Here is a 144,179-nt window from a genome sequence, read left to right on the forward strand (position 1 = left end):
GGAACAACATTATCAAGGCAGATAGGCTGAATCTCTGATGAGTGATTACTGCTGGATGATGAAAAGAGAAGACTTAACTGAACACAAAAGGAAAATAAAAAAAAAGAAATTAAGATAAATGTAAATGTCTGCAGAAACATTTTTCATTATGTATTGTTTAAATGTTTATCATAATGTGTAAGTAAATTTTTTCATGCATATGTTTTATGCCTTTCAATTTACCTTTTGTTTATGTGCTACTATTAGCATGTATGCATAACATCTTATACATGCTCAAAACACCATGTAAACAGTGTAACAGCATATTGTTCAAAATTACTCATTCAGATAGAAAAAAAAGAATGGAAAATAAATGTAAATGGGTATTTGGTCGTAAATTATAGTCCATAACTTATTCATGGAAAAATAGGACCAAATGCCACTCACCCCCATATGTGTTCGCCCTGTACATGTTTTGTCACAATTTTGAATTATATGTAGAAAACCTTTATATTCCAAAACATAAGAAACGCACCAAAATCATTAAAATAACTTTTAATTGTTCGATTCATTTTACTCTTAATATAAATATTTTGTATTGTGCTAGCAATTATATTACGGAGGGAGGACTTTCATGCCAGTAAGTGTGTTCACAAACTTTGAAAGAGTTACTATCAAAATATTCTATTTCTATGAAGTATTTGAAAGCAGCTGTTTGTACAGCTAAATTTACTTACTGATGTTGTTTAATTGTTGTAAATAAATTTCCACTATTATCCCATTTACATAGATATACACTGTTAGAACAATTGTGCATTAATGAAAAATTATAGGTATAATCCTTCCAGCATCTTGAAGTTATTTCTTTAGAAGCTACAGTGCCTTCCTACTCCTATCATATGATAAATGTTGGGGAAAATTTGACTCTGTGTTTTCTGACCTCAATTGTCATATCTCCACTGCTTGCAAGCATTGCATTTCTGATTTAAGAGTTAATTCTTTTGATATTTATTCTTTCAGTTACAATCCACATTTCAAGTTTTTCAGCTGAAAATTTAATGAAGCCTGGAGTTATTTCTGCTGAATTTTTATTAGATTTTATTTACACTAAGCAAATATGCTTGTCACCCAAATACAATCTCTAGTTATGTTCAAGGTTAGACATATCCAGTTTTCAATTGATCCATCATCCCTTAGTCTATAATAAAGAACTGCAGCAAGCTTTGCACAATTTCGAGGTAGAACTTAAAGATACAGGAAATGCTTACTTGAATAAAAAGAAATAAAATATATCATAAAGAAATTGTTATAAGAGAGGAAATTTTTGATTCCCGCTATACTACTGAAAATATTGGTTCTGAAATGGATTCTCTTAATACTAAGGATCAGTCTAATGAAAGCAGATTCATTGATGAAAACTTTCTTCCTTTATTGGTTTCATTAGATAGAATAATCATCTCTGGAGAATTACACCTCAATTTTCTTGATGCTCAATGAATTTACCAGTGAATATTATATAACTAGTGCATTTCTCACCCTGCTAACGTACAGAAATTCCATATTTTTTTATTATTTTTTCTTCTTAGGTAAACACTCTTGACAGAAGAGTAAAGAGTGTACCTTAGTATCTCATGGAACATGGGCATAATGACAGATTCTTCACAAAAGACTCATAGTTTCAATTTTCTGCTAGACTACACATTGATGTGGCAATAAGCCATAATTACAGTTTGTGTTTTCATTCACAGATACCAACTGCACAACTTGAAGATCATGATTGTGTGTCTTCAAATCTGTGATTTACTAAACCTTACTGGCTGCAAAGGTGCTACTCTGAGCTTTAGCAGATGAATTATTAACTAGACTGCCCCCTCTCAATGTATTCCTTATGGTTTCTGTTGTTGATTATTACTGGTTAGACTTCTTATATTTAAGCTTCTTTTCTCACCAAAATTATCGAATAATTGATGGATACTACAAAAGTAACATGAAAAACCCGTAATTGTTTTCACACTTTTTTAAAACGTCATCTTTAATTCGAATCCTTATTGAAACCATTATTCTATGTAAATAATTTTTGTATTAGGTATATGTGGCGAGGAAACCCATATCTGCGTTGAGTGTTGTTAAATTATTCTCTATTCCAAATGGAGACGAGCCAAGTTGTTCAACCTTGCCTTAGATATCTGATTTTCCTGAGAACAGATATAAGGCAGAGTTAGCCATAAACAAGTGTGGTGTTGAAAAAAGTTCAAAATCTGAACTTTTTTCAACACCATATAATTCATGGCTAGCATTGTTTAAGGTCATTCTAAGGAAACAAGCTACAATGTAGTTAAAGGTAATCACACCCTGATAGTTCCATTGAAACTGTTCAAAGTTACATTCAGTAGCTGCAAAGTTAAAAACCCACGCTAGTGCTCAATAATATATTGATATCTGAAGCTATTTTCAGAGTTTTTCTGAAATTCAAGTTTTTGTTAGATGAAATAGAAAACAAGATGTATTGTAAGATGAAGTACTATGAGGTTTTCTTATGATCACTTTTATAAAATAGCACTGACTCAGTTCATCAGATTTTCAGTGACTAGAAGAATGCTTCAAAATCATAAAAATATGACTTTGCTGTAGCTGAAGAGGAGGGTGATATTCCAGAAAGGATCATTGAAGAGTGAAAAGGAAACACTTTATGGTTGTTGCTGCTTTTCAGAGAGAGCAAAACAAAGTAACAGCAGTCAGAAAGATTTTAGACGTAGCACACCAATAGGAAACTCCAGATGGTGTTTTTCCATCATAAATCACAAGTAAATTACAACTTAAAAGATACAAAACAAAATCTCTGGCCAGTAATTCAATAGAAATCCATCTGTTTTCTTTTCTGTGGATCAGATGAGCCCTTAATATTTGTTATCAACAAATATATTTTATAAACCACCCAACTCTTTGTTAAGGCAAGTAAGTGTTCAAGCTAATGTGGGATCAGGGAAATATAATCTATTAAAAGAAATTATATGAATTTCAGAGGCGATAGGTAATCATGCCGACATGCTTACTGGTGCATTCCTTTGAGGATGAAGTTGAATGCAAGGCAGTCTTTAACAGGAGGAATTGATTATAATCTCAAAAAATAAGCAGCTCATCAATATTAGAATGGATCACTTTTTTTCAGTTTTTTTTCAGATCAGTCAGTCTACTTATGGTCATAAAAATTTCATTGACTATCGGCAATTTTAACAGATTTAATTTTGAAACCAACTGGCTGCTTCATCAGTCAGAGCATGAAATTTTGAGAAGAACAAATTGTATCCTCAATAGATAATGTGGAATTTTTCGTACAAAATTATTACGGCACATCCATCCAACAAAATTGATCATTTGAAAAATGTTTTGAGTAATAAACTTAAAAAGCTGACAGTCTTCAGGTTCTGAAACATTTAGAAATTTCTTGGATAACTTCTACAAGAATGATTTTTGAGGGGGTCTTTGACATTTTACTATCAAGACAAGTCCCATTTTTCCAAAAAATCATTAATAAAATGCAGAAGTAGAAGAGACCAATACTTCTTATTTAATTAGCACTGGACAACCAATTGCTAGATAGTTTTGGAAAATTTCCCAACTACTGCTACAAGCATTAACAAAGACCTCCTAGGATTTGCCCAAACTTGACAAACGGCTATAGAGTTATGCTATAATATTTATTATTTATGGTAGAAGGCGGCTTAATAAAGGCACCACATGGACCATTGTAGTCGATCCAAATGCACAACCAGTTTTACTTACTCATTATATCTTTTTCGAATTTGATTAATATATTTACCTCTTTTTTACATATCTTTTTACTTGTTCATGTAATTCGAAGATGGACAAGAGAGAAATTGTCTACAATTGAAAGCAGTATTCCTTGGCTCTTAAAGTAACAGTACACAAGTTTCAAGGACTATTGTCAGATGTTGCTCAGATCAATCTGCAGTAGAGTTTACATACATTGTACTTAGCAAGTAGAGTAAGCAAACTACGTATCTAGTGTTGGTTAATCCTCATGGCAAGGATTGATTACATTTGATATCAAAATCATGGAAATAGAACCAATTTTATTTGATGATATTAACAATGAACATGTTCCCTGTCTTCCACTGATAAACTTTTTTCACAATTTTCTTTATTTTTTTCAGAATATGTAATTTTATCACTTTTCTTAAAAGTAATTTGCAAATAATTTTGAGTGGCATGTAATCTGTACTCATCCAAGGAAATTTATAAAAATTAAATATTACTTCGAGGTTTTAAGATTGTAACTTTTTTATGTGTAAACATAGTGAATGCTACTCATTCAAACTCTATATCAGCAGTACTTTGTAGTTTTTTATTTATTTACTTATTTTTTTTTACAAAATAACCTTGTTTGAATGAATAGAATATAAAGTATTTTAAATTTAGTTATTTTAAAATACTGAAATTTTAATCGTAGTTCAATTACTTCTTAGGATTTTTTTATATTTTATAATTTTTCTTCTCTTTGCAATAAAATATATAATATTATATCACATGTATGCTTTACAAAATAAAAAGTATGATTTTTCTGTATAGCCAAAATGTTTTTTAAAGATATACTCCAACCATTAAAGATAATCATATTATTTTCATATTAACCATGAAGATTATGTAAGAAATAATATTGGGTATAATAAATGTACATTTATGTTAATTACTGAAGAATGAATTGTAAGTTTAGTATGACTATCCACACATCTCAATTCTTGCTACATTGGAAAATGGACTAATATTAATATTCAAATCTGATTCAAAGAAACTAAAGGATGAAAATGACAATATACACAAATTTATGTAACAAAACTATTATTTTCATCTGATAAAATACAACTGTAATAATAATATCTGTCCTAATAATATATAATATTTTGCTAAGTGTATATAATATATTATAATTTATAATTACCTATACAAAAAAAAATATTTATAATTATTATTATTAATTTAACCAAACAGGGTTAGTTTTACATAAATAAATATATTTGCGCTTTTCTTGTATTATAAAAAGGGCATTATAACAATCAAACATATTATTAGCTATTAATTAATTAATAACTATTGTATTCTAAAAACAAAGATAAATATATTATTTGATAAAACAGTAATACAAAAATAGAAAAAAACAAAACAATAACCCTTAAAGATAATCACATCTTATAAATGGTTAACATGATAAAAATATTTAATTTTTCATAATGATTTATACGTACAACAATATATTATAATATAACGTAAAAAAACACAGCCTTATGTAAAGCCTCAGATAAACATTAAGGTAATAAAGCATTAGATAGACTAAGTAATAATAATAATTATATATTAATATATTTTATTTTAAATTAAAGCTAATTTATTACCACATAAGTCAATACTGTTCAATAGACAATTATTACAGTATGATTTTTTTTCTATTATGAAAATATTAATTTAGTGATTTCAATAAATCACACTCCTCTCTGTTAATATGTTATTTTAACGTTATTAAATTTTCACTTATAGTAACATTTTAAAAACCTGATTTTATATTAGATTATCTAAAAACAGGATTTTCCATCTTTCATGCTTTAATATAACAGTTTTGTATTTGGATAACGATGATAAGATGAAATTTGGGCAAGGTAAGTAAGTGGAAGATCATTCATTTAAGTTATGTTCTGCTGACATCCTCTTAAAGGGGGCATCACTCTGTAAAAATCCTAGCTAAACCTTCAACTTAAATCCAGAAAAAGTGGGATAGATAAGTAATCAAAAAAAATGTTTTATATTTAGTATGCAATCTAAATCTTTTGGTATATGTATAAGCAGCTGTTATCAATGTTTTAACTTACGGGACCGCTGGAGAAACACACTCTATAAAATACACACATTACATAGCAAAGGCATTAGCAAAATGATATTTTCAGTATCCTCATTTAAAAAACATAAAACATATGTTTTAAAAACATAATTTTTTATTCTCATACAATTTTCAGTTACTGCCCTTAAAATAATTACTTTATTCTATATTAATTTTGCTTGCATGAGTGCATCATTTAAATTTACTTTTTTCCAGTTTTTCTGTCTTAAGGGAAAAAGGATTTTAGTGAAATCTTTAAGATAAATGCACTTTCTGATTCCAACCTATCAGACAGAATCAACTGTGGAAATTTGAAGCATGTGAAAAATGCTATAATTAGCTAAGATTTCCATGTGAAACCTTTTGGATGAGGTAATGCTTTACCACTCTATACCATAGAGGTCAGTTACATTTCCATTACAGTAATTTAATTTAGTTACTACATTCATGTGTTAATTTGAACTTCAACCATTGATGCTTTTTATAAACTGTGCATTGCTATGATGTTCTGTTCAGTATTTTGAATCAGTTTTCCTTGATCCTTTTTTCCAAGAAAATGCTTTCCTAGTCCATTGAGTAGCATAACTATCTATTTTAAATGTGATTTATTTTGTTATAATTATGTACTGATCTGAATAAATTATTTTTTAAGTTTACCATGCATTAATTATTATTATAGTTTATAACAGAATATTCATTCTGTTATAAATTATTTATCATAAATGTATAATTAACATTTTTTTAGCATTAATTACGTTGTATAATGGTAATGTAATAATTTTCTTTATATAGTAGAATTTCAGACATACATATTTTCACTTAGATGTACAATAATCAAAAGGAAATGATAATTTAACTAAAGTTGAATTATCATTTAGAAAACAGTTTTTGTATACAAAAACAGTTTTTTGTAAATCAAAAATTCTGATTATTTGAATAAATCTCATTCTAATCACTTTAGGTATGAAAACTCTAAATGGTTGTAAATTAAACTGCTTTGTTTTTGTACTTACGTACTAGTTTATTTTTTTATACTGTATATTGGTAATTCATTTTGTTACACAATACTCGTAACTAATTTCAACTGTATTTTAATGTTCACTGTTAAATTTACTAGTAAACATAATTCTACTCTAATTACAAACATTCTAATTAAAAATATAATTTGATTGATTAGAGTGTGTGTGATTTTTTTAATGCTTAAGTTTTCATGTTTCATATTTTACTGTCATAATAATGTTTCATTTTAAAAAAAATGTTGTTTGTGAATGTGTGTAAATGTGTTTGTATGAGTAAGAAAATATGAGTAAGTAATTTTGTGGAAATTAATCCTGATCTTTGTCTGATGATATTGATGGGACCCTTCTATCATGATCAGCTGGAACCAGATTGTCATGGTAACTCAGTTCAGAGCCTGCAAGAGCTGGCTTTAGATGATGAGAAGCAACATCTAATGTCGGTGTTAAGAATACTCCTGATTGAATCATATCATGACCATCAGCATTGGGCCCCAAAACCTATACAAAAAATTATTAAAAAACAACACATAAAATGAATAAACATAAGTAACAATTAATTGAATTTAAAGCGGGCTTCTCTTCTGAGTGGAGACAGTGTACAAGTGTATGTTATTTCGTTTCTTATCAGTTATCTGTCCACCATGTATTTTTCCATTCCAAAGGGTTCAAACAGTAACTAGTAATCAATTTACATGTTAGCTATGTATTAATTACTTAAATGTCATTATATTTTTAAATTAATGAAACAATTATTACGATTTGATAATTTTTATCTCTATTGATAGCAGCGCATATCATTCAACTGATGTCTTTTGAATATTTCTTGTTTTTATTCTAGTTAGTATTTCACTTCAATTAGATCAGTTCGGAGTTTTGCACTTCTAATTTACATTGTACAAAATGAGCATTTGGCAATTACCAAGTATGGAACAGAACTCTGAGTAGTTCTTTATTAAGGCCAGGGTTCTACCAAAACATCACCTCTGTCCAAGAGGTCATAACATGATGTTTGTAAGCACTAAAGCAAGATGGCGTTGCAACCGTCATGAATCTCGTCGTACATCAGTTTCTTTGCATGCTGGAAACTGATTCCAAAATTCCAGATTACCTTTTTTAACTGTATGTTTTATTATTTGTATACATATGTTTTATTTACTTGTAGACGTGAGAAACGTCATTGATTACATGGTGTAAATAGGAACTGGATGTGTCGAATGAAATGACCATTGATTGGAATAACTATTTACATGAAGTACATCTGGACGTTCTATCACAAAAGGATTGGTAGTGTTGGGTTAGGTTAAGTTAAACATTGATTTAAATGATTGTATGGATTGGACAGATAACCAATAAGCTCCGTTATTTCCAATTGAGGAGCAGGATGAAATAAGGTCAATATTCTGAAAAGTTAGTTTTGAGAAAATGGTGTCTGAAAGTTTGTCAGTGTTAATTTTCCAAACCAGAATTGATTGATATTTTTAGTTATATTAAAAACAAGATTACAGTTTTGTTAACAGTACTTAATATATTTATTTATGTAAAATAAATTTTGTTATTTCAATTTTTATTGTAATAACACAATTCAGATTCCCCTTCTTCCATATAGGCTATGTAAAATGAACAATACACTTAATATTATATTAAACAGTTATTAATTACTTAATTATTAACTTAACTATTATTAAATTAACTTAATTATTAACTTATAATAACTTAATATTAAACAATTTATATTCTTTATAAAAATGAACACTGAATACAAAGAAAAGAGTAGAATAAACTTTTAGTTGATATTAAGTTTAATATTTTTGTTGTTTTATTAAAATATTCTGTGTATGGTAGCAATGATGAGTTTTTTACTTTGTTTGATTAATTTTGACATATAGAAGAATCAATTCCACTTCTTTGAAATTTGATGTCTTTATAAAAACTTGAACTGGAATCCATGTGCCTTTGTAAGTAGAATTAACAATGCAATACCCACTAAATGACATATTTTTAGATGGTTTGATTTTTTAGTGGTTTGTTTAAATTTTTTGGTCACTGGTACTTTGAAAACATAATTTTGAATCATGAATGACCAATCTTTTAATAAATCTACTGCATGGATAACTTTAAAATTATTAGGAAAACTGCAGAATTCATAAATAATATCAATATATTTTTGTGAGTTTTCAATTACTTAAACTTTTTTCATTTTTTTGGGGTTATAATCTGAAGTTACATACACAAATACAATATAAACCTTGAGCACATATTCAATCTGCAAAGATTGAACTTTTTATACTTCTTCTTCCAGATACCAGTATATACAATTACCATTATCATTATGGCAGTGCATATTAAAAATATATAGCCAAAAGAGATGATTATAAAACTGGCACTTTATATTAATTTTTGGCAGTAATTTATTCTGCGCAAAATCAAACTCCAAACAAGTGCTATAAAATAATTTTAAATTGTTTAAAAATATTATTTTTTATTTCCTTATATTCCAAAAACTTCTGTTGATACATATCATAATCATATCTACATTCAATTTTTTATCATTCTGCAAAAATATTTGATTGCCAAATATTTTTGCAAAAATCACTCATCACAAATACTTCTTAATTTAAGGAAATTGTATAAGGATCACAAAAATCACAATAAGGATTGTGCAAAAATCACTCATATTCAAATACTTCTTAATTTAAGGAAATTGTATAAGGATTGTGTGTGATAATATTTGTGGTTAGTTGAATATTTCATTGTTAAATTTAGGTCAGTTTTTTTCTAAAATATTATTCTTTGAATAATTGAAACAAAGTGCTTATGTCCAAGTCAGGTATTAAAATAAAAAGTAGATTTGTTTAAGGTATAATGGCTGGTTGTACACAATCATTAAGTTACAATGCATTACTCTATGAAAGAAGGGTAATATTACATCTCATTACAAAGAGGTATAACTTTGAAATGGATAGAAATTTTGAAATGATTTTTTTTTCACTAGTAGAAAACAGTGTTAGATTTATCATTTCAAAACGCCTTTACTTAAAAAGGATAATTTCATCATATTCATCTTATTCCATCCAGCTCCTCAATTTCTGAATTTTTATATTCCAAAATTGTTTAATATAATGAATTGTTAGTACAAATATATACACACAACATGTCACGGATATTTTAATTTTCTTACTATTCAAAATCATACTATTTCTTCACTTAATGAGTGTTACGAAATACTCACAACACGTTATGGTCACTCCAGTTGTACTCATAATATGTACTTAAATATTTTAATTTAAAATACTCAACATAATTGTTAAACTTATAATATAATTGCTAAATTTTCTTGGAGTATGTACTGACAAATATTATTTAAATCTTTGTTCTTTATGCCAAAAAAAATTGAAATTTAATTCAAAATATCAATAGGCAAGAGTATAATATTAAATATTAGAAGTAGTAATAAATAAATAGTAAAGTAGTAACATTATAATAGTAGTAGTAGTAGTAATAGTAGTAAGTAAATAATAAATAGTAAATATTTATGAGGGCAATTCAGGTCAATCTGGTACTATTCATTTTTAAATAAACGCACTTATGATAGTAAAAAATACTTTTGTTTCTCAATGTCATCCCCTGCTACATTTTTACACTTATCTCAGTGTTTACTAGTGCCTGGATATGTACAGTATAGAAAGATTTGTTGTTATGTCAAAACCAAGATAGGACTGACTGCTTAACCTCTTCATTGCTTTTGAAATTCTGGCCTCCTAGGAACAATTTGAAAGGCCCAAACAGGTGAAAATTGTGAGTTGTGTGATCTGGACTGTACAGGAGGTGTGGCAATAACTCCCATCCAAGATCTTATAGTGCGCATGTCATGCGGTGGGCTGTATGCAGTTGTGCATTGTCCTGCAGAAACAGAATGTCTTTAGCGATTACACCAGGCCATTTTTTCTTGAGAGCATAGTGTACATCTTGAAGAACTTTGCAGTAGTACTCACTGTTAATATTGACTCCATGCGGTAGAAAATTGCTATGAATGATGTCAAAAAAACTTAGGCCATAACTTTGGTGGCTCTGAACCAGCTCGACCAGGATTGTCACTCACTAATGTATGGCCTTCTTTAAAACGTTTGCACTACTCAAATATTTTACTGCAATTAAGAGTCTCATCACTGTACTGTGTAAGAAGTTGCAAATAAATCTCACTGCGTTTTACACCTTCATTTACAAGAATTTCATTTCAATGCGCTGTTCCACACATTCATTCACTACATTGAAGTCATGTTCTTTACGACTGACTGTTGTTGTTTAACGTTGGTTCATACCAGCACACCATGCAGTAATAGCTGGCACTTGGACCTTAAGTGTATAACAACAAAAATTGTAGGAATCTTCATTTACACTCTAGTTTAACAAAAGTCCTAACTTGACATGAACATCCCTCTTAATAGTAAATAGTAATATCATAATAGTTTACATAAAAATAAATAAATATCAAACAATGAAATGAAATTATTAATATAGAAACATTTTCGATTAGTAAATTAAAATTATACTATGATGAAAAGTTCTATTAGGTTATAATTATATTTTTTTATAGTAAATTAGTATAATTAAAAAACATGTATGCTTTGGTTTTTAAACAAGAAAGAGTTTGTGTAATAAAAGAGGTATTTCAATAAAAAATATAATATTTAAAAACCAGACAAAAATAGTAAATAATAAATGTAATAAAAAAATATAAAATTGTAATGCCCCATTTCATTTTGTATAAATCAGAAATATCCGTAAGTGTTCTGAGTAAATCAGTAATGATCAAAAATTTGATGATTCAGTAATAACCACAAAGTGAAAAACAATGTGATTAAAGCTTGGCTAATGAATGAGGATATTGAGTTATAGCTGACTCATATCTTAGTAGATGAAGGTATAAGAATGCTGTTAAGAAAGTCAGTGGATTACCAGGTGCTGATATCAATAGTGATCACGTGCTACTTTTGATGAAAATGAGAACAGCTTTAAATAAGATAGAGAAACTGAAGCTGGTTAAGAAATGGAACTTAGAGAAGTTTAAGAAATTGCATAATGAAAAAAACAATGGGAAAATCTAGCAAGGGAATTAAAGAAAGCAAAAAGGAAAATGAGGGAAGTGAGAAAATTTTAAGTATAAAAAATTGCCATCGTAAAAACAAGATGGAAGAAGTAGGCTATTTTGAGAGAAATAGAGCCTAGAACTAGAACTTGCCTAGAGAGGAATAGAGCTTAGAAATAGAGCCATGGATAACAACAGTGATGCTATTGAAATTAGAAGAAATTAATAAGACAGGAGAAAATAAAACAGAACTATATTGCAAACAAAGAAGGGAAACACAAAAAGCTAGGAAAAGGTAGTTGAAGGAAGAATGCAATGAGAGGATCTAGAAAAGAAAGGGCAATATGATATGATGTGTAGGAAGGTAAAGAGCATTACACGGGAAAAGAGCTTGGTAAAATAAGAAAATTTGAGGTTATGGATGACAAAATGAGGAGAAAGATGGGAGGAGTACATTGACTATATGTATATGAAAAGAAAGAAACACAGGAAAGGAATGGGAGGTGACTGAAGAGGAAAAAAGACCATCAATATTAAAATAAAAAGTATAGAAAGCAATTAAAGAAATAAAGAATAAAAATCGACTGGAGGAGATGAACTTCCCATAGAATTTTAGAAATGCTTTAATAAGGAAAAAATGTAAGAAATAGTTGAATTGTGTAGTAGGATACATGCATAGTATGGGAGAATGATCTGATTATTTTGTGAAAACTGAATAATATCAATTCTGAAGAAAACTGGTACCAGAAAATGTATAAAACATAGAACAAGAACTGTAATAGCCTTACTCCTAAAATATTGTTTAAATATTATTGCTAAAATATTGCCCCAAACCAGAGGTTGGCAAGAATAATGGAAGAGAATGCAGGAGAGGATCAGGAGAGAATGCAGGAGAGTTTGGCTTCAGGAAAGGTAAAGGAATCAGAGATGCTATTGGATTAATAAGGGTGGTTGGAGAGAATAGAGGGGAAGAAGGAATAGTTCTCTATTTTGTAGATTTAGAAAAGGCATTTGATAGTCAAATGATGGTAACTTTTAAAGAAAAAAGTAAACTGGAAAGACAGAAGGTTAATTAAAGAATTATACGTGAGACAAACAGCAGTAATGAAAGTGAATAAGAATATGATTGACTGGATGGGTCTAGGTTGTGGTTTTAGACAAGAATACTGCTTCTCACTGACACTGTTCAACATTTGCATTGAAGATATGATAAGGATTCGGTTAAAAGAGAGAAAAGAAGAAATAAATGTAAGGGGATGAAAAAAATTGCATTAGGTTTACAGATGATATGGCAATTCAAACTGATAGCACATATGATATCAGGCCCTTAGATTGTTAACAGGCCCTGATTGTTAACAGGCCCTTGGAGGAAGGAACAAAAGAATATGGAATGAAATAAACATAGAAAAAATTAAAATAATGGAAGTAAACAACAAAGAGGATTTAGTGGTAAGATCGTGAAGGAAAAGTAGGAAAAATAAAAAATTACAGTATTTGGGGGCTATGGTGACAGAGGACTGGAAGAGCATAATGGAAATAAAATGGAGGATACCAATGGCAAAGTAAGTAACAAGAGGAAATTATTATTTAGTAAAAGTCTGAACTTAAAGTTAAGGAAGAGGTTAACCAATTATTATTGTTAACAAGAGGGAGAGGGACTGGATTGATGCATTTTGAGATTTCTAATGGAGAAGGATGAACAGATAAAGTGAGAAATGAGGAAGTATGAACAGGATTAAAGAAGAAAGAGCAGTAATATAAGAAGTGCAGAAAAAAAATGGAAATTTTAGGACATATTGTTAGAAGAGGTAGAGGATCTTGACAATTGCATGGGAAGGGATAGTAGAAGGAGAAATAAAGTAAGAAAGACGAAGGATGAAGTTAATAGATGAGATGGAGATTGGAAATTAGAGTGGATGAAGGAGAAGGCTTGGGACAGAATGGATGGAAACAGCTGTGGTGTAAGAGACCTGCCACCATCCATTCAGAACACCAGGTGATGATAAACATACAATTACAAAATGTTTGAGAAAATGAAAAATAAATTATACATAAGAATAATATTTTATAATGCCATGTCTATATGGCCAACTTCCCATGTAGTAAAATCTAAGTTTGTTTCTTTTTTTCAGTTAAATTACAAAGTTGTTTGGTTTTTATGGCTCTATTATGATTATTCATTTATTATTCTATCAGCACATACATTCTTTTGTTATATGGTAAATCATTTGAAATGCATTCAGAAGTAAATGTTAACTGCATTACTCGTATGTATGTTTTTAAACCGATCAGAATAAAGATTTGTTTTATTTTTTATTTGTTGCATATGTCTCCTCCTTAATTAATGTTGACTGCTTAATGCAGTAAATCTTCTATAAAGTCTGGCTAATATTTTTTCATTACACTATAAAAAAAATTATATTTTACCATAGAATGATGTGGCCCATGCATATGCTGGTGTCTATGAGCATTATGGTTGTGCTCATTACTACTATGATGGCTGTGATGATGTAAGTTTTTCTCATGTTCTGAGTTTTCTATTTTAATCAAAACTTGTCTTAAATGCTCAACATCAATGTTAACATGACCTTCTTTTTCCACCTGAAATGTAAAAGATCACAAGAGAAAATGTAATTTTTTACTTTTTTAACAGTAAATAAGCCCTCAACAATACTTCTAAAACAAAACACTAAAACTTCTTTTTCCACCTGAAATGTAAAAGATTACAAGAGAATATTTTATTTTTTACCCTTTTTAACTGTAAATGAGCCCTCAACAATACTTAAAACAAAAATTTGTTATACATTCCCAAAATGAAAGTCTACAAAGACTAATGTGGTTCCATTAGGTCCAGATTTCTAGTACCTCAATACATTTTTTTTTCATTTGATGTAAGTGATCTTGACATAGTATTTAATAATCTTTTCATCAAATTATATTTTTTTTTATAGTAGTTACATTCACACCTTCATAAAAAGTAATCTAAATTTATTTTTATGTTTATAGTGAGATTCATGCTTGTTATTCAAGATGTATTCTTATAATTGTATATAACAAGGAAACTAAAACATGGTATACCATGTTCTAGATGGTACATGTATACTTTTGATTACTAATTAATTGAAGGGCTGATTCATCTTCCTTACCTTAATTTAAGTAATCTCCTATATTAAAAACAAAAATCTGAGTAAAAAATTCTCCAAATAAAAAGTGATAGTCCTAGAAGACCCAAAGAAGTGACCCAGCATCATTTTGGCCAGTGTGCTTACTCAATTTCTTGAGCAAGTTTTTTGAGAGGGTGTTGATAATATGGTGGTTCAAGAGCTGGAAGCAACAGATGGTCTAAGTGACCAGCAATTATGAACTCCATTTCTAGAAAGACCATTGTTGGGAAAGCCAGATCAGGCTCAAGGCACACACATTTGATTCAGGCTGTTATCCTGTTTGATGTTAAAATTGCATTCATTATTATATGTGAAGAAATATATTCAAAATATTGGAAAGATGTGGAGACAATCCATACCTGAGGAGGACTATTCAGTGTTACTTCTCCAAAAAGTTTGTGATGAGGAGTTCCTCTGAGGGAGAGGTGTTTATTAGGATTAGTTACGGTGTTCCACAGATTCAATGTTGGGCCCAACATTGTATTACATTGCCAAAAATGAAGTCCTGTTTGTTGTGGTTCCTGAAGAGTAAGCCCTACCCAGATTTTCTGATGACTTAGTTCTGGTCGTGACAACCAAGTCAGAGTGGATAGTGATAAATACACAGAGAACCAGGTGGTAAATAGGATCTCTCATGCCTGCAGGATATCAGGTTACAGATTTCGCTTGAGAAGAAGCCAGTGGTCATAGTTTCAGGCAGATGGAAGCTGATCCCAATCTTGTTTGGAGTCGGAAACAAGTCATCCACACCTCACTTGCAATGAAGTACCAAGAGGTATGAATAGAAAAAATCCCCATGCTCTGAAGGACAAGACCGAGGTGTCTCAGAAGACCAAAAAAACAGCAGCTGCCATCAGTTGGATAATGACCAATATTGGGGGATCCACACATCAAAGTGGAGGGGTTTCTCACAGGTGGTGCTCTTGAAAGTGTTGTATGGATTATCAGGCTAGTCTATTGTACCTGAAAACAGGAAAGCCTGAACAATTCTAAATCGTGTGCATATAGCCATATGCACATGGTTTAGATATGTCTATCTCTCTATGAGTATAGTGTGGCTATAGAACCATCTCAGGCATTGCAGCTGGGGTAGTGGCCAGTCTTGCACCCCTAGAACTTTTCGGAAGAGGGAGGTGGTGTATTAGGGGATCAGTAAGGCGGAAGCAGAGGCTTCGCTTCTTCCTTTCTTCTTCTTGGCAGGAAAGGTGGGATTAGTCAACTATGGGTAGATTGATCCCAGGCTTGCAAAGATGACTGGACCGCAAGAAGCACTGGAAACTAGGTTATGAGTTGACCCACTTCCTGACTGGTCATCATGGTTGCTTCAAAGGATACCTATTAGTACGGGTATTGGGACCCTTTGCTGATTATGATTATGGCACGAGGACACCACATAGCACACTGTGTTTGAATGCAACAAGTTCTTGCAGCACTGAGAAGCATGCCTGAAAGAATCTGGCATATTAACCTTTGATAACATCAGGAGGACTGTGCTGCAGATCAGACAGGTGTGTAACTCAATGTCAAGGATGTTGATATCACTTATTAGAACAATTTTGATGGAAGAAGTGCACAGATGAATAACATCAGATTTTCCCTTGGGGATATCTTTGTAACTAAAGCAGGCCCCCATAGAGAAGTACTATATATTAAAAAAAACTGATATATTAAAAAAAATAGATAAGGCTCAACCTTAGACCTGGACAACAAAGATTTATGAACTGTTTCTGTTTTAAATTTCAAATAAAATCAATAATAAACAAATTAATTTATTTTGATGTCAAGAAGTCATGGGTATTAAAAAGAACTTGTGAGAAATTTACTTAAAAATAGTTTTTTTATTTTTTTAATATGGTATAATATCTCAAACCAAAGTTATTTTTCAGATATCTCAATCAAAACTGTTACAGATGATCTTAATCATCAACAAAACATTAACACACATGAACTTTTTCCAAACCAAACAAGTGCCAACTTTCACTTGACATTCAGCTTTTTTCACTTTGACATTCAGCTAAGTAGAGCAATGTTGAAGTAGTTAGCGTGCTAAATTTATCTTTTCTCTCCTAGTTAACTTGATTAATATTTCTCTCCTATATAAGGTCTAACGATTACATGTTGGGGAAATACTATTTTGTTTGTAAGTCTAGATTAATAATATTAATGATACTTCACAATATGATGTAACACTAATTTTATCATCTCACTTCTGGAAATTGACTTACAACACCCCATGGTAATAACCAAATCATTAAAGACATAATCTTACATCTGAGAGTGTAACCTAAAATTTCCTGAATGAAAGTAAAGAAGGTTGTTTCCTTTGCATTGAATCACGCTTTGACCAGGTATGTAGTGATGTACTCAACCCACCAGATTGGTCTAGTGGTGAACACTTCTTCACAGATCAGTTGGTTTTGAAGTCGACAGTTCCAACATTCAAATCCTAATAAAGGCAGTTACTTTTATACGGATTTGAATTCCAGATTGTGGATACTGGTGTTCTTTGGTAGTTGGGTTTCAATTACCACACATCTCAGAAATGGTCGGACCTGAGACTCTACAAGATTACACTTCATTTACACACATACATATCATCCTCATTCTCCTCTGAAGTAATACCTGATGGTGGATTCCCAGAGGCTAAACAGGAAAAAAAAAAGGTAGTGATGCACTCATGATTCATCCTCAATACCAGTGTAGTTAAGTATATCTTCTTCTTAATTGACATTCTGTGAGAAATATTTTGAGCACAGGCCCACTTAATTCAATTTCCATTTCTCAGTTATGTGTGTGGGCACTAACCATAAACAAAACAGATATCACAGAAATGCACTGAAATTCAAGTACAACTTAAACTACAGAAAAGCTTATTCACCAATACAAATGGAAAATTAAATGCAGCTGCTCTACATGTATATAAAAAATCAACAAATTTGATTAAGTAATAAATTTTTTTTAAAAATAAAAAGGAAGTTACCCTCTTCACAAAATCTGCAAGAGTTGAATCATCTACTTTGTGATTATCACCTTCTACTTGATTTAATAATTCTCTAAGTGCGACCTGATTTGGGGCACTTAATTCATCTACACCTTCATTCAGTTCTCTTAGTAACAATACAAGCCTGAAAAGTAAATTTGTTGAAATTATTTGTTTATGGTAATAAAAATCATACAAGTATAAAATCTATAAAATTACCAATTTATATTTTTCGTCACAAGAGAGCGCTATTTTAATTAAAATATGATGTGTCAGCATTGATCTTTAGTTCTCCAAAATCTGCCGTACAATTTGACCATCATCTATCCTAGTTTGCAGTAGTACAACATTGTATCATAATTTGTTTCACAAAAGCGTGCAGCAAACCAAAACATAACATTATGATGATTCTAATTTAATTTACTTTAGCAGAATCCATCCGAGAAAAAACACTTCTGTTTACTTTAAACATTAAAATGAAGTAAAAACAAATTGAATACAAAAATTAGAAAATTGTGATAAAATGATATACTTATCTTAAAAGTAAATATTTTAAGAAAGTATGATACAGCTGTGTAAAAATTTAATTAAGTAACAAAATATTTATTACCACAATGTATTTCTTCAACACCCAATAAGCTGCTGTCTGTTGAATTAATCATTGATTCCCAAATTTATCACAATATCTTCAATAATATTTTCACGCAAACTGTCCGTTTCCCATGCTGTTTTTCTTCTTTAATTACATGCTGAATACAATTTTTTCAAGCATTTGCATCTATTCTATAAACACCTATCAATAGATTTTTACATCACTTAATTTAAATTTTATGTTATTACTTCCAGTGTAGTCCTTGTGCCCATATCAACTCAATCAAGTTAAAATTGCAGTGGTGTGGAGGAAGACACAAAACGACACACTTTATAATTTTGTTATTTCATATACTTTATATTGAATTTTTTTTTTGTTTAACTGATTTTACTAATCTTGTTAGTTCTACTTTTAACATGTCTTTGGTACGTGCAATTTACTTCAATTTTAACCATTCTGTAATTTCCAATTTTTGGGTCAAAACGTTTGGAATTTTTTCAATTTTCAGTCAGTGTTACTTATAAGTTATTATGGTGGATTCTTCAGCCACAATTTCAACAACTTTCTTAAACCACTGCATAAAATTTGTGATACTCTTGGAAAGATCTAGATTCAAATGCTCATAAACTACAATACAAATCCCCATCTTCACTTCCTGCTTGCGTTACTATTAATTGTTTACCTTTTCCACCAGGGGTTTTCACCTCAGTTGACAAAATAAAAGTTGAAATCGTCCAATTTTTCAATCATTTTCACATGCTTTTGAGTGTTTTAGAACTAAAAGGTTTACCATTAATTTTATGTTTCTTTATTATATTAAACATTTTTCTTTAACTTATACTTGTTGCAGTACTTGCTTTCCGAGCAATGTCTCTGACTGCAGTTTCAGCGTTATCTTGTTTTAAGGTAACATATACGTTGCTGATTTTTTTTCAGAGCTACTTAAGGGTTTATGTTTCACAACAGAATTACTCATTGTTAAAACCCAATTGGTACAAAAACACAGGGAAAGTAAAATATATGAAAATAACACTGAATAAAACTGTTATAAAAATGAACTATAAAATTGTATTTTACCATTCAGAGTAACACAATAACAGACTGAAATACTTTCTTTCACCAAACTGAATAATGGTGTGAAGCATTACAAATGATGTTATTGTTATTAAACATAAATAACAAAGACTCAATAAAATTTTTAATTATTTATCATTGGCATGCCATGGCGCCAGACTAGTGGTAATTTACAGTACATTATTATACGCATAAAACAATAATTTCACTTGCCCGTGGGAGTGACAGATTGGTTCAGCCTAAACTATTGAGATATAATTCATACATGCTGAATTCATTTTTATATCTGCTGTACCCATTTTGTGACACAAGGATTAGAAACTATTACACTATTCATGATTATGTTTTTAGTAATAACTAATTGCCTGGTTAATTGTATTTCTGGGTTTTCATCCTACAGCCTTAAGTAAGCCAGCTATTATCTTCAAGATAGCAGTTACAGGTTTTGAAAGATTTAATTCCTCTAATACACAGCATATGTGCAATCCCTTACTTGTAACTGGTGAGACACCTTACCTTAATTCAACATGGACAAAGTGATAAAAGAGTATTTCTTATTATTATTAATAACATGTTACATAAGTCTAGCATCAGTATGACATGCGGTTTGGATTTATAACTAAAGAAACATAAAAAAACTTCATGAATAACAAATATAACCGGTAGGAAGAAGTCCTCCAGAAAGAAAATGAGAAAGGTGTAAGGACAACCAATAAGCACAAGTTGAAGGAGCAAAGTGATGAAGGAGCATTGTAAAAGAGGAGTAAGTACTTAACTGTTGTTAACTCATTGGAAACAAACAGTTGAAAAATATAAATCTCATACATAAAATATAGAAAAAAAATCAAATCAAATCTGTACTGTTAATAAGTAGCCAGTAGTTCTGTTTATAATCATATAAAGTGTGAAGGAAACCTTACTTTCTACAATTTTGCAAACAATTGTGTTTACTTGGGCGTCATCAGATCTTATAAGTAACATGTTACCTGTCTGGGATATAATATAATTTTCTATAATACTATAAACCATGATTTCAATAATATCAAAATAATAATTATTTGTAATTTATACCTTTCATTTATATAACTATCATTTATTGTTCTAGCTGGATTAAAATTGAATGGCTCAAATGAATTATTCTTTTCTTTTGAAGAATGCATTAAACCAAATAATTGAGGAACATCAAAAATTGAATCTGAAGTTTCAGGTGTATCAAGTTCTTCATCTGAATCCAAGAGCAAATTTCTTGAAGATGGATCAGAACATGTCATGCAACTACAATTTGTTATAATTTCCACTCTTTTGTTCATACTTTCACCTTCAAATTCTCCAGATGTGCATTTTAATGTCACCTAAAACAATAGAATTTATAACTTTTTTTCAAACTTTATATACCCATTTTTGATCTCTTATAATAATATTAACAAATAAAAAAGCTAAAAATGTTCAGTTTTAATTATTTAAAGATTATATTTCTGATACTGACTTAAAATGTGCAATATTCTCTGATTTGTGTGTGTACGTACCTAGTATAAAACACAAATGAATCTGGATTAATGCATGATAATGATTTTATTTTATGTAATTAATATTAATCTACTGTTTTCAACTGATGGAAATGCCTTGGTTTCTACTGATGGAAATGCCTTGGCAGACATTTCCATCAGTGTATTTACACAACCTACCACCGCCTTCATATGGCTTCATCAAACCATGACCTCCTACCATAACTTACAACCATCAATTATCAAACTGATTTATGGAAGCACAATTCCCTCACCTTCCTCTAACACCGAAGATTTTAAAAAACCTCTTCCCATATCTAACTTTAATTAGACTATGCACTCAGATCATTACTTGATATTGTCTTTTAATCACCAAACTACTACTATTACTACTACTCTCATGCAACAAAACAAGTGTTGATCGCAATGAAAACTTAGTTCTACAATTCAGTTTACTCAAAGTCTTCTTGATTTACTCAAAAATAAAAAAAAAAGATTCACAATTTTAATAAGCTTCCAATGGAAACGTACCCATCTCTTTCTGCACTGGTCTGCTTTCACAAACGAGGTCAATACATAGAAGCAGATACAAACATTTCAGAATTCTCAACACATCCATTCTCAGCCTAACAGTGAATATCTCAGCTAACTGGGGCTTGATGCCAAGATGCCTGCATTAGCATAGTAAGGCACCCTTGAGTTGCTGTTTTATCTATATATCCAAAACACATCAGACCCCCTTAGCCATCCTCCGCAGAGCTAAGAATCTCAGGAAACCAGCAGCTAAATTCCATTCCCTTTCAGTTTTCCAATTAATTTGCAGATCAAAACCAGAATTGATCCTTGCAAGCTCTCTAACTACTTTGGTACATTAAGCTTTGTACCTGGGGTAGACATATAAGATATGGCACACATCAGTGGCTCTACACTGTGAACATAAGTCTGATTTAATCAATCCAAATCTGACCAACCTATCTCGAAAAGCACCATGTCCAGAAAGAAGCTATGTATTATGCTTATTGGGGGAAATTCATGCAAAAACCTGCATACTTTTCACATCAGGAAAAATACCATTTGTGTAAAGGCCATCAGACAATACAGTACACCTGACCTTCTATAAATGGAAACCTTGGTCGTCTATTTCTTTTATGCACTCAAAGGTAAGTTGTCCTACCTTCTTAGCATCGTAACATAATTGGCTCTCAGTTGTAAGGATATCAATGGGCTTAATACCAGGGATAACAAGGACTGTCTCTCAAGAGACAGTCCTGTAGGCACCAATCATAGGTAACAATAGGAGATGCTGGGTTCTCAACAAAAGTTTTGTATAACATTTGTACCTCATTTGATTAGCCCAGACATGTGCAGCATTTAGTATTATAGCTTTGCATAAGCCCTTATATAGAACTCGCATGGTTCTGACATTAAGAACCAAACACCGAAGAAAGCATTATGAGCCTTTTTGGCAGCATATTGAAAGTGTTTCTTGAATCAAAGGTTCTCATCAAGGATAACACCTAGATACTTCTGCAGCTGGACATACCTAATTCAATGGCCTGCCATTGAAACATGAGATCATCATGTAACAGTCAGGAATATCATTGTTGTTTTCTCTGAGCTAAACATCACCTTATGTTGCAAAATCCACAACTGGATTATCTTGCAAGCCTGTTCTGAATTCGATCTTATTTCTCAAATCTCCTTTAACTAGCTAAAGCCCTTCATTCTCATAGGCGATGATTATGGTATCCACTGGCTAACCTCAACTGCATCAAAAAATCACAGTCAACAACCCAGCAGGGGTCCTAAAGACTACCCTGCAGACAGTCTTTAGATAGCGTCTTTCCTATTTCTGAGATTCCATCTCGAAGAATGATGACTTGATTGCTGACATAACTATATAACACATTCAGCTCATTCTGTGTACAATCACACTTCTGCAGCTGAAACAGGGCAGAGGATCACCACAGATTAAAATACACTCGTAATATATCCGAAAAGATACCTAAGATATATTCAGACTTACTAGAAGAAACAATGCTAACCTTAGGAATAACTTCTTCCATGCCCCTGCCTGGGCGAAAACCATAGTGATCATCCATCAACAATGGTTAGAGTATTTTTTAGTTACGGTAGGTAATTTTTGGTGATTATTCTTTTCTATTAACTAAAGTGTGTGACAAAGATATGTCAAATTTTCTAAATAAAAAAAATAAAAATAATGTGGTTGACTGGTTAATAAATGAATAAACAAGTAAATTAATAATAAGATTTTGAAGATCACTGTAAATTATAATTAAACCTTATTTAAGCAGCAATCATTGGTTCTAAATAAAAAGTAATCATTTAAATATTGGTGAGAAAGAGTTATATCCCAAATAAAATAAGCTTACAATCTACAAGATTACACAATAGTTACAATATTAAGAGATACTAAATGTAAAATGCCACAAAAATATGGATGTAGGTGACTTTGCATTTCATGCAAGACTCTCCCAGAAGTGATATAACAATTCTTAAAAACAACTTGCAAACCTTATCAGTTAAACTAAGGAAATACAAGTGAGCAAAGCCAGACTCAATGATGGTAATATTTCCACCTTCCATCCAGAAGAAATTCTAATCATGCTTGGCACTTTTTAACATGCTATAATTTATTTTTATTTTTTCATAAAATAAGTAGTAGGAGAGTTAATAAAATTTAACTAATACTATTAATAGTTGTCACATATTTACAAAGAATTAAATTTTAGAACTTTTCTTCTTAATTCATTCAATGCATAGTATATCAAATTTATTTCTATTACTTACATGTCTCAGTGTAGTATTTGATGGTTGACATGAATCACAATATGGCAATACTTCACCTGGTGAACTAGGTACAGTACGTGGAATACTGTAACTAAAACATGCACCAACACAAACGTTGTTATCAATCTCAATTGAATCACAACCTGGATATGCAATTACTTGTTTTATTGCTGTTGTTTTACACCATGAATGCTTATCAGGATAGAGCACTATATTATGTACCTGAAATATATATTGAAATTATTTATTTCACATTACACTTCTTTTTTTTTAAACAGAACTTAATCTATTATAATGTAATTATACTTTTTTTTATGAAACATTTAGAAACATTTCTATTTAGTTAAGATTTTCCTAATTTTTAAAAATATTTTCAGCAATAATTTTGTGTTAATTTCTTTCTATGGTTTTAATGAACTTCCACTATTAAAATGTCTCATATAATCATCATAAAGTTATCTAACCTAAGGCAGATATATATTTTATTATATCTGTCTCCATTCACTTCTGCTTTCAGCTAAACTTTTGAGTTCTTGACAGCTCTCATTTCCTTTTAGATTGTCTATAATTTGTAATCTTTTTCTGGCCTCTTCTCCTCTTTACATCAATCATTCTGTAGGACATTTTACTATGCTTTCTAACTCTCTTTAAATTATTTCTTTTCCTCTAAAGATATAGACCAGCTAATTAAACATTTCTTATTCTGAATTTCTCTTAAAAAGATTCTGTTTTCATTTACTGTCCACATAACTTTTTCATTTTTTATTCATCTGTTCATTTAATACTTTGCAGTCTTCGCCATTTCCACATTTCAAGTGGCTCCAGTCGTTAATTTTTAAATTTTAATAATCTTTATATTCCACATAATTACTTATCAAATATAACACTTCAAAATACTTCTTCTAGTTTAACTTTATCTCATTTTTCAATAACTGTTCTTTTCATTAAACACTTCCTTTGCCATTGGTATTGTAGTTATTGTCTTGGTTATAGTTCTATTTCTGCTGCAGCAGTGTGGCTATAAAGAGGAAAGTAATCAGTAAAAATGGGAGTGGTAATATTTTACTTTTTGTATAGAGTGTAGAAAATTTAGCTTTACATAATTAATTTATTTAAAATTTCATAGTTTTAAGTCAATAAAATTTAGGGGAGGGGGATACTTAACATTAGTCCTAAACAATTTTTGCCTCATATCAAAAAGATCTGTAGAAAAAATCTTGTAGTGAAATTTGGCACAAATATTTGGCTGTATTATATTCCATTAGACAGAGACATACCCTTAATCTTTTCCGTAAGTTTTACCAATTTTTTTTTTTTTTTGTTTAATAAACTTAAAGTTTTATTAAACTTGTCCAATAACATTGCACCTAATTGGGCTAACTTATTGAAATAAATAATTACTCCAGCAAATAAACTGCACCCTAAAAAAACAAAGAAGCTAAACTGGAACCTTAAAATATTAGTTTTTTTTTAAACTTTAATTTTTAAGACTGAAAATCCAACTGTACCCAGAATTAATGTACTGAATTACTTGGGAACTTTATACAAAAAGAAGGTCCCATGAGAACCAATGATTTCAAAAATATTTTTTAATTTTTTTTATTATTTCTGATACTTTATCCGTTTTTCAAATTGTGACTTTATTAAAAACGTTATATGAGGTAGCTGTTGAGCAAGGAAGTTAAATTAACTCACCGGGTTGGTCTAGTGGTGAACGCGTCTTCCCAAATCAGCTGATTTGGAAGTCGAGAGTTCCAGCATTCAAGTCCTAGTAAAGCCAGCTATTTTTACACGGACTTGAATACTAGATCGTGGATACCGGTGTTCTTTGGTGGTTGGGTTTCAATTAACCACACATCTCAGGTATGGTCGAACTGAGAATGTACAAGACTACACTTCATTTACACTTATACATATCATCCTCATTCATCCTCTGAAGTATTATCTAAACAGTAGTTACCGAAGGCTAAACAGGAAAAAGAAAGAAGAAGAAAGAAGGAAGTTAAATTGGACTCAAATCTTTTTACTAAAAATTTTAATTTTTCAGCGGGTATAACCTAAATAAGAATATATGATTTTGATGAAAAAAGAACATTTACTCGATTGGGGTCAAGTGAGACCCAAAATCTTTTACTAAGAATTTTGATTTTTTTCTCAGTTATACTGTTAATACTATAACATTTTTAAGGAAAAAGTTTTATTGATCAAGGGGTTCAAATCAGACCCAATTCTTTTACTGAATTGTTTTTGCAGTTATACTCTAAATATTGCACAAATGAGCTAATGATATTTAAAAACCCTATGGTTTTTTAAATAAAAATTTTTCAACCACAAAGCCAGTTAAATTATGTAACTCTTAGTTGGTTTTTTTTCATGTTTATTTGTAATTTAATACTTGTACTGTTGTAGTTGTTCAATTCCTTCTTCTTTTGCAAAGGCATTCATTGGCTTTTGGTATATCATCAGTTAATACTTTTGTTTTGACAACATTCATTTTATTTCATATTCTGCTATAATATTTTCTAATTTTGATATCATTAATTGATTTCAACTGGTTACTGAAGAGGTTTTTCATTACATTCTTCACATATCTAAACAACTCTGTTTAATCTCTTAAAAAGTACCATGTCATCTGCAAATCTTCAACAGATTTATTCTTCTTCCTCTTCATTTTAATTTAACTGCAGTAATACCCCGACTTACGCTACTCCGTCTTATGCGGATCCAGAGTTACACGATTTTTTAATTTTACGATTCAAACTCAATTCCCCACTCTGCCCGCATCACCACTCCACCTGCACTAGTGTTCAGTTCAGTTCAGCTTACAACATGGTTAGATGTGTTTTGAACGAAGTCAACACATAGCTACAGATTATTATTTTGTGTTAGTATGTTTGTTGTTGTTAGTGTGTTTTTTATATTGTATGTTCTTATATCTATGGAGACTTGATAGACTCTACTATGTCATCCAAACAAAGTAGAATTGATTCTTTTGCATCAAACAAGAAAGGAAAAACATTATCTTTGGAAAGTAAACTTAACATTATCAAAGACTTTGTTGCAAAAATAAAAATTTGTGATTTGACAAAAAAGTTTGATGTACTGGAATCAACAGTCAGAACAATTATAAAAGATTAAAAAAAATTCTTGAAGTTGCAAAAAATGCTCAATCTTTGAATTCAAGCACCATTCATAAATTCATGGTATTATTGCTGAGATGGAAACAATGTTAAAATTATGGTACAATAATCAATTAAGTATGAAAAATTGCCCTGTTGATCAGGACACGGTGTGCTTTCAAGATAAGCTGATTTTTGAGAGATTAAAAGAAGAAGCTGGGGAGGTGGCTAAAAATGAAATGTTTAAAGCTAGAAATAGTTGCTTCAGCCAATTCAAAAGTCACTGTAATTGGCATAGCATTGCAGAAAGTGGAGAAACGGCAAGCACTGATAAAGAGGCTGTGCCTGTCCACCCAGAGAAACTATGATAGAGAGGGTGGCTAAACCAGCCAAACCATAATCAGCGTGGATGAGGATGGCCTGTTCTGGAAGGAGATGTCTAAAAGAACTTTTATCGCGCTTGAAGAGAAAACCTTTCCAGGTTTTAAGGCTGTCAAAGATTGACTGACAATGATGATTGACTAGCCTGTGCTTCTCTAACCTGTGTTGGCATTTGCGGGGCCTTGTCCTGTAGGTTTCTAGGGTGGCTAGGGCACCGCCCAGGCAGTTCAACTGGCCAGAGGTAGGCGCTTTGGCACCGGCCTCGGATAGATTTGATCTAGTCTCAATGGAGGTTGTGCCCGGGCACGATTTACTAACTTTACCATGGCAATAGGTCGAATTGGAGTACACACTTATTAAGGGGGTAATAAGTAAATGTTGGTTGCGATCAACCTAGTGCTATTCCGAGCGGTCCTTAAAGGTGGAGATGTAGTGGGAGACTAGAGGTTATACTCAGCTTCCGACGGACCAGACCTGAGGTTCTCTGGGACTTAGTTTATGCTGGCTGCACTCCAATCGCTTAACTTAAAAATATTCGTTTGCGGGTGACTGAATTTTGCAAACTGATATGCTGTCGTGGCATACTTGATGCATCTACGTACTATGGTGTAGTATAGGGCTTAATGGTGACAGGCGCGGGGTCTTCGATCTTCCGCGAGTAGGCATTTAGCTTAGTTCCTGAGGGCAACGTGGTAGCTTTAGGTGTCAGATGTCTTCTTCGGAAGACAAAACTCAATACTATCTCTCGGGGTGAATTTACTGATGTAGGTGTCCCTCGGCGCATCTACATCGGTGGCATCTCACGTGGCCGGGCTGCAACATTGTGAAATGTGATCAGTTTGAGGGCAAGAAGATGTTCTCCGTTAAAGCCATTTTTGGCAAGGAACGGAGGGAATGGTGTAGCGACCCGGAACGCTACGAGGCGGGATCTTCTCCCCTGGAGGGGGGGGGGGAGGAATTGAGATGACAATGATGGTTGGCACAAATGCAGCTGGTGATTGTAAGTTAAAACCTCTCTTAGTTTATCATTCAGAAAATCCAAGAGCATTAAAAAATAAATTTAAAGCTGGTTTGCCCATGATCATGATTTATAAGTTGAATTGTAAAGCTTGGGTTAAAGCTTCCCTTTTTGAGGAGTGGTTTGGTTATCACATCATACCTGAAGTTGAACTTTATTGCCAATCTAAACAAATCCCATTTAAAGTGATGTTACGAGGGTTATTTTGTTTTCAACGTCCGATCCGTCACGAAATTAAAACGACAGTGAAAATAAAAAATTTTTTATTTGTAACAAGTACTTACATAGTTACTCTATTTCTCTACATAGTCGCCACTCCGATTTAGACATTTGCCGTAGCATGGTACCAACTTTCCAATACCCTCGTCATAGAACAAAGCCTGTGTTTTCAGCCATGCTTCTACGCTGGTCTGCAGCTCGATGTCTGTGCCAAAATGTTGTCCTCCTAGCCAGCGTTTCATGTGAGCAAAGAGGTGAAAATCGGATGGACCAAGTACGGGCTGTATGGTGGATGATCAAACACTTCCAACGAAAACGCTGCAGGAGCTTCTTTGTTGCAGCTTCAGTGTGCGTCCGAGCATTGTCATGGAGAAAGACAATGCCTGATGACAACATTCCTCTCCGCTTATTCTGAATTGCCCTTCACAAACGTTGAAGAGTCACGCAGTATGAAGCTGCAGTGATGGTCGTACCACGTTCCATGAATTCCACCAAGAGAACTCCATTTCGGCCCCAGAACACAGTAGCCATACACTTTCTGTTGGAGAAGGTTCGCTTGAACTTCTTTGGTTTACTGAGAGAATGAGAATGCATCCACTGTTTGGATTGTTCTTTTGTTTCTTCAGTTTCGAGATGGACCCATGTCTCGTCCCCTGTGACAATTTTGTTCAAAAAATCTTCTCCTTCATTGTGGTAGCGCTGGAGAAACGTTATGGAGGCGTTCATTCTCATTGTTTTGTGGTGGTATCTTGCATCTTGGGAACATCATCAGCATCTTGGGAACCCATCTCGCACACAATTTGCGGTACTGAAGTCTCTCACTCACAATGGTGTAGAGAGCTGACCTTGAAATTTCAGGAAACGAATCACTCGATAAAGAAATTGTGAACCGACGATTTTCTCGAATTGCCTCATCCACTCGCTCAACGAGATTATCGGTTGACACTCGCTTCCTTCCCTGACCGCCTGCATCATGAACATCTGTACGTCCTACTTTAAAGTTCCTGCACCATTGTCGCACTTTGCTGTCACTCACTGAAGTTTCACGGTACACATTACTTATTCGTTGATGTATTTCAGCTGCATTACACCCCTCAGCCTGAAGAAATCGAATTACCGCACGCACTTCACACTTGGCGGGAGATTGTTCAGAACTAAACGAAGTGACGCGGCGTGATTGAAGGCCATACTAGAGACGCTTCGCAACTCATATGCGCAAAGGTTCATGTGATTTTTGCGCGGGTTTTTATTTCGTGACCGATCGGACCTTGAAAAAAAAGTAACCCTTAATTAACAACAGACCAGGTCATTCTCCTGCTACTTTTAACTAATTTCTACCCACACGTGAAAGCTATTTTTGCCAGCAAATACAACCAGCTTACTTCAACAGATGAACCAGGCAGTTATCAAAACATTCAAAACTTATTACATGAGAAAATCGTTTGCACATCTGCATGAACCTAAGAGACAAAAGAACGAGCTCTCTGTTAAAGACTTTTGAAAACAATTCAGTATTTTAGATGCCATGAGAATCATTGGACAATCTTTTGCGAAATACTTTATATAGTATATTATATGATAGTATGGGTTTTGTGAACCCATAATTTTAATTATTTGAATTTTCTTTCTTAAAAATATTTAAGATTTTCTATCTATCCAGTTTTAATTTACTTCTCATTCTTTGCCACTTGTTAATTAACTGTCTCTAAGTTAATTATTATCATAAATCAAAAATGACTTTCAATCTTAATAAACAATCAAATTATAATTAAAAATTATATAATTAAAAATACACACAAGAAATTACTATTAGAGAAATTGATTAGAATCATTGACAGTACTTATCATTATTAAAAAATAAATAAAATTTTATTACGTACCTTATGTTCTGTGTTAGCTGATGCAATGTTAGAACAGTCTGAATTCCAAAAAGCAATGACTAGTAGAAGGTAAAATCTCACCTCCATTGCAGAGCAGTTGTGAGGAAATCCTCACAAATAGCTAAAACAAATTTAATAATGAAACATTAATTGGAAAATTAATAAAAACTATTGAAAACATTGATAACGTTGTAATGATGAAAAATTATATATATAAATACAATAAATTGTTCTCTGGCTATTTTATGATTAATCCTCTGGGCTTGTGACTTTGATTAATCCCAGATGACTCATATTTACAATAGAGCTCTTTCTGAGTATTATAGTTAATCGACTATTCATACAGGAATAAATTATGACCAGTTTTATATTATGTATTATATTATCTTAATGTTTCAACTGGAAAAATTGATGAGTTGTGATATAATCATTTTTCTATTAACTCTTAAAATTCTGAAGCTTAAGTAGAAGTTACCTTGATTGAAAGATACAGATTCTCTTTTTTATTTTTTTTTTCAGTTTTGATGTCATCTTTATTTATTTCTTCCTAGTTTTAGAAAGGGAATTTTGATAAATTTTTAAGACTGCGATACTACTTAGTAAATCAGCCTGCTTGTGAAAGTGAAAAATAACAGAGTATATCTTATAAGTATAGCCACCACTATAGGAGCACTATAGGAGGCACTATAGGAGGTGGGGGTGTTTTGGTTGAAATTAAATTTACATCTTTAATGTGCCACTTTAGCAAAAGATATTTCTTAGAGAAGTTGAAGGTTTTTTATCAAGATCAAAAACTACCAAAAATTTTTATTTAATGTTATTAACCCAATGAGAGTGGAGGAAGTGTTAGGAGAAGACCAATTTGGTTTCAGGAAAGGTATAGGGACAAGGGAAGCAATTTTAGGCCTCAGATTAATAGTAGAAGGAAGATTAAAGAAAAACAAATAAACATACTTGGCGTTTATAGACCTAGAAAAGGCATTCGATAACGTAGACTGGAATAAAATGTTCAGCATTTAAAAAAAATTAGGGTTCAAATACAGAGATAGAAGAACAATTGCTAACATGTACAGGAACCAAACAGCAACAGCAACAATTGAAGAACATAAGAAAGAAGCCGTAATAAGAAAGGGAGTCCGACAAGGATGTTCCCTATCTTTTTAATCCGTTACTTTTTAATCTTTACATGGAACTAGCAGTTAATGATGTTAAAGAACAATTTAGATTAGGAGTAACAGTACAAGGTGAAAAGATAAAGATGCTACGATTTGCTGATGATATAGTAATTCTAGCCGAGAGTAAAAAGGATTTAGAAGAAACAATGAACGGCATAGATGAAGTCCTACGCAAGAACTATCGCATGGAAATAAACAAGAACAAAACAAAAGTTATGAAATGTAGTAGAAATAACAAAGATGGACCACTGAATGTGAAAATAGGAGGAGAAAAGGTTATGGAGGTAGAAGAATTTTGTTATTTGGGAAGTAGAATTACTAAAGATGGACGAAGCAGGAGCGATATAAAATGCCGAATAGCACAAGCTAAACGAGCCTTCAGTAAGAAATATAATTTGTTTACATCAAAAATTAATTTAAATGTCAGGAAAAGATTTTTGAAAGTGTATGTTTGGAGTGTCGCTTTATATGGAAGTGAAACTTGGACAATCGGAGTATCTGAGAAGAAAAGATTAGAAGCTTTTGAAATGTGGTGCTATAGGAGAATGTTAAAAATCAGATGGGTGAATAAAGTGACAAATGAAGAGGTATTGCGGCAAATAGATGAGAAAGAAGCATTTGGAAAAATATAGTTAAAAGAAGAGACTTATAGGCCATATACTAAGGCATCCTGGAATAGTCGCTTTAATATTGGAAGGACAGGTAGAAGGAAAAAATTGTGAAGGAAAAATTTGGAATATGTAAAACAAATTGTTAGGGATGTAGGATGTAGAGGGTTTACTGAAATGAAACGACTAGCACTAGGTAGGGAATCTTGGAGAGCTGCATCAAACCAGTCAAATCACTGAAGACAAAAAAAAAAAAAAATTAACCCAATCTCTAAAAATTGACTTTATATATTTTTCTTTTCCTTTTGCAATATACTGCTTCAGAAAATAAGTTAATGAGGGAGTTTTTTTGCATCTGTATTTTCTACATCAATAGGACTACATCAAACCACTATAAATATTTTATTTTTTATTTTTTTTATTTTTGCTCATCCCACTCCAATGATCTGTGGTAACAAAAAAAATATTTTTTTAACTTTTAAATAACACAATTAATGTGATTAATTTTTTCCATATAAATTTTTGTCTAATTCTGTTATTTTATTATTTGCAGAAAAAACGATAACAAAATATAGATAATAAACTTTAAACAAGCTATTAATTAATCATCTTAAAGAGATAAAAAAAAAAAATAGAAAAAAGAATTAATGTATAAATCTTTTAATTTCTATTTACATCTGCTGTACTATGTATTAAAATTTTATTTTATTTACAATTAATTTATTTAAAAAAATCAATTAAATCAGACACTGTAGTCATTTTAATAATCAGTAATACATTTTTGGAAAGAGAAATTAATTTACAGCTACTTTATTTTTAAATCCATTATTAGGTTATTTTATTAAATTATAATTCTTTTCTTGACATATTTTAGGATATTTAATGAACGTATAATAAATGGCAAATATAAAAATTATAATTTTAATGAGTCATCAGTTTTAAATATCTCATAAATACTACATATAATGTTATATGATGCAATAAAATATCAGACTAATTGAAATAAAACTGCGTGTAGATTTTATATCTGGTGATTGCGCGCGCGCGCTTATGTGTGAGTGAGTGAACACAAAAAATATAATTAGGTTTGGATTATGGTTAAATTTTGAGATTAATAAACATTAAATAATTTTTAATGGTATAAACCTTCGTAAAAGTTATGTATATAAATCCTTCATAAAGGTCGGATATAAATTTTCATAAATTAAGAAATTTTTAAACCTAAAATAAAATAAAATTTAATTAAATTAATAAAATATTATTTAAACCTAATAATTAGGTTTGGTACTGAATACTTATAATATAGTTAGTTTTAAATATGAATCCGTATTCATACGGAATGGAAAAACGATCTTGAAGCAAAACAATTTAATTACAGCTAATGGAACTCTCGATCATCTACTGTCATTTCATTTAAGCACATATCATAACACAAACCTTCATTTGTGTGCACAGTTTTCAGTCCTTTAGAAAATTGCGAACCATTACTATTTTCTAACAAACTTCCGAGCAGCAGTTTTAATTATTATTTTTTTCCTTCACAACCCATTTTCCATACTTTAATTAAATATTTATTAATTACAATTTTTACGTTATACAACAAACCAGTATACATTGTATACATCCATACATCGATTGAACTGTTGGATGTATATTTGAACCGTAAGCATAATAGCGATATAAAGTCACATGAAATGAAAATCTGATACGCTCAAAAACCGTTTATGAAGGTGTTAAACTAGATGGCAGATTAAGTACATTTTTCTACTTATTTCAATAATGTTTTAGCATAGACTTTTATTTGTTTAATACGGCAATCGAGTATTTTGAGATTAATAAAAATTTAAACAATCTTCATATGCTAAATGAAAAACTGATTTTGATTTATAACGATATTCTTTGTTTTTAATGGATGCAAGAGAGACAAAATTATTAAATTTATGACGCGGTCGTCTACGTTTAGATTTTAAGTCGAACTTTAGTAAACTACTTTTAAGCATAATCCTGTTTTTCAATTTATTTTTACAGCCGTTAGAGTAGCTCTTTATAAAGACTTTACAGATAGTTCAATATAAAAAAATCCTTACTTTGGAAACAAAAGACAAAATAGCAATTTTTTTCAAGTGGCAGCCATAATGACGTTCAAAAAATATAATTAAACGACATAATTACTTAAAAAAAATAATAGAGAACGTTGAAATTGATCCACCGGGAAAAGAGCCATTAATCGAAATACTTTTTGTAGGAAATTTGCTCTAAAATGAATAATTATTCTTTAAATAAATTACAAATGATATTAATAATGTAAAAAATATAACATTAAATAAAACTCAACTTTCACTATCCTAATAGTTTTTAAGATATAACTGTACAGAGTGAAGTCATTTCGCTCATGATGAATAGCCAACTAGTTTTACTGATAGAACTGCTAATTGTTACAGCCATTTTTGCTAATATTTTATAATTCTTTCAAAAACCAAAACACTACTTGCTAATAGAATATTTTCTTCTAAAATTTGCTGTTGACGTACTCGCGTGACCCATTTAAATTTTTAAAAGGTAAAACTAAGAGAGCGTTAGATAAAAATACAAGTGGTGTTTATTTAGTCATGATTAAATTGATCAAATAATTACTGGTTGTTGAAATTACTTTCAACTCCAGGCTTCTTTTCTGTTTGATATTTTTACATTTTAAGTATAATATTAACATTTTATTTTGTATTACTGTCTTTTTTTTTAGGAAAGATATATATATATATATATATATAGTGATATGTCTTCTGAAATACATTTCAAGTTTGAAATAGTACACCTGTCATATTAAATTCCATTGAACGCCTTCTAGCTTTTGAGGCGTTCCCGACAATGAGACCCCACCACGATAAGCCAGTGACGGCTGCGGCCCCCGGCAAAACGCTTCTAGTTTTCTAGTCACATGCACGCGTGCGCACACGCACACATACACACACACAACTTACAAAACACAAAACATAGTTCAAATATTCGCAAATCAAATTTAGAGGCCAACATGTTTTTAATCTGGCACCATCGCATGTCTGTAAACGTGTCTTGTAGCAAAGCGGTTCGTAAAACTTTTCAAACAACAGAACAATTTGTGTTCTGTTTTATTTACGTGAAATAGTAGAGACAAAATAAATATAAAATATTTAGTTATACAAAAATTTTGTACATTTTATATATTTTTTATTATATTCATTATCATTAATAACAGGTAGTTTTGTTATTTTCTCTTTAAAAATTCCTTACGTTTTTCGGGTGTTTTAGTTTCATGAAAATATAGGTAAACAAAACACAAACAAACAATACAAAAGTATACAAGTGCAATACAAGTACAAACAATATAAGTGCTAAAGTGTGTGACGTTCTGACTGTTTGTACGTTTGCAACATCATCTCTCGCGAAAACCAACCGACCGATTGCTTTCAAATTTTCAGGATACATTTATGTTATCCCAGGGAATTGGCTGACTTAATTCGCTGAGCCTTAATTGGCTGACCACCAGAACGAAATAAATTTTAAATTATGGATGTCATATACAATTTTAGAAGTTGACGGGGTGCGCCTACCCATTTTAGCAAATATATGACAAGTGAGCGATTGGGACACGTACGCCAGTGGTGTATTGCATCACGCTTAGTCCGCTCACGCTGTTAGGTAAGCTGTAGGAAATATTTAGGAGACTGGTCGCTAAACTGTTCGAGGCTCAGTAGCCGTTTGTGGTACAGACATTTGGTCGTATGCTTTAGGACGACCGAATGAGGTAGTGGCGGAAGAAACGCCAAGGAGATCAATTTTCCCAGAGAAGGTTTTAAGCTATCCCAAGGCTCTAGCTCCGTTCGGAATGAAATTGTGAAGTTTTCTTCGTCAAAGGTGTGCGTACTTTAGTTACCATAGTTACTACTATTCTGTCTTTTGTAATTTTTAGTTTCTTTTTCAGCTATTTGTAAAGTCTGAATACTTCAATTGTTATTTATCAGTATTATTCTCACAATCATGAGGATTACGAACACAGGGGCGTCCAGGGGGATAAGCTTTCTGGCTAGACTTTAAGGGCGACCCAAAGCGAGTCCTGAGCGCAAGTATATGTATGTGTATATATATTCTTAGATCATTAGAGCATTAATTTACTACACAAACCGTGCTTGTATTTGGCAATGTGATATGGAAGTTATATTTTTGTAATGTGTGAAAAATGACAACCTAATCGAGATTCGAGCCCTGGACCATCCAAATCAATTTCAATAACATATCTTAATTTATTGTTAAAAAAGAATAATAATGATTTAAAAAAACCAGCTCATAACGCGTATTATGGCAAAAAATAAATAAAGCAAAAACAAAATAAATAAAAAAAGTAATGTACTTTTCTCTTTTCCTAGAAGAACTGGAAAAAAGGAAAGGAAAATCCTACGCCAAAAAGACGATCAGAAGGATTTAGATTAGGATTCAGTGAAGAGCTACACCAAATAAGAGAAAAACTTTAGGAAAACAAGACTGTGTTTCTATAGTCACATCAAAAAAATGCTAAAGAGAGACATGATAAAAGGATCCTAGCATTCATAGAATACAGAAAGACACAAACTGGTACAAGGAGGTAGGTAGCCGATAACGTGAAAGAACACAGTATACAACATGTAACTGATCTAAAACAGACAAGGGTACAGAGAAATGGTTTAGAGTATCAAGATATTCCAAGACTGTACAAAGAGAAAGAAAACCTGCACAGAAGAACAAAAAAAATGCCCAGTCTGAGAGGGTGAGGAAGTATTGGGAAGAAGAGAAAAATTGGTTGAAAAAGAAATAAACCAATACTCGAGATTCCAACGAACAAAAAAAAATTTACAAAAAAAGGTTACAAAGAAATAGATTACAATTATACATTTAAATTTCTCTCAAAATTTCTAATTTTTTTTTTATACTGACGCTAAATTTAAAAGATCAAAAAATCCTCAATTTGATGGTAATTTAAAAAGTGGATGTTTAAAGAAGAATATTTACATTTTTATTTTATCACTATTATTAAATAATTTTTTTACTGTTAAGCGATTTAAACTTGTTTTTGTTGTACGCGTATTTCAATTTAAAATACAAATATTCTTAAAGATATTCCGGCCGTTCAAAAAAAAAAAAAGATCTTAGAAAACTCACCCTTTAAAAAAAAAACATTTTTGTAAGAAACACAAAGTACATGAAACGTCTTTCTTGGTAAGATTAAAAAAGGAAATGCAGAGAAAATATAATTATAGAGTTAATAAAAAAATATGGTTCTTACGAACCTGAGAATATGAATTATTTTTTACAGTAAGCTTAAAATATGATTTTTTTAAGGAATGTGTTCATTGTTATAAAATATAAAGTCAGAAGAATTTTTTTTTATCATTTATCAATCCATATTTTGCAATTTTGGCAACGTTAACGTTATCTTCCATCAGTTTTCTATAAGTTTTCATGTAAATACTTCAAGCAGAATAAGATTAGGGTATTTGTGATTTCCTAATATCCTTGACTATCCAGTTCTAAGCAATGATTTATAATATGAAATATCTTCAAATGCTTTTTTTGTTTGAATAAAACATCAAAGGATCACGTAAATATCATTTATTCTTCTTCCTATCTTCCCAGAATTTCTTCATATGTTCTGATTTGATTTTTTACCTTCTTCAGTCCATTTTCTACAACTGAGTTTTTCTCCTAAATATTTATCGGCTTTAATTCTTTTTACATTAAAAAAATTTTTGTGGATTATTTTCTAGTTGAAATTTGTTGTGTTTGCCATGATTTCAGTTTTGGTAAAAAAAATTGTAATCTAAGCTGTTGAGCTATAATTTTAAGATCTTCAATTTTGGTAGTTGCATTTTCTTCTGATCCCGCTAGTAAAGCTAAATCATCAGAAAATGCTAAACATTTAGTTATCAACCCCTTTTCTGATGATCAATCTTATTCCTATTATTCTTTCAAAATGTTTTCATATTTTTATCTAATGCGTTATTGAAGGTATGAATGGTAGACCATCTCCCTGTCTTAATCCAGTCTTGATTTGAAATGGTTTGTAGATTTCTCCTCAGAATTTAATTTTGGAGACTGTATATCTGTAAGAGTAACTTTTAAACGATGAACTGTCTTTCGATCAACACCATATTCTTTTTCTAAATATTTAATCAATGTTTTTCTATCTACAGTCATATGCCTTTTTAAAATCTATAAATTAAATGAATGTTGGTTTGCTTTATAACATGTGAGTTTTAATTAATTATTAACTTTAAAGTGAGGACTTTTTTTTGAAACGATCAATCTTTTCTAAATTTCCCACGATATTCTCCAATTTTATGATTAACTTGCGATTCTCGTCTGTTTAATAGTGATTTGAAGTTTATTTTATATGTTACTGGAAGTAATGAAATTCGTCTATAGTTACTTACATATTTGCAACTGTTTTTATGTAAAGGCTGGATTAAAGCTTCATGACTTTATCTTGCCAAATTTTCTCAAAAAGTTTGGTTTTATATATATAGCTTTTATGTATTCAAATAAATAATTTTTATGATTTTTTTTTTTGTTTCATTCTGTTTAATTTTTAGTTTATTTCCTTATTATATTCCTTTATAATAGTGTTAGCACAAGTATAGTTTCATAATTTATTTTTAGATAGATTATTCCTTTAGTAATTCGAACCTCGTTCATTTTGCACTGAATTTAAAAACATAAGCTCTAAAACTGTACTGAATTAATAAAACAAAAATTGACGTAAGGCGTAAGTAAAGTGGAGAGGAAACAACTTATTGGTGGCTTGGCGATGGGAACTTATTCTCAACCGCATCTCTCCATCATTTCCTGTAAAAAACAGAAGAAAAAATAGAACCCACCTTTATAAAAGGGAAAATTAAATGAAGATTCCTTAAATATATATCGTTTCGCCTGTAGTAAGGGATCTTATTGTGATATTTCATAAAAATTGTTAATTGCATTTGGCGGTAAGTGCGTTATTATACATGAAGAAAACGACGAAATGCTAAAAGGTGAATTAAAGCAGGACTTCGTTTCATCAGGTCTATTAGAAACTTACGTTAAAACTATAATACTATAATGGAATTTTATCCTAGGTTCTAATTAATTATAAAACCGCTTTCATAATCACTTTTTCAAAAATTGATGGGCATGAGTTATAAGAACAAATCACAGTACAGAGTGATTTTAATATCGATTATCCTTGGTTGTTATACTCAGAAAAACAAACAAATATTGATTTCAATAAATCATTTTTAAATAGGAAATTTTCTTTATAACAGATTTATTCTTTCCTGCTGGATGTCTAATTATATATATATATATATATATATATATATATATATATATAATTATTATTATTATTGTTGTTGTTGTTGATGTAGTATTGGTATATAATTTTAATAAACAATTTTTCTCGCCAAAAAAGTTAAGGTAGAATTCTTTAAGTGGAAGAGTACAAGAAATCTGTTATGTACCAGTTAGTTGTTAGTTGGCATGTCTAGTAACTGTTGATTAATTTGCATAACAACGCCGCTTGAAAGCTTACGCCTGCTTGCGTATGTAACCTATGGGTATTAATCAATTATTTTTTTTTTTTACAAATGGTAGAGCTATGTCCCTTCTTTTGATGAATCTATTTACTTATTTAAAACAAATTATTAAGAATGTAGGATGTAGGGGGTATATCGAAATGAAGCTACTAGCACTAGATAGGGAATCTTGGAGAGCTGCATCAAATCAGTCAAATGACTGAAGACAAAAAAAAATTACTTATTTATCTTTGTACTGAAAATGTACAAACTGAAAAGGAATAGGTTGCAGTTACTCCTTTAGACAGCCTAAGCTAATTCTAGGGTAGTTCTTTGATTTCTCGAGGAATTTTAAAGCTGATTAACGCAAAATCATCGATATGTAACTTTCTGCTTTCACTCAAGGTAAACGTACCCAATCTTTTGAGGGTTTAATGGCTGCTATATATCAGGAAGGGAGTTGAAAGTATTAAAGATACGGGTCTGTCTGTAGCACTTCCTCATCCTAACACATTAAGGGAGCGTGTCCCCTTAAGTGTCGAGTATCTGATGACTGCCAGATAATTCCAAAATAATCCCAAGCTAATTAGTTGAATTATCTATTGATTGAACCCAAGCCTTTTCAACTACAAATAAAATAAGATTATATACGTTCAAATTTTATATACGTGGTAAAATATTTCAATGAAAAAAAAATAAATACGAGGAAAAATCAAAAAGTAACGGAAAATTTGTATTTCTTTATCAATCAACTGTCTTGTAACAAGTCTGGATATAAACCGCAACCTGATTGAAAATAAATAGGAGTAAACCAGCATTATCAAATGTAATAGAAAGAAGAAAAATGAGGAATTAAAACAATGAAAGAAAGGATAACGTAATATACCATAGGTTATAAAATCTTGCTATTTAAGAAGTAAAATTACGAAGGTTGGATGGAATAAGGTATAGACCCACAGCAAACTGGCATATGCAAAGTCCTTTGAAATAGAGTGTTACAGAAGAAGGTTGTTAACAGTTAGGTTGGTTGACTAAGAAACTAAGATGTCGTAAATGGGTTAAGAGATGAAAAATGAATGGGGCAAAATATTGTAAAGAAGTGAACTATGTTGGTGGATCATAAAATAAAATATCCAGATTTAGTTAATTTCCTGATAGAAGGGTGTCTATAGAATAAAAATCATGAGGAATACAAAGATTAAAATATATAAAATAGGTAACTAAAAACGTTGGACGTAGTAACTGTAGCGAGGTTAAAAAATTAGTAAAGAAAGAAAAGGTTGAATAGTAACAAATCATTTAACTGACTGATGAAAAAACTTTACCTTTATAAGTTTTTTATACTTCTTCAACTTTTATTATTGGGTATTCATTTGATTCTACAAAAAAATCTACGTTCTTATTCCATACACATACGTAATTTTAATTTCATTATTATTACAGTATAAATTTAAATGGGTTTGAATATGTACCTATTTATTTGCTCTTGTGTAGGTAATTTCACAAATAATATCAACATAATTTAATTATTAACCGAAGAAATTGTAGGTAAAATTATATATATTAGGTCCTATAACCAGAAAGGCTGCTGCTGAGCCAACACATTAGCGTTAGTGATATACTTTCTTTTCTTTTTTTTTTGTTTAATCTCCGGGTCCGCAATTAAGCATTTTTTTCCGCAGAGGATGAGATGGATGTTTACGCCTATATTAACTTTTGAAGAAAATTGTTAATATCGGTAAATAATTTTATTACTCTTTCCACTACTTATTTAAACAACTGGATAATATGAGTATTTAACACGGAATCACTGAAGAGAGTTCAATGATCAAAGAAATCGTTTAAAAAAAAAAACATAAATCAAAAGTTTCATTAAGTAAGAAAACACAGTTTAATAAATTACACCTACGAACTTTGTAGCAAAATAACCAATATAAAAACGCTCACGCAAGAGAACCATTTATTTACAGTACAGTATAAGATTATAATTTTTCAGTGTGAATAATACGTAATTCATTTCTTTTGAAAAACAAGTTTTTGAAGTCGTCGTTTACTTGTATGTCCAACCTGTGCAATTGAATGCAGTGCAACTTCTTTTAATTCGGCCTTGGTAGATCTGACATGTCCTCTCACCTGAATGAAGGTCAACTAAACATAGTTTGATCAGCTCTGCAGGTGTACTATACTATTAAGATTATATACCTGTATAGGCTTCGTACATAATTCTATTAATTGTCATTTATATAGTATATATGTGTGTGCGTGTCTGTTTCTATAGTAAATCTTATTTTAATTCAAATGAAACTTGTTTTTAACTTCTTAATTTTTTCGAAATCATAAATAACAGAACAAAAAATGTTTTATTGCGTATTTATTTAATAACTTACTAAAGTCTTCAATTTTATTTCCGAGACCAGTTTTTGCATAATTTTTTAAATTGTTATTAAGACAAAATATTTTAGCCTATTTATAAATCATTCAATTTATTTCTACTGAGATATTTTTTCTTTAGATTAAAATATTACAAGATGTTTTATTACATTTAAAATAAAAATAGTTCGGGCTTTTTAAAAAATATTCTTAAATGTATTCACTAGACATGTGAAAAATAATTTTCATCCGAACAATTTCTTATTAAAAATGAAATATTTAAAAAAACCAATCCGATTATCTACAGAACCAAAAAGTTATAACGATTTTAAAAACCATTATTTTTAAAAGTGGGATGTATTTTCCCTCCCCTTAAACCCTTTGATAAGGGTTGAAAACGTTTTGCACCTTGATAATGCCTGATTTAAAGAAAGATAATTAAAATATTTGTTGTTAACAACTGGAAATATTTAAAAATTATTTGGTTCTAGATATCAACTATTTTAATTAAAATGAAATATTTAAAGATTGGGACCAGCATTTAAGTAATATTTTTCAAAGTTTTAAAATTTTTTATTTTTTATTTATTTATTTTTTTTAATTCCAGATATAATTCCTCTGACACAATTTTTTGTTTAATTTTTTTTAATTATCCGATACAGTGAAACCTTTCTAAGGAAGTTCTCTTTCTAAAACTAGTAAAACTCCTATATCCTTTGCATTAAAAATAATCATTTTCCAGTTACTTCAATGATATTCAAACGCTGTATACTACTTATGGCGTTGCAATCCGTAATACAAATAAATCATATTTGATTTCGTTCTCCGAGGGAGCCTTCTATTTTTTTTAAAATTATATGGAGTAATGGATATTTTATAAACCGGTTTGAAAGAAAAGAAAAGCTGTTCCTGGATGTTACGTCAACCTTTGATAAAATCTGGCATAACGGATTACCATAATTTCTGCCACAATTATGTTATCTTTTTTAAAAATCTTCTGGAAAATAGATAATTTTAGGACGCCATGATAAGCGGAAATATGCGGATAGTGCCCAGAATAAACGATTAATTCTGATGTAAAGAATATTGAAATAGGAGTCCCACAAGGTTCTACATTTATACTAATTTTCTTTTCAATTTACATTTTGGACTTCGGTGCTTCACAAAATATTACAATAGCAAATAATTTCTATGACTCAGCGACTATGTCACATCAACCGTACAGGGATCTACTTTAAGTTCATTAATATCACCTGCACCTTTTGAAAAGATAGTTTGATTGGAGAATGAAGATTAATTAGTCATAAATAAAACGACTATTCCATAAAAAATCGCTCTTCTGTACCTCAGGCTTCATCTGGGTAAAGGAGTTATTTTCAATACTGTATTAAAACGAAACATTTTATCTTGAACTCACTCCTGAAGCAATTTTACAGGTTTACGAATTACAAATCACCAATTCACTTAAAATAAAATACAATATTTAAATTTTTTTTTTTAAATAACTTGATATATGGCGGTCAAAGTTTTTTCGTGCTTGAAAAAATAATAATTCAAAATCCATTTAAACTTTCCAGTCAATATTTCATACTGCGATAATATTTTCATATTACTTATCTAATATATAATGTCGTTTTTCTAGATTCTGATTTAAAAACATTCCTTTTATAGAAGATGTTGCAAAATAATTATACTCAAGATTTTATTCCAAATTATCTTTTCATAAGAATCAATTTTTTAGACGTCACGCAAATTAAATAAAATTTTTATTTTTTGTCTTCAGTCATTTGACTGGTTTGATGCAGCTCTCCAAGATTCCCTATCTAGTGCTAGTCGTTTCATTTCAGTATACCCTCTACATCCTACATCCCTAACAATTTGTTTTACATATTCCAAAATTTTATTAGAAGATTGAAAAGAAGATTGATTGATCTGGGATTTTCTCCAGTAATGATTTGAAAATTCTCAGTCTTTAAATATTTTAACGTAAAATTATTTTTTTCTAAATTGTTTTTCATAAAAATGAAATATTAGTAATTTTTTTAAATATCATTTTATGTTTCTATTTAATAGTTTTTTCATATCTTTTTGATTTATTTAATAAAAAATATTTACTATATTTTTACTTTGCTGTCGTCATAGAACTAGAGCTATGCTGCAAGAAGGAAAGTATGGTAATCAGTCATAAAATGGGGTATGGTTTTTTCATTTTTCAACGTTTCATGACTTAAAGACCCAAAAAATAATGTTGGTAAGTACATTCATATGTATACGTATATACATACATATACGTATATGCATATACATATATACATGTGTTGGCTGTTTCAAGCTTAATAACTTTTGATTACATAAACCGATTTTGATGAAATTTGGAACAAACACTCGTGTGTATGGGACGATTTGGAAAGATTTGGGGTGAATATCTTCAGGAGGAGGGGTAGATAATTTCTTTGGGGTCAATTTTTTTTAAATTTTGCATACAAAAATCCACTTTATATTAAGTTCAGTACATGCGTACATGCTTAACTTACCATTTAACAAAAAGTTTCCCTCAAATTCTCCCCCTTTCCCAAAATCGAAAAAAGCTATTTTTTTTATTTATCGCATATTTTGTAACCAATTTTTTACGTCTTCCTACGCATAGTAATAGTGCAGACGACCAAAAAAAAAAATATATTTCGGGAGCAATATTAGGGGTAGAGGAGCAGATCAAGTTGAAAAATATCGATTTTTGGAATTTCTTAAAACTTTTTCTGTTTAGTTAAAAAACTTTTAATAATAATATTACAACAAATATGATTTCGTTATAATTCACTCCACCCCAAAAAAAGAAATTTTAGGTAAGTTTTTATAGGTTGTACATTTTTCAGTGGAATTTTAAAAAAAATTCTTCCATTTAACATATTAAACATAGACAAATCAAAAGGTTTATTGGGAGGTGATTTTGGAGATATGGAGCCGAAAAAAGTAAAAAAAATATCGACTTTTTTTGACTTTTGTAAAATATTTTTCATCTATAATTATTTTTCAAAATATAAAAATATATTTCCAAATATAAATAAATAACCAATCCCATGAAAAAGTATAAAAATTTTGTTGTCAGTTTGTTTTTCATTACTAATTTTCAAAAAATAGAAGATTTTAAATTTAACCCCGGTGTTTTTTTATGTATATTTTAATTTAATTCTTTATCATTCTATATTCTTAATTCTTTACCAAATGTTTGGACTGATTTTGATGAAATTTTTTTTTTAGTTTTGTAGAGACAGTTTATCTAATAGTCCCTCTTTTAGGTTTTTTACAGGTATTATATGTGGAAGGATCTTTTAACGAAAAATTATATTATTTGCTTAGATGACTTGATAATATTTCTCTTTAAATGTAATCATCATTACTTAGTATTGGATTTAGTAATGACATGTAATCTAACATAACATCATTTCTTATTCTGATATTCAATGAATTTTCCAGCGAAAATTCCAAATTGTAAAAATAGAGCAAAAAAATATTTATTTTTGTATTCGATAAAATCTTGCAAAAGACATGAAGCAAGATGAAATCTCCTTTTAAGATATTTTCGATAAAGAGTCGTCTTTAACGTTCATTACTTTTTTCTCATATTTTAATATTTTAAAAATTACGAACTTTAATTCACGTTAATGAACTTAGAATGATGTAAAAACTAGTATAATTCATTATTAGTGTAACTCATTATTAATCCACAATATCTGTTGCTATATTTTCTTTATGTTCGTGTATGCTTGCGCGCGCGTGTGTTGACGGAACAGTATGTTTAATGTTTTCATACAAAAATCAAAACGTTTTTATCAATCCTTTATCAATTTAAAACGGTTAACCTAGTAAAATTATTTATTAATTAGACTGATTTAATAAATTCCAACTGGAAAAACAGATAGAAAATGTAAAATTTGGTTAGTGGACTTGAATTAAAAAAAAAAGCTGTTTGTACTTTTCCGAATGATAAAAGTGGTATAATATGCCTTATAAGAGGAAATATTTTATAAAGTAATTTTTATAAGGAATAATTTCCTTTAATCTCCTTTATAAATAAAGTAATATGATGAGTGCTCATCATATACCATCCGTAGAATGATTTATAATTATTGAATAAATACATAATAAAATACAAGCGCATCATTTAAGCATTTACATAAACCTAGAAACATTACAATAATAAGCAGTGAGAAGCAAATATATTGATTAAAATTCAAGTCTTTAACTCTAAATTTATTATAAAGTATTTAAAATTCAAAAACAATAGATCACCAAGAAAAAAATTAACATTTTTCCAGAAGACGAAATTAAAAATTAATTATAACAAGAAAAAATAATTGATTAAAGATTAATACAGCACTATGCTACTTTAGTAGTGATTAAAGTACTACACTTACTCCAAAATCTAAATTTGAATGCAAATCTATAAATATACAACACCATATATTATAAAATGGAAAATATCACTGTTACAGTAAATATTTTTCTATTGGATCTGCTTGAAAGGACAGCGGTGTCTGGATTACAAAAGTACTGTTTATTTGTCAATTAACATTTTTCACTGTTAATTCTTATCTTTTCAATTATTTATTTTCTTTTTTTATTTACATTTTGTCAGCAGTATTTACTGATTATAACCGTTTAAAAAATTGAAATTCTAATCTAAGCTTAGAGTTTAAGTAAACATATTTGAAAACGGTTTTTTTAAACTTTATTTCAATAACAGTTTATTAATTCTTTATTTCATCATATATTGAATAAACAAAAACAGACAAATACTTGATTGGGTTACTTTGAAAAAAATATTTAAAAAATTCTGTATTATACTGTGTGTAAATCTGTATTATAATAAATTCGTGTTCAGTGCTCATCTCAGTTTGTACGTTCTGCTATTCAATGTCCGACAATGATCTTTTGTCAAGATTTATCTAAATTGATCTGAAATTCCCCTTATATGTCTATTTGATGATAAAAGAGTAGGTAGATACAATTTAGTAGTTGATAGAGCCACATTATAGGAAATGATGGAATTATGATTGGAGAGTGAGCCCTGCTCTTGTTTATAGCTTTTCTCATCGCTTCATTCCATTCATTTTTTTTTCGAGATTATGTAAACGATGGGTATCTATAGACTATTCGATGTCAAGATATTAACATAAATGTAACTTTAATCATTGGAAGGGAATGTGAGAATTGGTGATTATATTTTTTTTTTTGGAAAAGTTAAAATAAGAAATTTTATATCTGCCGTGCTAATTTTATTTTTCTATAGATGAAATATTTTTGCAGAAGGTATGTTTGAATAGTTTATTTGAGCACACATACGATTATATTCAATAAAGGGATACATTAATATTTTCGTGATTTCGTGGATTATATGTTTAAGTCGTTAGTATTTCGTTATAGAACATAATTTACGTGATTTGTAATGGTTTGTAATAACATTTTTCCGGTCTATCATTATAGATCTACGGTTAGGAGCTACCTAACTGGAAACGAACGCTAAATGTAACGTAATTGTCAGGAAATAACAGATTTTCTATTTTGTTTCTTTTATTACATGTACCGAGTACATATCCCACTAACGTCTTTACTGGATCCATTTCTGTTCCACCTGCCTCTTAACAATTAATTTCAGTTGTAATCTGGTTTCGGGTAGAGGGCTTTATCTATAACCAGCCTGACGGCTTAACATTGTAAGGATTGTCTTTGTAAGGAAGACAACTTTACTATGGTCAATACGATAGACGTTCCATACCACTGAACGTTTTTCTTCTCCCAAATAAAGAAGCCATATACATACATTAGAAGAGGGAGTCGCAGATCCAGTTATCCCCTAAAGTGGGTGTATTTCTCCTCTGTGTTATCTCTCTATTAATAGATAATATTTTTTCTATTGTTTTTTCTTCACACGAATGGATATAAATAGTATTTAATTAGAAGGAGCCCTGCAAGTAATTATTCTAGTCAAGAAGTATTGGATTTGTTGTTTTGATTTCATTGCTGCTGATGCCAATTGGAAATCCTGTTTACACCCCAACTGTATCCATTTCTGAATTCTACTGTAAAATGAATTTCAGTACCTTTCTCTTTCCTAGGTGAGTAGTTTATTTACAACCACCATGGATTTACGTTGGCAATTGCAAAAATATTTTTAAAAACCATAACTTTATAGCCGGTAGACGAGATACTGTAGGGGATGTTAGTACGGTTGGAATTGTTCTCTGTGGCAGATGATCCTCCCTTCGGGTTAAGAATAAATAAAGTTATTATTTTTTTTTTAAATTAGATAAGAAAATAGAATAAAAAAGAATTTTTATTTTAACTTTACAAATAATTGAGATTAAGTAATAAAATGCTTTATACACATGTCAAAAAAACAACACATTTGCCATATTTTGTTCATACCTTCTAAAGTATGATGCACTTAATTACAGAAAAAAAATCGAACCAATTTTTACTAAAGAGATCTGAGAAAGACCTTAATCAGTTTTCATCCTTTACTAGGCAGAAGTTTTTAATAACTTCTCATTCAGAGTGAATTTTATCAGAAATTTAAATAAATATATAAAAAAAATCAAAATTTTCTAATTGCATTCTATATTTTTAATCAAAAGTCAGTGTTCTTTCTCTTGATTTTTTTTTAATGAAGTTTTTAACAATTAAATTTTTATTCATCTAGTCTTATAATATTGAGAAACGCGCAATTCGCTGGAAAGTTTTATAAAACAGTTATTGAAAATAGTTATAGAATTAATTAAATTTAATACAATTTAATCTAAAAACCCGTAAAAAGTGTTTGCAATAAGATGGACTGCACATAATGCAGCACCCAAGAACTCGGATGAATCCAAACTGAAGTGCAGATGAATACATTTTATTAAATTTTGATATCAAAAAAGATTTTATCCATTAAAGTCTTTTCCTTGTAAAGAATTTTTTATTAAATCCTTTTTAGAAGTTAAAGCGATCGACTTATTTTTCCGATATGTTTGAAATATAATAGATTCCTTTAAAATAAAGATAAAAGACCGATGGTGTGCTTATTTTATTTTCGATTTCGTTTTTCTGTCGACCTGTTAAACTTGAATTCATTAGGAAGAATAAACTAAACCAAAGAAAAGTATCATTATTTTTATAAATGTTTAATGTAATTCAAATTTATACTCCTTGAAAAAACAAATAAAAAAATTCTAAAAGTATTTCCTAGTAACTAATTAATAAATCGGTCGTTTTTCGAGTAATGTTTTTCCAGTTATCTGTCATTATTTCAGTAGCAAATAATTCATTCAGGAATGATTAAAAAACTGGTATGTTCATATTGATTAGTGGGGTAAAATAATTTGTGTAATAATGAAAAACAAATATTATTTTGCAGCGGATAAATTTATTTACGTATTTGTAAATAAATTATTATTCTTAAGTACGGCTAATGTACGAGAACTATGACAAAAAAGTGATTGATTGGCGCGTTGTCAGCAGCTGTTCACAGAAAAAAACCGTGAAAATTATCTATCAAATGATCATTGCAATACAACATCCCAGTCTTATCTTATCTTCCGGTCTTATCTTGCAACAATTAATTTAATAGTTGTTTTAAACGAATTTAAAAAAAATAAAATTATTACTTAGCCCCCAAAGGTATAATTCGACAAGTAAAGCAATATTAACCATTTGAGATTAATTGTAAACCTAGAAATGTGAATCTGAAACACAAATGTCGTTACTAATTTATCGATTAGATATTAGACAGTTAAAAGTTTTTTTGTTAAAAATAAATAAAAATATACTTAAAACAATGATCGATGAAAATTATCAAAAAACCAAGAAACCGGAAGGTTAGGCAATTACGTTTCTTTAGCACAAACAATAACACCAGTTCAGGGAAATAAATCACTTACGTTGTCTTTCATGTTAGATTTATTTTTTCTACTGTCAAACCCATCGCTATCAACCGATATCGATATACCGATAATCGATATCAAACCATCATTCATTTCGTTATCGTATAAAGACTGAAAGACTTATCTAGTATCTAAAGCATTGTTTAATAAATATACATCAAATATCCGGCACATATTTATTTAATATTAAATAACTAAAATATTTATAAGTAAATACGTGTTATAAAGTAAATGCAAACATTACACATTTATTATGATGACAAATCTTTGGAACATAAATGTTCCATAATATTTTTATTCCACATTATTTTAAAAAAATAAAAAATTATAATAATACAGATTTCAAAAATAAAATGCACTATAACGTAAAAAATAATGTTTACGTGAAAAACTTTAGCAGTATCTCCAAATTCAGATGTAGCCACAGTAAAATAAGAGTGAAAAAAAAATAAATTTTGAAGAATAACAAATAAAATGCAGTGGTTGGATTATGTTGTTTTGATAAAATTAAGCCTGTTTTATATAAATATATAGAAAATGCATTTAAGTAGCGTAGAATAGGTACGCGATACGTTAGTGTTGATGTCTAAATTCTGTGATCAGGGAACGCTTGATCGCCGTGTGCTTGCGTTAGTTGTCTGAATGTAGTTCATCATATGGTGGTTCCTCTTGTACAACATTAAGAAATTAATAATAACTGCGTCAATATTTTGAAAAAAATTAAAAAGAAATCCTTAAATAATTAAAATTAAAATTAAATAATTAAAACGGGCGGAGAGACGGTTGGGCATGCCCCGGATCATTGATCATGCCTGGTTTCCTCCAATCAGCCGCCCCCCACAAATTTAACCCGGACCGGGGAGCCAGGTACTGCTTGACCCACGATACCGACATCGCAGGGCTCGCATGTAGCAGTAGTGGCTCCGATACCCTTGCCTATGGGACAGTTCCTGTCAAAGGCCGAAGTAAACGCTGGACGGCGCAAGACGTCGGCAGAGCAAGCTCACAGCAGTCCACCCTCAACCCGGCTCCACAACCGAGAAGAAGGATGGGCACTCCCCTTCTGCACTCCGTCCAGCGTCGGCAAACATATCACGGCCATGCCTCTCACCACCGCTGCAAGCAGCGAAACTGAGAAGCACAACCGCAACCAGCTCGGGTAGCTCGGGACCGCCAATTCCGTACTCCAAAAGGAGTTCCTGAGCAAGACCATTTCCCCGTGGCCGACATAAGTAGAGGTACCGAAGTACCATGTCGTTGCCCGCTCGGACGTGTGCAAAGATGTTGTTGCACGGACGTGGGTTGGATTTATCCGGGGTATTATTATTATTACTTATTTTGAGGTTTTTTGGGGGCATCGACTACTTTGGCCATTAACCCCTTCCCACTTCAAAAAAAAGAAAAGGAAAAACTTAAATTTTTAAAATTTTCATTCTTTCGATGAACTAGCACTGTAAACTTTTCCTTACTTAAAAATCGAACAAATGCAGAAATTAATCACGAAGAATTTGTATTCTTCAACATATTCAAAAAAGTTTTTGGTTTACCGCCTAGCCTCTGCTTTTGGCCATCCTATCTTGCATCTTTTTCCCATTCTTCTTACGGCCTCAACTTCTGATGACAACGTATCTGAGGCCTCGGACATGACATCTTCCTCCTTTTCTGATACCAATGATGTTCTGCGGCTGACATCAGGTGATGACAGCTTAGATGGTGCATCGTTGTTATTGAATCAAAACTCGCAAGTGATACATTTTCAGCAACTGACGAACTCGAGTCGGTTTCTAAAGGTATACTTGAAGCGGCTGAAACACACGCCTCCCCTTAGCTGTCATCTGGACTTTAGGAGGTTCTGTAGGTAGAGATTGTAAGCCGTCTGTGTCTGGTGCTTTCTCTATAATTTCTTCACCTCCATTGTACTACTCTCAGATTTTTCCTGTACTCCCCCTGTAGACCTTCCTTTCCCTTAAGACTTGTCGAAGGAGGAATGTTTTTGGTTTTTCCAGATGTATCGTGACCTTTACGTACTACATCGGTTGATGGTGTCATGGTCACAGGTTTTGCAGATTCTTTAAGCTGCGCAGGTACGTTCTTTGTGTCAACGATGTCAGTCTGTGGATGAGTCTTATAGGTTTTAATGGCTCTTTCCGCTGCCTAGACTCAATCTTTATATCAATGACTCTTTCTATAATTCTATAATTGTAGTAAGACTTGGTGCGATCGTAGTAAGCAACTGCTCCACGTTAACTTCAGATGATAAAGGGGGGAGGTTAACTTCAGATGATTCTGCTTAAGTAGTTGTCGGTCAAGGTGCTCTTTGGTTGACAATTTTCTTCACTTCAGGATAGCTTACCTTTTGAAACGTTTTAACCTCTTGAATGGCCGTTTCCAACTTATACATAGGGCAGTTCCTCGATCGGCAGTTGTGGTGCCCTTTGCAGTTTATGCCGCCTGGGGGGGGGGGGGTCTTTACATGGATTACCCTCATGTGTTTGTATTTCACACCCGCAGATTTCTAGCGCTTCACATCTGACCGCAGTGTGTCATAGGGTGCGGGATGAATGCACGTGCATCTAGCCGATTATGCTACCTCGTACTTTTTCAGGACTATTGAATGTCAATACATGCGAGGCTGAAGGAAGAACTTCACCATTTCTTCACATGGTTAGCCTGCTGCATTGAATCACTCCTTGGACTCGACATTTCTTCTACTATTCCTTCTTCTGCACAATTAAGAAGATCGCGGCAAACAACTCCTTGCGATGAGTTAAGCGTACTATGCAGTTGCACAGATACCGCGAATTCACCGATCTTCTTCAAAGACTGAACTTTTTGACTCCGACTGTCGTTAGCAGTTTCGACGTACAATCCATTAAAAGTCTTTCGAATTTACTTGACAGGACCACCAGCAAATTAGTAATCTCTCTAGCAATTAAGAATGAGCTAAATTTTTGAAGTTTCCATTCACCCGAGTAATAACTAAACATCTTGGTTTGGGCGCATTATTGCTTAATAAAGCTTACCTCAAGTCTCCAATAATTCTGGAAGCATCTTTTCTCATTTTCTCTGTCTAGTTACTTCCTTTCCCCTACGCTTGTGGCGAATCAGTTGTTTCTAAACGAGGGTGCTTACGTGCACCCTCTGCCACGTTGATTTGTTCAAAGTGTTCCATTAAATTTGATCCCTTCTGTAGCAAGGCTAGCCACCGGGGTACACCCCTACTCCAGGACTGCTAATCTTAAAGGTCCGATCCGGTACTTCGATGGAACCGGCATATGTCTTGGCAGAGAGCGGAAACGCAGTCTCTGCACTTACTCCAGGCCCTTACACACTTAAGTTTTCAGGGTTCCCATGCGCCGATATATATGGGCACCTTAACTACATGCTTTACCATGGTGTTGGGGAGGGGGGCATGTGGACAGCGGAAGGGCTTCCGTTACACCTGCAATTACTTCTACCTGGCCGCTACATCGCCAGCTCTAAAGGTGGTATCAATCCATTTCCGTAATCAATTAAATTTTCGTATCTGCAGGTTGCCGCAAAATCCAGTCCTTGAATTTGGCTTATAGGTGTAGTTAGACCGACAAATTACATGTCCGAGAAAAACACTCGGAGCTCCGTTAGCCAGCATTAAGAATAGTACTTATGTACAGCTGTTTCCGCCCTGGATGTGGAACGTTGGTGTTATGTTGCGGACGTGGGGATTATCTACCTCAGGGCATTATTATTATTATTATTATTTGATATTCAAAGGATATTTAGTAGAATCTTTCTGTAAAGAGATATTATTTTGAAATAATTCACTTTTTATGCATAATTTCTCTCCAGTAGATCTAACAACATCGAAAACAAACTACACCATTCTTCTGGATGGGTCCCGAGAAGATCTTAGTTTAATACTTCGTATTTGGTGTTTTCCAGTTGTTTTTTCTGACTACTTTAATTGTTTTTCAGGTAGGTTATTTGTAACTGCTGATACTGGGTGTATGGAGTAGTAATTTTGGTTTACGATATGCTGAAAGTTTTTTCATTCTTTTCGTATCAATTAGTAGTCTTTTCTATTTCATATAAGCTAGAGTGACATGGAATCCAACTGAAAACTATTTTCCCTTGAAAAATAATAAAAATATCTGCTTTTATAATAAGCTACCTTTTGGAAATCAATATAAAAAATAAAAGTAGTATTTTCTACTCTATAAGCGTAGCATTAACTTAATTAAAAAAAGCCAAATATATTTATTTATTTTTATTGGTTAAAAAACGAAAATACGAAACAAATTTTATTTCTAATTCTTGGCTAATATTTGTGAGATTATATATATATACACATATATGTATATATATACAAATGTAAATGTTCGTTTGTTCTAAATCTCAAATCTCCGAAAGATCTTCACAGATTGGTTTGAAATTTTGACACAATATTGCATTCGAATACGTGGGTGTTTTTATATACCTACTATTTATATACCTAAGATGGCACACCTGTGACAGGTAAAAACATGCTTTTTTTAAAACAGCGCTATCTGTTGGACGTAAAAGCAACGCACGCTATATTAAATATTTTACGATTCCATTTCAATGTTTCCGATATGTGTGTCCGCTATACACTAAAAAAACTACTGGACCGATTTACGCGCGGGGAAAAAGGGAGAAATGAAAAATCGGAAAAGGGAAAAATCTAAAAAGGTAAAAGGGAAGAAGGTAAAAAGGGAAGAAAGGGAAGATGGAAAAAAGAAAAAGGGGAAAAGGAAATGGAAAGGGGAAAAGTGAAAAACTTTCAATTGTTTCATTTAATCTATATATACTCAAATCTAGTTGTAGCGAAGCATTGCCGGGCTGCTAGTATATATATATATATATATATATATATATATATATATATATAAAAACCGTAGTATATATATATATATATATATATGTCATCTAAATTTCTTGAAACGTTAAATAAAACGTATGATATAAATCAAATTTTATTTGTATACACTCTGTGTTTATTTTAGCTTATAAATTTTATTTTAATATAACTGCTAGATGGCTTTTCATAACAGATAAAATAAACAAATAACATAGAAATAAGTAAATAAATAAACAAAGTTACAAATTACACGGAAAAAAATTTAACTGTAAAGATATGCTAGTTACAGAATAATTTATGTAAAACAAACAAGTTAACTATAGCTTCTTAACTCATAATCAGCTACTGCACATCATATTACAAAAAAAAAATATTACATATTCAGAAAGTCTTCTATGTAATATAAATACCCTACAGATATAAATGCTGGAAAAATATACCTGTTGAATACATTAATAACAATACCAGTGAGATTGTTAGACTGAATGGTTTAAAGAAAAAATATATCCCTCTTGTAAAATTTAAACCTTCTAGAAACATAAATAAGAAATATTTTTAAGGTTGTCGTATTTAAGAAACCATTATCCAGTTTTAAGAGTTTTTTATTTAGATAATGTACAAAGATATAAAATTTGGACTACCAGAAAGTAAAAAATAAACTTTATTTTTTACATATGTTGTCATTTTTAAAACTTCAGTGGTTTTAGATTTTAATAAGAATAATTAAACGTAAAAGTTACTGAATCCTGTATAAAAAAAACTTGAATGTTTAAAAAAATTTTTTTTTTAAGAACAACTTTCATCAAAGATCATTTTAATGATCTCTAATCAGCCAAAATATGTTCAATTAATATTTTGAGTTTTAATAAATTATGCAAATGTACCTATCAGAAGTGTGTAAAAAAACAAAAACAAAAAGAGCATTTAAAATTAGGTAATGTTCAGTAGTACTTGATTTTGTTAAAAAAAAACATTCTTAGTATTGTTAAACCCATTCTTAGATTTTATTGAAAACATTTATTAGTATTAAGTTTTCACTAGTGCCCTGAACGCGTCATCCCGGTATTGTCTTTTAGGGAAATAAAAAAATTATTTCACGTAAAATTTGTTTTAACTTATAGTCTAGCCTACGTTTTATTTTGACAGAAAAATATAACCTAAATTATAAAAATCAGACCGCGTGATCTGATTTTTAAAGTTTCTACCATACGCAAACGGAAAGAAAATAAGTTGCTAAAAATCTTATTATATAAAAACAATAATAAACTTTGATGAAAAAGATAAGTTTTGTTTCTTATAGATTTGAGCAACGAAATGAATGTGCGTTTTTCATAACATTATCATATAGTCAGCCGATTGTAGCTTCTAGACAATATTCTTGTGTTCTGCTATAATACAAAATCAAACGTTCGGGTAATGGAAAATTTACTAGCGTACCCCTGATTATTATAATTAATAAATATTCACTTTTAATTAATTAAATAAAAATGATGTTAACGATATACGGCACCTGAGTTTGAGAGATTTTAACTTTCTAACCAACAGGCATATTTTATCTTCTGTACTTATAAAGCAACTTATTCTGACTAAGTGATTGATTAATCAACGCCCAGCAAAAATCACTTAAGATAAATTGACGAAAATTTTTATTCATGTTCTTTTTACGGTATACGCTAAAAAGAATTTTTTGAAATTCCCAGTTTAAAAGACTAAAATGGAGTAACAATGAGATTTACTATTTTTTTTTTTAATTTCTCGGTAACAAATGAGGATATCAACTTGTTTTTTGGTATGTGTAATTTTCATGTGAATGTTTAAAAACTAACCTGTAGGTTATTTGAAATCCCCAGTTTAAAAGGGTTAAAATGGATTTTTGATTTTTGTTGAAACCCGGCTTTTTTTGTAATTTTTGGAATCAGATGAAGATATCAACTTAATTTTTGGTGTATGTAATTTTCATATAAATATCTAAAAAGAAATTTCTAGATTTTTCGAAATATGACCTTCAAAGAGGTGTAGAAAGGTAATAAAAATTTGGAAAACGATTGCAAATTTTCCCCATTTCTGACTATACAAAACGAGATATTTACAAGATTTGGGCTTGCAAATAATCTTCAGATAAATATTTAAAAACCATTTTCGGTTTTTTTTTAATTTCGATTTTTTAAGGGGTGCGACGGTGTACAGCGCAACGGCTCGGCCAACATAGCCACTGCCACTGTTGCTGTATGTGTGACGCGACTGGCTGCACCTCACTCCGTTACTTGACTAAAAAACGTAAAATAAGAAAAAATGTTGAGACCGCGACGAGAAACACGACTAACCATACAGAGCGGGTGAAGTCTCGACAGGAGTAGTATATTGGTTCTCAAATTAGAATAATATTTACTAAGAAAATCGAAGCTATTTTAAAAAAGTGTTATATTTTGCAAACGTTTTCTCGTGAAAGATATAAGTGGCGTTTTCAGGTAGAAATTTTATATTTTTTAGATATTAAAAAAGATTCAAAAATCTTGATACGTAAAATGTATGTGGTATATGTGACTACATAATTATTTAATACATAATTAATATACGGAAATATCAGTTTTTGTCATATCAACGATTAAGTCACAGTTGAATTACTTCGCATAAACAATAAAAAATATACTAATATAAAACGGTTGAAAAGTAACAGTTAAATTAATATTTAAAAGCTGATTTACATTATTTAAATCTGAATTGCTGCTTTACATAATTATTATTATCAGATGATCTACAACAGTATTTCATTTAACTTTACAATAATATTTTCATTTATGTGTAATTATGTACATTGTTGCTACGTTATTGAATAAAATGTTGAATGGTTTTAATAATGTTTGTGTTGTTAAATAGTAAATATTTCAAGTATGTAGCTGAATGTAACGTGAAAATGGATCGTAATGAAAATTCCAACAATGTGTTTAATTTCATTTCATTTCTTGCACAATTTTTACACTTTTGTAGTTTAAGTTGCATCTACCTAAAAAATAGGAAAATTTGTTGAAAACCGGGTTTCACCATTGTCTTTTCTTACCAAACTTTACATGAAAGTCATATAATCATCTGGCTATTTAAAAAATCAAACTTGGATTCGTGATGGTGGACAAAAACTTAAAACTTTCTTTGGATAAATTTTTTGTTACTTTTCACATCAGCATCCGTTTCTATGGTTCAGTTATACTCAGTTTTGTACAAAAAAAATCGTTTCCTGAATATTTAAACAATCTTTAAATACATAATGACTTATTTATCCAATACTAATTGACTTATATAAAATACTACACCAGTCCCTCCGATGACTATTTGATATTTAGTTCCGAAATTAATACACATGTGACCTAATGAATAAAAGTATTTATATCGATTATGAAACAATGTATGTGATAAACATTGCTTTTATTTATTAGAGGACTATTTTTATATACTTTAGAATATAGAAATGAACCCAATTTGAAAATTCAAGAAATTTCTCCGTTTACGTTAAATTTAATCTATTTATTTTTTCTTTCTAGAAGCATTTTCCGAAATACTAGAAATTTTTTAGGTTTAAGTTAGATGGTAAGGATGCTGTTTAATAAAATATGAAACCTCCATATTTTGATCGTGTGTCAATATGATACGAATTTTAACACTCTTATCGAGCTATAAATGTTATAAAGATAGATACTTAGGATATTTGTAGTAAGACTAATGTAGATGAAAAAACAATAATGATACATCAGTGACCAATACTTGTTTAAAAAAAAGGTCACTAATTGAATGAAATAGCCATAGAGATAATGGCGGTCATGGTTATATTCTGCTTAACATTATTCCCACTTCATGTGAAATGAATTCGTTCCTTCAATGGAAAGACTGTTAAAATGGAAGAATATTTAATAACCTTTTTCTCGGAAAAGGAAAATTTTTATTACTCCAAAAAACGTGAAATAACGAAATAATATTAAATTCTGGCAAAAGAGAGATATGGATTTGTGTGCTAAAGAGTTACCTGACAATAAGCAAATACGTACAACATGAGTTTAAAATTTACCTTTCGGAGAATTGTATTTTATGTTGGAGTTAACAAGTAGCCACTGTAAAATTTTCAGAAATAAATAATTGTACCTTTGCAGATTAGTACAAAACTCAATAAATATTATGGGCCGCTAAACCCGTCCAAAATAATGAAAGTTATTTTTTTAGCAGAAAAATTATGAGTTCTACCTGAGAAAAGAAGGAGTTTGCCGTTGAATAAAAGACTGTTTTTTAATCTTATCTTAGTAAACTAGAGATCAGCTGCTCAATTATTGCCGATAACTTGCCAAAGCCTCCTCTTTCTAGGCACAATAGTGGTATCGAACAGTGGTAACAACAAAAAGATTTCACTGGCTAAACGGTCAATCCCATGCACGATTTCGTTGATCTTGATTCAGAAATCTATACATAAATGTATAAAATACTTAGAAAGTAACCAAACAACGCAGTAACATTCATTATGATACTCACTGGAAGGGTGTGAGCTATTAAACTCTACTACTACTTATTTCATCAGGTGATGCCGTCATCTGACTAAAGATTTATTAGAACAGATTTTGGTAAATATTTTAGTGTTTCTGCCTTTCATTTTATTGGAAAATATTTGTTTAATTTTTTGATAATAGTTTACGATTCATTTCAGTTTATTAAAAACGTTCAAATAAATTCATCCATTACCAAAAAATGTATACGTTATTAAACTGAATCCGTAGCTTTAAATAAATAAAAAGGAAAAATGTACAAGAAAATGGGAAGTATATTCTGAGTAAAAATATGTTTGATCTTCTTCTGAATAAAAAGATAAACCTCACGTAAATCAATGTAATTATCTAATCTGACTTCCATTTTGTAAAAAAAGGAATCACGAGGAAAAAAATATTTTGAGCAATTTACAACAGAAATTTCAATTTTTTATATTCGTACGAATACCTTAAATAAAAATGAAAGGTAAAGTAGTTCTATCAACTTCTAATATAACTGATGCTTGAGGGAATAACAACTTGCAGGCTACATGTACCTACCTACTTATTTAAAGCAAAAGATGAAAAAAATAATAATAACTAAGAGTCGGAATGCTATATTATAACTGTATGAAATTATGGGTGTGGCACGATTCTGACTCCAATTATCCATGTAGTGGTGGTGTAACTGATGGTGTGTATTTAAAGTGTTCAGTGCTTGTGATACATACCCAACACGCTTTGTAATGAAGGTATGGAACAGAACACGTGACATTTCATGATTATAACTACGGTATATTTTGATAAAATTAAAAAAAGGCTGGATTTAGAAATATGTAACTCCATCACGTAATAGTTAAGTAGAATAAGAATACGTGTTATTTAAATAGATGTTTAAAAAAAAATTTGATGTACGCAACAAAATATTTTAAAACTACTCTGCTATATGAAATATAAACATTCCAACAATACTTTAAAAACTTTCTCATGAGTAAGGATCGAACACACTGTTATAAAGGAAATTAATAAATAAAAGAAAAAACAAGTAAAAAACTGACGTTGCAATTCATTTACTAATTGTAATATTTAATTACTAAAAAGTTGAAAGTTAATAATATCTTTCATAATAATAGTAGCGACAAATCGCATGACGTCTTATTTTATGCTCAATTTTTTTCCTGCTACTTTATAAAATATCATTACAGCATTTCAATTTCTATTAAAGAAACGAAGGAAAACTAAGGTAATTATCATTTTCTAAAGATCTTTAATCCAGTTCTACAGCAACAACTTAATCATGATTTTGAGTAATCCTTGCCTTATTTTTAAAAAAGAGACAACTATTTCTAATACAATTAGTTTTTTCTAAGATTATTTAAAATTTTAAATAATATTAAAATAAATAAACCTAATATATAAACTGCCATCCACAACGCTGCTTTGTCCGTTCTATATGGTTACTTACGTTTCCCGTTGTAGTAAAAATTTTTTAATTATATGTTTTTAGTCAAGCAACCATAGACAGGTGCAACCAGTTGCGGCACACATACAGTAACAATGGTAACAATCAACTCCGAAACTGTGTTGGTTGAGCCGCCACGCTGTAACTGTCGCACCCCTTAAAAAAATTGAAATTCAAAGAAGCCCGAAAATAGTTTCTAGATAATTATCGGAAGAATATTTGTAAGCCCAAATCTTGCAAATATCTCGTTTAGTAGAGCCAGAAATGATAAATAAAAAATTTAAATATATAGTTACATATGTTTTATTTAAATATTTACCGTATTTAATAGTTACCGTAGTTTTAAATAGTTACCGTATTGTTACATATGTTTTATTTAAATGATTTGCAATCATTGTTCAACTATTTTTACCTTTCTTCACCCCTTTCAAATCGACTTCGTTACTTCTTCATTTGTTACATATAAATTAAAAAAATACCTGGGTTTTAAAAAAAAAAGTAATAATCTACTTTAACCTTTTAAGCTGGGAATTTCAAAGCTTCTTTCTTAGTGTGTACTTACATCGTAAGAAGAATGTGTATACAATTTTTCATCAATTTATCTTCAGTAGTTTTTGCAGGACGTTGATTTTGAATGACTGACGTCATGATATTTTATGTTTATACTAGCATCCGCGTCACGGCTTTGAACGCGCTATATGGTTATTTGCGTTTTCCGTCGCGATCAGGGTATATTGAGCCAATCATGGCTCGCTTCACTCGCCCTCTGTCTAGCCAGAGAGCTCTGCCCCTTGGACACCGCTATGTTCAATTAACTCTTGTGAAAATAATAATGATAAATAAAAATAAAGCCTGTTCAATTTATACAGAATATCAGTGATGTGAAATCTCTTAAGAGCAACAGTTTGGTCAGTACAGGACCCGTAACTTTAAGTGATCTAAGAATGTGAATTTCAAAACAGTCCATCTTAAAAATATAGTTATAACTGATTACTCGTAGACTTTATACGGGTAAAAAAGTATTTTACCCGGTTCTTAACGTTACCTAACAAACACCGCTAGGAGGTGATCATTTGTTATTTCATTTTCACTAAACTCAGAATTTCAAAAAAATCCTTTCTTAGTTTACCACAGTAAAAAAGGTGTGTACAATTTTCATCAATTTAACTTCAGTAGTTTTTGTTGGGCGTTGATTATGAATGACTCACAACTTGTTATTTTACACACACACACACACATACACACACATATAAATATACTAGCAAACCCGTCGCAGTCAGGGGATATTTAGCCTATCATGGCTCGTTTCGCTCACCCTTCCCTTCTAGCCAGAGGGCTCTGCCTCTTGGACCCCGCTGTGTTCATTAAACGCTTGCTTGTTGTGAGAATAATAATGAAAAAACAATCGGCCTCTATCTTAAAGATATTAATTAACTGGTTACCCGCACTTCGTACGGGTAAAACTTTATTGTGCCTGGTTCCTAGCGTTACCTGACAAACACACAGAGGATGACCGTATTTCGTTTCCCATTAAAAAAAAAAAATTAGCTACTTTTATTTTATTTTTTAGTCAAGTAACGGGAGGCAGGTGCAGCCAGTCGCGTCACATATACAGTAACAGTAGCATTGGCTGTATTGGTTGAGCCGCCGCGCCGTACACAGTCGCACCGCTAAAAAATTGAAATTAAAAAAACGAAAATGGTTTTTAGATATTTATCTGAAGAAAATTTGCAATCCCCAGTGTATCTCGTTTATCTATCTCGTTCAGTGTAATCGGTAATGGGAAAAATTTGAATCATTGTTCAAAATATTTTACCCTTCTTCACCCCTTTCAAGGTCTAATTTCAAAAAATCTACAAATTTGTTTTTAGATATTTACATGAAAATTACACACACAAAAAATCCATTTCATACCTTCATTCAACGAAAAATTAAAAAGAATAGCCGGGTTTCAAAAAAAATTTCTTTTTTGTAGGAGTATAGTACTTCATATTTAAATTTAATATCCTACCTTATTTAAATTTTATAAAAAAATATGAAACAATTTTTTATTTATGTATGTGGAATTCTATCCTTTAACAAGAATCTTCTTTTTAAAAAAAGTTTAACAATAATGCAAATATACATAGAAGTAATTTTTATTTCACATGGTAATGGAAAATGTTTCTTTTTATTTCTTACAAATACTCGTACATCCATAAATTCGTACTTCAGTAGATTAACACCATATTTCCTTGCTTTAATAACTATTAAATTATGATTACATCATGATTTTAACTATAAAATCCAAATAATTGTAATCTACAAATCTGTCCGGCTGCATTATGCGTTTATGAATATTTAAATATAATGCCAATCAGTATATATATATATATATATATATATATATATAAAGGGATGCTTCAGAGATGTTACAGCTTAGTAATATAATACAAAATATATTTTATATATAATGAACTTCATGTTAAAAAATTTAATGTTAAAAATAATACTAATATCCTTAGACTGTTAAAATCCAAGGTAGTCAACATTTTCTAGTTTTCTTCGTTTTTTTATAACGTTGAATGTCATATTATAATAAAGTTAAATTTATTTTTATTACTGGTAAAACATTAATCATTATTTCCAGTATTAAATCAATGATGTTTTTTCATATTAAATTGCTAAAAACTGTTAAAGAATACAGTAATCCTTAAAATGATGCTAATCTTGATATATAAAAAAAAATATCTTACTATTATAACAACATTTATTAAATTTTAATTTGAATTAAACAATTATCCTAACTGGTTAAAAGTTGTAGGTTCAGAATTTAATTTTGGTTGATTTAAACCAATATTTATTATAATTATTTAGTGCTGCAACCTAACTAACTGCTGTAGTCGACTTAATATAAAACTAAAATAATTCACAAAAATTTCATACATTTCCCAAGAGTAATAAACATCTCATGCTGGATTTTCTAGGGTAGAAGTGAGTGATTTCCCGTTTCCTTCTTCGCTGAATCTAATAATTTTTGCATATCATCTTCGAGGAAATGCGAACCATCTACTATTCGATATACTATATATACTATTCGATATAATTATCGAATCGTAATCGATACGATCATATAAATAGTCATCATAAGAATGGTTATAGGATACAAATCATTTATTTCTCAGAGAAAGCAATTCTAATTGGTCCCTCTTGAACCTAAAGTGCTTGATGAGCATTCCAATCATAAAAGTGTTGGGACAGATAGAAAATAAAGTAGCAAAATAATTTAAATATTTCTGTAGGAAATAATGTACAATATAATCGCTATATGATGTAGGGGAAAATTATGATGACATTGTTACGTTAACTCTAAAAATAAAGCGATTTAATAAATGATGTTAAAAGAACTTAGTTAAGGAGTAACCTGCTTTCCTTGCAACCTGATGGTTCTGTAACACCTGGGATATCTCAAGAGAGTAGACATCTGTAAATTGAAAGATATGTAGCTAGGTAAAATATCGATGATCAAAGTCACTAAGCCACGTTCAATGCATCAGTCTCCGAAGACCATCAGGTACAATTCACTACATGGTTTGATATTTTTTTAATGGCTAATGACCATAACAGTCGATGACACTTTAAAAATTGACACATTCAAATAAAACTATAATTTTAGCTGAACTTTTGAAGATTCGTAATACAAAGGAATCTAAAACGGGGATAGTCGTCATTGCTGACGACAAGTAAGCCATTAATTTCTGACTCTCTAAAGGTCGGTAAGTTCGATATGAAAGTAGGCATCAAAGAATCATAGTTTTTTATATAGATCGGAAAGTATCTGAGGATGAGTTGATGACTTTCATTAGAGAGCAGAATACTCAGATGCACAAGGCTTCTTTCAAGTCTGAATGTCGATTATTGTTTAAATAGGGTAGTCGCGAGGCAGAGCGCTACCACGGTATCTTCGAGGAAAGTAATACTTTATTTAACAGCTTCACTAAGGAGAGCAGGTTGTTTATAAACTTCCCTTCTAGTCGAGTGAAGGAATATTTAGATGTCCACCGTTGTTTTAAGTGCTGCAGGAATGGTCACAGGGCTAAGTTCTGTAATCATCCTGCACTATGTGCTCATTTTGGCGACGAGGGGTGCAAGCGTGACGAGTGTCTTAAGAAGTCAGAGGGTCCGAAGCAAGGAGTCCTGGGCGGTCGTGGCCAGGTTTATAATGTCTTCCATGTCCAGGAAGATGGAGGAGGAGAACCGGCGGGATTCATAGTGTAATTCTTGTAATAGTTAGTTTTGTAATGTAATTTGCGTTGGAAAAAAACGACGTAGTAGTGTTACAGCGTGTGTATTTTTGTAGTGTAAGTATAGTTTTTTAACTTGTAGTGTAATTTGCGTATTGGGGGGTTGTTTTGCACATTTGGCGTTGTAATTTGCGCTGTTATTGCGTTATTCGCTATCGTGTTACCGTCGAGTTGAAAAAAAATTCGTATTGCAGTTGTAGTATTATAAATATACTATAGTTATTGTAGTATTATAGTAGGTTAATGTTATAATTTTAAGTCGTTGTTTCGAACTCTCGTTAAAGCTAGAGTGAACCTGTCTGGAGCCTGCGTACCCTGACGTTAAGCCTAATGATTATTTTTACAGGGTGTGCAGGATTACACAAAACGGGCGAGGGGGGGTGTTTAGTCGGTAGCCTGCTGGCGGCGGTTCGATAAGACCATCAATAGGAGACCGACACTCCATGTGTAAATGAATTTCCACCTCCAAAAAAAAAAGAAGAAGTCAGACTTGCATTAATTGCAAGCGCTCTCGAAAAGACCACCACAAGCATCATATCAATAGTAAAAATGTGGACACTACCTGAGTAGTGCTGTTGAAATTTATTACAACTCAATGTTTAATGATTAGATTTGGTCAGTTAAATGCATAGAGGCGCCTACATTGTTCAAATTGAGCTTGGTGAGGTAGCGCTATGTCGAGGGTTGGATGTTTTTCTATTACAGCATCCATACATTGTACATTGTATTTGGTGAACTGCCAGGTTTTTCTCGTTGGAAGAGGTTTTATTTTAGTTCAGGTAGTATGTTCGCTGTTTTGCGCAGAAGAGAGGTTGATTGCGTCTTCATTCGACAGCTCTCAAATAATCATCACATTGTGGTTCGTATGGATATTCTGAACTTGCATCTGTATGTTGCAAGTTCATATTTTCAGTATAGAGATCCTGTTGATCGTCATCTTGAGGTCTAAGATAATATCCTTCAATTCTCTGGTACTAGTCTAATCTTTATTGGGACGGATGTGATGGTAAGTCACTTTGTGGCATACCGGTTTCACCGATGACGGCGGTGAACTAGTAGAGCGCTTCTTAGCCCAGTATGGTCTTCAAATATTTAATATACTTGGGGAGTTGCCCACCTATGCAGGTAATGTGTCGCCCATCTGGGAGACAGTTGTTTGGAGGAACCAACATCGATGTTACCGTTGGTAGGTATACCCCTGCCAATGTTTGTAACTGGAAGGTAGATGATGATTGCCCAAGCGATCATCATCGATTGATTCTTTATGAGATTGCTGGTGATTTGAGTGAGCGCTACCAGTGTAACGTTCCGGTTCAGCAGGTTCGTTTTCTGCACAAGCATGCGACTGGAAAAAATCTGTTCATTTTCTTTTGGCCAGGCTTCGAATTTTGTATAGGAGTCTGGAGGTTCTAGATTTGGAGGACCTGGCAGTGAGTCTGTCGGCAGCCTTTACTGACATCGCCGAAAATTCGATTCCCCGCAGTTCTGGTCAGAGAGGCTTGCTCCAGAGTGGAGCAGGAAATTGTCAGCTTTGTTTGTCAGTTGGCTGTCAGTCGTTTGTGGAATTTCTCAACATAAGGGTGATCTGAAAAGGCGGGCAATTCTTGTGACTAATGTTTCCTGGTGTTCCTTTGTTGTTTTTCTTGGTGTTTCCTGGTGTTTCTTTGTGCATGAGCTGGAGAAAAAGGAACCCTTGGGAGTCGTCTATAGGGTACTGGGACACAAACTACGTAAGGACGTTCTTCTATCTCCCCTCTCAACCCGGTTTGGCGTAATTTCAGACATGCCTGAGATCTTACATAAATTTCTTGACGAAATTTACTGCCTGTCGACAGCGAAGCTGGAGAAACCGCATACCGTCTGTGGATGTCGCTGAGGTTGCTCAGTTTTGCGGGGATGCAGTGGCATTGGAGATTACCGTGCGTCAAGAAGTGCGTCAAGTTATCTGCAGTTTAGGCAGGGGCAAGGCCCTCAGGCTTCGATGGAATAACAGCAGAGTTGCTTGTTCGCTCGGTTGGGGTTAGTGTGAAAACAATCACACGCGTGTTTAACAGATTACTGTGTGGAAGATACTTCCCGGTGTGTTAGAAGAAGGGTATTGTTAAATTATTATTTAAAGGAGGCGACAAGGATCCCGTTGTTACTTCGTTGTACAGGCCCTTGACGTTGCTGCTGGCTATTGATAAGGCTACCATTGAATTCGCCGCCAGAACCATTGAAAACACTATTGGCTGGAGCCACATCTCAATCGAAATTGTTTTTGCGTAAAATTTGTAAATTCAATTATTGCTTCCAAATGACATCATTTGGAGCAACAAAAATCGTTCAGAATGAGGATGATCGTAATTTTAAATCACCATTAAAGATTCAGGGCCAAGTGTATCATCAAACTGGTTCTTTGTTCTTAATGTTTGATGCCGATCCAAAATTTTTGCAAATCTAGTTCACGGACAATGAGGAGCAACAAATTAACACACGCTGCCAATACAACCACATCGAGCAGATGGAGGAGCGAGAAATAGTAGCAACTTGGAAACATTTTTGCAAAATCATAACCAGTTGGGCCAGTTGTTCAACACTGTTTCCAACAGATTGCAAAACGACAACTACGTGAGTATCATAAAATACAGACAAACTACCATATGGAGAGGACGCAGGCCGATGCAATGTACCAACTGTTAATGAAGTTGCAGTTTTTATGGTTGGCGACCCATCTGAACGTCGAGGTATACGGATACAACGCAGAGATAACACGGTGCAGATTATTCAAGGCAATTTATAGTTTATTTGAAAATTTTTTGATTTACAGCGTTTGAACAGGACAACGTCTGTCGGGTCCGCTAGTATATTTTTGTCGTTTTACAATAGAAAAGCGTAAATTAATTTGTTGTTTTACATTATTCATCTAAAATGTTATTGCTGTGACGTATTTAAAATACCTATACGAGAGATTTCTCGTCGCCTTCTTCCTTTAAGAGTCAAGTGATTACTTAACTCTCTAAATTTTAGTAAGGTAGGCGTGTGATTCTTGTAATTCTTGAGAACAAAAGAAAGGAAACCCTCTGTTATCGGGAGTGATCTATGATTCATATCGGATAACCAACAACCGTTCGATTGTAGGCACCTAACGGTTATGTTCAACTTATATGGAAGAATTAAAAATAGAAAAATATCTGTAAATTATAAGATGAATTGATTTTTCTTTTTATCAGAAGGATAATAAACATTCTCATCGTATCTTAGTTTGCATGATAGTGCATATATGCGGAAATCATTCTGCTCAACTAATCGACAATAATTTTTATGTTAATATACTTGTTTGATTTTAAACAGAAAAGCTAACCTCATTTTTCAGTACTGCTGTCATTTTCTTTTATAAGTAACATAATTAATTTAATCTCTTATTGCAAGAAGATGCAATAAGAGAAGACGGTAATAATTTTAAAACTCTTATTTTTGTTTTTTAATTATTTTAAAAGTAAGGAAACAACTGTACGGATGATCGGGTCGATCTGACATCCATTACATTCTTGCATGTTTTATAGAACGAGAAAGATGGAAAGTTAAGTTCTCTAACGGTGTTACGATGCTTCATCCGTTTTTACCGATTAAATATTCTTTACTGTATCTCTCTCTACTTTGAATGCTCTTTCTTCTTTATTGAGTTCTTTTGCATTCTCTTCCTTAATCCGAATACCTTCCTCAATTTATATTTTATCGACGAACGTTAATTCCAGTAAATATTCATCATTTAATAATTCTAAATAATTTAATTTATTTTTTATATGAGCAGTTTATGTTAAATCGTAAAATTAAAATATAAAAATTATTTTAATTTAAGGTGAATATTTTCTTATATATTCACTGGAAAAACTATTTGTAAAAAAATATGTAACCTGTTCCAAAAATAATTATTAAAACCTGACAAAAATGTTGTTAAATATTCTTGATATTTTAAGAGAAATTAAAATATAACCTTTCCCACAATGAATTATTTGTAAATTAATATTTTCCTTATAAATCTACTTATATTGTTATTAAAATAAATTTTTTTATGTAAGTATAAAAAACACTGCATAATACAATTACAATACACGTTTCCCACAGAAAGGGATACATTAATTTGTGATTTTTACATAATGTATCCAAATCTTTCTTACGGCTTTGACATGTACGAAGAATTTGAGGTACAAGTTGCACAAGTTAGACTTCTGAGTTTATTTATGCCCTAATAACACTTAATTAAAAAAACGTTCAAGTCGGCAGGTTAAAACATCCCATTCACATTTGAAGCATTGAATATAATTCATTATTTTACGTCAGACGGAATACGTTAATTTATTGCTTTGCATTATTTATATTAATCGTATAACATTAATTCATTTAAAGGACCTAAGATACCAGTAGTAGTTAAAGAATAAAAATCAGATTGATTATTTTTTTTACGCTAATAATTAAAACAACCGGAAAAGTGAAAATAAAAACAAATTCCGTATTTTAATAAATAAAAAGATAACTGTTGGTTATAATTATTACTCCACAACAGAAAAATAGAATTCATACGGCTGTTTAAATACTAAACCACTGAACACACTATAATTGGCAGTGTGCAATTCTGCTTTGAATCTATGAACTGAAAGAGAATCATGTGATTCTCAGCAGCTCATCTTTTGTATTACCACCCGATAGAAAAAAAATTGCTGGGAAGTCTCATAGACAAAGCCGACAACCAATAAACACTTCAAATGTCACGAACACATTAAAACTTTCTTTTTGTTCTTGAAATAATTTGTTCTCTAAATATCCAGCCGATTACAAGACTAAAGAAAATCCTGGAGAAGAAGGAATCAACAAGGAATAGTATGAAAGAGTAATAACCTGTTCTGAGAGGGAGACCGTAAGATCTATCATATAAATATCTTTATCGAAATTGGGAACAGCATATTATGATCAATGAAGTTTCGTTGAGCTATATGTTCTAATAAACTCCTTTTCAGCCGATTATCAAACAACCACCTTAAAACAAACACATACTTTTTAAAGGTAAACCCATACTCATCTCCAGATTTCTGTCCAAGTATCCAAGGAAACTGTAAACTGTTGAGTTAGTTGCCCGCTGCAGGATTAAATGTGTTTTACATAGTTTGATTAAAAACATGAATTTTTCGATTTTAAATAATGATGCAGTAAATATGTTTATCTATTATTTAATTAAATTATCCAGTCTTACAAATTTATTGCTGGGGAAGTGAATAACCTAACAGGAAGAAAATTTTAAAGCTAAGTATATTATACTGTAAAAAAATTAAATTTAAACACCCTAATCCCTAATAAAATTAAATGTTAAAAAAAGACCATGAATTTGGACACTGGATCTAATTTTAAGCTTCCAGTCAATAGTGTCTCTTCCGATCAAGGTATGTGTTGACACCCCCCCCCCCCCAAACCATGTACGAATAATCATCTGTTACAATCGGTTACTAGATACTAAGGTCATTACAAGATCTTAAACTTGGCAACACTGAAATTCCAAAAAATATATAATCTTTTGCATGTACATTCAGTCGTAAAAAACTTTAATTAAAATCTCAAAAGGAGTAAGTATTTTTTATGTAATCTAACAGTTTTGATTTAAAACATTTTCTATTTTTAGGAAATAAAATTAAAATTTTAAAAATAGATTTAATTACTGTTATTTAAAAAAAAAAATACATATCTATTTATTTTTAACTAAAATTATCTTCATTTTCTTGATAGTAAATTATATATGAACTTTCCATTTTTAAAAAATTAATTATATTAGTTTTCAAATTAAAAAAAATCTGAAATTGACTTTAAGACGATATACGTAATAAGTTTTATTTACAAGTAATATTTTCGAATGAAGAAATAAATAATCCGAATTTAAAAAAATGTGGGATGTGGACACCATATGACTTCCTTGTATGCCTATTAAATTACATATACACATTTTTTTTTTTTAATGAAAAGTACATAAAATGTTTTCATTAATAACCTCTGATATTTATTCATATTTTTTTTAATTGTTATTATTGAATTATTATTTGTTGTAAACATTTTTTTTTTAGAATCAGAGATTAATAATTATTAATAAATCAATATATTTAAATTAAAGAAAAAAAAGTTAAAAAATAGAAGTCGGATTCGAACCGATATGCCTTCACCTTGTAAGATCTAAATATTTCATTAATTAAAATTTTATTTGGTTATAACTCTGGAACCAATGAAAATAACTACCACTTATGATACATAGTCGAAAAGCTCTCAATGAGGGCTTATTACTGCAGTTAAGAAAAATTCCAAAATACAAAACTTTTGGATTTTGGACACTTTTGGTCCAGTCGATTGCAACCAGAAGGAAAGGTGCACAACTAGATGTTACAGCAGTCCTAAATCCAAAAATTTCAATATCCTAATGCTAATCGTTGTTGAGTTATGCTAGATACAACGTACATACGTTCGTATTGTACTTATGTACAGATCTCGCGCCAAAACTAGTCAAAATAGATTCATGGATGATCAAAATGGATATTTCCAGAGAAATTTGAAAACCGAAATTTTTCGCAATCACAATACTTCCTTTACTTCGTACAAGGAAGTAAAAACCCTTCCTAAAAAGGTTACGAGTACATTAATCTATATGTTTTACAATTCGATTTTCTGAAATCGACATAAAGTTTAAATTTACAACTTTCTACTTTATAATTCTTAAATTTGCACCCAGTTCAAATAATTGAAATTTAAAGAAAAGTTATATATAAATTTCGTGAAAGTTTCATATAATTTTCGCGAATTCTTTTTATTTAAAATATTAAACTGAAGTTGTTAAAAAGACATCTGTTAAAAAAATTCCTTTTTTATTTACTCTGTAATGATGGATTTTAACCAAAAAATTTAAAGACTGATCAAACAAAATAAAATGTATCCTGATTACTACGCTTAGTGATATTTCCGCCCCAAAAAGATTATTTTTCACAAGAAAATCTATGTTTGAAATCAAATCCGAGCGTTCTTGAGCAGACTTAACTATATTTCATGGTTTACATTCACAGATTTAAAAAACGTTTCTTTTAAATAAAAAATAATGCTAAAATAATTTCGATTTTTTTATAAAATGTACATAATACCATAACATCCAATGTTCATTAATTTTTTTTTGAGAGGTCACTTACTAGAATGGTAAGTGACCTCTATGTATAATAAGTCACTTATTATACATAGGCCATTTACTAAATGTTAAAACAATAATACATTTTACTTATTTGAATGATAGAGAAATTTTTAATTTCTCTCATATCCAGAAACCCGATTATGAGGAATTGTCAATATACACATTTGTTGCAAAATCGCAAAATAATTTTCGTAGGAAATATATTTTTTACAGTTTAATCTATTTCAGGGTAATTTAGCACAGTGATAATTCTTGAGCAGCATAATTATGGAGTAAACCTAACCGGGCATACAGCGTTTTTATAATTTTTATTTCTTCTCAGGTTTTTATTTTTCTTACATAATAACATTGATATGTTTTTACATAATATTATATTGATATGATTTTTAATTGAATTATTGATAGTAAGGTCAAACCTCTTACGTATTTGTGTAGGCTCAAGTCTAATGTATCGACTGATGTATCAACATGTTTATATTGAACTGTTTCTGTGCGTAATTGTCGCAAAACCATTTAATCAAAGGTTCTCTTCCGGGTAATAATAATTGTTATACGAAGGAACGCTTGGTATTTCAGTTAGTTCGTAAACAAAAAAAAAATGTATTTATTTATTTATTATTTATTATAAATTACAAATAACAGATTCTTTAGGTACATTACTTTTTTATTTTAAACTGCAAGTAAAACACGAAAAAGTGTTATTTAGTTTACACAAATAATATAGAAAAATTAAAATGACCGAACAAAAATTAAAAAAAATAAAAAGTTTTAAATTATAAAATTTAGAAAGAAGAAACATTTTAGACGATTTTACAGATAATAACATCAATATTTTATTTGACGTGATATTGTTTTTAATACAACTAAAAGAAATTCAGTTAATCGATACGTATAAGTTACAAATTTAAACGCTATAAAAATAACATTTAATCATGTGTTTTAACAATAAATTTCAGTTCACTGTGTTGTATTAAAATTCCAACAAGTTTTTTTTTTAATATTAAATTGACCTGTTATTAGTTGTAACCAATTAAAATATTAATCAATATAAATACATAGATTTTATTAGAACAGTCAAAGCATTTTTATACCCCTGTAAAATGGAATTTATTATTTCGAGGTTATACTTAGAGAATGTTTCTTATTCTCTGAAGTAAATTCAATATATATATTTTGTACATTAGCGTGTGCGTTAGTTGTTTGTTAGGTTAATTGATTTTCATTAGCAAGAAATTTTTTCGGTATACCTGTAGGACCAAAGAGGTCACATGAAGATCATAAATAATATATGGCTGTATTTTCGGTTTTCACCTTTCTGTATAAACTAAATTAAACTATGCAGTGTCGAGTGAAAGATTAAGCTAGCGTTTCGAACATCTTTGTAAATTAAAAGACATAAAAACTTTATTGGGACTTATTTTAAAGAATGGAATTTTATAAATCTTATTTAATTGTTCGGTTACTTAATGTCATAATTAGTGCCATATTAGTTGTAGGTAAGTTATTTCCGAAAATGACATAGACATTCTAAAAAATAATAAGCGTCCTAATGTCAGGCTTACTAGGAAAAGTAACGAATGAAATTTTCCGTTGTCTTCTTCACTAAGCCGAATATATTTTTATACATCAGCATCAATGATAATTACAATTAACGTGATATTCAGCTAAAGAAATCAAGCAAACTCTAGTTCAGTAAAGCGATTTACATGTAAGTATTATTACTATCAAAAGTAGTAATTCTAATTAATGCCTCTTTTACCTGTAAGAAAAATTTACTGTTGTAACAAAGATTTAAAATTATAACGTAAAGAAAATGTAAATGTACTCCTTTTTTTATCTGAAGTCTATGGGGATTTATTAATTCAGGGTTATATAAACGCACAAGGGAAATTTTAAATTTAAATTTACGTACATCAATTTTTATATTAAAAAACATTTTGTAAACTATACAATTGTTTATAAATTACCCGGTTTAAAACATTTTCCATATGTATGAGATATTCTCGTAGATTTTTTTTTAGTACATTAAAAAAGTTTCTATCATAGTGTACAAGGAGTTTAGGGGCTACAACATTTTTTCCTTGATTATTATTTCCGTTTCTGAGAAAATTAGTTGAAACGCTTCTCTTTAACATTTTTATAAATATTTCTAATGTTGATATCTACAAATTTAAAAAAAAAATGAAAACAATTTAAATTACATATAAGTATTTTCATTATTAAGTAATGAGGATTATTGGAACAAGTGATTCTGTATCATTTACTCATATGTTAAGAGAGTGAGCACAAAAACTGATAGCATGATGATCTTGTTATATCGTTACTTAAACATTCATTAACAAACTCTATCAGTAAAAATTCTTTAATATTTTCTAAGAAATTTTAATTTTCATGAAAAATCATCGATAAATGAGTAAAATAAACAAAAACATTAAAAAAAAAATGAGCGGTGCAGCGGGTCGAAAATAGAGTAATGATTACGAGTATCACCGGTTTGGTCTAGTGGTGAACGCGTCTTCCCAAATCAGCTGATTTGGAAGTCGAGAGTTCCAGCGTTCAAGTCCTAGTAAAGCCAGTTATTTTTACACGGATTTGAATACTAGATCGTGAATGCCGGTGTTCTTTGGTGGTTGGGTTTCAATTAACCACACATCTCAGAAATGGTCGAATTGAGACTGTACAAGACTACACTTCATTTACACTCATACATATCATCCTCATTCATCCTCTGAAGTATTATCTGAAAGGTAATTACTGGAGGCTAAACATCAAAAAGAAAGAAAAGAATATACTATCGCATACACTAATAGAAGAACTAATAAAATAAAACACTGATAGAAAAAACTAATAATAGAAGCACTTCAATTATTTTCTAAGTTGCTGTTGTTTTAGGATTAAAAAACGCAATTGTATTAATTTTTTTGTGGTTTTTTAACTATATAATAAAAAATAACCACTAATAAAGGAGTAAATAATTAAATGCAAACAGTCGCAGTAAATAATACTGTAATACTAAAAATAAAAACGTTTCGAACAAATAATTTTTAAATTTGTTTACAATTTTATTTTATTATCATTATTTTTTTTTATATAAATTAAGGAATTTTATTACTTGTGATTAATGAAATTAAAGGGAGATGTCGTAAAAAGAAAATAATTTAACTTACGCAATTTTTTACGACGAGTTAAGATATAAATAAATTATAGAATAAGTAGGGAATTGCTGATTAAATAAGGAAAACAACGGCTGTTACACACCAGCATTGAGGAGCAGTGTATAGGTTCACCAACGACAACAGACGGGACAAACAATGAACAAAAAAAATTCTGTGAAGTATTCTGGCTATATCTTAATAAATATCTTCACCACTACAAACAAAAAAACAGTTCTTGCTTGGGAAAAACGTGTTTTTTAATTAGATAGTGTTAAACATAAGCTTTGAAGTGAACAACAAACGCTAATCTGGTTTGAAATATTCTCTGCATTTGCCCCGATTCAACTGCAAATAAACTGGTATATATCTGTCATTAAAAATAACCTACTCGCCACCTAATTAAAAAGATCCAGCAGAGGAAAAAAGTCTAGATTCTACAAAAAGTAGATTATTTTTCTTGAGCGAATACTACTAATGTTCCCGACAAGCAGTGTACGTCCGTTCCGCCCCAAATGAACTCGTAATCGAGCGCCTAATTTTTTACTTTGTCTAGGAGACAACAATGTAAGATCACAAGAAAAAATACTTGAAGGTTAGGCCACTTTGACTTATGACAATGTTTGCGAATTAACCATCGGATTCAAACACGGACCGTGGCGTTGGATCCTACCATACTTTATTGAAAAAATTTCCTGATAATTTCTTTCGTCCCAATATTCTTTTTTTCGATGAATAAGCAATCTATTGTGGTTTATAAACTAGAAATGTAGTCTTCTCCACAAAAAATAACCCTTCTATGAAAGAGTGGTAAAAATCAACACTACACTTAATAACATCAGACGGGATGGTATCAGATAATCTGTTTTGTCCGTATTTTTTTGACTTGAATATACCTGTGAAGCCACAGTTTTATTTTATAAATAAGTCATATCACAGCCCTCAGTTTCAAGATAAGAATTTCATGGAATAAGTATGGTTGCAGCACGATGAAGCAACCCCAAACCCCACTTTTTTTTATGAGCATTGTTATATGAAAAATTTACTATGGCCGATAACTCCTTGTAGATTATCATCGAGGAATGTTTTGCGCTACAGACGAATTGTTTCATGTTGGGAAGGAATTCTTTCACATAATACTAAAAAATGCTTAATCGCATGTAGTAGAAAACGTGGAGGTGTTTAGACGTGTATGCAATAAGGTGATACACAGACCTGAACCATTAATTGGTTGTAATGACTCTGTCAATAAAGTAAGTAAATTAGATTAGTAATTAAATTAGTATTAGTAATTAGTAAGTAAATTAGTATAGTAATCATTATAAAATCCCGTTAAAAATAGAGGTGTGTATATATATATATATATACAAACAATCGAAAAAATTGAATTTTTTTTTTTTTTTTATAAGTGCAACTAATGAATTAGTTAATTATATGAAAAAAATAAAAATAAATAATTACGAGTATTATAAAACTATTTTAAAACATTATCATTACAAAACGATTAAAAACGTAAAATTTACCGTGTCAGTAAATAATAACAAACAAGTATAATAAAACTAAAAAAAACTGACAACGGATAGTTTGTAAATTACAGCGGATTTTGCCTAAATTATGTTAAAACCTTTTTCTAAAGAGTTAATAACTTTTTTCTTATTTGAAGAAAGAGAATCTATGTAATTATATCTTACAACAAGAATTTCTAGATCAGATATACTAGTAAAAAGTACAAAATTATTATTTATTCTTTAAGTTAATTTTCTTGAATAAAATAAGTTATTATTTTTATTTCGTTTCACTAATAAGACTGTTACGTAAAAGTTTTATTTCTAAATTCTATGAAAATTATAATTTCTAAAATATTATATGGAATCGGTATTCTTTCACACCACATTTTTTTCCCCCTACATCCCTGGGTCGGACATCCACTAAAGTATACGCGGCCCAGGGACGTGTCCTTGTGACTCTAAGAGGGCCTTCCCACCCACCGACAGTACGTCCGACAATTCACGTGTTCTACAATAATTTCCATTGTGTTGCTTCAGATTTGTTTACTTGTTTATTACAGATTAATCGAGTAATTCATTCGCGTCAGTGGTAAAGGTTAACGGATTTATATTAATACCCGCCAAATTTTCATTGTGTTCATACCGCGTTTTTAGTCTTCGGTGTATACTGTACTGTGATTCTATTTTTTTATATTATCTACGTTACCTACAATTCTTCATTTTCATTCAGGTGAGTGAAGTACTTTTAAATAATAATTACGGTCTTTAAATATTATATATAATTAAAAATAATTACGCAAATATTAAATAATACTTTAATAATAATTATGGACTTTAAATATCATTTATAAGCAGATGTACGCATTTAATTACTATAAAATAAGATATTAATTTTTGTAAACTAGAAATAAAACTAATATTTGGTAGTTCTTAGAATTACAATTGAACCGTTTAAATATCTGCATAGTAAGGAAATTAATACCGGTTTGTATGCCTGTGGTGCATGAATTTGTACATTTTAACTTTCCAAATAATTTTTTTTTCTTTTTCCTGTTTAGCCTCCGGTAATTACCTTTCAGATAATACTTCAGAGGATGAATGAGGATATGTATGAGTGTAAATGAAGTGTAGTCTTGTACAGTCTCAGTTCGACCGTTCCTGAGATATGTGGTTAATTAAAACCCGACCACCAAAGAACACCGGTATCCATGACCTAGTATCCAAATAATAATTACGCACTTTAAATAATATTTATATGTATATGTGCATGAATAGTTTTTTCAAATAAGATATTTATTGCACACTGGGAATAAAATTAATATATTTTCAGTCATTTTAGAATTAAAATTAATAAGTTTAAATCTGTTTAGTAGTAAAATCAATATCGATTTGCATATCCGTGGTGTGAGTTTATGTATTACATTTTCCAAATAATAATTACGCACTTTAAGTAATACTTAAATGTATTCATACTAGATAAGTTTCAATAAAATAAGATTTTAATTGTAGAATTACGCACTTTATATTTTACTTGCCCGCTTTCACTTGTATATTATATGTTGTAATTATTCGTTGTAAATAAAAAAAAAGTAATAGGTTGTTTAAAATTGTAGTGTTTACATAATACCTTATTTATTGTTAAAATATTAATAACAAAAAATGGATTTGTTTTTTTTTATAGTGATAGTCCAAATTGTTAACACCTACATGTACAGCAACAATAACATCATCATCAACAAGGACAGCAGCATCATCATCAATACGGTGAACATTTTAAACGAACGCTTTTGTTACTAGTCTAGTAACAGTACACAACACTATTTTTTTGATTACATATTTTAAATAATATTTACAGACAATTTAATATGTTTAATTTCTATAAAATAAGATGTTTATTGTAAAATTACTCATTTTATATATTTTATTTTCTAGTTTAATTATGCATTAAATAATATTTATGTGTAAACGTGTCTGCTAACATTTATATAATAAGAAACCATTTATTGTTGGAAATAAAATTAATATTGGGTAATTTCTTTAAAATAAGATATGAGTTATTAAATTACGCACTTTAGATCATCACCATATACTTATTCACTTTCAGTTGAATATTGATTAATAATGACATATACATCTATCGATTAATAAAGCGTGGGAAATAAAATTAAATAATAGGTTGTTGAATTTAAAATTGAATTATTTAAATAATTTTCTTTATTGTTGAAATACTAATAACAAAAAATGGATTTGTTTTGTTTCAGTCTTTTCACCATTCACTGTTTCAAAAACATACTAGAACATCAATAAAGTGAGAATTTAAAGAGAGTGCTATTGTTACTTGTCTATACCTATATACGACTGTGCTATTATTTGTCACTGCAATCGTTTTGTTTACTATTTCAAATACATTATTAATAATTATGTAATCGTTTTTACATAGATTGAACGAAACATTATTATTACACCTACGACATCAACAACAAGTACAACAGCATGACAGTCAATAAGTGAGATTAGTATTTTTTATATATTATTTTAAAGTGATATTATAACTGTCGTTGTTAGTAATATATGCATAACCACTAAATAATATAATTTGGTAAAATGGTGTTTTTACAGTTGGAACAATCCTGAGCTGTAGTCGTTAAAAACAGCGCCAGTGACAAGGTATTATTTTCGATATTAGAGTCTAGGCAGTTAGCTTATAATATCCTGCCTGAAATGATTTATGATAAAAAACGCAGGATAATGTCGCGGTGGATGGTTGACGTTTGCATGGTTGAACGTTAATTCCATTCGTATTTATCGAGCTTTGGTTTATTTTGATCGTATAAGATTTTCCAAAGGCATTGGAGACGATCGACTGCAACTAATAGTAAAAAATAAAATCACAGTTGACCTACAGTATATTCTGAAACCTAAACTGAAACCTAAAAACACGGTATGAACCCAATGAAAATTTGGCAGGTATTTATATATATATATATATATATATATATATATATATATATATATATATCCATTAACCTTCATCATTGAAGCGAATAGATCATTTGATAACTTTGTAATAAACAAGTAAATAAGTCTGAAGCAACACAACGGAAATTAACGTAAAACACGTGAATTCATAGACTGTGGAATTGACCCAATATCATTTGATAAGTTTGAAATAAAAGAAGTTAATTAGTACACAAGTTTATTGCAATATCATGAAGCACATATACTGTACGCACAGGCTTAATCACTGATGCAAATGCATTATCATTAGGTGATATTGAAATAAACAACTTGATTAGTAAAAGAAAGGTTACTGCAATGTCAGCAAACAAGTGTATTGCCAATCACGCGATATGACGTATCTCCAATACGTGGCAATTTTTATTTTTATTTTTTGAATGACTTCAGCATTTTTTACCTGGAATCAAAGGTTAATTTTTTTATCTGGTGTCAAAATTTTAATTTTTACCTGTGTCAAGGTCAAGATCACACCAGTGGTCAAGGTTCAGGTTGTACCAGAATCGGCAAAATTATACTATTTGATATATTCAATATAGCATATATTATAATAGAATTGGTAAAATGGCAACACTTACAACCTTATTAAATATTTACATGATTATCTACTACTTACATGATTATGATACTAAATTACAACTTTTAAAAGAAATATATATAGTGTGCATTACATTGTTACGTAATTATACAATATATATTTCTACCTCTGAGTAGAGGCTGTACCTTATTGAATCACATTCTGAAAAAGGTAGCTTAATCTGTTATTATACACTACCGACACTGGTCTTTAGCTGTAAAGCATTTAAATTCTGAAGTATAAATGAAAGCACTATTTAAAGTCGCTTTCACCGAGAGTATTGATGGTTATTGTATAGCTAATCCCGACGATAAATACAATGAATTTGTCCCTTATAAGGTAGAATATCAGCTGCATTTCGGTGCTTTTGTAATCTGATGTGCAATATTATATTTTTGTATGAAGAATCCAACGGGAATATTCTTAGTAAACCTTGCGTGGGATACTTGTTATTTTCAAGAATGCCTGTCACGTTTTGGAATAACTTACTCTTCATATCAGGTCACTTACGTGTTTTTGATTTTTAATACATTAATTCACCCATACTTATGTATATATATCGTATGCACGTATAAATAAATATATATCATATATTGCACGTTAATCAATTAAAGGGAGACAATGGACTATTTGAGAAAAAAAGAATACGATAAACCCCATTTTATAAGATAATCCAAATCATGTGAAATTCATAAGTAGGAAGTACACATTTTATATATAAAAGGGTGGATCAATAATTACTCGTGTTAGGAATCAAAATGCATGATTTTCAGAAAAAGTTTTTTTATTTTTCAACATAACCTCCTTAGGAGATACATTTTCCCCAATAATCCTGCCCTTTTTTTAAACGCCCTACAAAATACGATTTGTCAAACTACCGAATCTTTTTCCCGCAAGCCACTTATTCATGTTGAGGAACAGAAAGAAGTCGCAGCGAGCCAGGTCGGGCGAGTACGGTGGATGCGGCAGTAATTCGTCTCGTAATTCATGTAACTTGGCCGCGACGATTCCGGATGAGTGAGCTGGTCACGATGAAACAGCACTTTTTTCTTTGCAAGTGGAGCCGTGTCTGTTTCAATTTCTCGTAGAATCGTTCCAGTAATTCATTGTAGTACTGCTCCGTGGTTGTGCTTTCTTTTTTCAGAAAGTCTTAGAGGAATATTCCCTTCGCAGCCTAAAAAATCGTAGCCATCACCTTTTCGGCCAATGGGACGATTTTGGCCTTCTTTGGAGCAGATTCGCCTGGAAAAAACAATCGTCTTGATTTACGTTTGGGGTATAGTAATGGATTCAGGTTTCATCAACGGTGATGAGTCGACGTAAAAACTACTGCGGATTTCGTTTTAAGGGATCGAAACACTGCTTCGAAGTTGATAGCTGTATCCGCTTGTTGTCCGAAGTGAGCAATCGCGACACCCATCGGGCCGACAACTTTCTCATTCTTAACATATCACGTAAAATGTTTATTGCCGTTCCGTACGACACACCTACAACCTATGCTACTTTGCGCACTTTCGTTCGGCGATCAGCATGAATTATATCATGGACCTTTTCAACGATTTCCTCAGTAACCACGTCTGCTGGGCGATCTGGGCGCTCCTCAAAAATAGATATATGGCTACGTTTAAATTCGTTTAAATCACAGTTGTCATAGATGGTAAAGAGTCCCTATAGACAGAATAAAACTTTTCTTTTATTTCTTTGCTCATTTTTCCATCCAAACATAAAAAGCGAATTACGGATCGATATTTTTTTTATGATTGTATCGAAAAACACCAAATACGTTAAATACAAATGGTTGTCAAATAAAAACTAACCTATGAATCAGTCTGAAATTTTGTGTGGCATCGTTTTAAATTTTGTTTAAAATTTAAACAAGTTTAAATTTTGTTTTAAATTTGTTTTTTTTAGTAGTATACTGCCTTAACTTACCTTGGCAAACACAGGTGTATTAGACAGATGGCGTTCCTTAGCAATGCCACTGTATTCACACACGAGTACTTATTGATCCACCCTCGTATATATATATATATATATTTGTGTGTGTGTGTGTGCGTGTGTGTGTGTGTGTGTGTGTGTGTGTAGATGAATTAAAAATCGAATGTCTATATTTCAATAACTGATGTAAGATATTAACATAAGAAAAAAGTACTTAAAAAAATATGACCATGTGAAAATATTACGATTGATCAATGTTAGCAGTGATGATACGATGTTGAAATTCTGCGTAAGATCAGCGGGGAATGGAGGTTAACTAAAGCAGGGGATCCATCACGAATCCATATAAAAACAAAAAAAAAACATGGAGTTAAATCAGATGATTGAGATGACCCCATATTAACATCACAACATCCAAACTTGGGCATCCAAAGTTTTTCTTTGGAGTGTCTCTTTTTCCTCTTTAGCCTCCGGGAATTACCGTTCAGGTATTCCTTCAGAGGATGAATGAGGATGATACGTATGAGTATAAATGAAGTGTAGTATTGTACAGTCTCAGTTCGACCATTCCTGAGATGTGTGGTTAATTTAAACCCAACCACCAAAGAACATCGGTAACCACGATCTAGTATTCAAATTCATACAAAAGTAACTGCCTTTATTAGACTGAACGCTGGAACTCTCGACTTTCAAATCAGCTGATTTGGGAAGACGCGTTCACCACTAGACCAACCCGGTGGGTTAAAGTTATAAGTCGAAGCTTCATAAAGTTCATAATGTTTTTTTTTTTTTTTATTTTAGCATTATGATGAATTTTTTTTTGTGTTTAAAATTTTAACCTTAATCTGCCACATTTTGGTCTGTTTTATTTTGAATTAGTTAAATTTCTGAAACTTGTATTTGTTTTCTATTGACTTTATTTAAATTAGTATTTTCAGATTTCAAACTAACTTACTTTGAAATTGATATAATTTAATTTAATTCTTGTTTGTAATTTTAAAATTTATTTACAGGAAATTTAACAAAACTTAATTTACTGCAAACCTAAAAAAGCGTTTTTTAATCCAATTTTTTAGGCTCTGCAACAATTTTATTGGAAATTATTAAAGATAGAATAAGTTTCGTTTTATCTTTGGAACAGAAATTAGGACGAAATAGATCACTAACTTTAAAAAAATCGTATATAAATTCTATAAGCTTCATTTGATGCAGTCTCCAGTAATGATAATAAAAGTGTTAGCAATCATCGTTGCTAACACTGATCTATTGTGACATTCTCAAATAGGTACGGGATATTCAAATTATCAAATAAGCTTCCTTTAAGAAGGTTTTTTTTTTCCCCAGACCGGTTATCCAATTAAGTATACTCGGTCTGGGAGAGTTTCCTTATACTCTAAGAGGGCCTTCCCACCCACCGGCTATAATTCCGGCACGGCAGGTCGGTCCCCCCGGTCGGATCTTTTTGTTACTTTAATTATTTGCCTTCCTCAAATCGCCAGGTACGAAGCCAGGTCCAGCAAAGCTGTCCCCAGCCCCACCCCAGGGACCGGGTCTCGGTCTTTTTTATCTTTTGTATGCCTGCGTCAAACCTCGCAGCCGGGGAGCCCGCCCCGGCTACGCCGTTACGGACCCCAACTACTAGGCCGGGTCTCGGTCTTAACTTTATTATTCCCCATAATTCCGATGTCATATGGCGTTGAAGTAACAAATTGCTAGTATCCTCTTCTTCTACCTTCCTCTTCTTTCTCCTTCATGACAGTATAGGTGAATTTTTCAAATTTCCCCCAATTTTCATCAGAAGATAGGAGGAATCGGGCAAGTTGCTCCGGCTCGACGTCCGATATTTCAGCTCGTAATCTCACATCATACCAGTTAACACATCTGAAGATGATGTGTTCAGGCGTATCCTCGTATTCACAATACATGCATTTGGGGCTATTTCTCAAGCCAAATCGGAAGAAATACGCCTGGAAATTTCCGTGGCCCGAGAACAATTGTGTGATATAGTATCCGGTTTCTCCGTGATTCCGATTCACCCATTGTCTTAAACTTGGAAAAAGGCGTTTGGTCCACAAGGCGCCCGATGTTGGTCCCACCTTTCCTGCCATTTATCCATTATCTGGTCCTTTGCTTGCAATTTCTCCATACCTTGGGAACGCAACCATATTTCTAGCACCCTAAGTTCAATGGGTGGATCAGAGGCAAGAACACATGCCGCTTCGTACGATATGGTACGGTATCCACTTGTTACTCCGATCAAAGCACGTCTATGAATTCCCTGAAGTCGCCTGACATTTCTAGCAATATACCAGCCTTATACCATAGCCTTATACCATATCGGCGCTGCATACAATAATATAGATGTGCAAGCAGAAGCTCTTCTTCTGGAGGCTCTAGGGGCAGTCTTGCCAGATAGTATTCCAGATAAAGCCTTTAACGACTTTTCTGCCGCACCACATCTGTCAGCTATATGCGGACTGAAGCTCAGGGATTTATCAAGGATGACTCCAAGGTACTTCGTTTGTGCAACTCGACGTATAGGATGATTGCCCACTTTCAATTCTAAGTTTCTAATGTGCCTTTTGCCTGTTAGAGAAATGTATTTACATGTGTCTACTGCTAGTTTCAGGCCTTGTTTGCCCAACCAGGCGTGAATCAGCTCCAGTACTCTATTGCCACTAGTCTCAACTTCGATCTCAGTTTTTGCTGCAATTAGTATAGCCAAGTCGTCAGCATATGCTATGATTTCAACTCCATCTGGTAAATTCAGCCTTAAAACATCGTCAAAGGCTATTAACCACAGCAAGAGGCCCAGGACAGACCCCTGCGGTACACCACCAAAAATTTGATGTCTCAAGCTTCCCTCCAAGATGTTAACAGTGCACCATCTGTTGTTCAGATAATCGCTAACTTGTCTCTGTAACCAATTACTAATGCCTCTTCTAGCCAGGGCATTCCTTATAGTATCCCATTTGACAGTACCAAAGGCATTTTGGATATCGAGCGTAGTTAATAGTGATATTCTTCGCGTTCTCCATCTTCCGCTACGCGTGGAGAGGACCCATTTATATATCCTGTCCAATGCCTGTAAAGTAGATCTGCCCTTTCTAAAACCGTACTGATTCCTGTGTAATCCATCATTACCTTCGAGCTCTTCCATAATTGGATTTGTTATTAATCTTTCTGCCACTTTTCCGATATTATTTATAAGGCTAAGTGGCCTGTATGTAATAGTCTGTGCGTCGACTGCCTTTTTTGGTAAGAAAACTACCTTGGATTCCTTCCATATGTCAGGAAACAGTTTATTTTGTACTCCATAGTTCACAATATCTGTGATTTCCCAGGGAACTCTATTCATGAGTCCTTTAAGGATTGCAAGGATTCCTTTAAGAAGGTTAATCGCTATCAGCGTCACTCCGTCAAGTTCGACAAATGATGGGGCCGTCCCTTTTCCATCTGTGAAGTAGCTCACACATCTATTTCTGATATGATCTGTATAATAATATAATTATAATTGTACATATAATTGTATAATATACAATTATGACCTATAAAAATAGATTACTTATTTATTCATATAAACCTGTTGAGATATTTTCACTTTTTAATTCGATCAAAAATGTATTCCATATAAGAAAAAAAATTAATAATCAAAAGTTAAATAAAAAGAATATATTTTGTAAATATATGATTAAAAATTAATTTAATTATTTAAATACAAAAGGATTCCATGTGATTCCCGTACTAATTATATTGATGGTAAAAAAGCTTATGAGTTTTTACATAGATGAGTGTAGAATAATTCGTCAACAATTATTGCATTTATTAATTCATTATTAATTATAACTTTTTTTTAATTAATTCAGTTTAAAATAGAACATTTTTGTAAACATTATTGATAACAAAAATTACTGATGTAATAATAAACATGATGATATTGAAAACTACTTCTTGGACGACGGCGGAATATTTGGCGCCAGACATCTCCCGCCGACGCCATACAATATCGAATGGATAACATTCTCTTTTTAATTCTTTTTTATTTTATCGGTAATCAGGCATCAGTCAACCCTACCCTAAATTTAATTCAATAAATTTACATAATCAAATCATTTATTAATGTAACATACACTTCTCTATAATACTATATTAACGAATCTTTCATTCTTATTTTTTTTTAATGAAACATTATTTTCTTTTCACAACCTCATTAACAATTATGTAAAGTAGTAAAAAATATAATTTTGTGATTGTATTATACTTTTTAAATCATTAAAAAAAAAAAAAATTTAAATTCGTGATGTAAAAATGTTATAAACTTTTTTATTTTACTCGTATCTCTTAACATAAAATCTGGTATTTATGTTAGATTTGTTTTTAAACATTCTCACGCCTTATTTTTATATGTATCTGTTAAGTATATTAAATTACATTTTATTATTATAACTTTAGTCTGGTGCTAGGCGTTTTATTAAGTTTTTTCTATATTATTTAGAAATTTTCATGTTTTACACACACACACAAATATATATATATATATATATTATATTTTATTTTATCATTATTATATTTTAATCATCAATGTAATATTCCGAAAGTAATATTTATTTTTTATTATTTTAATCTATGAGATTAAATGAAATAAAATCTTCCGTCAAAATTCGAACAATCAAATTTCCTCCTCATTAATCCGAGCTGTCAGTCCGCTGAACAAAGATGTGCGAAATACTAAAAATTGACGTATAAATACTTAAAAACAAAAAAAGAAGATTTTATTGCGTTCAAGGAAGAATGAAAAAATTGCCTCTATACGATTTAGACTTTGTGGCATACAGCTAATGACAGTATGAAATGAGTTTCTTTAGCAATTCTTTCACATTATCTCATGGCGCTATTGCTCTTTATTTCTATTACATAGTGGCTTAAACGAGATTATAATTGGTTTTATTTTTGAAAAATATGAAGAGTTTTAGATAACAATGTTTATGTCGTAAATTTTGTTTTAAATTTAGGAAAACATTTTATTAAAATTGTAAAAATTTTGCAACGTTGTAAAGGATTCACAACTCCATTCACATAGAGTTGTGAATGGTTTAGTCGTCTCAAATTAAGTGAAATAACATTGGACGATATTGAAATATTTGTACGGCTATCAACTTAATTAATGATGATTAAACAGTAAATTATGTTCTACTTATGAACGAAAATCATCGGTTGATTGTCCATGAAGAATAAGAAGTGGGAATTGGTAAGAATTTGTTTCATTTGATTTTTACACTAAAAAAATTGAACCCCGTGGGTTCAATTTTGTAATCAAAAACATTGAACAACCATCACATTTTGTATAAAGTTGTGCGATGGCTGCTGACTAAGGAACAAAAAGAAAAATATGCTGTTTTTGGTAAAAATATTTTGGTTCTTTCAACTGACAATAATACTGATAAAAAATGTAATAAAAGATAATGAAACGTGGGTAACTAACTTATGGCGTAGAATAAAATAAATTCAAGAACGGTCAATACTACTACGGTCAGGGTAATTCTACTTTAAGGAAGATTAGGCAAAATAACTTGTAAGTTAACAAATAACTTTTTAAGTTTGATTTTTTTACACCTAAAGAACGCTTTATTGTTATATTCCATCTACAATTTTTTTTAAAGTGTATATTTAAAAAAAAATATAAGCAGATTATATTTTACCGTTCCTGAAAGAATGGAGAATGCGTTATCCTAAGTCCAGTTGACCCATATTTCCTTCTTCATTGATTATTGATTACTGAAAACTAACTTTTGAAATTTTGCTTTTCTTGGAAGTATTATAAAGTTGTAAAAGTTTAATTTCAGAATTTCTTCGGTTCTTTAGTATACAATCTGATCCTAATGGATACTCTTTTACAAACTACCCCACCCGATAAAGATAAGGCATAAGAATTGCTTAATTTATCCGTAATGAAGGGATTACGTAATAAAGAGATTTAAATTATTCTTCGCCGTCTGTTAAACCACAATAATACCCGCATATCGATGAGTACAACTAGCCCTTTCCTTGTTAGTACCGACCTGACGAAAATCACACCGTGTTGGTAGATTACAGGTTGTCTTGTTGCTAATAGTATGTGTCTATAAGCCACAGGGCAAGATTCAGTATTCATCCAATGGCATTCCCATCGGTAATTTCCATCAATTAGCATGCTCATTCGAGGAAGGTGCGAATCAACAAACCCCGCTTTGCGATTACAGTACATTTTTTGAGGGTACTGTTTTTCCGGGGCTCAGTATAGATTATGGACACGGTCTAATTTACCTCTTTGGTAATCATTCGGCTCCAGATGATTCATAGCGCAAGGCAAACTTCTTCATCGATTAACAACCGATCATAGGAACTTGGTTAAGCGTAGGACTACCCGCAACGTGGCAGTGAAGTGAGACATGAGAGAACCTGGATAAAGCAGAGCTCATCAGAGTTTGGAAGTACAGCCTTACTTACAAATTACTACTACTTCGTATTTCCATGGTACCACTGCAAAGATATCATATCCATGTATCATCGCAAGACATGTCTTCATGAAGGGGTGCTTTATCTCTTGAAGGTTCCTCTTCTTTAAGTTTTCCATTCGCTTCTTGTTGATTTGACTTTCCATTTCTATCCTCCAGTAGAGCACGCAAACTCTTAAAACGTTTTTAATTTTTAAAATCAATCACATCGATTTCACATTAAGAAAACTTTCTTTTACCCCATTATCCTAGGATAACTTACACATCCTCATCTACTCGTAAGTAGATAGGCATATAACTTGGAACCACCACATCAACATAAAAAAAAAGGTATGAATTGTACAATCAGTGCAAAATTTTATGTTTACTCTGTTGAAAATCAAAATTGCAAGTGAAAGAAAAATAACGTCATAAGATCTGCATGAATGTATGTGATCCAAATATTTTGAGTAACTACTAGACGAACCTATAAAAAATCCAATCATTGTAATAAAATATTTCCACAATGATAATTCTTTTATATGCTCCACTCGTATTACATAAGATCCTGATGTTCTGTTTATAGAACATCACATATTCAAATTCGTATTATATAACACAACAAATTCCTTAGTAAATCATGTGGTCGTCAGAAAATTCCCAGCAGTTAGAAGATACGATGTAACTGGATCCCTTAATATATTTATCTTGTTTGATTTAAGCATTTTAGTTTATAAAATTAACGTCAATTATAAACATACCAGAATCAACATATTTATTTTTCACTCAGCTAAATTAAATTTGTCCACATATCAACGAAATTTTACTTCATATTTATGTCCTTCGAGAGTGAATTCGCTGGATTATCGTTTCTTCGAACAAGCATGCATTTGTTCATCGTACCTTAACATCTTATCTATTAATTTTATACTGTTATATTTAATTGTAGATTTACCATTAAATATGAAAAATAATTGGTATGTACGCGATTTCATTAATACAAAGCAGACGAATAAGAGTTTGATAGCTTATTCATAAAAATCAATTAATTTGTTTTATGTAAAACCAATATTCATTTGCCGACCTCCGTTTATGAATAGTAGCGTCTCGGCATTTCGTGCGGAGGTCCCGGGTTCGAATCCCGGTCAGGGCATGGTATTTTTCACACGCTACAAAATTCCATTTCCATATCCCAGGCACAAGCTTCATGCTTATGTGGTGATATTATAAAGTCAAAAAAAATAAAGGATAATGGCATGATCTCGTATTCTTTTCTAAAACATAAATACGAATAAACAATTCAATTAAAGTGATTTTCTTTAAATTTTATTAGTAAATCTGACAAAAATTTTAATTATGTCTGTTTAAAGTTTTTTTATTAATCATAATTAATAAAAAAAAATAAAAATTAACGAAAATTTATATTTAAATAAAATGTCATTAAATCCCTTTCAATTTATATTTTTATTTGCAATGTTTCATTACATATTTCCATAAAATATTATGTTATGTAGGCCCTTCCATCTATACAGGTTTCCATGTCCAACATCGACGTAGGACGTGAAAAGCTGTTAATTTGTAGAAACTTAATCTAGTCAGAATAAGATAACAAAAGTGAAATGAGCTTTAAGTTTTTTCTCAAAAAAATAAAAAAATAACAGAAATAGCTCTAATGAGCTTTTCAAAAAAACTAATAGTTTTTTCCTCTAAAGATATTTCTTCGCCTACAAATACGAGAAATAATAAAATATTATGCATATATTAAATGATTTTGTGTTAAACGGAATCCTAATTTTTAGATGTGGCAAGATGATAAAGTCCATAAACCTAAGAATTTTATTGTCTGAGCCTACAGAACATTTCTCAGCCTCCTTCCTCGAACGAAGCAACTAAACTAAAAGTCTTTCTCTAGAACAGACTGGCATTTTTTGTGGTTAGGAAAACTATGTACCACGCAAATATAATTTCTTTTGTTATTTTTCTTTCATTATTTTTTTCATAATTTCAAGTGTTTGTTCTTTCTCTCTTCCGATTATTTCACTTTGATGTGATTCTTTTCCTTCCTAAACGTTTTAAACTCAACTTGATTTTCCCTGGAAATTTCTCAGGAAATTTGGATTTCCCCAGTTTTTTGTCTCTATCCTTATTCCTTTTTTGTTATTTTCCCAGAAGGTTTTTAATATTTTAGCCAGAATGAGGTCGTAAAGCAGGAGAATAATCTCTCTTCTTGCCTTAATTCTATTTTAACTATTTTAAACAATATTTTTATAAATAATAGAATAAAATATAAATTAAAAAAGTAAATAAATTAAAGTATTTTCTATTATATACTAGTATTATATTTTTTTTTAACGCTTCCTCTTTATCTACGGATGATGATTGTTTGACAAGTGAAATGCGTTTTTTTTATTTCTTATTTTTTAAAATAATTACCGCATTTGTTATAACACATTTTGTGTAAATATTTTAGGCAAATGTTTAAGATTTCTAGGCTTATTTCATAATATCAGATGTGAAATTTGGTTTTTATATACCCCATTCTCATATTTTTTTGTCTAGCATTTGTAAATAAAATACAGAGCCTCTATTATTTATGTTTTCCTATCCTATGTTTAATAAATAATAATTATTTTATTATATTATCTTTTTTTTCAAATTGAATTTCTTTTCAAGTAATAAATCCAATTCCCCAATTAGTTTTTCTTTTAAATTATTTTGAGGTACAAATAAACATCATCAGAGAATTTTAATGTATTTAATTTATTTTTTAGATTGTTATTTCGCTCTCAGATTTATTATTCGAGTCTTTCATTAGTTATTTTATGTACAAGCAAAAAATTAATTTTTATTAATATTTAAAAATCAAGTTGAATGACCATACATACCTTTGTCTTATGCTTTTTGAATCAATACTTGTATTTCTTCGTTTTCTATTCTTATCTCAGTTTCTTTCTGATTCTTTTACAGATTTTAAATAACTTTTATTACTTTTACAGAAAATACTATGAGAGTCAGAAAAATAAACTTGATTCATTTTTTAATTCAATAAAATTTCATACTATCGGGGTAATAAAATTATTTCAAATTAATATGTAACGACAACACAATTTTAGCTGATCCACTTTATTGTTGTTTTTATTATAGTTATTATTTTTATAACTTCTTGTTAAATAAGTAAAATATAAAAATATAGTAATGGACCTACTTACTGAAGAGACTTAAAATTTATTAGTAAATGTGATAGCTACTATACTAAAACTTTACGACTACTGTAAAATATAATTGTAGAAATTTAAAGTTAACTCCAAATAGCAAGAGAGCATTCTATACTAGTTTTGCTTGATACACAGAAGGCTAATTTTAATTACAGTTAAAAGAAAACTATTCATATCTACTCTGAATAATCAAAATATATTAAAAAAAATAGAAATACTGGTTTTTAAATCCCTCCTCCTCCTCTTCCTGCAAAATCATTCTGCTTGGTATCCATGAGAAAGGAATGGGGGAACTCGCTCTTGCTATTTGGAGATTACTATAATTTTTATAAAATTAAAAATTAAAATTACAGTAACTAATTTGCTTTTTTTAGTCATAATTTATATAGAATGTCGTGTCGGATGCTTATTAAGAACACAATGTAAAAAATACTACCTAGACATAAAAGCTGTGTCCTCTGTATTAGGTTACAATCTTGGAGATCGATTACCAAAAACAGTCTAGTTTTTCTATGAAAATTAATAAATGATGAAAAAATTTAAAAAAAGTTTTTGGAGTATAAAATTAAATAATAAATCTTCATTAAGAATTATGTATTTTAATATAAATAATAAATTTTTAAGTTGAATTATATAATGTAATAGATTTTACTTTCTTCAAAGTAAGTTAATTTTGGTTAATTGATTGGTTAAAATATTTACTACTATTATTAACAACTGTGTGCATATTAAATTCCTGTATACAAAACTTCTAAAATGTGGATTATAATAGCTAAAATGACATGGCATTGTAAAATGACTAAACTACTTACAAAAAACAGTTAAATAGCAGTGCTGATTTACCAATGATAACATTTATAAACTGTAATACAGTATATACATATACTTGCAGGTGTGAAACCGACAGATTTAATTAATTGCGTCAGAAAAGCAGCAGCGTTATGTTGCTAAGAAGTCAGGTGAATTGACGTCAGAAAAAATTCGTAAGATAGAACGGCATGGTATTGCTTTATGGCAGGCCAAGTGGGATGAGGCAGTGGATGGGCGTTATACGCATGATCTCCTCCCAGAAGTTGTTGGTTTGCGGGGCGCCCCTTGGGTTCACCGTAACAAGTATGTGACGCAATTTCTTTCTGGTCATGGCGCCTTCCGAGACAGATTCCAGCGATTTGGCCTGGTGGATTCAGGTGTGTGTCCAGATTGTGGACAACTAGATATACCATGTAATTTACGAATGCGCCAAATACGAACTTTTGCGCACGGAGACTATTTGTCGGCTCGACATTAGAGCTCCATGAGAATTGAATTAACCGGGCCGAATGGGTAATCGTTGAAAATTTCATCGAGTACCTGGCAAGAGAACGGATTGCCGAGGGATTTAGGGTTTTGCCTGGTCTTTACTGGGTTTTGGTTTTGTTGTTCTTGTGTTATGAGGTTTGATGTTTTCGTAATGTTTTGTTTATTTAGTTTATTTTTATTTCTTGTTTTGTGTTATGTTATGGTTGGGTGTTGAAGTCAACTTCTAACCTATCGGGTAAGTAGTTGCGTTTTTAATTTAAATTCCTTCATGTCACTCAGTCTTGTTAAAGACACGACGTAGATGTGTTTAGTTTTAAAGAGTTCATTTCCTAGTAGTAAACCGATGGGAATATCACATGTGGAATTCGAATCGGTGGCATCCTGACTGAGGCAAGAACAAGGATTAGAGATGCCTTTTTGCCAAGGTACTGAAGATGACCCCCGATAAAGCCCACAAATGTACGGAGGACATGGCGTGGCGGCCGAAACTGCCACATGGAGGTTGTCTTCCCCTACGCGTTCAGTTGTATGGTTTGAGTAGCTGACTATAATAAATCAAAGCATTTTATACATATAAAAACTTTATACTATTTTATTAAAAATTATAATTGCATCAAAGAAATCTATTAGTAATTTGTTTTTTCTTTTTTTATATTTCTACGTAATCGTAAAAAAAATATTAGTCGAACATGAAAAAAGTTTTAAACAACATTTAGAGTTTTTTATTCAGTCTACTTAATTTAATAATTTTAACGCTTTTTAAATAAATTTGAAGGAGACATCGAATGTTTAATAAGAGATTCAACTCTTAAATGTTTAAAGCTTCGATTCAAACTCTTAAATTACAATGACGCATAATTTTCTATATATTTTTATATCTTTATCAATAATGTAGCGATAAAAATTATTTAAAATGTATAATCTTTTGAAACGAAAAACCAAGTAATATAAATTAAAAAATTCCTTTCGGCACGTCGGAAGACGGAAGTAGATTTCACCGGTGCCAAATAGGGGATGAAAAATATTTCCATCTTAAAGTTAAGAAAAACTTCAAATTTACTCAATACGACAATGATTGCATGTGAAAAAAGTTTCACATGTTTAGCGTATGACAAGCCCCATCTTCTCTTGTTCTCCAGCAACATTTTGGCATCCCTTGCCGTAAGGGTTGGTCATATCAAAAATTGTTTCAGACAAACGTTTTAGGTGATGTTTAGAGGACTAACAATCACTTTAAACCGATTCCATACTGTGCCTATTAAGGATTCTTTTTGTCTTCGAAACCCCATTTTTTCCAGCCCTAAGGCCAGTGGTTGGTGATATCAAAAAACTTTACTTAAATAAGTTTTAGGCTCTTACCCAAAGAATAGTAGGAACTTTAAAGGTATTTCATATTTTACTTAAGAAAGTTTAGCGATATTTTGGTTTTTTTCGAAAAAAACCCCTCCCATTTCCACCCTCATGGTCCGATTTTTCCCATTAACAAAGCTCGACGGAGACTTTGAGTCGTTATATTTTATGTATCAATTTGAAAGTGATTGGCCCAAAATTACGGCGGTTATCGTGTCCACAACAAAGTGAAATATACATACATACAAATGTATATAAAAACTTTTGAACTACCGGTGGTTTTAGGATCTGGGGGATGTGAAACGCGAAGATATGTTGAAATTTTCCTGAAGTCGAATCATGGTACCCATTACAATAGGAAGCTTTTTTATGAAATCTACCTAATAACCTAAATTCTTTTAATAATATAATTCATAATAATTTCAGTTACTCTACTGACCATCTTCTGTTTAAAAATGTTCAGTCAGTAGGTTTATAGTAAGTTATAATCGTAAAAACCTCGAATTAAATTGAATAAATTTGGATTGGTTTAACGTTTAAAAGTTTATAGATTTAAACATTTTTAATTGACAGTTTTTTATTTTTTATTTATTTACAATCATCAGTGGCAATATTTTCTTGGAACGTTTTATAAGTTATTTATTTATAAATTCTTATTTTTATGGTGCATATTTCTTTTATATTCTCCCACGTATATTTTTTTCGAATCAGACATTGTAGGACTACGTAGAGTAGTCAACTTCTGACTAGGTTTTTAGCTCTCCAATGCTTCTTCATTCATTCACCGCGCCGATCACTTTAGGTTCTTTTAGGATCACTTCTTTCTTCCGATCACTTTAGGTTAGCGCATTCTTTCTTCTCCTTCCGGATCTCTTTGCAACTAATATTTTTTTCCTAAGCACCCTTTTGTCTTTTTAATCTGTCTCGTTTATGTTTGCTACCCTTAGGTCCTCTTTAATTTTTTTAACTCTTTACGTTCGTCTTGTCATCATTACAATTGTCAAAAATTCTCTTCGTAAGCCTATTTGAATCCATTCTTGTCAGATGTTCGTAGAATGTCAAACCTTCGCTTACGTATTGCTTCTATCTAACTTACTTATATTGTTGATTTTAATAAACTCCTGTTAAATTCCTCATTCTTTCTTAATTTCCAACCATCATCAATTTTCATAGACCCAAAAATTTTCCTTAGTATCCGTCTTTCAAAATGTTCCATTTTATCGACTACTACTTGGTTCAGACCTACGCCTTCTACCGCGTGTGAAAATGCTGCTCGGATTATCGTTTTATAGTGCCTGATCTTGCCCATCCTCTCACTTATTATTTTTTTTTAATTTGTATTATTATTATTATATTAATATATTTATCTTTACTAATTTGATTATTTCTATTGAAAATAATGATGATTATTTGATAAACGAAATGCGCATCTGGCTTTAAATTTTTATGTTTTTTATTTTTATAGTGTTTTCTATTTACCATTATTCATAAAATAAATAATATATTTTTTCTTCTTGACTATGAGCGGAGATAGAGTTAAAAGAATATTGTTTCAAACAAAAATCGGTACAATTATCTGTTGTTTTACTATAAATCCATTTACTATCCAATTATCATTTTTAAATCATTTTAACAAAAAATATTTTTAATCACTCATTTAATTATAATTATTTGAAAATATAAGAAAAAACATCATAATTTTTTTTTTTAAATCATACGTAAACGCTCCAATTAAAAAAATTTAATCTACAGATAACAATAATGAATTAGTTAATTCACTGTGCAAGTTCGAAGTTTTTTCTAATTTCTTTTCTGTAGCTTATTTGAATAATTTTCATACCTATGGTATGAAAATTATTCAAATTTAATATTTTAATTGAATTTAATTTAAGCTTCAACTTTAATAAACTTATAATTAAAGAAGAATTAAATATAAATTACAGAAGAGGCAATTCACAGATTAAGATATTAAGATGTAGATATTGATATTGCCAAGCTATTAAACAATCCTTCGTTTGAATTGGCCGTCTCTATTTTTGCCAGCAAGGTTGAGCACTCCTCACTACACTCTTCAAATTAGACTAAATACCAATGTCAAAGTTATTCTGAATGGATAGACACGGAAGAACAACTGAATGGACCACTACGTCCATGTGAATTGACCCCTTGAGACTTCTTACTCTGGGGTATCAGAATCAATAGAGATCATTTGATTTGAAAGCAAATGATCAGAACAAAGTAGAGATAAAAATTTACTAGATAAAATTTGAAATTCAGAGTTAAACGCTGAACAAATAAGAAGTTTCCTTAATATTGTTCGGAGAAACAAACTTTTAACATATCTGTTACACATTACAATTAATTCAAGATAAACCTTCACCTCTATAAGGAAAAGAATTCATTAATCGAATATAAACATTATCGATTAAAAAAAATTCGACATTCCTTTTACGAAGATGTTTTGTTTATATATACCTTTTTACTATATTATTTTGAAGTTTTTGTATTCACTTATTTCATTATATATATAATATCCGGAATTTCGATTAATCAAAATACTTGTATTATAAAATAATTAACAACTTTAAAAAAAAAATAATGTAGTAATAGTAAAAAAAGGATCATTTGTTGAATAATTAACATTCAATTAGTTTACCAACCATTCATTTTCTTTATATTTAATATCATTTTTTTCTTAATTTTGGACTCTTTGGATTTAAGTTTTTGCCGAAAAATGACTGGGCTTTTAGAGATCTTTTTTTTTGTCTTCAGTCATTTGACTGGTTTGATGCAGCTCTCCAAGATTCTCTATCTAGTCCTAGTCGTTTCATTTCAGTAAACCCTCTACATCCTACATCCCTAACAATTTGTTTTACATATTCCAAACGTTTTTTTCCTTCTACCTGTCCTTCCAATATTAAAACGACTATTCCAGGATGCCTTAGTATGTGGCCTATAAGCCTGTCTCTTCTTTTAACTATATTTTTCCAAATGCTTCTTTCTTCATCTATTTGCCGCAATACCTCTTCATTTGTCACTTTATCCACCCATCTGATTTTTAACATTCTCCTATAGCACCACATTTCAAAAGCTTCTAACCTTTTCTTCTCAGATACTCTGATTGTCCAAGTTTCACTTCCATATAAAGCGACACTCCGAGCATATACTTTCAAAAATCTTTTCCTGACATTTAAATTAATTTTTGATGTAAACAAATTATATTTCTTACTGAAGGCACGTTTCGCTTGTGCTATTCGGCATTTTATATCGCTCCTGCTTCGTCCATCTTTAATAATTCTACTTCCCAAATAACAAAATTCTTCTACCTCCATAATCTTTTCTCCTCCTATTTTCACATTCAGTGGTCCATCTTTGTTATTTCTACTACATTTCATTACTTTTGTTTTGTTCTTGTTTATTTTCATGCGATAGGTCTTGCGTAGGACTTCATCTATGCCGTTCATTGTTTCTTCTAAATCCTTTTTACTCTCGGCTAGAATTACTATATCATCAGCAAATCGTAGCATCTTCATCTTTTCATCTTGTACTGTTACTCCTAATCTAAATTGTTCTTTAACATCATTAACTGCTAGTTCCATGTAAAGATTAAAAAGTAACGGAGATAGGGAACATCCTTGTCGGACTCCCTTTCTTATTACGGCTTCTTTCTTATGTTCTTCAATTATTACTGTTGCTGATTGGTTCCTGTACATGTTAGCAATTGTTCTTCTATCTCTGTATTTGAACCCTAATTTTTTTTAAATGCTGAACATTTTATTCCAGTCTACGTTATCGAATGCCTTTTCTAGGTCTATAAACGCCAAGTATGTTGGTTTCTTTTTCTTTAATCTTCCATCTACTATTAATCTGAGGCCTAAAATTGCTTCCCTTGTTCCTATACTTTTCTTGAAACCAAATTGGTCTTCTCCTAACACTTCTTCCACTCTCCTCTCAATTCTTCTAAGACCGTAATATAGAGATGGGTAGATATTTTCTGTCCAACAGCTGAAGAGTAATTACATGTAGTTAGAAATGATAAAAGTTTATCAACAAAAAAAAATAATCGAACTTATCCGCACGAGTAAGAGATTAATTTGTTGCGTTAAAATTGAAAAAAAAATAATGGATTAAAATATTGAAATCTTTCAATTAAATTATTTTTTATTTTGGCAGAGGTTGGATTTAAAGTAACATCGATTATTAAGATCATTATCAGTTAAAAGTTTAAAACTAAGCAGCATGAACTCCATCCAGCATTTTTATATCTTCTATGGAAATCGTTCCATTGATTGGAGGTTTTCCCGTTGGACTATACTTGAAATCTTTCAGGGTTTTGTTTTTCAGAACCACCAGGTTACATAACATTTGATTAATGAAAATATAATTTGATAAATGATAACTTCGTTTCAAAAAACGTGACCGATGAATTTGTAATCAAATCAATATTTGGGAATCTATGAAGATCTAAACAAATTAACTAAAACAATTTCATGTAAATGGGAGAGTGAAAGAAACTATGTTTAATTACATCCTTAACGAAATAGTAACTCATAATTTACTCTAATTTACGTAAATGTGTTTCACCGAAAGAAAAATTATTAAACGAAATTAGAAGACAATAAAGATACGATTTTAATGCTATAATCTATAGATCATACATAGTTCCTTCAAACTTCTGATAAAAAAAAATAAATAAGAATAATAAGTAATTTGTTCTGATTAGAATGGTCAAACACAGTATAACAACGCTGTTATAGATGTAAAAACTAAACTTTGTATATACGTATATATATATATATATATATATATATATATAAACTCAATTCAATTTAAATTTACGCGCGCGCGTGTGCGCGCACACACACACACACACATATATATATATATATATAAATTCAACTCGAATTAGAGAAAATTTCTTTCTCTAATTTTTCGGGACTTGTTCGAAAAAAATTAGTCTCCAACAATCAACTACTAATGCAATTATTCGAATGAAAATAGAAGTGTTTAATTATATCTAACTGCATATCTGAAAAACACTTTATGAAACATTTTGAAGAATTTATTCTATATATATATATAAAATAATTTATAATTACACAAGAAAGAATAATCCTGTCATTTTGGAAAATTTAACTAATTTAATAATGTAGATTTGATATATTTATTTCAAATAATTAAATTAAAAGTATTAATAATTTTGTGTGTATGAGGTACTAAAACCATAAAGGTTGTTGATGACGTAACATGAAATAAAAGTAATCGCTAAAAATGTCAGAAATTCTGAAAAAAATGAGTATTCAAGCTTACTAAAAAAAGCAAAGTGATTTTCCATTACATTCTTCACTAAATCAAACATATTCCTGCATATCAATATGCAAAATTCACCGAAATTAAAAATTTATAAATAAAATTATAATCAATTAAATAATTAACTTTATTTTATTTCTATTTTTATTTTTTTTCTGATGGGGGAATCCCAGTTACGGACAAAGTGTCGGGCTCGCAACAGGTTCCGGTAGTTGCTATTAAAGTGTTATTATTAAAATTAATTTTAATTATAAAATTATAAATCAACCCAAATTATAAATTTAACTAATCATGTTAGGATATTTTTTCTACTTTATTATTATTTTTAGTTAATTTGTTCTAAGTATTTTGAAACTGGGGTAAAAAAATATTATTTTTAAAATAGCCTATCATCATAATTTAATTCTAACAATAAAAATTCGTAAATATAGGAATATTTTATATTAATTACCAGTTTCTTGTATATACCAACCAACTTAGCTTATATATATATATATTCTTTCACGAGAAAGTGAATGTGGGTCAAAAACAGGTCATTCAGTTGCTGGGTTCACCTGGTTGAACCGGGAGCATTTCACTTCAATAACCCAGGCGGGAAAGATTTCTTCTTATAATTTGATCAGTTACTTTATACAAACGCGCGCGTGCGCGCGCACACACACACACACACGTATATACACACACACACACACACACACACACACACACACACATTTTACATTTTATAAATGCCTTATTCCATTACCGGTTTCCAAGTATATATATATATAGTATACTAATAATAAATAAAGTAAATAAATGTACTGACATTAACTAACGGATCTAAACATATGACCTTATTATTTAAATCTTTCGTAAATTCAGGCACAAAACACAATTAAAATTTTATATAAATATTTCCAGACATAAAAAAAATCAATAATAATGATTTATTTAAATTATGACTGAATAAGAATATTACCAATTACGATGGATGTATCCTCGCAAAGGACGGATAACACACACCTCCCTATAAGCACACATATACACTGACGGAAAATGTGAATAAAAAGAAGTTTAAAGAAATAATGAATATAGGGTGGGGAGAAGAGATCTGGACGGGACGGGACGGGACGAGAACTGGTTGTGTGAGTAAGGTTGCGCTACTCTGATACTCCATTCTGTGGCCACATGTCGTACGTGCACGAGTTATCCCCCCGATAAAATAACAAATCATCTATCAGGTTATAGTTATTACATAGTTATGTACTTCTTCGGATGTATTAATTAGTTTCATTGTTATTAAAATTATTCTTTTTTTAACAGGGAGATATTCATTAAAAACAAATAATAAATGTGAATATTAAAATAAATCCATTTTATACGAATTTAGCTCCGTAATAGAGTGGTAGTATCTCTGCTTTTCATCTGGAAGGTTCTGTATTCGAATCTCGATCAGGCTTGGTATTTTTCATTGACTACAAAATACATATTTCATAATTAAATGTAATTGGACGGTCACTTGAAATGCTAAAATAAATAAAACAGAATAATGTAAATACAAACCTGTTAAACACCTACTTATGTAAAAAAAGAAAAAGTCTGTTTCCTTTACAAATGAAAAAAACTTTTTTTGAGATTTTTTGAGATATTTTTACTATTCTAAATTTATATTATAATAGTTAATATACAAAAAACCGCTTACCAACAATTGAATTCGAAGCGTTCAAGCGCTTTCGGAATTAAATTCCACCTTCAGGAACTCTCATATTCGTCCTACCTATAATATTAAATAAAACTTCGCATTTAAAATTATAAAAAAATATTAATATTTGCTTAAAACATAAGTCGGTCGTCATATGTTTTAAAATTATGTCAACGTAACCGTCCTGCCAATTTGGTGGTCGCAACTGTTGTGTTCTTAACAAAATTATTACTGATTTATATTGTTAATAATCTAAATAATTAAAATTATTACTAAAAAGATATTTCTTAACTTTATATATTCACATTTATATACACGCAGTTCTTTATTCTATCGTGAAAAGATTCACTAAAATAAACTTTAAAAAAAATATTAAAGAAAAAAGAAAAGAAAATTTAAAAGAATTTTACAAAAAGAAAAATTATAACTTTTCATTAAAAGTTTTTTAATATTTCGATTTTTTGAAGTCGGTGAGAAATTAAAACTGGCTCCTGTTGAATTACTAATCCTCAATATTAGCGATGATTGATAGAAATCTATATTTAAAGGATTGATTGAAAAATTCTACTTTTTGATCGATTTTTTTTTTAAGTTGATTTTATTTCATTTTTATTTTTTTCTGTTTACTAAAAATATAGATAGCTCTAAAACTACGCCACTCTTATGAAAAAAATAGCCGTTAGTTCGAAACAAAAAAGCTCGAAATTTGTATCTTAAAGAAATTAAAATTAAAATGGTAGAATTAAAATTGAAAACATTCAGATAACAAATAAAGACGGTCAATTGTTTTGTAACCCAGTATAATCTAAGTCTCTAGAATTCAAAAAATAAATTATATTTTTTAGCCCTAAGTTTTCCGTTCCAGCTTGGAATTTAAAGTAAAAACTGTACGAGAATCAGAATGACATTATATTATGCATTATCAGCCTGTATATAATTAGGCTAAAATAAGTAATTATTAAGAATGACAAAAATAATACAAATGAAAACAAACATCACCAAACTGTAATTATTGAGGAATGTACTTTTCATTATTAAAAACATGCCACTTATCTAAAAAACTTTACAACTGGACCGACAGAATAACTCTCTTATAAGATCAACCACAAAAAATTATAGAAATCGAAACTTTTTGGTGAGGAGTTAAGGCTTGAAAAGAAAAGAATTAATATGAATCAATCTGAGAACGTCTTCCGTTTATTAATCTGTTGAAAATAAAAATTATCAATAAACCTTATTTTTTCAACGCAACACGTGAATTTAAATTAAATGTAAGATTTTTTGAGTTATTTAAACGTTATTCAGAGTGATTGTAGCTGTAATTAATTATGAAATATTTCACGTAAAAATAAAATTAACCAGGCTTGACTTCCTGTACTTTTAATTTTAGCTTCACTATTGTCAAACATATTAAAATTAAATCGATTATAAAAATATTTCTTGTGTTTAATTTGAAAAATTAAAGTTAGATAAGTTAATAAATTAAATTTATTTAGTCATAAAATTTTATTTTTTGATATAAATGATAAGAGATGTTAGAAAAAATGGAGCTGAATGATATTAATGAAAAAAGGGATACAGCTTGCTATGAAAATTTATAAATATCTTTAAAATATGTATTTCTATGTATGTATTATATACATACATTGTATGTTATAGACAACAAGTATTCTCACGTCCTTCCAGAAAAAAAAATAAATAAAAATTATTTAAAAACCGAACTAAAAACACCCAAAATTTCAAAATATTTTTTACTAAATCTAATCACACTTACTGAAAAGTTAAATGAACTATGAAAGAAAGTCCTTCATATAATGGTAGAAACATCATAATAAACTCATAAAAAAATATATATTCAAACAAAATCACTACATTTCCGCAGAAAAAAAATAAATTAAAAGCTTTATCACTAATTACGAGAGGAGAAGCTTAAATCTTACCAAGATTATATTTTAGAAACAAATTTACAAATTAACGAAGAGGCAAGATTAAAACGTAACCATTCAACTTTTATATTCTATTTAAAATTAATATGGTTGTAGAAAAAACCTACCTACTGAGCTATTTATTCGTATTTTGAAGAAAATTTATGAGTAATATAAATCGACGTTTTCAAGATATAATTGAAAAACATTTAAATTTTGTTATATAATAGAAAAGACAGATGTTTCAGGGATTCAACAAAGTTCTAAAAAAAAGTAATAAAGAAGAAAACTTCATGACCTTTGAAAACGGGATTCGCATTTGTCTACAGGTACTTAATTAACATGTTATTTCACACCATTTTTTAAAGATTTTCTTATAGTTATGATATGTTGGAAAACATCTGCGGTACAAAAAATTCTATACTAACTGATTCTGATAATAATATTTTCTATCATACAAATCCCTAAGATGAAAATAATATGAAAGCGTCAATCTTGGACTGAATATTATTTGAATTTTATTGAGCTTGGTATATTGATGAGTACATTTGCCTCAGTAAAGAATACAGGATACCACTTTACTCTCACTTCGTCTAATACGCCTAATATGGATGCTAATTATTCTTGAAAAATAATTATAATCCTTGGTTCAAATACTAATCATATACTTACATACAAATCATTTGTCATATACAAAAAAAGTTGGCAGTAGCCTGTTTTTACTTAACAAATAAATAAATCTAAAAAGTTAAACAAAAATGGTGCTTTTGAGAGTGACTTGAGACTCATTCGGGTCATAGGGTTGAAATTATATCATCTAACATACGTACCATTGATTGTTATCTATGCAGTTTTACTTATATTAAACAAAGACTTCGGCTAATCTTAAAAATTTAAAAAAAATGTTATTTAATTTTTAATGATTCATTTGATAACAGACGATTTTGCATAGCCATTCATTAAATAGCTTACATAAAATTGGTCTTAAACGTTACTTTTGTATATTAATTTTTAATATCCCGGCGAATATTAAAGGAGTTTACTTTCTCGGCAAATATAGCTAGAACAGCTATATTAAAGGGGAAAGTATGGTGAACGTATCAAAAATGGGGTGTCGCGGTTTATTTTCAAATCGTTACGTTTTAGTGTCCAACTAGTTCATCGAGTTAAAAAAAAAAAACTGTATCTATGTATGTGTGTTAAACAGCTTTTGGCTTTATATCTCAGGATTGACCCAACAGATTTTTTTTTAAATTTGGCTCAAATACATATAATAATATTATATATTGGGCATTGATCATATTCATTTTATTTTTCAAAATTCATTAAGGGGGGTGGGGAAATATATCGTGAAATATTAAATTTCGATTTTCTTCAGAGGCATTTTTGAGAAAAGTTTATTATAAAGCAAATTTGTCGGTTACAATGCATATATACGAAGGATATTACTGAAATAAAGGCCGCTGAGAAATTTCTCTCCTTAGGTTGGCGAACCTATGTCGTTCATGGCCACGCTAGTAATGTATACACTGCATTTTTGTCTGTAAGTTGTCGTTGTAGTATCTTGATTACATGTGTATTATTATGTTATAAAATGAATAGGAAAGTCGATGTTGCCGCTGAAAAACGTGGAATCATACGTTTTTTAAACCATCAAAACGTCAAGCCGGCTGAAATTCGTAGGCAGTTTGTTGCTATGTACGGTGATAATGTAATGAATAAAAGAAATGTCCGAAAATGGTGTGAAAGCTTTAGAAATAATAGAATTAATGTGCATGATGAAGAACGTTCGGGGAGGCGCTCGATAATCACCGAGGACTTGTTGAAACGCGTCGATGATGAAATCAGAAAAGATCATCGTTTAACAATTTCCGACCTGTCCCCTCTTTTTCTTGATGTTTCAAGAGCTGTTATCGGTCGCATTGTTCACGACCATTTAGGCTTCCGAAAGGTTTGTGCACGTCGGGTGCCGCACGTCTTAACGGAACGTTACAAAAAAGTGCGAATAGGATCTGCTTTGAAATTTTTGATGCGTTACACAGAAAAGGGTGATGAGTTCCGTAATCCCATTGTTACCGGACATAAAACATGGATTTTGTATTACACGCCAGAGAGAAAACGGTAGTCAGGTGAATGGAGTCATCCTCAATCACCAACCAGACCGACAAAGGTCAAGCCACAGCCAACTGAACGCAAACTGATGGCCACAATCTTGCATACTGCTGATTGATTTCATTCCACGTGGAACGACTATAAATGCAGAAACCTACTGCGTAACTCTGCTTAAGTTACGGTGCGCCATTCAAAATCAGTGACGTGGGCAGCTGACCGACGGTGTCGTCATGCTGCACGTCCACACGCGCAGGTTCCCACACGTGATTTACTGAGAACATTTGGATGAGAAATTTACGATCACCCACCATATAGTCCGGACTTAGCTCCTTCTGGTAACCATTTGTTTGTGAAATTGAAAGAATTTTTGAGCGGTAATCAATTCGCGGGTGACGATGAACTTAAAAATTCTGTTTATCAGTAGCTCGTAAATTAACCGAAAGTCAGGGGTATGAACTGAAGTAGAGTTCACTAAGAAAACTAGGATTAAATTTCGTTGTTGCGAACAACATTTTTGGTGGTATGTTGTTGTTAATTTGCCTCGAATTTCGAGACGTTTACTAGAAATTGGCTCAATAAAAGTTAGGCGCGAGGTTCGTGTTTCTGAGAGCTCGGTTAGCTAGTTCAGAGAGCAACGATGTACGACATGCAAGATGTCCGGACGAGGCCTACAGCGAAGGCAAAAGCTGAGTTAATAAATCACCGATGCAAATGTCTACCGAGGCATTTACATCAGTGGCATCCCAACGAGGCCTGGCTTATTACTATGAGATGTAAAAAGTTAGAGGGCGAAAGACGACTCCCGTTAAAGTCCATCAGAACTAGTAACGAGGGGGGGTTGTTGGCGACCGGAAGCGTCTCAAGGCGGGTGTCTTCCCCCTACAGGGTTGGGATGTTAGTGGCTAAATGGAATAGCAGCAGAAGAATACGACGAGGATATATTGAAGCTGGTGCATCGCTTCAATAAATGTCTTAATTCATGTGGCGATTGTATAGAGAAGTGGTATAAGTTATGTAGTTTATGAGAGATAAAAAATATTTATAAAGTTTTCAGAATTATTTTTCTTTACAATGAAACGATCTTTACTTTAGAGATAACCTCTCGTAAATAATCCAAAAAGTTTTTTTTTTTTAAATCGACCCCCACCTCTTAAGACTAAAATATATGTTTTTGTACGTTTCTTCTATCTTCCTTCGGTTTGTTTTTCGAACATTTTTTTGGAAATTTATGCTTAATATATAGAGCTATCAATAAATGTCTACAATTATTTTTAAACTTTAATTTTAAGATTGAAAATCGAACTGTTTCTAGTATTAATGTAGATGACATTTTTTTTTTTTTAAAATAAGACTTCGGAATTTTACATTTTTTTGTAATTTTTTATAAGGGTTGTTTTTTAAGTTGTAGCTGTTATTAAAAATGTTATAAGGTACTTATCCAGCGGTTGAATCACATGTGACCCAATAATTGAGGGTTGTAACTTATGGTAGGAGGTCCTGGTTGGAAGAGGACCTACGAAGGCGATAGTAGGTGTGTGAATACACTGATAGAAATGTCTGCCAAGGCCATTGCACCGGTGGCATCCTGAATGAGGCCTAACTGATAACTGAGTTGTGTTTTCAAGTTTAGATGGTCTAAACTTGAACGGACGAAGTGGTCTGCCCACCGGGATCAATCGTCTTCCCCTACGGGGTCAGTTCATTAAACTCGTTCTATTTACACATTTTTCGTTTCAAAAATAAGTAAATAGGATTTTCGCCCTTTTTTAAGTAACAGTTCTTTGTTTAGTAAGTAGTTATTTTTAAAAATTAACAAAAAATGGTATGTTTGTTTTGATAACTGTATAAAAATATGTAAAAAGTAATTAAAAATAATAATTATTATTATTATGTTGTGGACGAAACAATATTTTTAAATAAAACTGGGAAATTATTTCTATTCCGTACAAGGATTATGCAAACATTTTTGCATGAAATTAGTTCCCGCCGCTGAATCTTCATCAAGCAGTCCCCAAATGTAATTACAACAATGTTATCAATGTAGTCTCTAACATTATATAACTGTTATAGCACTTTCCTTTCCACAGAAATTAATTATAAAATAAAAGTTTTCAAATAGTATATCATCCCCGAAATAAACATGCATACTCGTAGAAGTACTGTAATAGTTTTCTTATTATTTTTGTAAAATCGTACGTTCCAGTTTCTTTTGAGTTTAAATTAACAATCAATCTTGAATAAAATTCTATGGCATTTCATAAATAAACATTAGTTTAAAAATGTCCGAACTTGACAAGCAAAATAAGAAAGAAATTATCGAAAACTAGGTACTTTATATAAATACAGGCAGCGTTTATTTTTAGATTCACTCATATTTTTAATAAAAATAAAACTCTTTTAATAAAATGAACTTTAAAAACCGTCTTCAAAAAACTGTAGTATTATTTTTAATTCTTCTTTTAATGTCGACTTCTTTTTAGGTAGCGCCGAATTAAGGATTTGTTAGATGTAGCTAGTTTTTTTTTTTTTTTTTTTCATGATGATCTCTTATAATACAAATTAAAAAGTATTATTTTTAATGTACTTTTTTTATTACCTATTAAACAGCTTAAAGATATGTGACGGTTTTTAATTTTATTTTATTAAATAATCTATAAATTGAAATATTTTTAATTAATTTTATTATCACAAAGTACAAAAAATCATACTACGATTTTCAATTTATATATTTATTTATTACTCGTCAAAGTTTAGAAACACAAATATATATAAATACGTAGTATTTCCATCTGTGGTGTGAAGTAGTGCCGGTACTGCTAAAAGAACAGGGGAGAGCATAATGTACTGCGACAGGATATGGTTTTTTTTTTGTCTTCAGTCATTTGACTGGTTTGATGCAGCTCTCCAAGATTCCCTATCTAGTGCTAGTCGTTTCATTTCAGTATACCCTCTACATCCTAGATCCCTAACAATTTGTTTTACATATTCCAAACGTGGCCTGCCTACACAATTGTTCCTTTCTACCTGTCCTTCCAATATTAAAACGACTATTCCAGGATGCCTTAGTATGTGGCCTATAAGCCTGTCTCTTCTTTTAACTATATTTTTCCAAATGCTTCTTTCTTCATCTATTTGCCGCAATACCTCTTCATTTGTCACTTTATCCACCCATATGATTTTTAACATTCTCCTATAGCACCACATTTCAAAAGCTTCTAAACCGTTTCTTCTCAGATACTCTGATTGCCCAAGTTTCACTTCCATATAAAGCGACACTCCAAACATACACTTTCAAAAATCTTTTCCTGACATTTAAATTAAATTTTGATGTAAACAAATTATATTTCTTACTGAAGGCTAGTTTAGCTTGTGCTATTCGGCATTTTATATCGCTCCTGCTTCGTCCATCTTTAGTAATTCTACTTCCCAAATAACAAAATTCTTCTACCTCCATAATCTTTTCTCCTCCTATTTTCACATTCAGTGGTCCATCTTTGTTATTTCTACTACATTTCATTACTTTTGTTTTGTTCTTGTTTATTTTCATGCGATAGTTCTTGCGTAGGACTTCATCTATGCCGTTCATTGTTTCTTCTAAATCCTTTTTACTCTCGGCTAGAATTACTATATCATCAGCAAATCGTAGCATCTTTATCTTTTCACCTTGTACTGTTACTCCTAATCTAAATTGTTCTTTAACATCATTAACTGCTAGTTCCATGTAAAGATTAAAAAGTAACGGATTAAAAGGATAGGGAACATCCTTGTCGGACTCCCTTTCTTATTACGGCTTCTTTCTTATGTTCTTCAATTATTACTGTTGCTGATTGGTTCCTGTACGTGTTAGCAATTGTTCTTCTATCTCTGTATTTGAACCCTAATTTTTTTTTAAAATGCTGAACATTTTATTCCAGTTTACGTTATCGAATGCCTTTTCTAGGTCTATAAACGCCAAGTATGTTGGTTTGTTTTTCTTTAATCTTCCTTCTACTATTAATCTGAGGCCTAAAATTGCTTCCCTTGTCCCTATACTTTTCCTGAAACCAAATTGGTCTTCTCCTAACACTTCCTCCACTCTCCTCTCAATTCTTCTGTATAGAATTCTAGTTAAGATTTTTGATGCATGAATAGTTAAACTAATTGTTCTGTATTCTTCACATTTATCTGCCCCTGCTTTCTTTGGTATCATTACTATAACACTTTTTTTGAAGTCTGACGGAAATTCCCCTTTTTCGTAAATATTACACACCAGTTTGTATAAACTATCAATCGCTTCCTCACCTGCACTGCGCAGTAATTCTACAGGTATTCCGTCTATTTCAGGAGCCTTTCTGCCATTTAAATCTTTTAATTCTCTCTTCAATTCAGATCTCAGTATTGTTTCTGCCATTTCATCCTCCTCAACTTCCTCTATAACACCATTTTCTAATTCATTTCCTCCGTATAACTCTTCAATATACTCCACCCATCTATCAACTTTACCTTTCGTATTATATATTGGTGTACCATCTTTGTTTAACACATTATTAGATTTTAATTTATGTACCCCAAAATTTTCCTTAACTTTCCTGTATGCTCAGTCTATTTTACCAATGTTCATTTCTCTTTCCACTTCTGAACACTTTTCTTTAATCCACTCTTCTTTCGCCAGTTTGCACTTCTTGTTTATAGCATTTCTTAATTGCCGATAGTTCCTTTTACTTTCTTCATCCCTACTTTTCTTATATTTTCTACGTTCATCCATCAGCTGCAATATATCGTCTGAAACCCAACGTTTTCTACCAGTTCTCTTTATTCCGCCTAAGTTTGCTTCTGCTGATTTAAGAATTTCCTTTTTAACATTCTCCCATTCTTCTTCTACATTTTCTACCTTATCTTTTTTACTCAGACCTCTTGCGATGTCCTCCACAAAATTCCTCTTTACCTCCTCTTCCTCAAGCTTCTCTAAATTCCACCGATTCATCTGACACCTTTTCTTCAGGTTTTTAAACCCCAATCTACATTTCATTATCACCAAATTATGGTCGCTATCAATGTCTGCTCCAGGGTAAGTTTTGCAGTCAACGAGTTGATTTCTAAATCTTTGCTTAACCATGATATAATCTATCTGATACCTTGCAGTATCGCCTGGCTTTTTCCAAGTGTGTATTCTTCTATTATGATTTTTAAATTGGGTGTTGGCAATTACTAAATTATACTTCGTGCAAAACTCTATAAGTCGGTCCCCTCTTTCATTCACCCCGTATTCACCCACTATATTTCCTTCCTTGCCTTTTCCAATGCTTGCATTCCAATCTCCAACTATTATTAAATTTTCATCTCCTTTTACGTGTTTAATTGCTTCATCAATCTCTTCGTATACACACTCTACCTCATCATCATCATGGGCGCTTGTAGGCATATAGACGTTAACAATCGTTGTCGGTTTAGGTTTTGATTTTATCTTTATTACAATGACTCTATCGCTATGCGTCTTGAAATACTCCACTCTCCTCCCTATCTTCTTGTTCATCACGAAACCTACTCCTGCCTGCCCATTATTTGACGCTGAGTTAATTACTCTAAAGTCCTCTGTCCAAAAGTCGCCTTCCTCTTCCCATCGAACCTCATTAATTCCTACTATATCCACCTTTACCCTATCCATTTCCCTTTTTAAATTTTCTACCCTACCAACCTTTTTTAAGCTTCTAAAATTCCACACTCCGACTCGTAGAATGTTATTTTTTACTTTTCTGGTGACCCCTTCCTTAGTAGTCCCCACCCGGAGATCCGAACGGGGGACTATTTTACCTCCGGAATATTTTACCAAGGAAGACGCCTCCATTATTATTATGTGCAGGATATGGTAGACAGCAAGAAGTCTGTACAACAATCCATTCCCACCCAAAGAGTCAACTGAGAAATAAACTTTTACGATTAATCCTTAGATAGTTTGTCTGTAGAAAAATCATCTTATTTCACTTTCATATACTCATTTATTCTTCAACTTTGCTTGCATGTTTTGCATTGTATTTTTTGAATGCATGCGTTTTAAAAATCATAGACCTATATTATTAACAATAATTATTTTCACTATTTCCTGATAGTACATTATGCATATGTAAGTTTTTGTGTAACAATAGAAATATGAGTAGAGGTACCTCCATTATTAAAGTTGTCATCATTATTACGATATAGAAACAGTATCAGTCATATGTTGATCTAAAAGTTTATTATAAATTAGTAAATTATTTTACTCTTACTGTAGCAATGAGTTTTAACAACTTTATTATTAGAAATAATCTTATTTGTTGCTTTTTATTAATATTCCTTTAAAATAATATATATAATAAGTAATAAGAAAAAATTTTGCCTAACTGAAGAGGCGAAACAGACCTCAGTTCTTTAATATATCAGTCAATTGCTGTTCGTGAAATAAAATCCATACTTTGTACTTGCAATGTATGTATTTTGGGTAATTGTTGAAAAGCCTCACATATACTTATATAAACCGGAGGTTACTTTTACTGAATGGCAACCCTAAAATAATTCTTCAACATTTAAATATAGAAAAATTAAATTATTTTAGCAAATACCGCTGCCTCAAACCGATTTATTTTTCAATATGAGACACTTCTTGGAGAATATTATAAGCCACTATTGAAACTTGTGTAAAAAATATTAAATGGCTATCATTTTAAGCTGTCTTAATCGGAAGTTTGTCCTTAAAAAGATGCATCAAATTCTATTCTTTCATTAATAATTTTTGAGTTGCTACTTCCCCATGTAGGTTACGTGATCTTATATCAAAATATATACCATCTGGAGGCAGAAGTATTTTCTAAATTTTATATTTTTGGTGTTTCAATGTTGTGCAGTTATTTAAGAGGTAAAGTAGACAACTTTTAAAATTGATTATGAAAAACATTAAATGCTTACCAATTTTGGTTAGGGTTGTTGTAGCCGAAAGTTATGATTTTCAATGCACTTAAAACTGTTGTGTCACAATCCTACCTTTCCGTTTAACAAGTTTAAGATAACCAACCTGGGTGCTTGGAGTATAGTAGTCTCCTACTGAAAAATAGATTATTTTGAGATAGGAAAACCGGCTAAATTCTGTTTTTCTGCATTTAATTGTCGAAAATTTATTTAAGTTGCCTTATTTTGTTAACAACTGGTATATATAATTTTAATTACCTTTCCCCTTTAATTTTCCTATTTTCTGAACAACTAGGAAACTAAATTTTTGTATAATCGTTTCTCCGTGGTGTGGTGGAGGGAGCTGGGGAAATAAACAAAAATCACTTTTGAAAGTAAATCGCTCTTGAAAATTTGAAACCTACAAGGAAATTTTCCTTTTTGTTGTAAGATAAGAAGTAATAAATAACTTTTTTTTTTGTTTCATACTGACTGGATTAAAGGGATGTTTGATTAAAAAGTAATAAAAAAATATAGCTTTCTCTTTTTTGTATGACTTATTTCAGAAATGGCCTAAAATTGCATAAACTTTATTTTAACTTCAAACTGATGAAGAATAAAATAATATCAAACTCGATTTTTTGCCTTTCTTTTTTAGAAGAAAAAAGTTAAGCTCCAAATTAATCTGTAAAATTATAACACAATCACTGAAGAGTTATGAAAGAAAAAGCTTCTTTGGTGAGTTGTATCTTATGAACCAGGCAAAGGAAAAAAAACATTTTATACCATATTAAAGCATGTTCCTCTTTGTAAATTTTTGGTGTTTCATTTTATTTGAAGAAAACTTATAAGAATAGCGGAAAATTGCGAAAAAATGAACATTTTTTGTATGTTTTCCCAATAGACCAGTTTCAACGTTCAGTTTGTTAGGATATAGTACAAAAATCTTTTTTTAGAAAAATGAACGAAAACATTTTCGTAGGTACATTTAAGGATCATAGTATAATTTTCCGTTAATTTTTTTTTTTACCTGATAGTTTTAATATGATCCATTTACTTTTCAAATTTGATTTTTGATTTGATTTAAAATTTTTTACTGTTTGAAAGTATTCTTACAGTGTGCATATAATTTAATAATTTCAGAGATAGATAGATAGATACCTTTTTCACAAACAGAAGATTAATTTTTAGTAAACTCCTGGATGATTTGGCTACCTGTTGGGGAATAGACTACTACAGTCACTTCAAATTTTTATAGAGCAAAACAGTTACACAAATAAAATTTCTGTCCTGTATTTATTCTCTTATTCCATTGTTTTATAAAGTATGAAACGTAAGAATATTGTTAAAAGACTTTTATTGGGAACCGAACTAGTTTTTTTAGTTCTTTTTTTTAAATGGCCGCAATATTTAAGCTGACAACAGAAACTCATTATTTTTTTTAAATGCCTCTATAGATTTAAATTCTAATTTTAAATATATTTAACCACGTTTTTTTAATTTTTCTTTGTAAAACAACTAAAAAAGAGATACTTTTCATTTGTAGTGTACTGTTGTAATTCGTAATTTTTCTATAAATAAATGGAAATTTTTAAGAAAAATTAAGAAAAGTACAAGAACTTCAGACGGTATAAAACGTAATTTTACTCATAAAGTTTTTTATAGATTAAATTTTTAAAAGTCAAGCTTTTTCTTTCATAACGCATACTATAGCATAATTCGTATAACGGTTTCAAAACATTTTCACAGTTGAAGATGAAATATTGTATTTTCATAGTTCTTACAAGACTGTTATATGATTTTATACATCATTTAAACTTCCTGGTTTTGGGAGGGCTGCAGGAGGGAGGAGGCTCAAGAATGTATAAATAAAGCTAGGGTATGTGACATATTTTTAAACTATTTAATGACAAAAAAGATGGAGCACACTATTTTATCAGTAAAAATACCAACGGTTGGTCAAACTATGAAATAAAACTATTAACCATATTACTAAAGAAAGCCCATCTGGTTTAGTAGTTAACTCGTCGTTGCCACTCACTTGTTTAACAGCTGATTTTCGAAGCCTAAGGTTCTAAGGCAAAAATCCTAGTAAAAGTTGGTTATTTTTATACGGATTTAAATACTAGATAATAGATACCAACGTACTTTGGTAGATACCAATGTACTTTGGTGGTTGAGGTTCAATTAACCACACATCTCAGGAATGATCGACGTGAGTCTGCACAAGGTTACACCTCATTTTCATGTCGGTCTATAGGGTCTCATCGTCACTCTTCAATAATTAAACTTTTTAACATAAAAATAAAATTTAAAAAAGTTCATAAAATAAAGTAAATTTCTCGTCAAAAATAAAATAAATTATATATTATATATTTCTCGTAAAATAAAGTATTTCTCGTCAAACCATTCATTTTATTCATTGGGACGCGTGGGGTCGCTTATTGTTCAATAACTGAATAGATTGCAACGTACACATTAGGAAAATAAAAAATAAAGATACTAAAAAAATAAATAAAATGGAAATCTAGTGAGTTATTTGTAGTCTCCAGCATCATTTTAAATGGTTTCGTAATAAAATTAAATTAAAAGCGTAGGTACTTGATGATTTATAAGGATTTGAATACTAGATCGTGGATACCGGTGTTCTTTGGTTGTTGGGTTTCAATTAACCACACGTCTCAGGAATGGTCGAACTGACACTGTACAAGACTATACTTCATTTACACTCATACATATAACCCTCATTCATTCTCTGAAGTAATACCTGAACGGTAATTCCCGGAGGCTAAACAGGAAAAAGAAAAGAAAAAAGGCACTTGATACCAAAACATTTAAGCTCTCCCACGCAGCTTCACAACAACCATGGAGCTTAGATGATGAAAAAAAATTATTACGGTCTAATAAGATCTTTGAAAATTATCATTTTTCATCTTCAATAGTTAAAAAGTTAAGCGGATCAAAGGAATCTTTTAAACGCTCTGTATATTGTTTACAGTAAATATATAACCTCGTTTACGTCATACAATCAGATAACAAAAGAAAACGAGAGAATTAATTCATGAAAGAATTATAAAAATCAAGAAAAAAATAAATGTTGCCTATTCTACACGATAACCTCATTCTATTTAATTTTTTTTTATAACAAATGCAATATGACGCACGAAATGTACATTATCTCCAGGTTGGATTACTTAAATTAATAGAGTAAAATAAATTACATTTGAATGAGGAGTTAGAATCATTTATTAGTTGCGTGATGCTGAGGGCTTCGTATTAAATCAAGTAAATCCAAATAGTTTTACATTGCGTACTTTTACTTTTTATAATTTACCCGGTACAGTTTTTCATTAAATTTTTTTTATTTATTTATAGTTTGGTTTTTAAAGTCATCGACTGGTTAGCATCTAAACAAGTAAACTAAGTGGGTGCAAGGTGTAATGGGCCATTTTTTGGTAGCGAATAGAAAGGCAGTAAACTATAATAGTATCAGCTACATTAAGAATAAGAATTTATATTTGATATCATGGATCCAGATATGTCTTATATTTGTTATATACGTATTTAGAGGCTGGTTCGGCGCTTGTGATGTCACAACTGAGCGTGATCCAACCAATATTATTCAACGTATTTTGTTGTAACCAGCTAACGAATGAAGGTGGTTGAAATTGAGACATTTTAAATTGAGATTCTTTTAACTTGAAACTGAGATATAAAAACTCTCTACCAAGTTACAACGCATTTTTTATGCTATTTGATTAAAAACAGGAAGAAACATATCATTTAGCAAGTTCATTTTCAATTTCATCAAACATTAAGTTATTCCAATGACTTGTTCAGCGATGGTAAACTTTTTTTTTATAAAAAAAAGTTTACCAAGCTCGTCACAAGTTATCGTGTTGAAATGTTTTTTTAACAATATTAAACAGTTTTATATATTAGAAGATCATCCGAAAAGAAAATGGATCTCGTAAAATGGGTTCGGATGCGGATGGAGTGATGTTATCTGTCTTATGATGCTGTATAAGCGAATTTTTTAGCAAACTCTTCCTCTCTACCCGCATAACCCTGTTGTTCTTAATTAACATTTTAGGGTGCCTTGAATAAAGTTATGTTCAATTTTCTTTGCAATTTTTGTTATCGAAAAAGCAAATTGAGGTAAAATAAAACGTTTTGCCTACTAGAAAAAAGTAATTATATTAATAAGCAGTTTTAAGGAATAACACTGATATAGTTAAAAATATTGGTAACAAGTGCTACAATTCCTTTTCAAGGGACTGATGTAGGAGAAAATTTGAAAATACATCCCTAAAATTAAAATTCTGTTTATTTAGACGGTATCCTGTATCGATAATTAATTGTTGAAACATTTTTTTAGTACACCCGCTACTTCATTTGGTAAACGGTTCCTTTAATTCGAATAAATTTGAAAATTTATCCGAATTTTATTTCGGAAAATCTATCAAAAATAAAGCTACTTCATAAAAAAGATAACAAGCTTGAAATTAGACGTTCCATATGTTTATTTTTAGCTATCGTTCTATTTTTGACTTATATAAATTAACTTTTGACCACCCTGTGCTTAATCCACAGTAGTCGTGTTATGTGTGCAGATAAATCATCTGTTCAGAAAAAAGTTTAAAAATGTATATTACCAGATAGATTTAAACCTAGCCCACGAGTAGGAGTAAAGAAACGGATTAAAATTAAATACCGAGTGACTGAAAAGTAAATTACACCCGAGCTAACTTTTTTTACAATTGAGTTAACTGGATGCGGTTTGCGGCGTTCTTCATTGTACCAAAGAGATACTTCAATTAATATATATTTCACTCTTCTCGAATATTTGGCTGCGGGAGGTGGGGAGCAACTCAAAAATTTCAAATGGGACGAATGGTCATTTGATATATAATTAATATATAATTTTAAAGAGCTCGATGAGACGAATAAAATAATACAATTAAACCTAAATTATGATCACCCAATTCGAAATGGCGGCCAACAATGTGCTTGCTTCAGATGGCTAGGAATACTACGGTGGTATGCTTCTCTTTAATTTTTTTGTTATAAGAGGTATCTTGATTCTCTCATTGGAAAACTTCGTAAGAGAGGCTAACTCCCTAAACCCCAGTTTACAGTATTCAGCCTTCAGGGTGGTCAGGGTGGCGAGGCACAAGGGCGGCTCAAAAATTTTAAATGGGACAGACTGTCATGTGATTGGTTATTTTAAAGGTCTTTGCGAGACAAGCAAAAGGGTATAAAAAAATAAATTCTGACTATTTAAACCAAAATGACGACCATAAATGTCATTACCGTAATTAAAAATTGGAAAAATTAATGATTAAAATTTTTCAAACATTTCTTTTAATTACTCTTGCGGTATGAAATTTAAAAATAATTAAATAATAATTAATTTACTAATTTTTTTAACATTAAAATTTTATTTTATAAGAAAATTTAAGAAAGAAATTTTTATTTCGTAATTTGGTAATATCAATAGAAAACTTTAAACGCACTAGTAGCCCTTTAGATAATAGAAACCCTGACCGAGCCAGTACAGCTGAAGTTACTGAAGAAGGAATATAATAGAAATTTCTGTTAATAACCAACAATCGGCAAGAGCGATTGAAAGAGCGAAATAATAATTTATCTAGGTGGTCAGTCCAAAAGGTATTAAAAGCACATAAATACAATCCATATATTATTCAGTTAGTACAAGAAAGTATTGGATGATTTTGATAGGAGTGTTGAATTAAGTTAAATTTTGACACAGAGATTAACGGCAAGAACTATTTCTTGCTTCAACATATTGTTCACTGACAAAGCCTCATTTACTTTACATGGGGCTGTTAACAGACGTAAAAGTAGGTAGTGGTTCTAAGAAAACTCTCACTGGTATTGTGAAAGTTATACCAAACAACCAGATCGGTTAAACTAGGGTGGAATAATAGGTTACAAATTTCTTGGTTCATATGCCATTAATGCTAATGAACCATTAGAAACTTATTTACTTTACGAACTTAACATTCGTATAAAAATTTCGTTTCCGGCGACGTCACTATTTCGCAGTCAGAAACGTACTGATTTTCAAAGTACAACGGCCTACATATTTCAGTTAACGAGTAGATCCTACACACTAACATCAAGCTTAAACTCTTTCACCACTGTGACTCGCTGCAGAAGCGCGTGTGAAAAATATACCAATACAAAGTTAATATAAACTCAAATTAAAGTTATTTTGACCTTAAGTTGAGTATTACTGAAGAACGATCTTTACAAAACTTTCACATTCACAACTTCAGATATACTACTACAGCATATTTAAATTTCAATGAACTTGAAAGTAATTTTGGAGATTTTCCATTTACAAATTTTATACACAGACCTATATAAGGAAATATATTTCAGGAAATTAAATCTTATGTTGAATGATGTTTGCGTACTCCTGATATTTCAAAACGTAAAGAAAAACCAATTTCCCCTCTTAATTCCACCGTGCAACCGAAAGTTATCCCGTACCTCTCTTCGAAAAGTCGGTAAAGTAATTGAGAATTAACTGATTTTATTTTGCTGATTTAAGTTTTGCATTACATTAACGTTAGAGGCGGTGTAGTACTTAATATTTTATGATCTACAACATCTCACAACGAGATACAATTTTTTAATGTATAGTTAATGAAAAGCTAATGTTTATCTTATTATATTGATTTTTATTGATAAGTTTACTTAAAAAATGAATGTAAATAAGAAATAATTTAACGTAAATGTATTAGGGATTTTTCTATATTTTAAATACTTTATTGTCTTCCAAAGCTCTTACAATAATAGAATTTTTTTATTTTAAATTTATACTATTTTATTAACGTACTTCATTTTATTTTATTATAATATTTTATTTACCCCTTGCTCTCAGTTCGGTATAAATGATTTACAAAGATGTGGTTACGTAACAAAAGCTGAAAGGTGCTATGCTAATAAAATGTTCTGTTAAATTATTTTACGATGAAAAAAATGATGTTAAATGAGACTAACAATCAAAAAATCGTAAAATGTTTAATAACTACGACCATGCGACCATGATTTTTGTGTACAATGCGTTTGGTTGGCCAGAGTTCAAAAATGTGATGATAGAACAGTATTAACATAGCTTGGTGGGAACTTAAGAAATTATTTGGTGTCAGATAAGATCAGTCGTCGAAGTGATGCTGCATTACGTAAGCAACGATATCGACTCCACCTCCATTTCTTTTACCTGCTTGTCTCTAGTTACATCCAGTTTGTAATCATGTAATCTATGTACAAATGTATCTTGCGTTATATACGTTTCTGTTTGTTGTGTATGGGTTGGCACATGTGTAACTTTCTCGTACACAGTTTTATTTATTTATTTATTTTTTGTTTAACAAGAATTCATATCTCAAGAATAGAATGAAATATTATGATAAAATAGGGAATTAGAGGTACTACAAAATTTTCTAAGAATTAAATAAAGTTCATATTGTTGTTTTCTAAATGGTGACTATTTCAATTTTTAATTCCTATGCGGGTGTTTGTTGTTTCGAGACCTGGTCAACCTGGTCAATCAACTTTTGTTCTTATTTGTGTGTATAAAATAACACTTAAGGTAATTAATAGATACCACATTCACACAGAATAATGAAATAAATTAAATAAAGGACTATTTAATAATGAACTATTTCTTTAATTATATAAGAAATAAGTACCACATTTTTTATAAATAACATTAAAGTATAAAAAAGTACAAACTGTGAAAATCTAATTTTTTACAGCTTAACATAAGAATAATGACTTCAAGATCATAAGTTTTTGAAATTGAAATTTTTTTTGAACCAAGTTTGAATAAGTACACTTTATCTAAGTAATTTAACTTTTTTTTTTGAAAATAGTAAATAAATGAATCCAAATACAAACTTATAAGTTACGTTAGTAAATTAGAAGTCAACGTTACTGCTTGTATTTTTAACCTGTGAAGCAGCATCAACAATTTTTTTTTTAATTGATGGTAACCTCAGCTTTGAATTTTTCGGTTATGGTACGTAATTCCATAAATCTTAAATAGTAAATATTGTAATTTTTTTTTACAAGTATGTTATCTTCATTGTTTACTAATTTAGTATATTTTTATATAATACTAATTGTAAGTTACAATTTTTTTGCACCTATAATTCTATAGAATAAAAAATAAACAAATCTAAATATTTTAGTAGAAAGTTTACAATAAATAAAAAATTGTAAATTTTTCTCTTAATTGAATTTTAAATTAATAACCGTATTAAAAAAAATAAATAATATAAAATACACTAAAAATGAATTGATAATTAAATATGACAAATAAATGGAATATTTATAAAATGACCTATGTAGCTACAACAAATAACTTTAAATAAAATTTAATAACCATTAATATTTTTTTTTGAATTATTACAGCCAGAATATGACTTTAAATAAAAGGATACAAATAAATGGACTTTAAAACGAATTAAAAGAATAAAAGGATTTTTTTTATCTAAACCGGTATTTTTTTGAAAAAGAGTAGTTTAATTTTAAATTTGTTTTATTTAAAATATGAATAGGCTTACAAAAAAATGCTGACCGTTTAAAAAATCAGCTTTCACAAGGAAAGCAAAGATTACAGTATAAAACTTCTTGATAAAATCTCAGTACTCCTTCCCAATCAAGAAAGTAAAACGACTGCTACTGGACGTTAGATAAGAATCTTGAATCGAAAAAATATTTAATTAAATTTTTTTCTGACAGTTTTCTTAATTTTCACGAAAATTTCTTTTGGACATAATAGTATATAATTATATATCAATTCGCTGAGTAGGATTGTATATCATACAATCCTATTCTATGTTGTCGATACGGAAAAATCTTTAAATCATCTATGAAGACATTTAGCCTAACACTCGTTAAAAAACTTGTTCACTTATGTTCTTGAAAAAAAAACTTGCAACGGGATCATTAAAGACGATAGTCCTCTAAAAAATAATCAAGTAATCATCGAAATTTGTGTATTTGGTAGAGAGTAAGGCCTGAATAAACGTAAAAGTAAGAATAAACAGGTATGGCTCGAATTGAGAACTTCCAATTTTACAGAATGCGATCTTTCGTTTCTGAATTCTATTAAAAATAATGAATTACTATATCTAGAAAAACTTTAGGTAAAATATATAATTACTGCCTTACCTCAAATTTTGAGGAAAATTGGAATGTATCTTATTTAGAATCTAGTCGTTTCAAGTGAAATTATTCGTTGTAATGTGAAATTATTTCGTCCAAGTTATATCCCTCATAAGTTTCACAGTACCTACACCCAAAATTTGGTTATTTTAAACTGTTCATGTGTAGTGCACATTATTTGCAGACTAAACAACTTGTCTAACTCTAATTAAGTTAAATATAAGGTTAGATTTGCTAAGGCTAAGCTTAAAGAATGGTTTTGATAAAATTACAGCATGCATTACTTTTGGAGTAATAAAGGCGGCTTAAGTGAAATAAATTAAGGTTCAATTAGGCTGATATAAAGGTTATGTTAGTTTATAAATAATTTGTAAATATATATAAATTTCACGAAACTTACCCGATCATTCATTTGACTAAGAATCAGAATTCACAGTGTATGATTCCGCTTAATCTAACTTAACCTTAAGCAAATCTAACTTTTATTCTTAACTTAATTTCACTGAAATCAGTTATTTAATCCGCTGGTAATGTATACTATAGGTACACCAAAATAACGAAATTTTGGGTACAGATAGTTTGTAATTTACGAGAGACGTAACTCGGACCCAAGATATTTCCGACGAATAATTTCACTTGTAATGAGAAATTTAGACACTAAATAAGGTATATTTCAAATTTCATGAAAATCAGAGGTAAGCCAAATATTGTATACAATTATCAAACTTCAGATACAAAAAAATAATAATAAAGTGAAATTAATCAATTATTAAATAATTTGGGATAATCCTGAAATAAGTTAAAATTGCTTTTAATCATAAATCTTATACAGGCAGCGCAACCAGTATTGATCCTTGGGGCCACGGCAGCGACAGATGCAATTCGAATCGGTCTACTACCCTTTTAGCATAACATTTGTTTCTTTACCTATAATAGATTTGAAATCATCTTGTGGATGAAGGTCGCACGACTTCCTCGTCTTGACCCCCCGCCGGGCCAAAGTCGTATTATGCAGCGGCGCGGAGCGCGTACGGCCAGTAGATCACCACATCCATCACTAACTACGCATCAGAAAATGAATCTAATAAACCCACATGCAAATATAGTTTTTTCAGTAGATAACTAAATAACATAACTTGAAATCAAATCTTAAGGTATTTTACGTACACAATAAGATTAACTCATTCCAAAAAATTGTGTTTGTCATATATTTCGCGATCGAACTATTTCAATACTTTATATTGTTATTGAGTAACAGTCACACACAGAGGCAAATCTCTTTTTTAAATAAAAAACTGGAATTATTATCATTTTATTACTAAGTTTAATCGTTATTTGAAAATAGTCTATGTTTACTATTTCAGACGTTTTGCATCACGTTTGTCACCGCATACGCAACTTTTGTTTTGCAATATAATTTCGACCAGTTCTGATAACGGTTTTGTATCAATCGGACGTGCAGTCATTGGCTTATATTTAATTGTGTAAGTTAAAGTGGTAGCAAACAGTCCTCATCTTCGGAAACAACCTAAAAAAATTATTTATAAGGTATAAAATTATTTAAAAGGGAACTTGTACATAGCAAATCTAATACTAGTATTAAGGAGGTTTTTAATGTATCAGCCCAAGGCAAATCATGCGAACATTCTTTTGAATCGCCTCAGAAAAAATTTCCCCATACAAACTGAGTAAACAATTTGTAAGATTTTAATAAATAATATAGTTCGTTGTTCCTTTCAAGAATTTTCTATTAGAGGAGAGTATCCGACGAAAAAAATATTGAAGTGCGTATTCCACGTGAAAAATTGTAAGACAATTAGGATTCCATTTTCGTAAGTGTAATGACGGCAGAAACATTTTGTTGGACAGGTTTAACATTGTTCTTGCTCGGGTATTATTTTGAATAATTTTTAAGGAAAATTCACGAGATTAGACAAAATAATTCTCGACCAATAATTTACCTATGAGACATGGGTAAACTAGAACTATTCCAGGAAGTATATCTGGCAGAATTCACCAAGCAATGAAGGCTTTAGATCCCGTTTAATTATATGTCACGCTGGTTGCTATGAACTTGGTTTTATGACTGTGCTCTCGTTTCTCAGTTGAAACGTACGGGGGACTTCCACCAAGAAATGAACGGTGATGTATTCCGAGAATGGATTGTAAATTTGTTACAATCTTCGGAAGGCAATTATTTATATTATAAAGTATAAACAGCAGAATTAGAAAATATTTAAAAGTAATCCATCCAGTAACATACAATAATAAATTGTATCTATAAGAGAGCAATTTGCTTCTGAAAAATAAACTGAATGTTTCCAGTTTGGTTAAAAGGCACCTTACTAGCCGTTTGAAGTCCAGGCTTCAAGATTCATTGCAGCAGCTGTACACATTTCACTTTTTACCTGGTCGTGTTGAAGAACTGTTTTAAATTTTAATAATTTTAAAAACAATATTTTAAAATGTGCGGAGGTCCCGGGTTCGAATCCGTTCAAACATGGCATCTTTTCATACACTACCAATTTCCATCGGACTAAAGACCGTAGCTGTTGATTCCTCCTCTTTAATAACAAACAAAAAAACCTTTAGTGCAATAGAAAATGTTATACAAAACGGATATAAACAAATATCTCAACACATTTTACATACGCACTAACAAGTAAGTTTTATAAAAACAACATATTAAATTAATGAACTCAGTTAAATTAAACATTAAGTTTTATTACAAAAAACTTAAGAGATTTCTTAATCGTTTAAAAATGGCCGCCTTCCTCATTACCGTTTGTTTATTCTACAGAAGAATAAATAAGTAAGATAATTAACATCAATGGTAAGGTCCTTCGGAAGAAGTATTTCTATATATTCGAATGTGAATCGTTTGTAATTTTTATAAGGATTATAAAGTTATTAGTCTACTATTATAAAGTCTCATTATTCTGTTCAACGAATATTATTAAGTAGATCGCTTATTTTCTTTTTTTATATTTTCATAAATAAATAATGTAAATAATTTGTTAATAAATTGTTCAAATATGGGGTTTTCCATGTCATTCCATTTTATATACAAAACTGAAGTAAATTTGCTAATTATCGTTATTATCTCAATCAGTGTGTTTATGGCTCTACGCAGTTAGAGTGGATGTTTCTACTCTCTACAAAGTTCTACGAATGGAAGTGGATTTTCCTTATACAAACCTAAACCTGTTCTCAGCTTAAGATATAGTATCAAAAGAAAAATTAATCTGTTTCAGCATATTTGTTTGTGTGCACTTACTGTCTTTTTTCTAAGAAATTGATATATAAAAATAGCAGTGTGTAGTCATTTATTTATTTATTCTGGGGTCCTCCATAAATTATGTAAGGATAAAATTATGATTTTAAACCTCCTTCCCACCCATATAAGCTACAAAATACACTTAAACAATGATGCGCGAGAAACCTGTTTTTGCAAAGTATTTGATTCTTATAAGATTTTCAACTTTATAACAAAATATGTGATATTTTAATTTTTTAATTATTTAAAACTATATAAAATTTCCTATAAATTAAATTTCCTAAGGAAAGTAACCAATTCTACAGGAAAAATTTACTTTTTATTTTTCCCACTTAATAAAACAGGAAGAGTAAAGGAAGCTTCGAGCAAATATATTGGAGGCTATTTATTCTTTTTAATACGTGAAATATATTTTTTAATAAAAAAATAATTCTGATTCATAGCATTCTTGTATGGAGTGTATCTTTACACCGGTAAATAAAGAGCCCCTTTAGCGGAAGATTACTGTTGACATCATGTCACTGTGCTCTTACTCTGTAACCTGGTATTGTATAAAAATACCAGTGATACCGGTGTTCATTGGTGGTTGAGTTTCAATTAACCACACCATATCGGAAATGGTCCACCTGAAACTGTACAAGACTACACTTCATTTACATTCATACATATCATCCTCATTCATCCTCTGAAGTTAATACATGATGGTGGTTCCAGAAACTAAACAACAAAAAAAAAACATCCAGCCAAATAGTAGATAATATCCACTACCTAGCATTAAAAATGATATAAAATTAACTTACCTTTTACTAGGATTTGAAAATTAGATCTAAAAATTAAACACATAAACAACTTACGTCATAGACATTCTTATTAACTAAAAACATAAGCAAGCATTGAAACCAATAAATAACAGCTCTGATTATTTCCATACATTTAAATATGCGTTATATGCGAGATAGAAGTTGAATTTGAATAAATAAAGACCAAAAAATTAGCTCAAAAAAGGTTTTCTTCTAATCTAAAATCGATACAAATAAAGATAAGTAGGAAAATAAGTAAAGAACAAGAGAATTGGTCAAAAACAGTTTTCTTTCGATCTAAAAAAATATAAAATATATATAATTCTAGTAATACTGAAACACGAAGAATTTATTTGGCGAGAAATTAGGAGGAGATTGATGATTATTTCACATGGTGTAATGCAGATAGATAGTAATTTTTATATTTTTTAGATCGGAAGAAAATTCTATTTTATCAATTTTTTGCTCTTCATTTTTATAGTTTTAGACGAAAATATAATTTTTTAAGCAAATATATATATTTTTTTAATAAAGGTACAGTTAGAATAAAGGTACAACTACAGTTAGAATTCCAGTCTATATAATGAGCCGTTACTAAAATATCACAAGTTGCTCCTAAACTTAAACCTGAACGAAAATGTTCATTTGTAATATAGTTATTTATGATCACTATGAGCATTAAATTACGATTAAAATTTCAGCTCGATTTGTCAAGCCATTTCTAAGATATTGCTGTAACATACATAAAACTTACATCCAGCAAAATAATAAAAGAATTTTAATAAATTTCCAATCAAATAAATATAAATTATATTTTGGTAGAAAAATAGTAACAAATATTTATTTAATATACAAATTTTTACAAATCATGTTGCACTGAAAATGAAATTTTATAACGTTGTAAAAATATAAATTTATTAACAAAATGTATTTATGATTTATGATTAACAAAATTGATATGATTTTAGTATAATTAAAGAGAAATGTGGTTAATCCATGTAATTAAGTTTGATGTAAACCTATTTACATTGATTGAAAATTAGGTAATTAGGTAACTCCTTGGTAAAACCGTACTTGAGGATTACCATCAGTATAAATATTGTTATATTTTTATTATTATAATGTAAAATAAAAATTAAATATATTTACAAACTAAAACGGGAGGTAAACAGTGTGGAAAAAATAATGTATTATCTACATATTTCTGAAGCGGAGTGTTATCATTTCGTGCCCATGAACAGGTGTCTACGCAACAGGACCCGTTTTGTATTCTTCAATTTAGCAAGACAGATTCCGTGATAACGATCTATCGTGCGTTTTTATAGCGTTTCAGGATTGATCCATCATCGGCTAAGAACGTATGTAGCTGGTATAAACAATCTGAAGAATCGGGATGTTTATGTAAGAGGAAGAGTCCAGGCGACTATGCACTTAAGAAGAAACTGTTCATTGAATTAAAGAGGTTTTTTAGTGACGCCCGAAAAAATCCATTCGTCGCCCTAGCTGAGAGCTTATGTTCCGTCAAATGACTGTTTGGCATATATTAATACGACGCTTGCTTACCAATTACGATCGGTACAAGCCCTTCTTGTAAGTGACAAAAGAAAACGTAAAGATTTCTGTGATATGCTCGTAGATGATGTTGAAGACGACAGGTCCTCGTTGTAGTTAATTATAATTATAAAGCACATTTCATTTAAGTGTTAAAGTTTCAGGTCGCAATTTTCGCATAAGAGGACTTCAGGATCTGTACGAGATTTAACAACAGAAGTGAGATTCATCAAAAATTAATAATTTTTTTGTACGGTTTCATTTACAAAACTGAAAGACCTTTTCTTTTTTTAAGGAAACTTCTTTCTTATTATTATATTTACGTCTGAAATATCAGGCATCTTTTCTTCTTGAACACCCTCGTTACTTGAGCTAATCTGCTTTTGATTTTCAAATTACTATATCCGTCCTTTATTATTTTATAACCTAATAACAAAATTCTTCAAGTTCTCTTAAATTGCGTAGCCATATCTTAATACTTTATTCTTCATTATCCAACTTTCTGCCATACCTTTTTTATAGTCTTATTTAATTTCATAAAAGATTTTCTCCTAGCAATAAATCCATGCATGCCATTCAGAATTTCTTCTAATTGTTTATTTCTGCCAAAACAATGTCAAACAAAGTCTAACAAGTATAACAGTTTATTTTTTATCCTCAAATTTGTCTTTTAAATCCTGTATTGCTTCTTCTGTATAAAACTCGAAAAGCACTGAGGACGGCTTCAAATTTGTCTCTCCTCTCTGAATCAGTCACCTTTCTTCACTGTTCGTATAACTGCTATGTATATAAGAACTCGTTTTCCAAATTTCAATCTAATTTTCTTTAAAATGTTAAACATTTTATTAAATTCTAGATTAGGAAACGCTCTCATCACCTGATCTGTAAATTCTATATAGGTACTTTTAAGCTTACCATTTAAAATAAATCTGAAGACCTAGATAGCCACACATTTTCTTTCTAAAATCGAACTGGTCTTTATCCCTGTTAGCAATACATCTTTTACTAAAAATTCTCTGCGTTCGTAATCTCTCCGAATGGATTCGATTCCTGTTCCTAGCAACAAAAAATTTACTACATTTATTATAGATTGTAAACAAATACTAATAAACTGCTTTAATTAGAACAAATAATAACATTTATTTTCTTACGATTAAAAATTTTACTATAAATTAGAAATATCTGTTTAAGGTAAAGCTTTTAAAATTATTAATTTTAATACCGGGTCCGGCAAAATGATCTCCCGTATTTAAAGTTCCAGACGCGCATGAGAAGGTGGAAGATATGTTTGAAAGCAAAAGAAATGCCATTTCATTTGTCCCTTAGCTTGGAATGGTGGACATCAAGCTTTTTAATTGAAATTTATTTTTAAATTCGGGCACTGTGTCATTGCAACACACGGTTAAATTGTAGGCATTTTGGAGTAAAGATAAGGAAGAAATTCTAATAGAAATAATAAAAATAAATCGTCCAGCAGATCTTTCAGCATTCGAACACCATATAATAAATAAGTGAGACGTGCCGTTATCAGACATCCATAAAGTTCATCTATTACAGTCGCCTCATGAGTTCCTGATCGGAATGTAAAGAAAATTTTACCTTTAGTTTTGTCCGTACAAAATTATGATTGTTCAAGATCTTGACTCGATCAGAAAGCATTTTAAGAAGTTTCATCTAACGCTGAAACGTCCTCTCTAATGATGGATCTCATTTTTAATTTCCCAGTTGCGTTAACAAGCAGAATTCTTTTTATTGGGCTACAGATAAACCTTGATAATACCATAAGTGGCTTTACCTTAAGTGTGTAATGAATGATATTGAGAAATTTTGAATAATTGGCTCATACTTCTTTTCAGGAAGAAGAACCCATTGTGAAAGTTGCATCTCAACGCTACGTAAAGATGTTACTCAACTTTCTGTATGTGAGGCTCAAAAAACTTGGAAATGATTGATTTCAACACGGCGGAACCACGCGCACATGCAAAAATATTCAGAAAAGTCTAAAACAAATTTTCCCAGAACTCTCATTTCACTATGAGACGAATCTCAGTCGTAACCTTGACACCGGCAATCATGTGTGTCATACTGGCCAGTTCGCAAACCAGATCGGAAGGCAAAATCTTTTCTAGTCTTACAAACGGCATATTTTAATTTGACAATTGTCTGCAGCATATATTAATCGGTGGTTTTACCATAGCTACAGAACTCAGTGGTAGTCTTCAGGAGCGCAAAGTTTGTGAAAGAAAGCATTTAGTTGAAATAATATGTAAAACAAAGTAATGATAATTAATTAAACAAAATAACTATGATTGATGTTCTTAATAATGAAAAAAAATTTTGAGAAGAAAATTTTACCCTTTACAATTAAGTCTAGATACTGCGGGATCAGTTGACGGAGTCTGTATTACTGAAAATTATTGTAAAAGCTCAGGATATATTAAGAAATGTTTTATAGGAGATTAACTTTTAAAAAAGGAAAAATTTGCTGATGCAAATCTCGTGCACTGCACTTAAGGACTGATGTAACGAACGACTCAAGGATTGACAGTATCAAAAACATATTCTAAAATAATTAGAAGTCATTTTTCAGATTGGGTGTGCCGACGAATCGGCATTTTTGTGACGGCCAAGTCGGAACTGGTGGTAACAGATACTGGAAACAAGACGATAAATATTATTATCGTCTCATATCTGCAGGACATCGAACTTCAGGTTTCGGCCAAGAAGTTTCAAGTGATCGTGAACTCGGGTAGGTGGAAGCTGACCCGATTTCATTTAGAGTCGGAACTACGGTTGCCCCCTTCCACTGAAGTGAGTATCTCGGAATATGGATCGATAAAAACGCCTCGTTCCAGAGAACGTGATGGAGATGTCTGAAGGGACTAAAAAACGGCTGGCGCCATCGGTTGATAGTGATGAATATCGGGGGTCGCCGCACATCAATACAGAGAAAGAGTTTTGTCGCAGATGGTGCTCTCAAAGTGTTGTAGCACTTCCAGACCAATCTTGGTTTGTTGCGCTAAATAGCGGAAGAGCCCGTGCAATTCTTAGTCGGGTGCATACAGCAATTTTGCTTGGGCTGCAGTTACAGGACATCTATGTTGATGCCGCCGTGGCCAGATTCGCATTCCTGGACCTCCTCGTTTAGAAGAAGATGGAGAGGTATCAGTGAAGGCTAATAAGGCGGATATAGATGTATCACTTGTGCGCAAGTGGCAGGAGAGATGGGATCAGTCGACAAATAGTAGTCGGACCTATATATTTATTCCGGATCTCCAGAGATGGTTGGACCGCAAACATAGGGAATTGGGATACGAGTTGACCCAGTCCCAGTAAATCTATGTAGAAATTGAGACCCTCCGCAGAATATGACTGTTGCGGAAGGTAGGACACCGTAGAACACACAATTTTTTTAGTGAAACCGGTTTTTGTAACATAAAGAAGCATACCTAAGAGAATTCAGCATCCTTACCACAGATAACACCATGGGGGCTATGCTGCAGACCGAACGTCTGCGTAGCAAGAAGTGAAGATAATGTGGCAGTTTTTTCGAAGATGTTGGTCAGAATTATCTGCACAAAGATGGCGGAGGAAATGCAAAAGTGAATTCCTGCTGATTTTCCCCTGGGGCTATGTTCTTATTAAAAGGAGGTCCGGGCCTAAGAAGTAACCGATAAAAAAATGTATTATTTAAATCAATTTCCTCAGAATAAAATTCCCTACAAATTTTGTTGAAAACTTTATTTTCTACTGATAAACTAATAAAATAAATTTAGGCCACATCTAAAAAGTGTGTTTTTTGACTATTATTGCCAAGTTGTTAAGTAATCCCTTGGAAACTACTAAATATAAGCGTTCTAGAACTTTTATTTGATTGTAATGATGCTGTTTGATAAGTCCATTTGTAAAGTCAAAAGATGGCGCTCGTACTACATTGTTAAGATCATTCTTAGTTTCCTGCATCTTCGCCAGGAAAAAACACCAAGTTTCAGTCAGACACATTTATAGTTCTTTTCTTGAATGTTGAATCGATTTACAACTATAGCTATTTGTGAAAAATGAACGAAAAAACGTTGTATTTGAACAAACATTACATTTTTAGATGTAAAGCCGCGAAGTTCTTTTTGAAGAAGGATAAAATGATAACTGCCTGTTGTTGTGCATCTTTGTTGGATCGTCTAAATGAGATAATAAAGGAAAAACAACTACATTTTATGAAAAAGAAAGGTTCTTTTTCGCCAAGATAATTTACCAGGTCACTCTTCGACGATTTTGACTATAATTGGTCAAATTACGCAAGTAAATTCTTCCACATCCCCTTTCTCGTCAGACTTACCATCTTTGGACAATTATATGTTTCAAAATATGAAAAGTGGCTTGCTGGCAAAGAAATTTGCACGAATTAATGAAGTTATTGCCTAAACACCTGCTTATTTTGAACAGCTGGATAAATCATCCGATAAGTATAGGATCGAAAAGCTTGAGCACCATTGAACTAACTAACGAAACGTTTCCTGAAAAATACATTCATATAATGTAAAATCATAAATTTTACTACATTATTTGTGTTCCAAGAATTTTGGTCAACATTTTTTAGTGCAGAAATCAGAGTGAAATTTCTCACTAGTCACTACTTGAAAACGAATAGTTTCTTGATAAATACTATAAGATAATTTTTCTTTTAAGACTACAGGAATGCGCTCCAGATGTACGGGGAAGTAAAAGTTAGTGAATTACTGTATAATCCACTAAATCTTATTTATTTTCAGTTCTATCTTCACTTTATCAAATTAACTTAATGAAACGTTTTCTAATTTGCTTGATGAACATTACTTATTCACTTCAGTGTTTTTTTGAGCACACAGCGTTATTCAGTGAACTTCGTTAATAACACACAGTGTTATTCAGTGTTTTTGAGGTTAATTGTTTGTTTTTTCTCGCATGCTCTTACATGCGCAATGTGTTCGGTACGTTCACGTTTCGGGACTGTAACTGGTATCGGCAAACACACTGCATAAACGCTGTAATATAATATACCATTTATTAGTGGAAAAAGTCATTTTCAGTACAACTAGGCTGTGCCTCATGAGTTCAGTTTGTTTATGTAAAAATAGAATTACGATAAAATAAAGCATACTAGTACATTAATTTCTATTTTATTGTAATTAAAAGGGAAAGTATAGAAGTAATCAACTGGATAAACGCCTTTTAACAGACTTTTGATTACTTTTAACTTTTTCTTACGTTGTTGATGAAAGCGGTAAAATTGATAATGATTAGTAATCGGAAAATCATTGGTTCAGATTGATCAAAGACGATGAGAATGGACATTTTAGTAAATAATTTACAGGAAATTTGTTAAAATATCTTTTGAGCGATTTGACAGTTAAGCTTTACGTTGTATTGAGTTAAAATAAACAACTTTCTTTTAATTTTTTGTTAAATTATTCAAATATTACCTGAGTCAAATATTACCTGCGCTATGAAATTAAACGTTCAGCAAAAACCTTACTGGATGAATAAAAAAGGATCTATATTAACGTTTAAATGATAATATAAAGCGGAGTTATTAAGCTACAAACATATTGCAAAAGAATTTATTTTTTACGAATTTAATTTTGTTTTTACAATAAGTACTCATTTTTTGGCATTACCAATGCCAAAAGATTTGCCTAAGGTCATTTTGATGTTCAAAGTAGTTTCACGAAAAATGTCTTCTTTATATATTTATTTTCTTAGTACTTTTTTTTACGTCGCGGAGGAGGGGAAGCTCTAACAGCTGCCGCCTCATTCACCGACTAAAACCACCTCTCCTTTCAGCAGAAAGGAACTGGACGTAACCGCAAGGCATGAACAAGGTTGCTATGTTGTTAGACGGGCACATCTTTCCCAGTAACTGGCCTCTGAAATAGAAGGATCTTGTGTTCCTGGGGAATTATTGGCAAACGACAACTCAATGAAGCCCCCGCTGCCCATCCCCGAGGATTGACCTTTCCCCACTGCTCATCGGCCAGCTTCCCTGTGATCATATCTTCTATCAAGGTCCAGTTCCTCCTGAACTCCAACGTAAGATTTATGATATTATCAGCATTTTGTGAACAAACTCTCTTATCTTTCTTTTTCTGTTTAGCCTCCGGTAATTACCTTCAGATAATACTTCAGAGGATGAATGAGGATGATAGGTATGAACGTAAATGAAGTGTAGTCTTGTACAGTCTCAGTTCAACCATTCCTGAGATGTGTGGTTAATTGAAACCCAACCGCCAAAGAACACCGGTATCCACGATCTAGTATTCAAATCCGCGCAAAAATAGCTGACTTTACTAGGACTTAAATGCTGGAACTCTTCGACTTCCAAATCAGCTGATATGGAAAACGCGTTCACCACTAGACCAAGCTGGTGGGTTAAACTCTCTTATCTTGACTCAATTATCACATTCAAACACTGTATGCTCCATCGTGTCGACGGAGTCACAGTAAGTGCAGAAATCGGACTCAGATCTTCTCCGATCCTTAAGGTATCTTTAAGTATTAAAGATTCTAACTTAAGATATCTGTAATACTTAAAGATACCTTAAGGTTAGTAACCTGTTAGAAATTGGGTTAGTAACCTTCCCAAAATCCCTCTGAACCCACAGACTTAATTCGGGTAGTCGAGTTCATCTTCCCTTGGCAGATTCCTGTCATCTCATCTACCATCTACCTATTAAAAATTCTTTAGCTCTTCTCCTGTTCAAACCATTTCTGCGCTCGATTTTCAATCGTGCCAGTAGACCAATTCATGGAATGCATGACATTACCAACATCGCGTCTGTGGTACAGACTTGTATCAACAGCAGACACTCAGTGCTAGTCGTCACTGAACTCTCTCTAGGTTAATTCTTGCTCGTTGAACCATCAATCTTCGCGACCAAGCCGGCCACCACATAAAGGATGACAGATTTACTGCATGCTAGTATCTTTCTTTTAAAGAACTTTGGATCCATCGTGTTATACATAGTGCGGGAAAGTGCCTTCACCAACCTTTCTGGCTTATTACAATTTCTGGAATGTGTTACTGAAAGTTTCGACATCCATCCGGCCAAACCCTCAAGTATTTTACCGCCGAAGAAGGAAGAATATCAACACCATCCAATCTAAGACAAACTGGACGGATCTTACTTCTACCCGTCATAAGGATGGCTTTTGTTTTTTCTACCACGATTTCCAAACCTTTGTCCTTTAACCACACCTTAATCTTTTGGAGAGCTCTGTACCAGCTCAGTCACCTGCTCCTCAGAAGAACGGATCCTTCTGGCTATCATTAGTGCTAAATCATCGACGAAAACTATCGGGTGTATCCCCTTTCGGATAATTCAGCCTCAGAACCCCATCATAAGTGACATTCCACAGAATGGATCCGAGAACTGAACCCTGGGGTATACTCCTACTAATTCCGATAACACGCTCGCTATCTTCTCAGGTGTCAATAACAGTCCTTTCCGACAAGTAATTTTGCAACAACCTGCTCAGATAAGGACTGATATTTCTCTTCTTTAGCTCTCTGTTCACCTCCTACCATATCAGACTATTCAATGAGTTTTTAATATCAATAAGTATTGCGGCAGAGTTCTCTCTTCTATGTCGGCTACCTGATGCCGCCCATTCGTCCACAATATTCATTACTTTACATATCGCATTAGTGGTAGACAACCCAGCCCTAAAACCAAATTGACTCGACTGAGTCCCCCATTCTTAGTAATCTCTTCCTACAACTTTGCAACAATTAGACATTCGAACAGCTTTGCTGCGCTTTTCAGAAAACAGATTGGCCTGAATTCCGATAGCTCATCGACTGGTCGTCCTCTTTTCTTACCAAAAGCAGCTGGCTTCTTTCTACTTGAGCAGAATGATTTCTCGTAAAAGAATGCTGTTGAAGATCTCAAGTATCCTGTCAGGTGCATCTCAGCAGTTATCCTCATGACTTCCACCAGCACCTCATCAAGCTCGGGGCTCTTGTCAATGCTTTTCTTCTTGCAGCAAACATCAGCTCCTACTTTGAAAATGATGGAATCTCTACCGTCGCTCTCTCTTCTTTCATCGGAAGACGCTCAGGAAAGAGAGCAGCTTACAGGCAATTCGGCCTATTATACTATATATTTTTTTTAAAGATCTATCAGAGAAGAGATGTTTTTGTTTATTTACATACAGTGTCCTGGGAAGTAATGCTAAAACCTGAAGGACTGATTCAGGACATAAAATTAAATAAAACCGTTCGTGTGGACAAATTTCTTGCTTAATTTTCTCTTTGTACACTATTTTGTATTTTTTTTTCAATAAAATACATCTTGAAGACGGACTGAGATATTTTAATCTTCGAAAATTCCGAAACAGTGGTCATTAAAATATTTCAATCAATAATTTTTAATAAGTATAAGTTTTAAAGAACTTTCTTTTAGATAAAATATTAAGCAAAATAACTGTGAACAAAATGACACCTCGTTTGTTAACTCAACGGAGTTGAAAAACAGAAATTATGCAGCCTGACTATTTTGTACTTTTTTCTCTTCTAATTATTTTTAATTTACACTAATTAAATTAAAAATAATTAATAATAATTTCTATTACGAGTAATAATAAAATTAGAATTTTTAAAGCCGTTGTTATTAGATTGCAAGTAAGTTTATATTTTCATTTTGCCCAGTAGAAGAAGTTATACCAACTTATTAAAGGTCAATTAAAAATGAATTTTATGACGTGCGCTGGAATATTGAGAAATTTCGTTTACGTTACGAAAAGTATAGTACATACTCATATTCTGAACCTGTGCGCACTGCTGATGTAGGCCACGCAGCAATTTGTACTGGACATTTATGGTTTGCATTTGTACAGTTTTATACTCGTACTTTCATCTTTAGGTGGGATATATTTAATAACTGAATTAAAATTATTAATGTGAATTTAAATAATTTTTGTACTACAATCAAGTAATTTGTAAAAACCCGTTTTATGAACTGCGAGAAACAATACTTTTTATAAAAATACGAAAGGTTACTTTCAAGTTAAAAGTGGGGTACTCCAGTTGCATCACTACAAGATTGCAGTGCTTAGTCCTACTGATAAGTCAGCGATCTCCAATCAGTAACAGAGTTGTACTTCCACTTTCTGTACAAAAATAAATGATGTAATTAATTATAAATAACAATAAATACTAACTATTATTGTTTAATACGAGTAAATAAAAAAATATTCTAATTGTAAAATATAATTAAAAACAGGAAATTAGTTATCGATCGTAAATTATATTTTTATCAAAAGAAACATACACGTACACAGAAATGAATGAAATAGTTTATCAATAATGAGCTACCATGTTCAGTCACAATATACTAAAAATAGAAATAAAATTAGGGTTTACATTGAGTTACGTTACAATAGCTGTTTAATCAATTAAATTAGCAATTAAGATACAACTACATTCCGCAGCGTAAGCAACAGAGTCAAAGATCACATTGATCAATAAATTAAAATAGTTCGGGGTGATGTTTTATAAACACCAAGCATATAATCAATATTTCCTATTACTCTGTCTCTCTTTCTCACCCCTCTACTTGAATTCTACTCAACACTATACAGACTATACAGTCATAGACACTATCTTTGTCTATAGAGTTTGTAGATAATAGTAAAAAATCGAAATGCCCTTACTTTATTTCCCAACTAGTTCCCGTTTAACCTGCTCAATTTTATTTCTTCACTAAAATTTGAATTCAAAAAGAAAAGTTTCCGACTATTACACTTAGCTCATACGAACTTCAACTTCAACTTAACACGTAAAAAAAAAAAAAAATCTAAAACATTTCTTATCAGATCGTGAATAAATAATGTTTTTTTTATTTTCATATTACTGCGATTTTGGATCACCAGTTTATCATTTATCAACTATTTTCAAAACAATAGCTATTTCAGACAGATTTTCTTTTTCAATTGAAAATCTGTAATTCATTTTGATATGCTGAATAAAAAGAATACTTACTGCAACTAAAACTATCCACTACTTCTACGGAGGCGAAATTGTATTTAGAAAAAATCGTTTAAAATAACTGAAATTGAGATAAAAAGTTATAGTAACCATCAAATAATTATACGCATATGTTACATCTTGGATCACTGGTGTTAAGATAACACATCAGTAAATTGTTTTCGTACGAGAATTATTATTATTATTATTATTCCAGAGGATGTACAAACGGATACCTCTTCAACGTCCAAAGATCGGATGAACTGTGCTGCGCTTGATATACCCTATGTCAGCGTCGATATAATATTAACAACGGAATTAATCACAAGGCAGTCATTGGACCTGATGGCATACCACCATTTATTATTAAAGGCTTCAGCAGCGTGATCGCTCCTATTCTGGCTTCATTGTGCAACTGGAGCTTGAAATCAGGTACAGCTACGTATACCCGGATGCAATATTAGAACTTTTGTCCTCTTGCATGCTCTACACAAGTTATTTCACCCACAGGGAGATGCACTTTAACTGCTGTAAACAAATATGATAAAATAGACTTTTTCCAACCGAGGAAGATGTTTGTTTTTGAACTGAGTAGGTTTTACTTCGGTATGATATAGATATTAAAAGCAAATAAAGCTATAATACTGGATTACTACAGAACTTCGCAGACCCTCTTCTGCTTGACCATAGTTAAGTTATATCAATTAAAACAATTTTCTGTTAATAAATAAATAAATAAATATTTTAATAATTAAAATCAGTAAATATTTTATGACAATTATGTAAATTTCTTTTATGTCTATTTTTACCTGCACACTATATATATTGACAGTGTTACATATATATATATATATATTTATATTGATTATTATATTGACAATGTTGTATAAGTACCTGAAATTCTAATTAAATGTAATTGGATGAAAGAGATAAGATGTAAAATTTTGAATTTGTAACTATTGTTATTAAACTATATTATTTAAAATTGTTTTCTGAATTATGTGTATTTTTAATGATGTGTACATGTTTATCTGTACTCTTGTATTTATGCAAAGACATATAATAATATAATTGTGTAACATAATTAAAACACCAGTATTACTCTTATTTTTATGAACTAATGATTAATAATTATTATGAACTATTGATTAAACTTCTAATTTTTATTGAAATTTTTAATTTATATCTAATGTATATATATTTTTTATGTACTATTGTGTAATATACAAAGGCTATAGGTAGCTGTCCTATTACACAAAAAAAACAAATAAATAAATAATAATAATAATAAAAATTATTATTATTATAATATACTGCGAAAAAACAATATTATTCTAGTAAAAAAATAAAAAAACATATTTTTGTTATCTAGTATAATAGTATTAAACATTTTTCACCTTATATACACTAGTATATGATGTTAAATTATAATGTAGTATTATTATAAAATATTAGTATTTTATACTTTTATACAATATATATATATATATATATATATATATATATATATATATATATATATAATAACTAATTACTATATAATTATTTTATATAAAAAGAGATTCAGCAGGAAAGGGAAATAAGTTGCCAACTGATTCTAGAGCTTGAAATAAGGAAAAATTCATAAAAACACATATCCGAAAACGCTTTTATTAAGTTACGGTTAATGAAAACTTTCGCCCGGAATTCAATCCCTCGGGGAAATGAGGTCATACTGAAATTTTAAAGGCATTATATGAATAATTGATAAAGTTGATAGGTTCTTATGTTTTTTGACCTGAAAAATTGGTTAAAACAGGTCTCAGAACTGTACCTTCCGCAGTTTTCATGATATCCAACGTAAAACAGAAAAAGTCGGTGACAAAAACACGATTTTTTTTAGATTTGAAGTACAATAACATTGTTAAATGACTAATAAATGGGTAAATTTTATTATCAAAACTTGTAGAAAATTTATGGAATAAAGTCAATGAAAAACAAAAAAACCATCAACTTTTATAATTAAAAACAAACTTAACAGAAAAATGTTGTGGATTTATAAAAATTAAAAAAAGCTGATTTAGTACATGTAGTTCCAAACCGAAAAATATTTTGTAGAATTTGTATTAATCTTTGTGAAAATGGTACACTTTCCAGCGCGCATATTTCATCTGAACGTCAAACGGTACATGTTGATGAAAAAGAAAACATTCTTCAGGTGGTGCAGCTTCATTTCAGGAATGGTCAACCTGAAATTATTCATAACTACACTTCACTTACATTCATACATCATCTTCATTCATTTTCTGAAGTAATGCATTACGGTGGTTCCGAAGGCTTAACAGAAAAAGAGAGATAGGTGATGCAGCTTAGTCCTACAATGAGCAAGCTAAGAATTTCTACGCGACTCAACATTCCACAAAGTATAATATGGAGGACATTACAAGCTCACGGACTGCGTCCTAATTATGTTCAGAAAGTTCAACACTTCCAGCTTGGTGATCATGCCAAACGATTAGTTTTGTCAATGGGTTAATAATAAATACCACTTAACTCTGTATATGTATTTCGGGCGAAGTTACTTTTACCCCTAATGGCATAAACAACACTAAAATACATCGGTGGTTTGAAGAAGACTCAATTTCCAACAACGATTTTTGGTGAACGTTTGTTCACCGTAACTAAACAACATGTCACGGGTAGAAATTATCTAGAATTTTTAAACAATGAATTTCTTACAGCGCTTCAAAATGTTTCATTGGCGAAACGAATTGTAATGTACTATTATCAACTTGGTGGAGCACCAACATATTTCACGAAAAAAAGTAACACAATTCTTAGATGAAAAATTTACTGGTAAAATCTATTAAATCCGGTGATCTAGTTGGCAATGGATTGGACCCTCTAGGTCCAATTGGCTAACTGGACCCTCTAGGGGTTCAGTTTCTAGGGGACCTAGGGTCAATCCATTGGCCAATTTGATCACCGGACATTTCTCCGTTAGATTACTTTGTATGGGGATGGATGAAATGCAAGGTATGCGAACAAAACATAGGCACAAGCAAAGAACTGATCATTTGAATTCTCAATGCTGCTGCCTCATCAAGGAATGCAAAGATATCATTAGGTTGACGACAGAAAATGTAAGGAACGAGTTGAGAAGTGCATCGATGTCAATGGTGGAATTTTTGAACATTTATTGCAAATTAATACTGTATAAACCACAGTGAGTATTTTTTTTATGTAAATTGAAAATATTTAAAATTTTCAAAGGTTTTAATTTATTGTAACAGTCGTTTCAATTTTTACAAATTCATAACATTTTTACCTAAAGTTTTTTCTGTTTTGTTTTTAAAAATAAAAGTTGATTTTTTTCATACACTTTATTACATAAATTTTATCCAAATAAAAACCTCTAAAAATTGGGATAATAAAATTTACGCATTTGTTAGTCATTTAACGAAGTTATTTTACTTCAAACCAAAAAAAAAAATAAAAAAAAGCAGTTTTTCGACGTCTGGCGTAATTTTACCGAATGCGCAGAAAACAGGACGAAATCTTTCGCCAGCCGGTACTTGCTAACGAAGCTTTTCCGTACCTATGTTTATATGAATTTTCTTTTTTATTTTCACCAGAAGAAAATGTCCTGTAAGTTTTTAATATTCTTAGTGAATCACTCCATATAAGTTTGTTCCAGGATATTTGTAGCAGTTTAAATTAGCGGGACCCAGATTTAACTTAATCCTGTCATCATAAAGTGATTGTAACAATGCTACATCGTAGCTTTATAAGACTAGCATAATTAAACCCTAATTAAAAATAATTCTGGATGATAAAATTTCAAACAGATAACATTAATTAATTTCTTGATTGGTCAACCCTCTGCGTCGTATATTATTCATTTATCAGGTGTACATTTTTTCAAAAACAATTGAAAAAACAGAAGTGTTCATTTTTTATTATTATTTTTTTTTCTTTCCGTAGCGGAGGAAAAAGCTCTGCCAGCCGCCGTCAGGCCCGCACTGACGGCAGTACGGGGCTCTCACCCGCTAAAAAACCTCCCCTTCTACCATGCAGGGGCCGGATCTAAGCCATATGGTATGTATAGCCCCTGCATGATCACCCAGGCACTCCACTATCCGAATCCGTGTGACCGGAAGGCGTCCCCAGGGGGCGATCGACAAGCGAAGACTCTGAGGAGACCCCACCGCCCACCACCAGAAGCTGGCCTCCCTTGATCACCCGTCATCGAACTCCAAGCCTCCATAGATTCGCATCAACTCAGCCTGCCGTCGCCTCTCTTCATTGGCCTTCTCTCGTATCATCTCTGCTGTATCTAGTCCGCCGCAATCGTGACAGCGACTTGTATGGCATCTGCCCATCCTGTACAGGTAGTCTCGAAAACATCCATGTCCAGACAGGAACTGGGTGAATTCGTAGCCTGTATTAACATGCTTTCGCTCCACCCAGTTCCTGACGTCCTGTATGAGCCCATAGGTCCACCTTCCTTTGTCTGAATCACGCCATCTGTCACGCCAAGCCATGTAGAGACCGTCAATTGCCTCCTTTATGTCCCCTCCATTCACTTTTGCAGCTCTCATTTGCGCTTGTAAGTCTATGGGCGGTACTCCAGCTATAACCGAAGCCGCCTCGGCGCTGATCGTTCGATACCCTGCGATGACACGTATGTTCAGCCTACGTTGTTGCATAACCAAACGTCTCACGTTCCTTGCCCTCGACTACGCTCCCAGCCATACAGGAAATCCATATAACACCACAGAAGAGTACACACTGGCCAACAGTTACCTCTTACCCGTCTGAGGACCGCCCTTATTTCTCATCATGTTGCTCAGCGCCTTCACCACATTTTCGCCCTTTCTCGCCGCCTCCTCAACATGTATAGTAAAGGATCGGTTCTTGTCCAGCCACACGCCTAAATACTTCGCGGCTGGACTAGGATGGACTATCGTGTGTAAACCTCTAAAACGCAATGGATGCAGTCTGCGTCTTCCAGCCATAACAACCCCACTTTCACTTTGTCTTCAGCGAGCCGTAGACCATGAGCTATTAGCCACATCAGCCGCTTCTTCCGTTTTGCGCACAATTACAAGTGCCAAATCATCAGCAAACGCCACCGGGGTGACGCCCGCCTGATAGCGCTGCCTTAGAACATTATCGAAAGCAATGTTCCACAAGGCCGGACCCAACACCGAACCCTGAGACACCCCTCTCACCGGGAAATTTCGTTTCACCACCTTCCGACCTGCCCACTACGAATCTGTCCTTAAAATATTCGTGCAACACCCTTCGCAGGTATGCCGGAATTCGTCTTACTTCTAGTTCACGAAATATAACTTCCCATGGCAGCTCATTAAACGCATTGCGTATATCTAACAGCATTACCGCTCCTATCTCTCTCGACCTCCGTGTGCCCTCTGTAGCTGATCGAATAATATTCATCACTCGACCGATCGCATCAATATCTGAGCGTCCAGGCCGGAAACCAAATTGGTCCTCATGAAGTCCCCCTGCCATCTCTACGCCGTCGTTTAGTCTTCGAAGAACAAGTCTTTCAAACAACTTCGCAAAGCAATTCAATAGACAAAGTGGTCGAAACGAAACCTGTGCCCCCGTAGGACCAGCAGTCTTCCTTAGCATCACTAACCTTGCATCTCTCCACCGTTCAGGTATCCATTCCATCTCCAATATCATATTCATTGCACGCAATACCACACCAGGCCCCGTCTCAGCCACAATTTTTACGACCTCCGGGGGGATTCCATCCGGCCCAGGACTCTTGCCGCCTTTAATCAACTTAGTCGCCAGGTCTTGCAGCGAGAATGGAACCATTGATTCCACCACAATTTCCTCCCTTTGAAAGTCCACTCCTTTCGGAAACAGTTCATCAACGCCTTTCCTCAGCTCATCGTCGGTGAGGAGTGGCAGCCGTCTTCCAAACTTTTTTGTGACGATACGATAGGCATCACCCCACGGATCAATTTCCACAGCATCACACAATTGCTGCCACTTGCATTTTTTGGACGCAGCAATTGCTCCACGAAAGTTCCGTCTAGCAAGCCGTAACCTTCCGAGCTCCTCTTCGATGTTCTCACCCCGCCTCTGCGTTCGCTTGAGGCAGCACCTACTCACCACACATCTTCTTCTCAATTCGGCGAGTTCGGGAGTCGACCAATATACCCCTGCACGCCCTGCAGTCACTTCCTTAATTACACCCGTTTCCACTCCCACCCTGAAAACTGTGTCTGTC

General features: G+C 31.2%; 1 protein-coding gene across 1 annotated transcript; it reads right to left on the reverse strand.

Moving 5' to 3' along the window:
* Positions 1 to 4,822: 4,822 nt before the first annotated feature.
* On the reverse strand, positions 4,823 to 101,602 carry LOC142326133 (uncharacterized). The gene is made up of 7 exons (XM_075368337.1): positions 101,444 to 101,602; positions 30,718 to 30,838; positions 24,101 to 24,322; positions 20,856 to 21,136; positions 18,119 to 18,263; positions 14,402 to 14,575; positions 4,823 to 7,386 (listed from the first exon to the last, which is right to left on the reverse strand). Exons 2-7 carry the CDS (start codon positions 30,802 to 30,804, stop codon positions 7,195 to 7,197), a joined length of 1,101 nt encoding a protein of 366 aa, XP_075224452.1. The 5' UTR covers positions 30,805 to 30,838; positions 101,444 to 101,602; the 3' UTR covers positions 4,823 to 7,194.
* Positions 101,603 to 144,179: the final 42,577 nt, after the last annotated feature.

The sequence above is a fragment of the Lycorma delicatula genome, chromosome 1, assembly GCF_047948215.1.
Source record: "Lycorma delicatula isolate Av1 chromosome 1, ASM4794821v1, whole genome shotgun sequence".
Lineage (NCBI taxonomy): Eukaryota > Metazoa > Arthropoda > Insecta > Hemiptera > Fulgoridae > Lycorma > Lycorma delicatula.

Excerpts from the sequence above, each read along its gene's own strand:
- LOC142326133 (XM_075368337.1), bottom strand. The coding sequence starts at position 30,804 with ATGGAGGTGAGATTTTACCTTCTACTAGTCATTGCTTTTTGGAATTCA. Across the intron at positions 21,137-24,100 it reads CAAATACTACACTGAGACAT|GTGACATTAAAATGCACATC; the intron begins GTAAGTAATAGA and ends CTATTGTTTTAG. Across the intron at positions 14,576-18,118 it reads TTGCAGATTTTGTGAAGAGG|GTGGAAAAAGAAGGTCATGT; the intron begins GTAACTTCCTTT and ends TTTACATTTCAG.